A 104,210-nucleotide genomic window follows, 5' to 3' on the forward strand; every position below is an offset into this window, starting at 1 on the left:
TTATGCATTTCACATTGTTGTTCCATTGTTAACCCTCTCGAAGCAATTCTCCAAATACCTTTACAAAGGGCTCGTATCGAAACTAAGCTTCGTCCTTCGTTTCGCCTCCTGAAAGTTTAATTTCTACCTAAAATTTCTTTCCGTGTTGGTAGGTCTTGTCAAAGTAACATGACAGATTGTTCCAGACCTCGCTTTTCCCAGCATAATGTAACCACTGGGATCTGTAGGTCATCTATCCTTGCTAGAACCTAGTTTTTACGTAATCAGGTTTGAAGTTCTCGTCAAAACGAGAACTAGTTCTCGTTTAGGACTGTAGAAAGGCAACTAGTTGAAAATATACTTTAATATTAGTCTAAAGAAGGTTAGACGAAAGAACACACGGATATCTACTAAAATCATCGAGTGATCATCATCTGTAATTATCATACTGAATGAATCTTGAAATGCGACGAGTTGAAAATATAATTTTTTTTTTCACAATTTTGTTTTATTGTTGGATCTTCGGGAAGTTAAACAAATTTACTCAAAACTCCAACCCACCTTCCTCAATACTTTTACATTATAATCAATTTATATTCTATACAAATTTAATTTTAAATTTCCAAAAAATTTAAGGCCCATAGGGTGGTCAATAAAGAGAGAAATTGTAGTCAGGTTTAATGTTCTCGTCAAAACAGGAACTTTAAACCTGACTACAACTTACATTTTCGAGAAAACACCATTTTTCATAGTTGTCTACGGCATTCCATACATTATGATTCCCATAACAATTTCAGCAAAAGCTATCCTAGAATTCCATCAACACTTTGAACATAATATCTGCTAAATGTTATTACATGAAATAATAATGCCTATTAACATCAAGTGAATAAACAGTCAAAAAAACTTATAACTAGTATGAAAAATTTTAATTACTCGAGCCAGCGCTTCAATTACTAAAAGTAGTCGGTAGCTACGTTATCATACCCAATATCGCTAAAGTGTTCTGCACGGCCATGTAGATTGATAGCCATATCTTGCAAAACAATACCATTAAGAAAGTAACGGCTGACCATAATTATCTCCGATATAAGTCAACTGTTTCCACATAATATTTCATTTCACATCGGTGCAACGTCAGAGCCGTTTGGATTTGTCATGAACAAGTACATTTTGCGAGTCAACATGATCACTTTAGTCCTTACGGTGATCAGTTTGGAATTATCGGCTGCAAGTCTTGGTATTACTACTATTATAATTTTATTACTTATTAAAGGGATCATTGAACAATCCTCGCGAGTTATTTCTAATTGTCAACGGTCAAATTACTATAATGATTTTCCAAAAGTGCATATATATTAGGATGGCCCATTTTTTCGGATCCCCTAATGTTTAAGAGCCTATCCCGGAAAATGATTCTTCCATTAATAGACTACCCAAAAAAATTATCCAAAAAAAATTGAAACAAATTGTAGTGGTTGCGCGAAGCGTTTTAAGTTCAAGTAAAATGTCTGACCTACTGACAGTTAAGGGTTATAAAAATTAGGTAGAAGTTAAATACCCTCAATGACGGTCCCATGTCAGGTAGTAGGAATGACCGCGGGTGGTGCTTCGGGTGTCGTCCAGGTAGTACCTAAGGGGCTTTCTTCCGACATTTACGAACTATCAAAAATCAATTTAGAATTAAGCTATTTTTACGATTCAAATTTTGTTGAAATTTCTGTAAATTGATTAAATTAACAATGTCTATTTTGTAATAAAAATATAAGTAATTGAGAGATCTTCATATTCGAAATGAAATTATATGCCATAACCAGCTTAACGTACTAAGGGTTCAGTTCCTTTTCAGGAAAGGTCAGTCCGGCAGGCCAAATTTTTTTGCCTGGTTTCCATTTTACTGTATACGACCGTCATAAAAGCACCGGATGAGTCAGACACCTGTCTCTACACGACAATTTGACAATTTTCTTTCCTGTTTTTCACCACATTGCATTTGCAAAAAAAAAATTTCTCCCCTCTAAATGATAGTCAGATAGTTCAATGATCATCTAACCGAATCGAGAAGAATATCGAAAACTCCCGAAGCGTCGTAGACACCACCGGAAATCCCTAAATTGAACAGAAATTACGATTTTTATTTTAATAACAAATCGTTTTTTTGGTGGGTGAAAAATCTTATCTTACTCTTAGCCTTTCTGCCGGAAAGTGTACGAGAGTTCATAACGAAAGGTCGAGTCATTGTATTTTTAAAAAATTATTATTGCATTTGGTCTGTCCGTCACGTGTAAAAGTCCATAAGAAATTAAACCAGTTGGCGCAACCTCTAAAAATGTTTTTAAAAATCCGAAAAAATTCACATATGATCCTGATATTTTTAGCTAAGTGTACCACGAATAGGCAGGGTGAAATTCGATTTCCTTCACTTATGGGCCATCCTAATATATATACATATTAATCGGGGCCATTAATGCTTATAATAGTAATTACCACAATATTGATATATTGTCCAGTAATTTTTGTGGGAGTAATAAATACTTGTAATCCATAAAAAGTACTATTTAAGCCCTGTTTCTTACTCACATTGTTATAATTATTATTATTATTATTATTCCAATTAGTTTGCCAGTCGGACGCTGATTGCAGCATTGAGCATTGCCAGAGTGAATATCCTGGTGAAGAAATTGATGATACGCATCCACCTTATTGCGAGGGTCCATTCATGGGAGACACAAAGTATTGTGATTGTACTCTGAAACCCAACATCCCCATGAATAACTAGAGCAATTCAACTGAGCGCAATAGTTGGCTGATTACGATTGTTACTGAAGATGAAACTAGCACACGATATTTTGAGTAATATATAATCATTATTCCAACGTTGGAAATATATTGTACCTCGTTATGATCTGGTTGTCATAATCTGTTCACCATAAACACTATTATAATCAACGAGTTATATTGCCTTTTCAGACTTACAGAATACGCACAAGTTTTGTAAACTCACCATGAAATGTAAAGAACATGTGTGAGTTAATATCTGTGGTGTCATTTTTGATGGCTGCGTTTGAAAGTATCATTATCACGGTCTTTTTGAGATTTTACCCGGAATTTGTTGAAATAGAAATTTGAGTAGGAATTGCCACATATTGACAACAGGGTCAAGTCTGATTGACTGTAAACAGTCAAGCATGTCATTTGCTAGTATGGGTCAGGCTTGAACTGATGGTGATGCCAATCTAGGGCCAACGATATTTCGGTAGGTCACCCCGAAGACCGGTGGTGAGCCTGGTTCAGGCTTGCTACCAGGGGGAAAGGTAGAAAGGCCACGCCGAGAAGTGCACCACAAGGTTTGTTGCGTGCTGACCCGCAATGTATATTTTGTCACAAATTTAGCAGATATTTTAAACAGTATAGAATCCTCCTTTTATTATTTTTATACAGCATGGGGAACAACGTCTCTACCTTTCCTCGAATTCATTAACGAAAATTCCCTAGCTATCTTCTTGTTATGTCCTCCCTAGGTAACCAGGAGAGAGGTGGCACCAGGTGAGTAATTTTAGTGCCAATCTTCGAATGCGGGCTCGTTAGCAAATAAACTTCTAATGAGGACTCCATTGAAGATGGTAGATAACAGGTTCAAGGTTATATAAATAATAAATTAATTACACACTAGTGCTTAAGAGAGCACATTAACACTTTTATTTGAATTTGCTTAAGTTCAGCACTTAACTACACTTTAAACTTAATATAACTTAATTTCACTACTCGAAGAGAGAAGCTGCAGCCTGAGGACTTGTGGAAGATGAACTGAACTGACTTAATTTTATTTCGAAGGGTTGGGCCCATCAAGCCCCACTCACTAAAGTTGCGCACGCAAAACTACGCCCTCCGAAAAGGGAAAAGTGTAGCCCACAAGAGAAAAGGGGAACAAAAAGGAGGGGGGGGGGGGAACATGTGACGTGTCATGTCTCCTCTATGTTAGGACTCTAAGTCAGCCTGGCGAATACAATGAACAATGCGTCTCCATACGTGCTGTACACATGCAGTGGAAAACTTTTAAGATAAACAGAAAGTAATATTTTACGACCTGAGACTGTGACTTTAAAATAAACTCGACCCTCCAAATTTTTCTATAATAAATGTGTTTATTTGACGTGAACTTGACATTCAGATTGAATTACTTTCTTCACACTCGAGGAATGTTTTTTGTTCCCTTTCTCTATTGTATGGTGGAATAATCGTTTCCACCAAATCAAATTTAATTATGCAATTTGAATCTCGCGGTGATTCATGCAACACACGCGCTCCCTGACCGCTCGAGATATCAGGACATCACATTCTCAGTCCCAGACAATTTTGCTACACTAACAAAAATTTCTTCTTGACATACCCACGAGTCCTTCATCATTTTACCATCCATTCTCTCCGATTACTTGCAATTTCCTGTCTCTTCATAAAATCGACCTATATAAAATCGCCCTAATCGGCCGACCTTTTAAATCCACTTCAATATTTGGAACGCGCTTCGACAGGCCCAAACCTTCGCTCAGTCCCTCACCTAACCCACCAACGGCTCTGCGTTTCTCCACCCCCACTCTTCAGTTTTAGCATTTTTGATAACAAACCCAATTGAATGAATTCCTTTCCCTCTTTTTCGATGGTACCCTCCTCTTTCTTTCATTTAACCAATGACATTTTTACTTTTATCTTGCATCCTCGAAATGTACTCCCTCTTCCTTTTTCCTCATCATATTGTGCCTTTTCAGATTTTTAGTCTCCAAGTTAGATAATATTCAATCCCCGAAGTGTCGCGTTAATTTTCACCACTATTAAGTGTTTATTTATAAGTGATTTATCGATTAAAAATGGTCTTAACCATTTTTAATCGATAAATCGTCATATCTAATTGTTGAATAAGGGTTTTTTGTCCAACATTTTTTATTCTCCCAGTTCGAGTGTTACGTTTTTTTTTCTTCGTGTCCCCCTTTTAATCAATTCATATATGGCACAAAGATTTATTCGGCGTATCACGTTTCCCACGTTTAATTTTGTATAGGCAACAAATCGAATTTACAACTCGATTAGAATCGAATAGTTTGTGACTCGTGGCGAAACAAGGTTCATCTGCAAAAGATTACGTCATAAGTTCCCAATATTGGGACAGAAGAAAGACAAGTGAAGAAGTCATGATGAATGAGTCGAGATGTTGCTTTCCTTGAAAAATTCCGCCACCATCAAGTCCAAATGAATATCACCATCTGTCGACTAAGAACCCTCAGTTCATCTTTGCCACGGAGTCATTGTTGATGCTAATATGAGCTCTCTGGCACTCGCTACGCCGGTTCGTTTTTCGACGTATAATCTTATTAAATGGTTCCAAAAAATGTATCGATATAATTCGACACAAAGGAAAAGATGGATCGCAAAGAACGTCGTGAAGCTACATTGCAAGCCCATATCGAAATTGAAACTTGAATACCTTTGAAACAAAATTGCCTAGCGCGATCTAAACTGGGTTCTGGCGAGGATAAAATGCCTATAGGTCCTATAGGTGAACTGGTAAGGGGTCAAAAGCGTGCGGTTAGTTCAACAAATGACATATTCGTGGGACCTTATCTTTGGGTACAGAGGGAGCTTACGCACACGCTTTCAGCGTAGACTATTGGTAAGGCTACTCCAAGAATAAAGAAATGAGAGATTTTACTAACCTGAAACTTAACATTTTGATGTTTCAAGGTTATTATGCAATGGAGGACTGCATATGGGAACGAGGTTTTCCGGAAATCTCGCAAAATTACCTGACCTACCTACCTTACCTTACCTTACCTTAATTAAATTACCTTACCTGAACCTACCTTACCTTACCTTAATTAAACTACTTTATTAGAATATACTAAAATGGATATCTCGCGAAACTTGCGCAGTGCGCGAAATAATCCTGCAACTGTCCCTGGATTATTTCTAAAACTCACAACCATTCCGATTGAGTTGGGGACAAGGATTTTTAAATGAAAAAAAAAAAAAAAAAGAAACGAGTTCCCTCTTAAGCATCACTAAGTGATGCCTTAGACTGTGCTGTACCTCGCAATTGCATACCAGCATTTGTTTTGTCTCATTCATCACCTTGCTCTTTTTGCTGTTTTAAGTTTTTCCACATGGATACCGTCAATAGTTTGGCTGTGGTGTTTATTTATCCTCGCATCCTCATATGAGAACACGAGTGGACCTACATTTTTTAAGTGGGTTCCGAACCACTGAGGACTGTCTAAATAATATCACAACGATTTGATTACACAACATTAATTCTTTATTATCGCACGCAGAAGGTATATCTATCTCGTATGAAGTCTCCGGAGCACCTAACCCTTAGTGAACAAAGCTTTCACTCTGGACCCATTGCACAAAAGGACTTTGGTCACTCATTTCTTTCTTTTCCTTCTCTCTTTCTATTTATTAAAACAATTTTAACCCTTCCGCCACTGTTCTGAGAAAAACTATAAATACTGACATGGACTAAACACAGCTATAGATAGACGCTTAATTTTTGTCCACACATACCAAGGACTCTCACCAATTCTGTTTAACCTTTCATTCTTTTCATCATGGCGGCATCCTTACGGAGAAAAATCTCCAAAAATTTCACTGTTAAGAAATGTACCGCAATGCATAAATTTATCCCCTTAATTGCAAAAAGTGCTAATTATGAATTGGTGTAGACTGAAACACACTGCAAATATATATAAAACAATCCTCATCTCCCATATTCCAGTTAAGAATGACGAGAATTTCATGTACAACTTACTGTTTATATTGTCTGTCTTTTATTTATGTTCCGAAATTTTTAAGGAAGGTAACCTCAATGCTCCCAAATCCATGATAACTGTGGAAAAACGACTATGTCTACCGGCAACACCCCCGACAAATCCCAATGGAGAGTGTAAACTTGATCAATTGTATTCAGTGCATTGGAACTTTAATCCGGTACTTTATTCGAATATTCTCGAAATTATTTCTCTACATATTTGTGGGAGCCATTTCGCAAATGGCTAGCCTTCTAGTACTTGCCAGGGTATATTTCAGTCAATTGACCTTTTTATTGTCTGCCAGTATAGATTTTACTTTTATTCATTTTTTACGTTTATTCTCGACAGATTTGGGTTCCTGTTCTATTGGTTGGTTTCATATCCATTGGTATCATTCACTCCCAATTCGCAGTGTTCTGTGAACGACCCAGCAACATTAACCAAACTCTTTACAAAATATTAGAAATTCATTTATTGAACTTGATACATCCGCCGGTGATGACAAATGGATCTGATACATTGAATGATAATTCAATATTTCGTGATGAAGGGAGGAACGAAAGAGCTCTGCTCCGAATCGTGATGGATGGCAGTTTCCCAGATGAAGGTAAATACAATCCAGTGCTGGAAATGATTGAATTGCTAATCGTTAAATGTATGGCACATCGGGTATATAAGGAATTAAATGTTCCCGAATTGGGTCAATAGGTTCTCCGAATGCATTTGCAATACCATCAGGAAATCCCAGTATTGAGAGACTAACTTCATACTCAATGACGAGACACATTACGAACAATGATAACGCTGATGAAATTGAACAAATAGTATCTTTGATTGAGCCTGATGCCTCCTTAGATAGTAATCACCAGCCGGAAGTGATGAATATAAATCGTCAGAATTCTGAAGACATTGAAGCTCTGCTGTCTTCATTTACAAGCTCTCAAAATAGCTACGATTCTCCCTAATTATTTAGTGGATGCAAAGAATATAACCAACAAATTTACAGAATACTTGAAAATGTTTAAAGTAATTCCATGTCACCCTATCTCTATCTGCAATAAAGATTACAAGAAATATGCTGGTATATGATATATGAGAGAAGACGTAATGAGATCGTCTACAAATTTATACATTGCTATTGAAGTGGTTCGTCGCAGGTCTGCCGTCAATCTAGTCGCCAATCAGAGGCGGAACGCTCTGGAAGCGAATTTGATTTTCTCCTCTCCCTCTCCGGGTAGCTCTCGATTATCGAGAGCGTTGTTCCTCGGGCTAGTCTGACGTAGTACGCCGTGGTATAGAGTCAAGCTAAGTTTTTTCGATTTTTGCAATACCCGTTAACCCACCAAATAGACGAGTCGCACTCTATTAATAATAAAGTGACGTTAGAAGCATTAATAACGTGTTCACTGATTATTGACCTTCGTTCACAGCTTTCCTTTGTCTCACTAGTCAAACTGGATCGAAAATCCACGAGATCAATTGAATACATTAACAACTGCATTTTGATTGATTCAGGGGTGATTATTCGCAAATAAATTTGCCGAGTTCTTTCTGAATTGCATGTTAAATGAGCCATTTCCTCAATCGAACTTAAAACATTCTCCACGAGGGGGCCATAACCTTCAGCTGGGATAAACTGACACGCCACTCGGTGGGGGAATGAGGAATATTTCGTATATGAAGAGGAGGTTAAATTACAAGTGTCATAACACCCCACGTGAAATTACTAATAATGTCAATAATTTCAGTATCGGAAAATTTATACGTTTTATTTAGGATATGATCATTTATGAAGGTGAAGGCGTGAGGTCGTTTTGTTATTTTACTAAGAGCAGGAGAAAATATTTTGGACCTCTGCCTGACGCACGCCTGTCGAGTTTTGGGAATTCCCCATAATTAGAAGATGGTCACTAGGGTCGAGGGATGTTTGGGGGCAAGGGTGGGGAGGTTAAGGGAAATTTTTGGGGACTCACGGAGGGATGCACATCACTTAGGAGACAGTTCATTTCGAGCCGCTGTTTTGGGAAGACGTTGCTGCAGGCGAGTATGAGAGGAAGTATTCTTTAAGGAAGTTTAGACGGAACCCTTGAAAGTATTAGATAAAGTCACGACGGAAACACAGTACAATAATAATAGTTTGTGTAATAATTTGTGTCATAGTGTAAAGTGTCTAACCCAATTAAATAAAGTGTATTAACCGTAAGCTGTTTTATCTTTTAAATAATTATCCCCCTGCAATATTACCATGAATATTTTCAATTGTGCTTCATGAAGTCTCACCTTTTGATGAAGTCAACTTTTAACGCATTGCGTTAATATTCCGACAAACTAAACAATATGTCACATCCACTACTAAATTTTGACTAACATTTGCATGAGGTAATTTTGCTCGTGGAACATCATCTTCCGTTAAAGCAAATTTTTCCATTTTTAAAGCGAATACTATTCACAATACAGCAGCTGTATTTGTCATGTAAATGTGGTTACTTGACCTACCACCTGAGTGCTGCTATTTGACCCGACTATCACTAGCGCCCCTATCGAGCTCTCTAACATTTATTCAGAAATTGGCTAATTTGTACTTTTTGTTTTTTTAACCAAGCATTTGAAACTTATTTATAAAATTTATCAACCATAAATTGAAAACATATAGAAATAATGTCTGAGCTGTATTGATTTCTTAGATTTTGAGTTCACAATTTTTGAACAATTGGCATCAATAATTGACGATCTAAGATCATGTTCAATGTCCAACATTCTACAGGCTAGTGTACAATATTTAGCAATTTTTAATATCATTTCTTCCGCTGGTTTTCAAATCGTAGGCATTGCGATAAAACGCGATCGATATCTTCTTCCGCATAACCACATTCACATGAAGAATTATTTAAGATTCGATAAACTTTTTCTAATGAAAATTATTCTATGATTTTATCCTAAAATCAGTTTTGTCCTAAGAGTGAGTCTATGAGGGGGTGTGACTCTTTTACCATAACGTTCTGGACCCTTATCCCTTACCCACGGACGAATCAGGGAATACATGGAGTCAAATTTTTCAAAGTATTTTTTTTAAAGCTACCACAACTGTCAAAGTTCCGACAATGCACTCACGGGGAACTTCAGAGAGGTCGTCCATGGCATACGCCCAGATATGTAGGACCTCACCACAGTGAAACTGCCTTTCAATGGTCCATTGCCCATATCCAAAAAAAACATGTGTTATCATCAAAAGAACACCTGATAGAATTCCGGACGCAGCGACGTACCATTTTAAATGGTTGAATTGTCATAACTATATTCAATAATATTATATTTAACTCGTCATTCTCCATAACGGAATACACCAACTTCGACATATTTTCAAGATTTTTGGTAGAGATTGAGACACTTGAGGTAGAGCACCGTTTTGAATGGTTTGGCCAACATGGCGTTTCGTACATACTGACGAAATAAATGAAGCGTAATCATATGTAGTATCGGGAATCGCTATATAGCTAGCAGTTTTGGGAAAATATATTCCTAGAGCTTATCGGCTTTATTTTAGAGTAGGATTAAGAATCGTGGGATGAAGTTCTCCCAAGTGTAGCCATAAGGATTTATTGAAGACGGAAAAATAGGTGCTATTTGTGGGGAAACCCCGCAAATAGACGTGGATGGTACAGAGATGCGAGCCTGTACAATAAGAGTACCTAGACAGTCATATTTTGTGGGTTTATGAGAGGATCACAGATGTGACAGGGGAAAATCGTTTCCAGCCAGCGAGGTCCGGAGACGCTTGGATCACGTGACACTGCTAGGGCCTACTTCAGAGAGAGTAGTTATTGTTCAGAGTTCAGAATAGAAGGTAGTCAGAGTTAAGATCAGATAGTTAAAGTATAGACGAGGTGTGGAAAGAGTGTCACCCTAAGTGTTTTGTAAGAACAGCATATTGTTTAACGCAGAGTCAAGTCGTGTGTTTACAATAATAACTTAAACCTAGTATTTAGAAGTGGTTAATAGTGTATGGTGGTGTTCACAGTGCGAGTGCATCGCGGACATAATCGGGAATCTCTTATGGCCCCAGGCGGCACAGGCTCTTGCGTCGTCGAGGGAATCCTTCACCGTGTTCGCGGATTTTTGCAGGGAGTGTATGCGGCTGTAATATGTGGATGCGTACGCCGAAATCAGAAACGATGACGACGATGAGTGAATGAATGAATGAGACCAACCAGTTCTCGTTGTCGGAGACGAGAGTCTTGGGGCAGAGATCCGGTCATCTGCTATGGGTAACCTTGACCCGGTTGGAGATATGAATGAGCACTAGAGTTTTCTCTTTTCTTCTCTTTTTTTGTCTTCTCTTTTCTTCTCTTCTCCTCTATTTCTTTTAATCCCAAATACCCTTATCCACCTTTCACATGCTGGGTGTCAGCTGACACCATGGACCACCACCTCGAGGTTCCCCGCGGGAGCGTCGAGCCACGCGTGACTGCCCGTGCCAGTCACTCGTGGCTCGATGCAGTCGTGGTTGCTAAGTGTCCTTCAGCGAACTGAACTAGCCGACAGTATAGATTTTCCCAACCCTCCCATGGCAGTAGGTAATGGCCTAAGTGTTTGATCTCATGTAAGTAGAGTAGACTAATAGTCCATGCGAGGTTTCCGAAAACCATAACCTGGCAATGTTGTTTTCATAATAACACATTGAGTATGGTAGTGTTAATAAATATATATCTGTTAAACGTTTGTGTCTTCGCGACAAACTCCCTCTGGCCCACATATCCCACACATCTGTCAAGAGCATTCGCCATAGCCCGGAGGAGCTGGATTTGAATTTTTCATAATTTACTCCATTTTCTTGCCTCTTGGGTTCCACACCTCAATTAAAAAATAGAAATAAAAATGCGATGTCCGCTAAGTGGTGGGTTTTCGTAGCAATAACAACGTTGGCTAAAAACTGAACTTTCCACATATTTTGTAACTCACCTCCTCGATGCCCGAAGGCATTCAAGAGAAATGGAAGATCTTTTCAGGCAAAATTCTTATTTCAGCTCTTCTTTATTTCCCATTCTGGGATCATCCAAAATGATATTCAACCTCAGAGCTTTCATCAACGTGCAATAAGAAACTGAATACTTCACCCATTCCGGTCCACCCTCCATTACTCACTGTTTACGAGTCGACTAGTTCCGTACACACTGACAGGTTAATGTCCAACCCCTAACATACTGTCTCACGCGTAACGTTCTGCACCAAATTCTTTCTTGATTACTCCTTTCACTTCCCATTTTCCGCTGCCCCACTTAAATGGAAACCTCAACTTGCATCCCCTTGATATATCGTAAGTTGAAAATTCAGATTTTTACCTAAAACTTTACCTGATTTTTTTACAATTTTCTCCAAATTCCTCTTTACAATTACGAAGTTTCCATACTACACACCATTTTTTCGCGTTTCGTAACGTTTTAAATAATTTGCAATTGAAATTCGAAAATGGAAAAATCGGTTAAGGTTGTGTCGTGTAAACGCGTTTTTCGACAGATTTTTTAAAAATTTTTGCTATTGATAGCTCTCAAAGTTCCCTCCAAAATGAGCACAACAAAAATCCAATCGTCAGTTTCTGAGCTGAGATATGATTTTTTGAATTAACATGGCTTCAAATGCATTTCACCGTTTTTATTTAAAAAAAAAGAACCACTCGGGATTTTTTGATGAAATTAATACAGAACGTAGAAATAGTGACCACCAATATACTGAAAAAAAAATCGAAGTTCGAGAGACGTAAAAAAACCGAAGGTCGATGGACGTTGTTCACCACAGAAAAATAATAATCGCCCAAGGTCAGAGCTCCAATGCAACCCATTTTATTTTGTTCACCCCTACAAATGTCAGACAAAACCGGGACAATTGTTTTAATGGGAAATTGACTGTGCAAACCAAAGTTGAAAGAATTGTGAAATAATAACGGAAGTTCGTGATATTAATTTTGATGCAAAACCAACAACCGAGGGCGGGTGTTGAAACGATAACCTCAATGATTGGATTGTAAATGGGGGCAAAAAAAAATAGTAGCTGAGTCCCGCTGATGCTCCGAGGTCAACCGATGTTGACTGGTGACGTCTGACTCGCTCGGATTGCAATCCGAACAATACAAACAATTTAGTTTCACTCCGAAAATGTGAATTTGCTGGATGTCGGGGTTTTCCCGACTACAAAATTCGTTCTTCCACCTTTTATATTGTCAGATATAAAAAATATTTATTGATTTATTTTTGCGAGGCCCTTCTCCATAGTGTGATAGAAGGGAAGTCCCTATGGGGATTAACGGCTGTAGTATTTTCCAAAATACATCTGGTGACCAGAGAGGATCAGGATGGCGGCATGCGGAGGGCGCTATATTGCCCTCTGGGGTTGAGTGTAAACCCTGGGTCTCACTAGCAATAGTTAGTTAGTTCATAGCGAACACTCATACTGTGTAGTACCTCTTGAGTGAGCAGAGTCACAACTCATATTTGAATAATAATTTAAAGTGTTAAAATACGTGAAGTGTTTATTCTTTTATATCGATTATAACAGACATGTGGAGATGTCCGTCCCGACGATCACCGATAGGACACCACGACTCTGCGATGGCTCCTAAAATCAGTAGAATGTGTGGGTAGTGGAGAGAGCGAGAATTTGTGGGTTGTTTCCATCCGGGGGTGGAAAAACCGCGGTTTTATTTTTGATTTTCCACACCGCGATGTGGTGAGATACAATTTTAAACGCTTCGGTGGTGCTTTTGCTTGTTTTTACCGAATTTAATTACGTGGTTTTTGATGGCTCATGGGATTGTCGCACAGAAGGGCCAAAGTTCGAGCCATCCGATAACTCCTATGGGATCTTCATCCTTTGTTAACCTCGCGGGAAATGTAAAAGTTCGGTGGAATTATCAGTGCTCTAAATTCGGGGATTTTTCAGAGTTATTTGGTTCCGTTTTGCTTGGACGGTCGCAGGGAGAGGGAACAGCCTTTGCCTCCGGCGAATCACCAGGCTGTTTTGAGTTTCGGGGATTTTTGAAATTTTTACGGCAATTTGAGTCAATTTTTGTTTATTTAATCCCCAAGAAGCAACTCACGGAAAGCGCCGAAAAGCCCCTCGTAACTAAAAGAATGCTCATCCGTTATATTTAACACTTCTCGATATCATATTTTAGTCATTTTTAGTCCGGAAAAATATCGATTTTCACAGTTATAGAAGAAAAAATTCGAAGAAAATTAGAATTGGAGGGAACAAATTTTTGATTCAAAATTTACTGATTCAAAATTTACCGATTACATAATCCACTTAGAAATTCTACGCGACCGTATCGTGATTTTTTACAGACAATTCAGTGAGAAATTACGAAACTTTCAGAAAAAAGTCGTTATAGTTCGGTATAATTTCCCATAACCGCTGAACATTTCTCTCGGTGCAGCCGGGAAATGAACTCAGGTCTCTCAGCATTGCGCCGGATATTATTACCGCATACCGCTGAAATTCACTCTCAAATTTGACAGAAATACCGCCTAATTTAGGCGTCAAATAATTCCATGAAAATTCCAATTTTGAGAGAAAAAAATTCCGCTTTAACCCAGCCGGGAATCGAACCTGGGCCTCCCAGTATCGTTCCAGGCACTCTTACCGACTGAGTCACCGGATACCACAGAAATTTACTCTCATATTTAATGAAAACATCGCCCGACATCCTCGAGGCATCAAATAATTTGAAGAGAATTAGAATTAGAGAGAAAAAATTCCACTTTAACCCCACCGAAAATCAAACCCAGTTCTCTCAGTATAGGTCTCCCAATACTCCAATAGCATCTTTCACTTATTCCGAATGTGGAAATATTATTGTGGGGTGGATGACATAATGAAGAATGAGTAATTGCGCCAGTATGAGAGCGATATGACGCCAGCGATTGAATGTTAATATTTATTTAGACGCTAGGTTTTCAGTTTACGTTATATGTTTATTTCTAGCATAAAAAATGTAAGTGTGAGAGTAAATGTGTTTGTGAGACATGACAGTTTTATTACGGTTGTGTTTAGGGTTTTTGAGGATTTTCTGTGCCCCATAACGGTGGCCTTTATCCGGCCACATGAGGTCACCCTCCGGGCAGAGGTTGTATTGATGAAGAGTGAGGCTGAGTGAGAAAACTGGTCTGAATTAAAGAAGGAAAATGAGTGCGTTTCGGATTTGGAAAATCAGCGGAGATCAGTTCGGACTTGACTGGTTGCGTGTGAGGATACCTTTTTTTCATTTTCATAAGTCAGTCGGTATTCTATTTGCAATAAATTTAGTTAACCCTTTAAAATAGATAAATCCTATCCCTTCACGATCTTGAACCTACATTATCTTTTCTAGAATCAGAAAATAGGGCATTTGAACCTCATGCAGGACAATGAACTAAATCTACACACGATTTGCTTCTGAACTGAAAAGGAGAAAAAAAGGTAGGGTAAAAATGCAAGAACAGCAAACCTGAATGTAGATTCCATTCTAGTCAGTAAATTGAATTTCCCGCTAGTCATACATCAAAACGCGTCAAGTTATCGTCTGACAATACGAATATTAACGAGGTTCATGGTTGGAAACGACTAAAAGCTAGTCTGCGATTTTGCTCGATTGATCGATTGAGACAGAATAAATCTCGCCTGTTGCATTGTATAATTTATAAGCTCGTCGACTAACAAAGATGATGGATAGTCTCCTGTCTTAGTTTTTCCCTCGACCGATGACATTTTTCTGAATTGTATGTGCTAGCTTTGTATACCGAAACAAATTGTTGATAAAAATTATCTTAATTCTCTTCGTATATGTACGTGAATTATACAACAATAGTAATTTAGATTCACCACACGACGAGATCCAACATCAAAATTCATGTTTTCTCTTTGATATCGAGAAGTAAAAGAAATTGGAATCGATATGAAATCGAATATCTTCGAAATGCAAATGCTAACGACATTGAATGAAGATCGTGATATGATTTCTCGATCAGAGAAAAAAATTAATTATTTCATTTTATTCAATAACTCTTGAATAACGTGTTAGGGGGAACGATATTATGAAAGTTTTCACCTGCAAATGAGTCCACTGAACTACCTTAATAATGATAATAAGATATGTAACGTGTTTAGAAGCGTATAGGCATGGGACAGGAAACCTTCACACATTCGTTGAAATCGTGTATATGCTGCGCACGCCAAATTAGATGGATGCGCCTTGAAATAATAAAGGGAATGTTGCACTTGTGAGATATAAAGTTTATTGTACCAAGTTCGTATTGTGGACAATAGATTAGAAGAGACTACTTCTTCCTTCGAATGTTCGAATGTAACTAACTCAAAACTCATTTTACAAATCCATTCAGGGTCTCGTCTAGTTCTTCTGGCAGGAGGGACCCACATTAAGTTTAAATTTTCTTATTATTTGGTTGTATAAACGAATCCAACCTAAAGTAGTGTAGGATTCAATACAGTAATTTTATTGATTAGATAAAATTCGATTTATTAAAAATAGAAAGTTACAAATATAATTATAAACCCGACACCACGCACTCCGGCTAACAACTAACTAACCTAATCATTTGTTTGTCCTTAAATACTAAAAGTGCCTTCTCCTGTCCTCGTCTTACTCACTCAGGCCTAAACCTCGTTATATAATTTTATAATCTAACCCCCGGTCCCTTAATTCCACTGGGAACTTCCCCAACGGACCTCGGGCCCGCACTATACTTTATGGCTTAATGCTCGGCTTTCAAAAAATATTCCGTCAATAAGGGTTTCCCCCACTAACAGTCCCTTAGTAAAAATTAAAATACACATCCCACAGTAGTTAATGGTCTAACCTGACCCTTGGTTTCAAACGGGACTTTACGGCGTGGCCTAAGTGAAGAACGCATACAGCCAATATTTCCTTTACAACATGTCCTAGGAGATGAGCTTTGGAATTTTATACAATTTAATAACTATTGTTTCAAATGTCACGACACTGAATATATAAAATAATCGCGTTTCATCTGTATACAGGATCCCAATATGACGTTTTATGTAAATAAGTAGAAATTTCGTTGATTTCTGCTGATTAAGGGCAGGTCCTGGTGAGCTTTATGCTAGTTATGCCCGATTCAGAGTGAATCAATGATTATTCAGCGAACAACTCATCAAATGAACTGATTGCAAAAAATTAACAAACTCTATTTCGCTGTCCGATGAGCACAAACTCCATATATCGGCCTTAATTCCCTGATTGTAGTGCTTCAGAGTGTACATATACCTGTCAAACCATCATCATGTTCACCCCGATTGTAAAAAAGATTAATTCTCCACGCGGACAGAAATTGTTAGTACTGTATAAAATGCTATCACAGTAAAAAATGGTGTGGAACATTGTACTACAAGGCCATACGTAATTTATTTGAAAATTTCATATGTAGCATAATAAAATTCAAAAGTGTTGCAGTTTAAATTTCAGAAAATGCGATTGTTTTTCTTACGATTCAACATCGTACTTTTCATTTTAGTTTGCAGGATAAACACAGACAGAAGTTAGTTTAAAATCAATGAAGACAAATACTTGCAACAATACTATGTAACATAGCAAAATCACAATTAAATAAGTACAAATTTATTCTTGAGCAGAGCCATTTTATAAAATTAGCTATACAAAATTAAGGAAATAATATTTTCTACAAGATGGAGAATTAAATTCTGATATGATAACAAGTAGAAAAAGCAATGGTCTTAGTCAAAAATTTATCAATGTTCTAGTAGTTATTTGGGTTATTCATAAATAATCTTAAAAAGATTTTATAGAAGGTACAAAATCACAATAAAATGCAGATGATTATTCAAAAGTAATCATTTTAGTCGATGCTAATGAAATTGATTGAAATACTGATCTATCTCTTCGAAACTAATCATATAAATGCTCAGAATATTGTTTCAGGCAAATCGTTCATGCCCCAATGGTATCGCTCGATCATTTTCGAAATGACAGGTGATACATCTGATATGTTTCCTACTTCAACGTCGAGGATGAAGAAAAACGTTGTAGGAGACGACATCCGTGAAATTTGTTTGTTTATTTCTTGGGCCACAGAGAACTCAGGAATAAAACAATCGGCTCTGGAGGAGTTAATTTATAAATTTAGAGAAAACATTTTAAGGAAAATTAATTACAGCCCAAATATGTCACTCGCTCCCTAACTTTTCAATCCTAATCTCCGTTCAGATTCCCAAAAAAACAGTCTGGCCACACCATACCCTCCGCTTCATTGCAACCCAGCATCCCTTCACCAATCATCTACATCTGGCTGTTAAAAATATTCAATTCTAAAAAATTCCATTCTCTTTACCCCCCCCCCCCTCTCACAGATGACCAGGTCATGGAAAAAGGTTCGACAGCGGAAGGAAATACTGACATTAGTTATGTTGTATACCCCTATATTTCACTTTATATTTTACATTAATATTTCTGTTTCCCATTCACCTTTCCTAGAAGATCCCCAATTATTGCTTGGGGTATACCCCAACTACGTCAATTCCATTTGCCAAAAGCTAGCATCTGCATGCCCAAAATATAGTCATGCGTCCTTCCATCCCCCCACTTCCGTCTTGTGTCCTCAGGTAAGGAACTGTTGTCACAATACTTACACGTTGTGTGAATTTCCAATAAATATCTTGACTTTATTGACTTTATTGCCGTTAGACGGTCCTCATAAGTCTAGAGGTGTAATCGGCCTTCCGGCCATTTTACACCCTGCCTCCAGGCAGCCGTCTAGTCGCTGGTCTCGAGTATCTGTGCCCTAAGCGCTAACTCATAGAGCCCCTCGATACCGTCCCTGTCGACATGTATATCTATGCATCCAGACCCAAAAACGTCCCAATAAATATCAGTTTTTATTAAATATAATTTCTGTGTTTTTAATTTATTGCGGGAATCCAACAGTTATTTTGCAGTGACTGTCCTACCGATACCTTAACCACACCCTAAAACGAAAACTCCTGAGTTCTCCGGTGTAACATCTCTACAAGTACAATAATACAGTCAATCTTGAGTGAAAATAAAATCATAATCGTCAGTAATCAAAGTTTTCATCACAATTTGTGTGTGTGTTTTGTGAATAGATGAAAATAAAATAAAAACAAATAAAAAATAAGTAAAATGAAAACAAATAAAAAATAAATAAAATAAAAACAAATAAAAAATAAGTAAAGAGAAAACAAATAAAAAATAAATAAAATAAAAACAAATAAAAAATAAATAAAATGAAAACAAATAAAAAAATAGATAAAATAAAAACAAATTTCAACGCCTGGTCTTATTCGATTCTTTCAAATGAAAATAATTTATTAACTTGGAAGTGTTAGATGACAAATCTACTCAGTTACTGACATGATATATTGAATTTTTTAGGGGAATATATCTCTGTATACTTCATATATTTTCGCCTGTATTCGACTCTCCAGACGGGGTGAAGTGGGTATTGTGAGAGTATTTCTCTTATGTTCAATTATAAACAGAGAAGAAAACATGGAACGCGTCTGTTAATGTATTTCGTACATAAATGTAAATGGGAATGCAGACATTTGAATATTCTGGTCTCCAAGATAAGAGCAGTAGTTTAAGTTACCAACTACTTCCTCGGGATATTCACATTACTAGAGATTCTCGCTGGCCTAATAGGACTATGAACATGTTCTGAATGCGCCGCGACTGCGGTACCGAGAAATTGAATTAGTTAGAGCTTAGAAATCTCCAATAAGGGGGTTCTTCTCTATTATAGGAATGGAGAGTAAGTTCAATGGGAGGATTTATTATGCAGGAGACTTTAAAAGTGATTCGGCCCTCCGCAGATGTTTATATTCGAAATTAATGAAAAATTGAAGTTGATTATGAAACGATAAAACCTCCGCACATCTGGGAAATGAAAAATTTACAGTGAATGAGAATCCTTTGAGAACAGATAACGCAGATGTGACTGTGATGGAATTTCAGATTGACTAGTTATATCAGTGATGTATCTTTTCTGGAAAAATTATTACTCTGCATTTGAAATAAAAGAAATCACTTCCCGATATGAGTGAATTCGATTAAAAATTATGTTGTATTTTACCGAAATTTTATGAGAATTCCATTGAAGATTCTATTTTATTATTCCGTAGATTGGATTAAGTATTTCGCCTATAAAAAATGAATGGAAAATCGTTCGTCGACAATCCATTATACTGAGCATATACTAAACTGAATAATATGACAATGTGATGACGTATATCCACGTGTAAATTGTGACCTTGGCTTCGAGGAATTTTATAACAATTAATTCCTCCGGCTGAGTTACCAGTAATAAGGAAATAGGGAAGGCCTGGAGAAATGATTATAAAAATGGGGATAAAAATAAGGACTCGGGTGGAATTTGAATTTACTAATATATTTAGTAGAAATCCTCGACTTTCTCTTATAATTTTTCTTTAACAAAATAATTCAGGCCTTGTTTCAATCATTTTGAGGGAAGGGGTAAGGCTAACCAACCTGCGACACACGCAGAAATCTATATAATTTAAATAAGGGGAGATTTTAATATTTTAATATTTTAATTATTAATATTTTGATATTTTAATATTTAATATTTAATAATTTAATGAAAAAGAAAAATTGGGGGGGGGGGGAATACAAATAATCCGGAAAAGTTAATTATAACAGGAAGGCTTACCGTTGGGGGGAGGTTACTTTAAGGGGGCAGGGAAATAGATGATAAATTTCGGGCGGGAAGAAAATATTAGGGGACACTCACAGTTCCAAGGGGGCTTCCAATCTCCCGGTTGACTTCACGGGGCAGCAGGGGGTTGACGATGGTCGATGTCCAAATCTTTCCAACGTCTCAGCAATCCCTCCTTCTCCACCGATTCTCTCCTCTCCACAAGTTGTCTTTCTTCCCTACCTATTCCTCCCAAAACTCTTCTTCTTCCAAAATTCTCTGGGATTCTCTCCAACAAAACTTCTCCTTCTTTATTCTTCTTTTCTCCTTCTATTTCGGGGCACCTCAACGGGGACTATTCTCGGGGCAACTCCAAAACGGGACTGTTTCGGGGGTAACGTCAAAGCGAGACTATTCTCTGGTTATTCCAAAGCCGCAATGGGCATCGGGACACTTCTTGCGGTTCTTTCCGCGATCCTCTTGGTGAGTGGGGGGATTCCTTTGACGAATCGTCACACAGGTGTGATGGACACATGGAAAAAACTATCTACTAAAATCATCAAGTGATCATCATCTGTAATTATCATACTGGATGAATCTTGAAATGCGACGAGTTGACAATATATTTTTTATTTTTCACGTGATGTCACGTGGGTCCATCTGCTCTGGATACCATGGCAGTGAGGCAACTGTGAGTGCTGGGGCGAAGGGGTAGGATCTACTCGGGAGTGGGGTATCCAACGGTAGCTAGAAAACAAAACCTATTGTTGCGTGCCAATACCCGAAATTAGTATTTCTTATTTATTTATGTCTCGGCGCGTCTTGGGGAATAAAAACCAAAAAAAGGTCTTCTAATTTCATAGAGCTATTTAGCCATAAATTCGTCATTAACTAAAATCTTCCCATTCCCGACAATTTTATCTCCTTACAACAAGGGATTATTTTTTCGCCCGACCGTCGGTCTACTCTCTGAATGATTATTGACAGCAATTGGACTAATCCTCAAAATGTCTCTCTTAAAATTGTCCTAATCCTAAATTTCATTGATCCCTTCTGCCTACTTCCTCTTCCCCTTCCACCTTGCAAGATTCCACTAACAAATTTTACACGAAATATTCAGACAGTTGAGGATGAACAGTGAGTGAAACAACATTGTAATTAACACCCCAAGTGTGTCCCGTATTTTATTTAATATAAAGCATTTCTTATCAATCGTCTAACATTCCTTGCTATCCTCGTTAACTCAAGTGATACAAAGAACCAAATCGGCGTATCACGTTTCCCAATGAATTGATTTTGCATCAGCAAACCAACCAAATTTACAACTTGTCTGGAATCAATTTTGATTATTAATTTGTCCCGAAACACCTATAATACTATGAATAGTAATTATTAAGGGGCGGGGAAAAGGCGCAAAATATCTGCCTCGTCACAAAATAAAAAAACTTTTATCGTGATGAATTACAAATACTGTCAGATATGATAATTAACAAAAATGAAGTAAACAGTTTCGTGTATGTGATGGCCGGGTCAACCCGAGCGTCGAAAATATTCAAAAAAAATTATGAATCTTTTTCGTAATTTAAATAATGTTGAAATTTGCTTTTTAATAAGACAACATTCAAGGGGTGATGATCTGAATTAGCAATGGAATATCATAGAAGAGACTTGGGGGTGTGGAGGGCGAGAGCAGAAACGATGTCGTAAATGCGCCGCCAGTTCAAATTACGGTTTATCACCGTGATATGAGATGTGCCGGAAGGAGAATTCTGTACGATCGTGAGAAATGTTGTGGACGAATGACGTCATTTAGAATAGTCTAGAGGAGATGGCAAAATGGTTGGGGAATGTGTTCGATGAATGATATAATTTGCCAGGCGACTTTTTATTTCCTGCAGGCGGGATCTCACCACCAAGGGACGTGACCGTTGTGGAAGACGATGGAATGACGTCATCCAGGACCGACTTGGGTGGCGGTGTAATCCATCCAAGACCTGAATTTTTTTTAAACGTTCTAAACCCAGTTTAAAAGTCTACAAAATGTTTCAAACATGTTCTGAATATCTTCAAGATGTTTAAACGAGTTTCGACTGCTTTAAAAAAGTTCCAAATTGTGAAACAGGTTCCAAATGTCTTCAAAATGTTTTGAATGTATTTCGACTGCTTTCAAAATGTTTCCAATATTTTTAAAATATTTCAAATATATTCCGAATATTTTCAAGATTTTTAAAAATGTTCCGAATGCTCTCAAAATGTTTCAAATATTTCCCAAATATTTCAAGCATTTTTTTGTTAATATTTTTAAACATGTTTTGAATGCTTTCTAAAAGTTTAAAATATTTTTCAAACATTTCAAACATATTCCGAATATCTTCAAGATGCTTTGAATATATTTCGAATGCTTTCAAGATGTTTTGAACATGTTTCGAATGCTCTAAAAATATTTCAAATATTTTCAAAATATTTCAAAGATGTTTTTCAACGCTTCAAGCAGTACTTCGCCCAACTATAATAAGAGATATTGCAAGTTTCTAATATCATATGAAATCCAGAGTTGTAGTGGGGGAAAAAGGCGGGATAGCACTAGCCTTACAAAAAAAAACAATTCTACCGCTGATATGGTGGGCTATTGCAATGAGAGTGGTACTACATCCCCTTTAAAGGGGATAGGACTCTAACGAACCATCAAATGCGTGAATAGTCAGGCTTGATGAAAATATATGGACATCGTATTTATTGTTTATTAGATAGCATGAGCAATTTACAATATTCTCCATGAAAAAATTTACGCTGATGAAAGCTCAATTATTCTATACTTTGCAGATAAAGTCCGCTGAGTGATCCATCATATGTGAGTTTCGTCTGGTAATGTAGTCATCTCATTTGCACGAGACTTCGCCCTTCCATTGCTCGAGTGTATGACGATGGAAAGTTTCCTGGTCGAGACTGTATCGTGATTATCTATCACTTTGCTATTCAGAGTACGTCGTTTGCCACAAAGATTGTCATTTTGGTCGTCTGGTACTTTCATATGTATTAGATCCTTTGAGTTTGTTGACTGATACCTATAACAAAAAGCTTACATCGATATTTTTCTACAAATTAGGTATTAGGTGGCTGGAATAGATACGAGGGAAATACGAATTAGGAACATCAGGAAAATCATTTCTTATGTTTAAATTCAAAATTAAATTCAATTACTTCTGTAGAGTTCTAGATTTTCAAAGAATATTTATATTTTCAAATTTTCTATTTCAAATTATATCACGATACTCTTTCAAGTTTTAAATTTTTGGAAATTATCGTAATTGTTTAATTTAAAAATTAAACTCAATGGCTTCTGTAGATTTCTAGATTTTCAAAGAATATTTCTCTTTTCAAATTTTCCACTTCAAATTATATCACGATATTCTTTCAAGTTTTAAATTTTTGGAAATTATCACAATTGTTGAAATGCAAAATTAAATTCAATGGCGTCTATAGATTCCTGGCTCTTCAAAGAATATTTCTCTTCTCAAATTTTCCATTCCAATTATCACATCATTGTTAACATAACACCTTTCTTCCCATTATCGCATATAATTGGAAAATGGCGAATTAATTTTCACGATTATTTCATTCAAAAACTATGATGACATGGAAAAATAACTAGAAGACTAATAAATAATTAATGACTAAATTTCTGGAATTTAGAGAGTTTGAAGTATCACCACATCGTCGAAATAAAAATTTTGCAGAAGAAAACATATGTTTTCATGCTGCACGTGGTGAAATTTGCCTGTCGAAGATTTTCCAGAGACCTTCAAGAAAATCATCAGAACATCTCCGAAACATCTCCCCGGTAATCCCAGAAGATTCTTTTAAAAATCTTCTGAAGACAATTCTTGTTTGAAGATCTGTTCGGGAGAGAGTGTTTAAAGACTAATTTCCCATGTCAATTTCAGAACTTCTTCAGAAAAAAATATTGTCTTCTGAATATCTTTCAAAAAATCTTTTTGGGTCATCAAGGAGATCTCTCGAAGATCTTTCAATGATTCTTCTGAAGACCCCTAGAATATTGTCAACAGATAATTATCCTACATCTGGCTTTACATGATTTAATCATAAAAAAACAGTTCAAGATGTAAATTTATCTTATACTTTTCAATCAATAGTAATTAACTTCCTAAAAAAGTTCATGTTAATTACTCATCCAATGAACTCATTATAATCCTTTCCTCAAATATTTATCGTTCAGTGTTGAGAATTGTTGGCTTAAAAATTTATCATCCAAATTTTGAAATTCATCTAAAAAACTTGCTCCATAAATATTGAAAAACATTGTTGATCACAATAACATGTGAAATTCCCTGACCCCATAGCGTGATAAACCATACGTTCCATTTCTCATTAACTAAAATTGCCCGATAAATTATTCCCAAATTTGTCACTCTTCGGGAGGTTATTTTTAATATTTCACTCGCGGCTTAAAACTACGTTGACTATCGCTGCATCACAGAAAATCTCCGGCGTAAGCTGACTAGTGCCCAATTAACTGTCCATTCGCGGTAAAATTAAATTCTTTAAGCCCCGAGCGCTCTTGACCCAAACCGCACTGGATGAGATCTTTGTCAAATAAAAATATTCCGGTTAAAATTAAACAGTAAAAAAGACCTAGCCTCGTCATTTAGCAAAGTTAAAAAATTCCAACATTCCTTTTTCCTGAAAACAATCACCGACAGAGAAAGTTAGCCAACATATTCGGATTTTATAGCACTTGTCCAATCAATCCAATGACAAACGTATCATTTTCCAACAATTCAATCCGAACCGTTGAGTCCATGATAGTGGTCATGCAGTTGGTAATAGGATTAGTTTCACAGGACAACGAACTAACTGATAAAGTTTTGCTCGTGTTTGCAGTGGAGTCGCCATTTGGACCAGATCACTGGGCGATCAGCTCAATCAACATCGAAATCATGCGGGACGTTCGGCACCGAGACCGAGGACGAAGTTTGTCTTCCCAGTTCCGCTGATAGAAGATCCAAGATGGGGACGTAACATATCTAATCAACTTCTACAATCAATTCGTGATTAGTGTTTGAGAGTGACCTGATCACGATTTCTACCCGGGCAGGAGAGTGACGACAACACAGTGTAGAGCATTAATCCGCTGATTGTATCCCTTTTACGATCAACATAGAGAGTCAATGCTTCGGGGACAATGGATCCTGCGATATTTCCCACCGCATGAAATCATTGAAATAAGAATGTATCGCATTGCTGCGTAAATTTCTCAACCAATCCCAGATAGAAATTGAAACTTGAATACGCACGATTCGATCTACACGGACAGAAAAGTTTGTGAACAATTACTGTGCCGGATACTAGAATCGAGGTGCAATGTGACCTTGGCCTCGAGGAATTTTGTAACAATTCAATCCTCTCGGCTGAATCACCAATAATGGGGAAATTTTCCCTTTCAATTTATTTATATTGAAAGGGAATTTATTACGACATTCATGTCTTAAAACCATTCAAGGTGGACTGGAAAATTACTCCCCAAAAAGAAAAATCGGTTCTTCGTGAATGAACACGAGACTGCTTGAGCACTTCGCGCGGCGTATTTGAATTTCCCGCCTCGAATACATCGACCAATGATGAAGGCTTGCGCATGAAGTTAGCCAATGGTTTAGGTGACTAACTTATTTTATGTACTGTGACGAGGTAGATATTTTGCGCCCTTCCCCCGCCCCCTAATAATTATAATATTTAGTATTGTAGGTTTGGTTTTCTAGATACCGTTGGACCCCCACTCCCGAGTAGATTCCTACCCCTCCCCCCTTAATTCTTCGACAAAGCACTCACAGTTGCCTCACTGCCATGGTATCCAGAGCAGAGGGACCCCACGTGACATCATCCCTGTGTGACGATTGATCAAAGGAATTCCCCCCACCCAGTAAGAGGATCACGGAGAGGACCGCGAGAAGTGTCTCGATGTCCATTCCGGCTTGGGAGTAGCACGAGAATAATCCCGTGTTGAAGTTACCCCGAAAACAGATTCCGGCTTTGGAATAGCGCAAGTTCAGTTCCAACATAGTCCCCGTTTTGGAGTTGCCCCGAGAAGTCTCCGTAAAATTACCGCGAAGAACGAATTGGACCAGCTCCGGAGTTAATAAGAGATTGAGAAAGTGTCGGAAGGATTGGAGAAATAGAATATAAAGTTGAGGAGTTTTAAGAGAAAAAGTTGAGAAGTCTGAAAAGGAGAAGTTGAGAAGAATTGGGAAGAAGAAGGAGGAGATAATTGGTGGAGAAGGAGGAATTGCTGAGGAATTGAGAAGCTGTGGACATCGGCCAGTAATTATCTTGCTGCCCCGTGAAGTCAACCTGGAGATTGAAGGCCCCCCTGGAACTGTGAAAGCCCCCCTTATATTTTCTTCCCGCCCCAAATTTACTATCTATTTGCCGGCCCCTTAAAATAATCTCCCCCCAATGGTAAGTCTTCCTGTTATAATTGACTTCCCCTGATTATCTCTATTTCCCCCCCCCTTAGTTTTTCTTTTTCATTAACTATAAAATTAATCGTTCCCCTAACTTCTTCCCTCAATTTGAAATCATATTAGAATCCCCCTTATTTAAATTATATAGATACCTGCGTGCGTCGTAGGTTGGTTAGCCTTACCCCTTCCCTCGGAATTTATTTAAAAAGGCCTTAAATATTTTGCTAACAAGAATGACAAAAAGAAGTAGTGATTTCTATTAAATTTATTAATAATCTTACCAGTCCACCCCAGTTATTATTTGTTACCCCATTTTTCTAACTCTTTTTGCAGGCCTTCCCTCTCAATATAAATAAATCAAAAGAAAAAATTTCCCCATTATTAGTGACTCAGTCAAAAGGAATTAATTATTACAAAATTCCTCGCTGCCAAGGTCACAGTACTTATACTTTTATAAATAGGACATCTAAAAACACTGCTCACCTTTCGATACACTCGAGATACTACAGCGATAGCGTTGCAGTGTACTGGAGTTACAATCACTGTAACTCGTTTATCAAAAACTTCGGTATTATCCCTTTCGTCTTCCTATCATTGCCTATCTCCCGTTGTTGTGTCACAAACAGGCGTCTTCCTCCCCTCGCATTACGTCGTGTTGTATCCCAGGAACTGTACCTCACATATAGATTTTTCTTGTGATCAAGGGAGACTACGAAAAATACTGTCTGGCATGGACGTCCGTCGAAAGAATACCCTCAAAGTACTCCTAACATTCAGTCTTCGTAAATTCCCTAGTAGAAGTTTTGTCTGGCTGCGCCACATTACTCGTTCTGGCGACCGTAGACGAGCTTCGCCGGGAAGTGTGAAACTTTACGTTCTAGAACACACGAAGGGAGCTCCGCCATCTGCAAGGAACATCCCACTGAGAGAAGTATATAATTTCTCCATCATATTTGTTTTGAACAAACCAATGCCCCAAATTTCCATTGGAAAATCCGCTTCGAATTCTGGTCAGAAAAATATTTATTTGGAAAAGTTATGTTTCCCTCTCAGTGCACCCCCTTAAAGGCACTCGGGTGCTTATCTGTCAGAGGGTGGCATTTTCGTGGACGCCGAAGTAGGATTACACTATTGGGCAATAACTGACCGAAGACTGGTTGGCCAGATGACAAAATTAGCCGAAGTTCGGTTAATCGAATGGTGGATAATCGGCGGAACATTCGGATGACACCGCCAGGCCAGACATGACAAGAAATCATTGACCAACGACAAAGTTCAGGTGAGGTCCACTATTAACAGTAATTTATCGAGCCGAGTGTTGTTTCAACTCCTTTCCCGATAACCATTTTATTGGATTACTAAGTTAAGTTCATAGAATTAATTAAAAGATGTTAACGTATTCAATTGATCTCGTGGATTTTCGATCCAGTTTGCCAAGTGAGAAGAAGGAAAACTCTGTGAGACGAAGGTCAATAATCAGTGAACACGTTGTTGATGCTTCTAATGTCACCTTATTATTAATAGCATAGTGGGGCTTATCACTGGACACTGGTCCCTGGCTCAGTATTTATCGAGGATAGGCAAAGGGAGTGACCCCCTATGCAAAAGATCTCTTCACCTATGCACAAGATGCAGCGGGCTCGATGAAGTCAGATGGGACGTTTTTGGGTCTGTATGCATAGATATACATGTCGACAGGGACGGTATCGAGGGGCTCTATGAGTTAGCGCGTAGGGCACAGATACTCGAGACCAGCGACTAGACGGCTGGGTAGGGGCAGGGTGTAAAATGGCCGGAAGGCTGATTACAGCTCTAGACTTATGAGGACCGTCTAACGGCAATAAAAGTCATAAAGTCATTATTAATAGAGTGCGACTCGTATATTTGGTGGGTTAACAGGTATTGCAAAAATCGAAAAAACTTAGCTTGACTCTATACCACGGCGTTCTACGCCAGACGAGCTCGAGGAACAACGCGCTCGAGAATCGAGAGGTAGCCGGAGAGGGAGAGGAGAAAATCAAATTCGCTTCTAGGGCGTTCCATGAGTGCCTTACCTCCGATTGGCGACTAAATTGACGGCAGACCCGCGACGATCTACTTCAATAAAAGAGAAATGACGGTTACAAAAACGAATCAACGCGGACGGCACCGAAGTACCGCCCGAGTGTTTATATAGACATAATCAATGATTTCATAGGGAGAAAGAACAGAGAGTTCTTTCATTTAGGTGACGAGTATTCTTTTAGGATTTGTGATCAGTTTTTAGTCTCGTCTATAGATCCGCAGAGAACAGACGCTTCTTCCTAGTACCATTTCGAATAAGAAGAATGTAAAAGTTAAATCCACTGCATTTTATATTCACTTATATATCCCATACCCAATACATTTAATTAATCATGAATCATTTTATTAATGAATCCCATAAACACGAAGAAGACAGAAAATTTGAAAAAATCATCATCGATAGCTGTTAACTTCTTAATTATTGAATTCCCAATCGCGGATTATTGATGAAAATAAGTTTTAGCTGATCGATTAATCGCCTGTCCAATCTCACACCCAGGAGTTCAACATCAAAGTCTTGAGTGCTAGTCATTTAACCACTTAAAGCCGGTCAGGTCAAGGATCGGTCTAATCCTGGCCCACTAATGGCAGCTCATTGTACAATAGCATTCGTGCAGCATTCAAGCATCAATGATTGGCAGTTCAACACTTGACCGACGATTGTCCTAGCACTCAAGTAGCAGTCACTGGTCATTCTGCACTTGGCTGGGTATTAGCAAAGTGATAAAGCATTATCATCGGCGATTCTAGATTTGTCCGAATATTGGCTTAGTACTGAAGCGTCAATACTTGGCGATTCCATATTTGCCCTACCATGAGCTATGAGCATAGCATTGAAGATAAGAGAGGGGAGAAAATAGGTGTGTACAGTCCAACCGGCAGTAAGCTATCAGAACGGGCCCAAAAAGGAGTGCGACATATACGCAGCTCCACTTTATCTTGAGCCAGAGAGACAAAACATTATTACAAACCGATAATAGATTATGGCATGAGGACGATAGGTGAAGGATTGTGAGGAGTGTGAAGTTTGCAGCACGATTTACAATCTGTCCCTATCGTCCTGATGCCATAATCTGTTTTTCGTTACGAAGACTGGTGGGAAGTGGGCGAAGGGGCGCACGAAGAAAGGGGGGGGGGGGAATCTTAATCAAAATGCTAAAAAATGAATAATGCTAAAAAATGAATAATGCTTTAAATAATGAATAATGCTCAACTGTCATGTCACTCCGAAGTTCCGACAGTCTCCGTTAGAGGAATCACAGATCGCGTTGAGCGGAAGGTAAGTAAGCACCTATACTCGTAGGAGCTGTAATGTATCTCGGTGGAGTCCCGTCTTATAATATCGAGATACGCGGAAGCGTATCGGCCAAGTACATATTTCGAAACCTCCAACAAAACCGGCCGAGTGCTCCCAAGTATCTATACACGACGCAACTACCCCTTCCACTATCTCCAAGACTAATTTCCGTAATTGAGTGGAAACGCGGCAATTTAAAGCAATTTAACCTATTGTCCTCAAACCAGTCGGGTAGGTAGCGCTTTCCGCGCCTCAGTAACGAAAATGTTATTTTATTCCCTTTTATTTTATACGCTCGGAAGACACCACCGCTCTGGCTTCGTTTCTTTAGAGTAACTAAAGGGCTACAACACCCTGGATCTGATATCTCACATTAACAATCGTCCCACTCATGCACCTCCTTTAGACCATCATACCCCGAACTTCTCGAAATTTTCACCCATAAAAATGTTTTCCAATCTCACGTGGAAACACGAAAACTAAAGAAATACAAATCGTACAAAAACCTATTCAATCCAACAATAAATTAATTTTTGATAAACAGCTTGAATTGTAAACTCCAATACTCCGCATGTCAAATCGCAATCTTCGGACAGTACTAATGGGGTGACCTACCACGTTAGGTACGGCACGTGCTGTCACTCCACTTACAGATCGTGCTCCCTCAGAAGGTCCTTATGGTGCGTCGCCCAAACACGTATATCGGCGCAGTAACATATGACGGGACAATAAATCGACTTTAGCGTTCTACTCGGGTTTACAAGTTTAAACCCTCAGTCAAGAATTCCGGAAAGATTAAAAATAGCGCTCCCTGCCGATACCGCCATTCCCCCCCCCCCCCCAGGACTCAACCGCTTCGGGCCCGATTGCCAGTTCGACGAACAACTTCGATGTGAATCACTCCCATTTTGATTTTGGTCAAACCAAATTTTTTGATCTCATTGGAGGCGATCGTTCCGTTTGATTCCAACGGATTTTTCTGTTTGATTCATACCGATGTCGGCTTGGGCCGTTTGACCTTGAAATACTTTACTTTTGAGCTTCTATGACACTTGACAGTTTTGTACCGCCGCAAGACAACAGTTCTCAGCGCCATAAACAAATGATAATAATAGTAATAATAATAAGAAACCTGTTTTTTAAAAATTGATGTAGTATGAGTCAATCGATTTGCATCACACGAAAAATCGTTGAGAATCAAACTGCTGTCGAGTGGAGTCTGTACTATTTTGGATTTACTTGAAATATATCACTTTTCAATTTTTGAGATCTGAAATCCGAATTAGTTTGTTAAAGTTACTGAATTTGAATAAAAATAACAGCTGTCATCAAGTTGACGTCGACTTAAATCAGTATTTTTTGGGGTGTACTTTTCTGTTTTCAGCAGCTAGATGAGCGGAGCAATAATTGAGTTCCATAGAATTGTCATTTTGAAGTTACTTGAATGATTATTACCAGGAAATATGGTACCTACTTGACGCTCCGACTTCGTTCACGTGATATCTGAGAGTTGCGACATGAACCGTATCGATAAATAGTGGTCTCCTTCATACTGCTTTGGTCCTCTCTGTTGAAGTGGTTGACCGCCGGTATACAGCACAAGGTTTCAACGAATGCACTGCGGTATTTAACACTCATCACATTGTAAAGAATGGGATTGATCGCAGTACTGATGTAGTACAAACAACCTCCCAGGAAATATAGCCACTCGTTTACTTCACTGAATGATCTGGTCCGGTCGTAGACGTAGAGTAGACGCTGGGCATGAAAGGGAGCCCAACATATAAAAAATGTCACAACCACTGCACCTGTGAACAAAAAGATTTGCATTAAATTTCACCGAGAAATGAAATATGTAGTTCCGTTTGTCATACCAATATTCATATAATTGTTAATTCAACCATATTGCAATATCTTTTTGCTTTCATATTTTGAGTTATCGGCTTTACTTGTAGACAAAAAGTGGAAATTTGTAAACGGAAGGACTTTTCGTTTGCTTGTAGACGACAAATGGCACAGTTCATCACTTGCCAAACTTGACATTACCAACAAAAATTTGTGTATAATAAATTCAATGTTTGAGATAAATCGTGAGTGTGATTCATCCCCTCATCACAAATCAGCTCCACAAAGAACACTTTGACGTGTAGCAGGATTGAAAGTACTGCTCAGTGCAGGTCAGAACTCTGGATCTTACAACTCCAGAGTGTTCAAATCGAACACAGTCTTAAATCAATTCAATACAACTACATCCAAAATTCCAGCCTTACAAATTATCCTAATCCTACCTTAATAAAATACCGTGTCCATCTGCCTACCATATTTGACAGACTACCATTTTTACCCGGGGCATTACCCGATAATTTTTCCCCGATTCTACATTTAACAACTGACTTAGTCGATGCAGTATACATATTCCCACGATTTAAAGACAATAAAATGTAGAATTTTAGAAAGTGAGTTGAAACTTGGAAATAGGAAACGAGCGATAAACCTTCAAATCTCTCAATATAGTTCTGGTTATCTTAAACAAAGGTCCATTGTAAAATTTGTCTTCTTACGTTGTTAAGCGCAATTTGCGCTTTGCATTAAACCGATTGAGTCGTAAAACCTTTTCCAGAGACAGTTTGATTTTCTTCGAGAAAGTCAAGTCCTTTCTATCTCTCTCTAAAAGCCACATGTGAGGCCCCTTTGTTCAAGTCACGTAGCATGGAGAGTAGGGGTTGGTCAGCCTGGGCTATTACGTGATAATAAGACCAACTCTGTTACAAAGTTGAAGGCCACGATTGCTCCCTTCCTGTTCCCCGTATGATGAACCCCACATCTTAGAAACCTGGACTAATTTTTAGAATAAGACTAGAGACAGGCCCACCCCATACGGGAACACGACTACTTCGAAAACAATTCTCAACGACTCCTAAAATTCGAAGCTCTAATTTTAAAAACTATTCCAAGTTCAAAGTGAATTATAAACCCAAAAATTGGATCAACGTAAAAACTGGTGTTAATGTTTATTTACTTTATTTGAAAATTCCCGCACTTGTGGACCAGACCGGGAATACCCGAGCACCAGATTGGACGTGACACTAGTCAGTGCGACAGATGAATACAACAGGACCCTGCACGATCGACCGACTGTGGGGTTGGGGTCTTCTATGGTTTCCTTCAGCCCCCGTACAAAATGATGGCAAAAAAAGGTCAAGGCCCAAGAACAGACACATAGTTAGAAGGTAATTAACGAATTTTGAGATGAAACTAATCTCAATCATTTGGGAATAGTTTCTATATATACCACTATATAATAGTATCTAGTAGTATAATAGTATATAATAGTATAATAGTATCTTTCCCCCTCTCTCTCGCGCCCCATTGGCCGTGCTTTTCACCCCAATATCTCGATAGGGGTGCGTCCGAGAGAAAAGTGGAAAAGGACTTTTCGGTTCAAAATTACCCCCAAAACATGCCGGTGCACCACCAGCAGGAGGCTAAAGGGGACCCTGTATACCCTCGGCCACAAGGGCGTATGCGCATGCGCAGCCTGCCCCCCAGTCACAATTAGAAAACCATCAATTAAATAATAACAGTTAATTCCTAAACTCTGAATTAATGTTTTTTAGACTTCCCAAATTATGTTACATCGATCTATGTAAGTCCGATTAAGATTCGAACTTATCATCTGCTCCACCTGCTAACTATACGCCAATAAAAGAGTCATTAATTATAAATAAACTATTAGTTCCTAAACTATGCGAATGTATTCCTAAACTATCCTAAACTATTCCCAAATGATTGAGATTAGTTTCATCTAAAAATTCGTTAATTACATTCTAACTATGTGTCCGTGGCCCAAGACGGGGTACACGTGGATATAAAAAGTAATAATAGTTACTAAGACGATCTGAATAGATTCGATAAATGAGACATCCATCTGCCTGGTATCCTTTGATGTTGTCCTTTCTTGCAGTCACTACTTTGGATCACGGAATTCCTTGGGGAGCCAATACTGCACCTCCGTTCATGACGCATTCTGTAGTGCCGCCGCTTTTAGTAGCTAAATCGAATTAACATGTAGGATATTGCATTGACTTCAACGGATCTCATTAGGGAAACCGGTGTATTTTCCCATGTTACGGCTGTCCTCTTCGAAATGAATGCGACAGTTGATCAATCAGCTCCCTGATGATAAATTAACCAATTCCCCCCAGACTCATGTGTGCAATCGAAATCCAGTCAGTCCTAGTTCGTCGTAACGTATGCGACTGCGATCGATTCCTAAATAGGAAATCTGGCGTTGCAGTATCAGTGGAATGTACAAACATTACTGAAGTCCTACATTCGACTTCCAATTGCTGGTGGTTTAGCGCAGTCGGAAAGTTCGTTGTCTCAAGTGCGAAAGGTTTCGAGGTCAAGACGGGTCGGATGGGAGTTGATGTACTTTACCCCACGAAATCGGCGCATCCATCAAAAATAATCGATTATACTCGACGAATAGATGCGGTATTATGGAATTATCAAATTATAAAATTGGAGAATCGATTATCTTTCAATTGATCTATGACGGTAATTGATGTTTATGAATATTTTTGTATTTTTTTAGCTCGAAAGTGTCTATAATCAATTCATGATTACGGACACTTTCAAGCTAAAAAAAGTAATTTCACTCGAAAGAATATAAGACTAAATTCACCTTCCCCTTTTTACGCTACATAATTAATGCAATTGTCGATAAATTCTCACTGATGGGTTTAATCACTGTACACACAATATATATAACTCACTGTCAATTTTTTATTATTTTTCAAAGGGTGACTGTCTTGTTTACAAAAAATTGGGTTTTGTTTTTCACAAGTATAAGTGACTCAAGAACTTAAAAATTGTCACTAATGTTGTCGGGGGAAAGCTAAAGTTCTAACTGACTCTCTTTTGTCGATCTGCACGTCTTCATAGTAGAATAAAGGCAGCATCTAGAGATTATGTCGTAAAATGACTAGAGGGAAATTGAAGAGAAATATTTTATTACTAACTGAATAGGTCGCGATAGCTTTTATGATTGGTTTGGGATGAGAAGGTTATTTGGTCCTCGTAAATCTCAACTAGAAATTATACAAGATGACACCTCCTAAAAATTTGGGAAAAATCTACACATCTGGTCTTGGGGAATGCCCTATGGCACGAAGTTGGGAAATGTTGGGGACATCTTTTTTATTTGCTACTGAAATTTTATAAGAGGAGTGGGAGTTAGCTAGACTCTTTCTAAGTTCTTGAATATGGAAGGACGACAACATAAAACTAATTGTTTTTTTTTTAATTATTCCGTTCCGTCCATCGCGAGAAGGCTATGATACAAACGTTATATCCGTCGAGTCACAAATCGAAGATGGTAGGTTTCATGGAGATAATCGATTTCGTAATAGTCATAATCGATCATTTAACAATCAATAATCGATTACTGAAAAAGAAAATGTAAAACCAGCGTCAACATCCTGGCTGCGGTGGCGCTAGTGTCCTATCGTGAAAAGAACAAATATCGATACTATCGATATCTCGAGAGTCTATCCCACTGATTTCTCGTTGGTTCACAGCTGTCTGAGGCGGTTAATTTGAATTCAGACCTCTTCAATTAAAAAATTTTCAGTCATTCTTATAATTACAGCGCTCGGTACCACGCGTTCCGTCTCATAAAAATAAAAATCTATATCTGCGCGGAGAGTAGTTTAGATTCATACCGATCCATGCGTGGTTTTTTTTCTGTTTTTATGTGCAAGCGAGGCAATATTGATATGGGACGTCCCGGGGTGAAAATAAAGGAGGTTGCATGCTGACTAGACGTAAATGAGAGTGACTGCAAGCCACTTCCAATCGATAGCGGTAAGATTATGTCTCTCCCTCCACCCGTCAGTTTCAGTGACAGCAAAGGGATGTTGACTCGCGTAATGAATATGGTCTAGGGCAGCAAGGATACTCTGCCATCCTTTACAGAAGGGATGACTGTATACATATTGATATGTCATATCACACAGTGAAATACGTCGACGGAATGAACATATCACGTATTTTATATCACTTTCTACTCTATTCATCATCGGGAGCATTCGCGGAGAATGAAAATTATTGCGTACCACTTGGTTCCGTATCCCCGGAGGAAAAAATCCCGTGAGAAATGAAATCACTCCATCGCCTCATAGATTATTTAAATCAGTATCTGCTAATCATGATTTATTGGTTACATGCAGTAATTGTCTCTCTCGGGAACAGTTTTTAACGATTACCTATCACAATAAAACAACTAATTGAATAAAGTAATTTGTCATTGCTCAATAGACCCATATTTTGCAATATCGTTTTTTTAAATTCTTCATTTCCACAGGTACGCTCTCTCGGGCCTTTCCATTTTGTTTCCATCCCCTGCGGTGCCATGAGATCGACTTTTTTCCAACTGTACCATATTTGCACGGGGCCTGAAGAAAACCATGGAAGATCCCAAGTGTACAATCGGTCGATCGTGCAGGGCCCTAGTGTACCAGTCTGTCTCATTGACTATACTGAAGTCAACATTAGCGTTTCTTTTGAGAAAAAGAAGGGAGAGTATGGGGTTATATGTGTGGAATGTGTGAGATTAATGAACAATGAATGAGTGAACTCTTTGTTATTTTGGATATTTGTGCACGTGTGAAAGAATATGACTCTAGTGGACGTTAAGATTTGTTTAGACGTAAGGATTTTAATGTAATTTATGTATTTGTTCAAAATAAGGAATGCAAGGAAAAGGAGATGTGTGTGTCGGGTATGACAGATTTATGTTAGCTGTGTTTCGAGTTCTAAGGATTTTTTCTAAAAATAATGGTGAGTGTTGTCCGGCCATGTGGGATCACTCATGGGACAGACCCTGTATTGTTTAAGGACTCAGGGAAGAAAACGCGTAATAAAAGAAAAGGACAGAAGACAGGGCATTTTCGGGTGTGAGCTGCGGAATGAGTTTAGTTTTTTAGTTGTGACTTGACCGCGGACGTGTGAGGATATTCTTATCATCCTCCTAATATATTTTTGACTTTATAATATTCTGTAACCTTTATAAAATAAATTAATCATTAATCCTTTAATTTGATATTGATTCTACATATGTAAAATTGATGGGTGGGAGAGGTAGGCTGTCAAGGCAAAACGTATATTGACGTCAGTATTGTTGTATTCCACCATTGAAATAATTCACTTTCTAAAATTTCCTCAATTCATTTGCTTGGAACTCTTTAATTGCATTTGTGCAAAATAAAATTGAAAGCTAAATGAAAATAGTGAGTGATCATCACAAGTCTCCTCGCCCCAACATATATTTCCTTATGTACCGAATTCCCCTCACTACAATAATCAGCTACACAAGGATAAATTCGGCGTGGAGCAAGAATTGTGAATAGTGTTCTGTCTAGGTCAGATCTGTGGATTTAACAACCCCAGAATGTTCAACATCAAACACAGTATCGAAAAAATTCAATCACCAACTTTTTCATAGTTTATTACGTACACTGCTACACAAAAGGTGAATCCCATTGTATCCGAGGAAAGTTTGATTGAAAAATCACAATGGTGTCTTGTTTAAAAGAGAGAAAATTCACCCGGTTACCAAGAGAAGAATTCGAGAACATTCGAACCAAGGACGTCTTCTCCAATATTCCCAAACCTTGGGTTGCTAATCAAAACAAAACAGCCCTTGGGCCTATAAGGAGACTCCAAATTAGGCGAAAGCTCACTTCTCTTCAATCAAGTTCAGCCGCTCTAAGTGAATTCGCAGTTTAGTCACCGAGTTATCCTCAAACGAATATATTTATTCGCTATTCAGAACCGGACTCAATTCTATTCTCAATAACTAATTATCGTTTGGAGTTATTTAATTCAAATAGTTTATTCTCAACGTGCTATAGAAGGATGAAAACCATCATGCGCTAAGATGCGTCCAGCCAACTGACGTTTTAGCCAGTATAACGTACGCTAGTAACGGGAGCACAAGTGCTCCTTATAAGTCTTCAAAGTTTAAGTGAATTCTCAATTCTCAATCGCATAACATAAAATATCTATTTATTTAAGTACGAGACATAGCCGCGCGCCACCGCGCGCGATTTGGTTAATCTTAATTGTTGTGATATTTTTTATTGAAGTCACATTTGCGGTGAGCGCACCTTATTTTAACTACTGTATGAGTAGAGCAGTTGAATTATATGGATATAAAAAGTCAATGTAATATTTAAATTCAAAATAATTATACCAAAATGATCCTGAAGTAATCGCGTATGACGTTGAACACGTCATCATTTCGTAAACATGGATCTTTAAAAATGCTGATATATTCACAGCTGATCTATTTCCCACTTGTAGGCAACATGCAAAATTTTAAATGTCTTGAAGCTGTAAGACGACTTGGAAAATACAGGAGTTTCGATAAGATATAGATATTTACATTTGATGAGTAACTTGTTTCATTTCCATTTTCTAACTAAGTTTTTATTTTCTACTAATTAACTCATCCTTTGACTTGATTTACTTGATACTTGTGTACTTGTGAAATTCAAATTTTGCCGCTGTGAATGTATCTACCAATCACGAATAAGTGTTATGGAATTTCGATATGTTCGATTCGATTCGAGATTTGAGGTGTTACGCTAATTTAGTTGAAGATAATCACCATTGTAAAATTGTCTCAGAGACGTGAGGTCACGCCTCAATCATTTTTAATAGAATCAGTGCATCCCCAACAAGACTCTCGTGTCCCGTGTTCTTTTAATTTCCCCACTTATCCCAAATCGGCACCGTAAACTCGTCTCAATCTCAAACATGTCCCCTGAGAATCATAAAATACAAAGAAAATGATGAATGCTTACATACTTAGCATCCTTATTATGATTTTTCTGGAGTGTGCTTGTCTTGTTTCACCGTGCACCGTCCCTTCAATACTACGTCCCAAGGTTTTGCTCTGTATTCGTAGCCCCATGCGAATGTAGAGCACCATTATCAGGATCAGAGGGATAAGGAAGAATATGACGCAACTAAGCTCGTAGAGTGGAAACGCTGGCATATTGTGTAACAGCATAGCGCAAAAAGCTGATTCCTCGGAGTTATGATCGCTTCCTGGAACATAGAAAGACCGATGATACTCCAGTCTCGGTGACTCTAAATTACGCTGGAATGAGTTTAAATACTACTGCTGCTTACCCGGTGGGTATTCGACGTAATTGACCGTTGTATAGACAGCAAAAGGAACTGCTGCAATCATCGCTACCAGCCAAGCAGCAAATATGAAACGTAATGGACGTTTTAAACCACTCATGGCGTATAGATGTAGAGGATGACAGATTGCCAGATACCTCTCCATTGAAAATGCCACTATTGTTAATACCGAGACGTATGACGACCTTTAAAATATAATTATTATATTAAACGACATCTAAGAGAGAAATAGGAGAGAATAATTTAGTAGAAATTGTTGTATCGTTTAGTAATCGTGTGGTGTCGTGGTCGTTTGGAGAAAATTACCATACGATCGAGGAAAATTTGTTAATCACTTCGTAATGGGGATGTAGTCATTGCACGAAATTAATTTATTGTTTGGTCATTTTGTGGAATGGTCTAGTAGCTTTTAGTAAAGAGTCAGCAAATTTTACTTAATAGTATGATAATTTTCCTCGAACGACCGAAACACAATACGATTACTGAATTTTTCTCTTCGTGGATATTTTAAATATAATTACGTTGGATACAAGTCACGGTGAAGAATACGATTACAGTAGATAATTTTTTATATTGCAGGAGGAGGACCTGTTTTATTATGAAAGAGGGTTTCTTCTATCGGTCTGACTTAATTTTTACCGAATATTTTTATATAATAATGTAGTATCGGAAAATTTTATAAGTTTTATTTAGGATAGGATAATTTAAAAAGGTCGAGGCGTGAGGTTGTTTTGTTATTTTATTGAAGGCCGGAGGCAATATATTGGATCGCTGCCTGACGCACGCCCGCCGAGTTTTGGGAATTCCCTATAATTGGAAGATGGCCATTAGGGTCGCGGGATGTTTGAGGGCAAGAGAGGGGAAGTTAAGGGAAATTTTTTGGGACTCACGGCGGGATGCGATTCACTTAGGAGATCGTCCATTTCGAGCCGCTGTTTTGGGAAGACGTTCCTCCAGGCGAGTATGAGAGGAAGTAGTCTTTAAGGAAGTTTAGACAGAACCCTTGAAAGAGGTATTAGATAAAGTCACGACGGATCTACGGTACAATAATAATAGTTTTTCTAATAATTTGTGTCACAGTGTAGAGTGTCTAACCCAATTAAATAAAATGTATTAACCGTAAGTTGTTTTATCTTTTAAAAAATTATCCCCCCCGAATATTAACATGAATATTCTCAATTGTTCCTCATAAATTTTCACCTTTTGATGAAGTCAACTTTTAAACCATTAGCGTTAATATTCCGACGAATTAAATAATGAGTCAAATCCAGTACGAAACTTTGACTAACATTTGCATGAGGTACTTTCGCTCTGTTTTATCTTTTAAAAAATTATCTCCACAATAATGACGCGAAATAAACCGATTGAATGCAGTAAAAAAATTAAAGCGACTTAACACTTTGTTTCCGAGGTATAATTACTGAAAGTTCATTAATTTACATAGTTACAAATAGTCAAAATAGAAAATATATAGTTATATTTTAGCTTTCCGCACGATGCCATCAATCAAGTGAGATTATATACTGTCAAAAAATTGTGCTTTAATCTGAGACGGTTTACAGCACCAAAACTTTTTCAGAGACTCTCGCGCGACAACAACTGTAAACTGAGCATCACCGGGAAGACTAATCTCGCACAACGACCGCGCGGGGAAAAGAATGCAAGATTGGATTTCCAGTGGGCCATCTCAGTACCCGTTGACGCCGTAATACAACATGTACTTAAAAATTGCTTTACTACGAACTCGTGGAAACTCGTCAGCAGGTGACAGCGGAACCCGCCATCCGAGGATGAAAAGCTTTGAGCGAAGAACTTGATTTCAGCACACCATTTATCATTGCTCGGTCGCATACGTAAAATAGGATTAATTATAATTTCAGGCGACCGTTTATATTCTCGTTTCTTACCTAAATAACTATTTTATTTTAGACATTTCACATCTTAGTGAAATGTCTACAAAAATTAAGTCATACACATTATAAAATTGCCATTGACTTACGTTTCAGATACATAAGCTCGTATTTTGCACAAACCCCAGCCAAGTTCCCAGGGATACTGCTGCCAAAAGACCCGCAACTCAAATGGTAACCCTGTAATGTCATAAGAATGTTCAATTATTTTTTTTTATTTTTAGTGTTGCATGGTTACGTGCTCGTAAACGATTATTGGTCAAAATTTATTTGGATTTGCGTAACGAAAATGTTCATTTCCAGTTTTTCTTACAGTACTTTGTGAGTTATTCCCACCGCTATTTTTCTCTTTTCCTCATTTTCATAATCTTTCGCCCTCATAATGTTTTCTGAACAAAGAGATTTGATACATTTTCTCGGAATTTCGTTCAAAAATGCCCATTGGGCAAAAAATAATATTAAAAAAGTCATCATATACTCAAGTAAAAATTTTGTCAGGGCATAATCGATCGATCTGTCAGATTTGATTATCTGATAGAACCGATGTCCACGCCGCTAATATCCCAGATTCGTCTACAGAGAACTTATTAAAACGGAATGCAGTCACTGAACACCATTTTAGTCGATAGTAACTAGGTCATAGTAGATTACACTAGCAGTTCCTTTCAAACAGGTTAAAGCAATATTGTTTCGTCTCCATCAATTGCTCATCGTTTTTTGTCTCAGAACCATAAAATCGCGCGAAGACCCAGAAACTCCGAACTCTGTGTTATGGTGGGGAACTCCCCGGTTTTATGGTGGGGAACTCCCCAATTGTAATAGCATCCAGATGCTGGACACCCTTCGAGAAGAGTTTGGCTAGAGATTTATAAAATGGCATATTTCTGCCGTTCTTTACCTGACACCCTCTCCACTCCCACCATCAATAGACTCCACCACTCAGAGCCAACCAAAAGTAATTAGGGTAGGCCTTTTGCCCTACGCTGGCAAAATCTCGGACACGAGGAATAACGGAGGAGTTCAGTTCGTTTCTAAGACTTGAAGCGGTGTGAAGTGATAAGTCTCGTTATTAACATTGTACACAAAATTAAATAAATAAAAAACAGCAAATAGTGTTCCATACACCTAGTGTCCGAGTGTAACAATTATTAATCTCCTTTAACAATTAAATTTCGTCTTCCCAATTCTAATACCTGGAGAGATTTTTAAAATAAACCTAATATCTCTAGTGATATTAATTTGGTAGCTCGAGTGTATCAACCCTGGATTGATACAAATATATTATACTCTTGTGTGGGCTACAGTCGACGCCTGATATGGAAACAACCTCAACAGGTTATAGTTTCCGGATAGTGCGAATCCGCGGCAGGGTCTCCTCGGTCTTAGAAAAATCCAGATCTGCCCGCAAGCTGGAGAACTTTCGCTACAACGCCACCACTTTTTGCAAAGTACCGACATTACACCGACGGGGAACCTCAGGGAGGTAGTCCCTGGCATATGCCCAGATATGTAGGAGCTCGACCATTACTGTCCCTCAATGGTCCATCTTCTACATTCACAAAAGATGCCGTTACAATCAAAAGAACATCTGATGGAATTTAGAACTCATCGAGGTACCGATTTCCATGGTTTAGTTTCCATTTTTATTTTTGGTGATATTATCGACTCCCAATGCTCTATATGATGTAACACACACAAAGGATATTTACGGAGTTTGAGCTTTTGGGAACAGTGCCATTTTGAATGGTTTGCCCACCATGCGCTACCAGGAACACAGGCCGCGCACTTGGCATTATCATATTTCAAGTACTTCTGTACAACCTCAGATGGGGTCCAGCTAGTAGAGGTTGAACCATCTGGAGGTTTTGGTCCCGGGTGAGGTGCACACAAAGTACAATCGTATTTCAAATGCGTTCGAGCATATCAAGAGGTTCCCGGTTAGACTCGGAGTCCGCGGGGTCGTCACTACCCGTATGCAAGGGTGGTTTTACCCGCCATTACACCCCCTGCGAGACTTCTGCAGGCTACAATGCCTATACGTCCAATGGACTGATTGCGTCAATACACTCTGCATTCCCAATTTTGTTACCCCCGTTCTGCTCTCTTTTTTTCCGCCAATTGACCATGCGAATCCCAATGCATACAGCTGTGGTTTCTACACTGCAGCGCATTCACACTCCTATAGCACAGAGTACTCCGCATGAGAGCCCGCAGGAAAAACCCATATCGCCACAAATAACTGCACTACCGTCACTCAATGTGTCATTTTGGAAATAACTGCGAGGTTATGGTTTTCGGAAAAATCGCATCGCCTATTAATTGACTCTACTTGCATATTTTCAAACTATTAGGCCGTTACCTACTGCCACGGTTAGGGGGGGGGAGAGGTCCGTACTGTCGGCTAGTTCAGATCATCGAAAGACACTTTGCAATCATGCCTGGGTTGAGCCACGAGTGACTGACATAAACATGGCTCCTGTGGCGAATTTCGGGACGCTAGTCCTTGGTGCAGCCCCCTGACACTCGCCCTAATCACGTGTAATAATATGTCCCTCTTATTGAAGCTGCCACCTGCAGCGCTGCACGTCGTAACGGTAGCGCGCCATCGAATTTTGAAAAAACATAACCTCAATTAATGCGTGGTATATGTGGTGTCCCTAATACTAATAGTTGTAATACCTTCAATCGCATGAATCTCTTTACTCATTTATTTGATTGGTCTGTTGTTGAGCAGAATTATTGAACTCCCGAAAAAATTGACAGGACGTCAGATTGTTTTCAGTCAATCGAGGTGGATTGAATATTTGTGTTTGATGTAGTGAAAAAGTGATGATGTTGAGTTGTTGAGGGCAATTTTGATTGACTTTCACGATGCCTAATGTCTGTGCTGTCAGTGGGTGCACTTCGGGCTCTAAATTATCAAATAATTCATTTATTCATCTCTGAACGCATGCGGGAATTCTGCGTACGATCAAACGCGGAGCAGAAAAAAATCAATCAACAAAAGAAAAAAATGGCGAAACTATCAAAAACATGACAATTCAACGATGTATTTATCAATAGATTATCATACACAAAATAATATCTTGCCATTATTGCCTTGCCCATAATTATCGTGAATGACTCCGAGAAACAACATCGCTGTTTGAACGATGCTGTAATGGCGCGGCCTACCGTTAAGTCGTGTAGCGCCACCTCGATGGGTTCATTAGCGGGGACAGTAGTTTGGCTGAGCGTCAGGGGGCTGTCCTTGGTGTCAGCTGATACCCAGCATGTGAAAGGTCGATGAAGGTACTGGGAATGGAAGAAATAGAAGAGAAGATGAATCCGTGTCGCTTAAATCGAATTGCCATTCGTATCTGCAACCGGCGCAGGCTCCCCGGAGTAGATTACCGGTTCCCTATCCGAGACTTTCGTGTACGACAACGAGAGTTGGTTGGTCTCATTCATTCATTCACTCATCGGTATCATTTCCGGTTGCAGCAGGCACACTTAACTGCACTACCGACGGTATCCGGCTCGTCGGAATCTCAAGTTATGAAAAATTCGCGTCCGCTGGGATTTGAACTCGTAACCTTCCACACACTAGGCTAGCGCCTTGCCGCTTCGGCCACCGACGTATGTTGATTCTATATTCAGTAAAGGAAAGTTACACAGAGGGTGATAATAAGGTTTAACAATCTCACAGTTCGAATTTCTTCGCAACTTCCAGAAGAAATAAAGAGACTTCAAGCACTTGTTGCGACATGATAGTGCACAGCAATGGGAACTAATAAATCACTCCACGTTGAATCGGATGTTGTGTTTCAAGAAAAATTAAAGAATCATTATGGCGGTGTGATAGCAGTGGTACAGGCATCACGATGGAGTGAAGTTTGAACAGAATACTCTTCGTATGAACGATATTGGAAATTGCTTCAGCTGTTCATCACTGAGTAAGGTATAGCTGGTTTATGAATTTACGTCTGCTGCAGATGCAGCTGCAGGGCAATCACCGCTTTCCGACCGATCATCCCCTGACGATTCAAAAGTTGCAGCGTCAAAGCACACGTCGTGTGTGGCGTTATGTCGGGGTAAAATCGGTGTGAGGTTGTTATCATGCAAATCTAGAAATCAATAGAGAAATCAAGAAATATATTTATGACGAGAGCCGCGTTTTCGAGTAATATCTCTCAATCTACGAAAGATAGCGGAATAGTTGTAACGACATTTGTGGGAAAACTCCACAAATAGACATGGATTGGTACATGGATGCAAGCCTATACTATAGAAGCACTTAGAGGGTCATATTTTGTGGGTTTATGAGGCCCACAGATGTGACAGGCGGAGATCGTTGCAGCCAGCGCGGTCCAGGGATGCTAGGACCACGTGACGTCATTAGGGCCCACTCCAGGGAGGAGAAGAGGGACAGGGTCAGAGTCGATAGTGAGCAACGATAGACGTTAGACGCGTATTTCTGCGATAGAGGTGTACTTAGATGTTTGTGTTTTGTGTAGTTAAGAGTGTGCTTTAGTTTCCTGAGTGTATTAAGTGTGTTAAAAATAGTGAAGACTGTTAACATCAATTGTACCTTTTTCATAAAAAATTCACTGTTTTTATGTTTTCAAAAAGTAACCCTACACCATAATAACCCTTTATATTAGGAGTGTGAATAAGTCTTTCCCGTTTTTTTTCAAATTTTGAGCCTTTATTGTGAAAAAATGGTTACAAATGAATTATTGAAAGTATTGGCCATCGTCTTCTTGCGTTTGACACGAATCTTCATCAAGCAAAGTCGCCAATTCTTGATCTTCAAAGATTTGCGGCCGCCCGGAACGCTCCTTGTCTTCCACGTCGAAATCACCACTTTTGAAGCGTCGAAACCATCCGCGAACACTTGAATCATCGACACAACCTTCTCCATAAGCTTCCTGAAGCAATCGATGCGCCTCAGCAGCAGATTTCTTCAAATTGACTCGGCTCAAATTTCGACAGTTTCACGATATCAAAAATTTATGATGCGAAAAAATTTCAACTGATGTGTTAGTGTGGAATTGTTGACAGATGAATAAGCTTTGATTATGACATATGTAACCATTGAATACTCGCACAGTATTGGTGGCGGCATCTCTTACAAAAAACGGGAAAGACTTATTCACACACCTAATAATAACTTTTATAACTACAATCCCTAATATTCGTCCTCTTCGCAAATGTTCTAGAGAATTCTGAGCCACCTCCCCAATTGCACTATTCAAAAAATATAATTTCCACATTCATTTGGAAGGAAAAATTTAAAAAATAATTATAGAAATAATAATTATTTGTAGTACGTAGGAAATGCTTGAGCGAAACTCAGATTTTTTGTAGCGACAATAACCTCGACAAATTTGGATGCCTGTGAATAGAGTAGAGAGTTTTTACTTGAGTTATTTATATCGGATATTCTCAAAGGAACGGGGAAGGCTGTACTGTGAAAATCCTTTGGGATTTGCATCTCTCCGGTAGTTTGTGGACGCATGATTTTCGCTTTGATGTTGTATATAGTCGATACTGAAAAAGCACAGGAGTGAAGAGGTTGAGGATATCATACTCATACGTTGCGGTTAGACAGTATCTACACTGGGCCAACCGACTGGGCTGAAAACAAAGGCTATGAAATGGTTCATATGCATGGTCAACCATTCATTCCATTCATTCTGATTCACGAGTGCATTTGAGTCACGAATGGTAACTATTGAATGTTGGAGTTTCATTACTCTTGTTGAGAGGGATACAAATAATATCATACGAGGCACTGGACGCAGAATGAGTCAACCGTGGACCCTCACCCTCTTGACAATTGATTACAATTTTTGCTTCCATTATGGGATTTGAAAAACTGCCTCTCATTTATTATTTTTTTAGCAGTACAGTCATAACATATATTTTCTTTAAATTTTCCTCTTTTGTGAGTAACTCAAATTCTATCCATTCGATTTTTATTGAAAACGGGTCAGGTTTTTTCATTTCTGCTTTCCAATGGGGCAAAACTATGTCGTCGATCATCTCTGCGATCTTGTAACTTTGCTTGGAAATTGTTTATAATATTTTGAACCGGAAAAATCTGGTGGTTTTGAGGATCTCAGAGCCGGCTTTGGAGCCATTAGAGACGTTAACGGATCACGACTGGTTCCTCGATAACTGAAAGTTACGGGTGCTATACGTTCACTGTAAGGATAGGACGAATTAGTTGTAAACTTGTTTGGCACTCGATTTCGGTACATTTGGGGGTAAAGTTGTTGTTTCGTCTTCCACGAATAAGAAGCATCAGAATCTAAGTTTTAAGAAGAACATTAATTGTTTAAATTTACTTAACATTGAAGATAAGAATGATAAGGAGGGATGGAGAGACACTAAAGGTGGGAGGAGCAGAGATCTTGTCCTAAACCCTCGTCGAGGATTGTAAAGCGATAAATTATGGCAAATACCCCAGTCAAGCAATTGAGCAAAGGTGACAAATGTCACCATGTATTTATTGGGGAAAATCCTCCGAAATGTTAGTTTTTGTCTATTTCCAAAAAAAATGTAGGGTCCAGCACATAGCTAAGGACTCTTTCAAAGATGAGTTTATTGGGTAATTTTTCCACTTAGCTCGTAAGGCCCATGTGGAAGGGACGCTGTGTCGCGCAGCTTTACGACTTGATCTGTTGCCAACCGTGAGCCAAGAAAAGGGGTTTTCCCTCCAACAGTATAAATGATAACTCAAATGTGGAAGGTTCACGTCCACATTTTCCATCTTCAGACGGTGGAACAATAGAACGAGAGGCACGAGCCTCATTTTCACTAATGGAAATTATTCATTTTTATAGTGAACAGAGGAAGACTCCCTCTATCCAAAAAATTCTCTCCACCAATGGTTCAAAAGCGTTAGTCTCCCAACAAACCTCTTGGAAGACAGAGTTACCTTTCACATTGTTTCCTTGCTTTTTCTCAACTAATGTGGAACTAGTGTCGTCTTATGTATATCTTCGAGTTCGCTCTGAAGTTACCGGGATAAATATACTTTTAATTTGTGACAATCAAGCGCAGTGTCGTCAAGTTTATTAAGCAAACCATACACCCTATCTCCTATTAATCATTAAAAATCCTCATAAACTTTCAACAGTGGTTATTTATATCTCAAGTGATATTAAATTGATAGCTTGAGTGTACCTACGCTATCGAAGTACAGTTGTCATAGTGTCCACTATTCAACTCAATCAAATAATCCACAAAGATTCCATCTCTATCCGGAATCCAACCTGAGTTGTCTGATTTCGTAGATGGGCATCATAAAAAGATAATCTGCTCTACGGCCTTGGCAGGAGAATACTTAATTTGCAAAATTATATTTTTCTTTCGGAGTATCAACTGGCTCATACACTCGGGGAGATTTGCATTTGTTTGAATTTTATGAAATTGTTATACTTTTTTGTTACCAACAACGTCACCTCTCCTACACACACGGAAAGAAATTTAATGAAAGAACTGTTGTTAGTATTGCAGGGGCGAGCCATAGTTGGATTCAAAAGATATTCGAGTTTACTTTTCAAGCTATTTATCAAACATTAATTTACAGTTCGACTGAATAGGTTTTTGTATGATTTGTCTTTGTTTTATTCTCATGTTTCCACTTGAGATTGGTAAACATTTTCATGGGCGAAAATTCTGAGAAATTTGGGGTATGATGTGTATGTTCTGTTTTCTTGGGTCCACTGTTGATGTGAGTCATCAGGCCCAGGGTGTCGTAGCCCTTTAGTTCCTCTAAAGAAACGAACCAGAACGGTTGTGCTTTTCGAGGGTATGCAATAAAAGATAATAAAATAACAAGTCGTAAAGCTTTAAGACAAAAAATGCCTAACTGTTGCGCCATTTTTACCGCATATTGCCGGACAGATTATGGAACACGTACGTAAATTTTAAATAATTTTTCTCTCTGTGTAGGATATTGAATCATTAAGAAAACAATCGCATTTTAAAATCGAATGAATCGTTCAAAAACCATCGTAAATAACGTATGGTCTTATAGTGCGATGTTCCATAGTAATTTTTGCTGTGATAGCATTTTATAAACTACTAAAAATTTCGTTTGTACATCTCCTTATATATCCTACAATATACACCTTCCGACGTAATACGAGTCCTTCATCTCATTCAGATCGGACGACTTTGTACGATTGTTCGAGCCCGGCCATCCATTTTCTTAAAAATAGTAAAATATTACGTAACTCTCTAAAAAAATGGAAGACGAATTCATGTGATTCCAAACACAGTGCAACTGACATTATAAAAAATTAAGGTACATTAACGTTCTCGTCGTCTCAAATCACCAATATTTGTCATCTGTCGACGACCTTGTGACTTTATGCTTCTATTTTTCATTAGTACCAGATGCTAGTTCCCCTTTGCTTTGTTTTCGTAATGTGACCTTTCCCATTCCTCAAGTAAATTCAGTCCCATGGCGTGAGTCACCGTGATGGAGAGGTCAAAATGGCGGAACACAGAAAACTAATGAGAAATGGCAGTCATTGATAATCAGAACTTTGAGAATTAATTTCAGAACCACCTGGTGGCTGTGCAATTACCTTTCGGTGGATGGATAGAACGAAGTCTCATGTCAATTGACTGAAAAAGGAAACTATTTACTATGTTGCAATAGTTATCTCTTGATCACTCAAAAAATGAAAAGTCCAACTCAACGAAATTTAAAAACTATTACTCTGACTCTTCGAAGGATATTCCTTACCATCTGTTATTATTTATTTTTCTCTCCAAAAATTAAACAAAGAATAGAATCACATTAATAGTTGCATAGTTCAATAATATTTTGGCCTGAAACAACGAACATCTCCAGGTTCCCGACGGCTAATTTTCTTAAGACTCCTATCCAAAAACTATGAAATCGTCGATGAACACGAAAAGTAAAATATTTATTAATTTTATATTATTTATGTTATGAATTTTATACTTAATTTCGGTCAACTTCAGGTTGTACTTCATTATAATCCATTCGATTTTTAATGCCTAAGAAATAATTTCCTTTAATGAGGATACATCTGTCAATTAAGCAACAAATTCATAACAAAGCACTTTGATGGATTAATATCTATAATATTTAAAATTGAATTGTGATAATAGAAATACGATTTCCAATGTCTTACGCCCATTTAATCCATATTTCTTGCGAATACCGCATGGTCAGGCATTTATACTTTTCTTTCTTTCCCTGACAGTCAATCTTTCTCTCTTGCTCTTCTCCTTCCGAGTGGCGTTAAGCGTTCAACGCTATTCCCCCTTCACTGAAACGTTAAACGCCCAACGCAACCTTTTGCGGTCACCTACGAAGTTTCACTTATAAGACACCAAGTCTGTAAACTGTATAACGAAAATGCAGGAGCAATTTACATGACACGATGGAGGGCGAAGGCGATAAATCGTCGAGAGTCGCTAAGATCGATGTATTTGGTTGATGGGAGGGATTTATAATACAACGGAGAACTGAGCCAAGGATATTGATGTTGGATTTTCCTTTTACTCCTTTCAGACTATGTTTCATACTTCAATATTAGGGATAGAGAGAAACTTTGCAGGACAAAACATCCCTAGAAATCTTTGTTTATCTCTTGAACTACGGAGAACGGAGGAATAAAATAATCGACTATGGAGTAGTAAATTTATAAATTTAAAGCAAATATGTTAAGCAATATTTATTACAATCCGTATTGGAGTTTACATTTCAAACTGTTTATCAAAAATTAATTTACAGTCGAATTGAATAGGTCTTTGTACTGTGGTGACTGTGTCTTCAGCACACCCTGTCAACTCGATGGGAAATTCCCCAAACGCGTCTACCCCTAATCCAGACCCACGTAAGCTAATCACCTACCTGAACGGCGCCATCCCCATCATTAAAATCTGGGGAACACCCCAAGTCCTTGCCATTAAAATCTGGGGATTAACCCAGAAATCTATCATTAAAAACTGGAAAATACCCCGGAACTGTCCTATTCACAAACTCAGCTTTCCCGAGTACGGTGCCGAGGCAATCCCAGACCAGGAATTCCTATGCATCCCCTCTACCAAATCCTCATCGACCACACTCCTACACCTTCCTTTAAAAGCTCGCACTTTCCCGAAAAGCGACACACTCGCTGTACAGCCTACATGGGACTCACATCATTCCGGATCATCCAACGAGAGGACAAGCCATTCTTAAGATCAAGTCTCCACTCTGTAACATAGAGGAACAAATAAACATTCAACCCGTACGCTGGCATTATATTCCTTCCATCACCTGCTCGCCCCTACAGTACCACTTGTATTTCCTTTATTCTCGTGCTTCCACTTGAGATTCAAAAATATTTTTATAAGTGAAAATTCTGAGAAGTTTGGGGTATGATGTGTCTGCTGTGTTGTCTTGGATCTAAACAGATACATGAGTGGGACCAGTGCTAATGTGAGTCATCAGATCCAGGGTGCTGTAGCTCTTTAGTCTTTTTCGTTAGTTCCTCTAGGGAAACGAATCAGACCGGTTGTGCCTTTCGAGCGGATGAAATAGAAGAGAATAAAATAACATTCACACGTTTGAATCATTACAACTGTCGCATTTCTAATAGCCCGGATATGCCATTCTCTGATGAACCTTTTGATCTCAGTCCCCAGGGGGATTTCCCGAAAAAAAGTGGACGCACCATACCCTGCTTTACATTACAACCCAGTATGCTTTTATCAATTATCCACGTGTGACCATCAGAAAAGTTTAATTAACACAAATTTAGTTCTCTACATCCCCCGCTCTCACAGACGACGAGGTCTTCAAAAAAGGTTCGACAGCAGAAGGAACTACTGCCACTAGTTACTTTTGCACTAATTATCCTACGAACAATTTAATTATTCCGTAAAAACGAAATTTCGGAATTCTCCACCATCACATTTCTACGAGTTCAATACTGTAATTAATATCGAATGAAATTAAAATTATGTAGTATTGGGGATTTTATGTAGCTATTAGTTTTGGAGAAATACATTCTTAGAACTTAATGGTTTTATTTTAGAGTAGGATTAAGACTCGTGGAATAAAATTCTCCTCAGTGTAGCGATAACATTATGTTGTAGGCGAAGCAATAGTTGCTATTTGTGGGGAAACTCCGCAAATAGACATGGATGGTACAGGGATGCAACCCTGTAGAATAGAAGTGCCTAGATGGTCATATTTTGGTGGTTTATGAGATGCCCACAGATGTGAGAGGGGAAAATCGTTTCCAACCGGCGAGGCCCAGAGACGCTAGGATCACGTGACGCTGCTAGGGCCTATTCTAGGGGCAGAAGAGAGTCAGAGGTCAGACAACAGGGTCAGAGTTTAGACGAGAGCGTTAGAGATTAGACGGAAGAGTCAGAGTGTAGACGAGGTGTGCAAAGAGTACCACCTTAAGCATAACTTAAATTAGGGTCAAGTAGTGTAATTATAATAATAATTTATAATAAGGTTTGGTATTGTATATTGGCATTTATTGAAGTGGTTCGTTGCTGGCCTGCCTTTAGTCTGTTCACTAATCGGAGGAGGGATGACCATAGAACATTCTCGAAGGGACTAATTTATTTTCTTTCTGTCTCTCCTGGTGGCTCTCGGGTTTCGAGAGCTTTGTTCCCCGAAAAATCGTGCTAAGTTTTTTCTACTTTTTGTAACGTACCCGTTGACCCACCAGGTCTATGAGTACCACTCACAAAATAATAAAGGGGACATTAATTAATAGTGATAACGCGTCCAATATTTATTGACCTTCGTCTAACCGTTGTTCTCTTCTCCTCATTGGTCATAGGAGATAAATCGATAACATTACCAGTATTAATTGATATAGGTGGGTAATGTTTATGTCTACGAAAATCTTCCTTTAACCCATATGTCTCATAATTATTATCGTCAGTGATCAAAGTTTTATATTATAATTTTTGTGTTTTATGAATCAAAAACAAATTTTAATTAATTTAGAAATGCTTAAATAAAAAAAAAACAAAGTTTAATGCTTAGTCTTTTATTCTTTTAAGTGAAATTAATTCTTAGTTACTGCCACAGACTTTTCGTTTTTTCCCTTTATTTCTATAGTTTTCCCTGATCTTTGTGGAACTGCAAAAATCAAACGCGACTTCGTCGAAATTTCAGTCATATTTAAAATCACAGGGAAATGCTGATAACTTTCCAGATTCACGAGGAGTTAAAATGTGAAGAATGTGCGGAATTTATTACTGTGTAGATGTCTGTCGTTGTCATCAATATTGGTTCCGATTTACTCGCACGAACGATAAGCCCCGCCTAGAGGGAATTTATCTAATTCCGGATCGGGTATCAAACAATCACGAGGAGTTCACCCTATCGGACGTTCGTTGTTGAAGCCGTTAACTCACGTTTAATTCGATATCAGAATTCGAACTCCTGATTTGGGGTAGTGTTGGAATGTTGAATGGAGGCCAACGCATTCCAGGGATGAGGCCATGTTGAGAATCGCGAATGCGATACGTTTTATTCGATCGATTTCAATTGGAGTTTACATTTCAAACTGTTTATTAAAAATTAATTTGCAGTTGGATAGAATAGGTCTGTATACGATGTACATTTATTTTATTCGCGTGTTTCCACTTGAGATTGGAAAACATTTTTATGGGTGAAAATTCAACAGAGGTGCATGAGTGGGACCAGTGTTGATGTGAGTCGTCAGGTCCAGGGTGTTGTGGTCCTTTAGTTCCTTTAAGGGGTTATTCTCATGTGAGCACTTCAAAAAATCGATTTTTTTTTTTTATATATATATTTTGACAGTAAAACCTATTGAAAACATGCTGTGAAAAATTCAGACCGAAATTCATAGTATTTGATAAGTTACAGCTCATAGTCGCCGACGTGGCGTAAGCGATTGTCTACCAGGCTTTAAACTTTAAACGCGTTTTTCTCGAATCATCATTTTCTGAAACGGTCAAGGTCCTACAAGAAAAAGTATTCAACCGATTGCTTTAAAATTTACATATGTTCTTCTACTCATTTATAGTTATCGTCCCTACCACAATTGTGTATTTTCGACAATATCTTCACATTTTTTTTAAACGATTTGTAACGAAAAAGAAGGAGATTTTCGTGATTTTTTTTTGAAGTTCGATATTTTTTTTTGTTTTTAATGAAATTGATTATATTTGGTAGGGACGATAGCCACAGATCTACTGAATCATAATCCATTCGATTTTTTTATGTCAGACAACATGAACAGCCGCTATCACCTTGACCAGTGAACTACCTTTTTTTGTTGGGGACGACTTTGACTTAAAAAAAATATATGTTAAAAATGTAAAAAACGAAAAAAAAATTTTTTTTCGTATATTTCAAAATACAAATAAAAATATATTGAAAAATCAACATGATTGAATATCATTGACGTTTGTTGTCGCATAAAAAAAAAATTCCGAAAAAGTGGTAAAATATAGGCGTTCACATGAGAATAACCCCTTAAGGAAACGTACCAGAGCAGTTGTGCCTTTCGAGCGTATAAAATAAAAGACAATAAAACACCATCCACACGTTTGAATTATTATAACTGTCCCATTTCTAATAAAAGACGTCCTACCTATAGAATGTTTTTCAATATTTTCTATGAATAATCAAAATAAGAACCAAAACATAAATAAACTAAATATAGACAAATAGATAAAAGACAATAAAATAACATTCACACGTTTGAATCATTACACACTTTCCCAATTCTACCCATTTCCAATCAGAAATTAAATCACCTTTATTTATATTAATTTGGAATGAGATTCAAATTATCAAATTTCACGTCTCGAACTATCGGAGACACATTGATTATATCGTACCTTTGTAGTCACTAAAATCCATTCAGTGTAAATCGTTTTATTATGAACATCTTTAATGAAGTGATTGACATGTTAACCAACTTTCTCTTATGTAGGGCACACTCAGACTCTCATTATCGAACCATTATCAGCGTCGATTATTACCGTCTATGGAACTTTGAAACAATTTCAAACGTGGGAATTTATCACGTAGAACTTCGAGTACCTACTTGTAAGTTCAATTTCGTGTCTAGTGTACATTCCTGGTGCTAAATTTATGCCGTTCTACAAATTTTAATGGATTTAACCACTTCCTTCATTTATCAAATATTATAGATGACATCGGAGACCCACAAACGTCTCGTGGTGGAATTTATACCCCCGTTTTTATGAGGAATTGGCTTTCCAGTGATTTGCAGAGCATTTTTAAACAAACTAAATCATTAGTTTACGTGATTGCATATAAATTCATCATATCACAAACAAATAAATAAATTTATAAACAATGTGTTCGTAATGAAATTTGTAACTTCGCGACAAGCAAATTTTAAACAAATGATTTGTCTTAAACAAAGAATTATCTCTTAAACCAGCTGTTGAAAGCAATAAATTCTTCGACCTTCATGAAACGTTGGAATTGGATTTTCAAATTCTAATATTAATTTTTTTTGCGCGTAGAGTCATAAAGACAAAAACAGACATATGTCTGTGAATATGTCAGAGGAGTCTTTATGTGAGAAAAAGAAAAATTGGTCCTAGTCGTTCATAAATCAAAATTTAGAAACAACTAGGTCACGTTCACGTTTGCTTTCTTCCTTTATTTTTTTATATCATGACGAAGATCTCAGAATTTGCAATCTGCTACACATATTTCATACTCTCCCTCAATAGTTTCTTTTTTCACGGACACATGGTCATCCCCACTCTTTAGAGTGGAAAAGGTAAGAACCAAGAACACAAGTCTCAAGGTCAGTTCTGAATTAGACGTTGAGGAGAACATCTCGAGACAACTCCAAGTCCTGACCTCGACTGTTTAATAAATATATTAGGTGTGTGAATAAGTCTTTCCCGTTTTTTGTAAGAGATGCCGCCACCAATACTGTGCGAGTATTCAATGGTTACATATGTCATAATTAAAGCTTATTCATATGTCAACAATTCCACACTAACACATTAGTTGAAATTTTTTCGCATCATAAATTTTTGATATCGTGAAAATGTCGAAATTTGAGCCGAGTCGACGTCATTTGCGGGAAGTTTCACTTTATTGGTTCAATTTTAAGAAATCTGCTGCCGAGTCGCATCGATTGCTTCAGGAAGCTTATGGAGAAGGTTGTGTCGATGATTCAAGTGTTCGCGGATGGTTTCGACGCTTCAAAAGTGGTGATTTCGACGTGGAAGACAAGGAGCGTTCCGGGCGGCCGCAAATCTTTGAAGATCAAGAATTGGCGACTTTGCTTGATGAAGATTCGTGTCAAACGCAAGAAGACGATGGCCAATACTTTCAATAATTCATTTGTAACCATTTTTTCACAATAAAGGCTCAAAATTTGAAAAAACGGGAAAGACTTATTCACACTCCTAATACATTTTTTGGTATTACCCCGTGTGAAAGCCATTTTGTTTCCTCAAGTTTCAAAATAATTAAACCTCTTTGTTATTGTGTGTAACCTTGAATTAGTGGGAATTGTGTTCATTTAATCCGTTTACCTAACTCCGCCCCATCGCACCTTTCGGCGCCCTCATCGCTGGTACCATTGGAGATGGTGTTGACGCACCAAGGCGAATGCTTGCGACTTACAACCACAGGGAAGGATCAATTTGAGAATTTCAATTTTAAGTTGACTACCACTTCAACGACCCGGTACAACAAACACTTCTAACACAAACACCACCACAACCAAATTTAACACAAACAGTTTTAACACAAATACCTCCATTACAACCAAATTCAACACATTTGTTGTATACCAACTATATTCCTAGGATTGTTTTCCCAAAACCTTATATTTTTCCAAGCATCTGCTAAATAATTCTATTCCCAAAACCTTTCCAAAAACTTTATTACTTTTATTATTTAAGCCTCCAAACTCCAGAAACCCAACGAATCATTTTATTATCCTTTTACTCCACAACTCTCTAAAACGTTTGATTACTCCTCGGTACTTTCTCGTACCTCGTGTCACTAATCCGGTACTTTCCCAAATCCTCAATACCTTGAATTCTTCAAGACGTCATACCTCTCCCTTACTTCCGTAAGTCCAACCCTCAAGGCTCATCCCTCACCTGAATTAGCCAATCACCCACCTTGGGCCTTACTCCCTCCAGTACTCCTACCCCCTCTATCTACCCTCAGAGGACTCTAACCCCGAGCCCTCTGCTCTCTAGTTTAATCAGAACAATTCGAACACTCTAAGAAGTAAGATCTGTAACCAAGAAGATATCCAAAGAGTATTTTTAAAGTATTATATTTAGCTCTCATAATAAAGATTTCGTGTCAAGTTGAAGTTTGGCTTTTATCTTCAATCCGGAATCCTACATGTTCAACATAATTTTCATCCTAATTTTCAAAAAGAAACATGAAAATTCATTTTTACAGTCGATGAGGGTGCAATAGACAAAGCCAAAGACCAATCGTCACCACCAACAACAACGAAAAAATTGTCAGTCAGAAAAACAATTCAATTTCACTAACACAAGTAATCTTTAATTAAGATTGTGATTAACGTAAGGGGTTGCCCACATGTAAGGTAGGAAATGTATATAGCGCTCCACATCTTGTGACGTCACAGAAAATTCTCGGATAGGATTTTGGATTACGAAACTAAGCAATCTGCCTCAGAGTGTTACTATAATCCTTCAAATGTCATTAAAGATAAGGACTAACTAGTATACTAAATTCAGAGTGAATTTGTTGTGTGTCAAATACACGTGAAATTAAATTTTCTGCTGGAAATGAATTTTTTTTATTTTATGTATAATCATTTTCCATCATAACAATTCTATTGGATTATGGATAGGGATTGTCTCAGTAATATAAAAATGATTTAACTATCAACTTTAATAATTCATTATCGCACGCAGAAGGTATATCTTTCTCGTATGATGTCTCCAGATCAACTGACTCTTAGTGACCAAAGATTTCACACTCTAGACTCATTTAACAAAAGACCCTTGTTCATTCATTCCTTTCTGCTTCTTCTCTGGCTCTATTTATTAAAAACATTCTAAACATTTCGGTACTGTTCGGAGAAAACCTATAAAAACTATAACATACTGCGATGGACTGAAAACAGCTATAGACAGACGATTAATTTTCGTCCACACATATTCAAGTAGTTTTGCTCCCTAATAACCGGATTTAGGAAAAATTTAATTATGATCCATTCCACTGTCTCGATAAACAGTAAAATTCAAATTCTTTCTACCCTCCTCTTTCGATTCTGGACCTGTTAAATATTTTTATTGGAATAATCCTCAATCTTCCGAATATGTAAATTATTTAATAATTCTATTCTCCGATTTATCTCTTTGTTCAGTGCGATTATTGCCCCTCATTCCTGCATTTTATAACACTCGACCCTCAATCATCCCTTAAATTCTACCACATAAAAGTTGCGGGGAATGATCCCCAGAAGCTCTCCCTCTCTCCCTATTTGCACTTCAGAACTTTCCATCGGACCTATTCAATCACGATATAGTCCTTCCCATCACAGATAATTTTTAACCAATCGTATTCCATTTCCAGAAACTTTTCCTCCTCCACTTTTCCACCCCTCCCACCTCAACATTTTCCAAGTTATCTTCGAAATTATTCCTACCCCCCAGTATCGATCCAACTGCGTAATAAAAACCACCTCATTGGAGGTCTTCGATGTTTCTTTCTTTTCTACAATAAATATTCAATTTAAGTGAAAACAGTGAGTGATCATTCCAGGTTCCCTCACCTCCATTATTTTCCATTCCCATCGAATTCCCCTATTCACATAAACACCTACACAAATATTAATTCGACGTGTAGCATAAATTGTAAATACTGTTCTGTGTGAGTCAGAACTCTCGAACTAAAAACTCCAAAGAGTTGAAAATCAAACGCAATATTGACACAATTCAATTCAGAATTTTAAACCACAAAACTGGTTTAATATAAAATCGGTGTTTGTGTTCATTGATTTTATTTCAAAATTCCCGCACGTGAAGGAGAGGGGTTTAGCACTCCATGGGCAATGGATCCACCACCGGGAATACCCGAGCATCAGATTGGAACGTAATACCTTAGCGCCGTCAATGGCAAAAGTATTGGTGATGGGATTGACGGGTCGTAGCTAAGCCGACCGGGTGGGGGTGTAGCCATTGCCAAGTTACGTCAACTCGCAACTAACCTCGAACGATAAACTGGTCGTCGTGATGAAGTTGGTTAAATCAAACTTTTGGTAACTGTAATCATTCTTCACGGCGAGGGTTCAAAACCCAATCGTTCCGATTCCTTTCATGAAAAAGATTGGAGGACGACCGCCGCTTGCGGCCCTCAATCATGGGCCCAGGGTAAATTAATAGTGAGTTTGCTACGGCATTGCTACACTACTACACAAGTGAACTACTACGGCGGGGAGGGGGAGGCGATGAGAAGTTTTAAAGACGCAGATTTTTCAACCGGAGCACGTTTAGGACAGGATGAATTATGCTTGAGGCTGTTTAAAAATACTGTTACGTATCCCCCTTCGAAGACTCATTCATTTGTCTATGATCTGAACTTCGTCAGAATCACGACTGTCTTTTGGATATAACATTAGTCTTGTGTGTCTCTCTTCGGAGCTCTGACGTGTCTCATCGTAATACTCTTTGTAACTAATAAACCGCCCCAAATATTTGTCAACCTGTGTTATCTTTATTCTTCGCTGGATATAACAATACGTTTAGAACTGAGAAAAATGGTTGTAGGACGTAGACCATGTAATGTGGTACTGTCCCAAATATAACCAGGAGGGGGCAGCATTGAAGAGAAATTTTGAGAAAATGAAAATTTCAGATTTCATAGCGCGATTCGGTTCATTTTAAAGGCTGCAAATTGTTGTATATCTACTATTTTCCTAGAATTGTTTCGCCAAAAGCTTATATTTTTCCTAGCATCTGCCAAATAATTCTATTCCCAAAACCTTTTCAAAAACTTTAATACTTTTATTATTTAATCCTCGAAACTCCAGAAGCCCAACGAATCATTTTATTATCCTTTTACTCCACAACTCTCTAAATCGTTTGATTACTCCTCGGTACTTTCTCGTACCTCGTGTCATTAATCCGGTACTTTCCCAAATCCTCAATACCTTGAAGTCTTCAAGACGTCATACCTCTCCCTTACTTCCGTAAGTCCAACCCTCAAGGCTCATCCCTCACCTGAATTAGCCAATCACCCACCTTGGGCCTTACTCCCTCCAGTACTCCGATCCCTTCTATCTACCCTCAGAGGACTCTAACCCCGAGCCCTCTGCTCTCTAGTTTAATCAGAACAATTCGAACACTCTAAGAATAAGATCTGTAATCAAGAAGATATCCAAAGAGTATTTTTAAAGTATTATATTTAGCTCACATAATAAAAATTTCGTGCAAGTTGAAGTTTGTCTTTTATCTTCAATCCGGAATTGAACAAAATTTCAGAACTCGTGAAATACTCTATCAGTTCTTGCAAAAATGTAAAATTAATATATAAAAAAGAAAAAAATCTAATCATGTAAATAATGTTAATAAGACGAATTAAGAAAAAAAGGGACAGTTTAAGTAAATCATGTAGATTTCCGCACTTTAAATAGGAAAAACAGTAAACAAATGTGTCGCATGCCATCTCGCAGAAGCTTCAATTTTCGGTATTTCTCATCCTTTTCCTTTCATTCCTCTTTTTCCCAATCTAGCTGTCCCAGAAATTATTTTATTCAAAGAGAATGTATTTCCCTGCGTTCTTTAATTCATAAATTAAAATGGAATTCACTATTTTTAATCCTCAGTGCAGCTGCCCTCTCAATCCTTTTATTACGGTATTTATATTTTCTCCAAATCTCGAAATAATTAAATTCCTCGTGAAACAGCTATCAAAGACCCTTCGTCCTCATTTTCAATTTTCTTCCCAGATTTGAATACTCGTTTATTCAAATATTTCTGCATTTTTGGGTCGTTTATGACTATCCAATACCTTCATGACGAACGGCAATAATGTTTATTTGCACCAATCGGTTCGTCTCGATAATCCCTCATCACGGGCTGCACCTACCCTAGGGAACCCAAGGCTGCCGCTCCCTTCCACCTCTCCCGTAACCGAAAAAACCTCCCAATTTCTCAAAGATAGTTATTTCCCACCTCCTTTGCATTTTTCCACCAATGGGAAAACTTCTAACTTTAGTCTCATTCGTTCGGCATTGCCACCACCATTTAGCATATAAGACTAATATTGTGAAATTGTTAGTTAGTTGAATTTTAGAACCTCTTACTAGTTACATCTACTAACAACTGTGCCTTTTTTCGCATAAACGGAAAGGTAGTGAAAACAAGTGAAGTGTTTAGATCCGACAAATCCAATTCTTCCAATATTCACCCAGCACATCCTCACTCACTCCAACCCATTCAAAAACCTCCTGAACTAGTTACACAAGGAACATATTCGGCGTGTCACAGTTAGGTTGATAGTGCATCAATTCAGATCTCTGGAGTTTACAACTCCAGAGGAATAAGATTGATTTCATTATTCACCCCTTAACAAAATGGACTGAGAAAAAAACGAATTGTTACTGGAAAAGTAAAGGGAGTGGATTCTTATTTTCTTAAATCAAATTGGCTCAATTTTACTGGATTCCTGACTATAATTTACTATATTACTATATTACTACTATACTATGCTACTACTACTATACTATATTACGCGTTATATAGTTTACTATATTACTATATTACAATTTACTATTATTGCAATAATTTATTTCTATAACAAAAAAATAGTAAAAAGATTCATTGCACACATATCCATCGTTTCTATTAAGACTGTTCATTTACTATAATTCATTATTTAGGTCAAAATTAATCATAATTTTTTTCACTTTTGTTAATTTTGAAAAATTGACACACATTATGAACATCATCAACTTACTAAAGGTACCTCAGTCTAGGATACCTCAGTCTTAATAAGTGGTGAATCCTGAACAGTGAAGAGACAATGATAAACCTCACTGACCTGCCACGTCATTAGATATTTTACACAATAAACTTGATGGCAATCAGTTATTCCTTGCTTGCCGGGAACGTCCGGAACGTCAGCGAATATAGCGGGAGAAATTTCTATCTGGTATCAAAGGAGTCCCATGCATTTCAGTCCTCCACACAAGATTTTCCCTTCCCTTGAATGAGAATTAAAATCGATCGTCTTTGATCTGGATGTTTTCTCATAAAAGAGAAAGGAACATCATATCATTGTGGGGCTTTTATGAAATTCCTTGATTTGAATAACGATCTGCCTCTGAGAGATAACATGGAATCGCTTTTCATTATAAGAAAAAGAGTCCAATAGGGAATATCTTCCACGGTGAAGCTAACACTTTTATTTAATATTTAAAGTGCTTCTTAACTGCACGAAAAAAAAATTTTTAATAATTTATAGAATACTAGTACAGTAAAAATTGTTATGGAACACCGCACTACAAGACGATACATAATTTATTTAAACACTTCATAGGTAAAATCGTAAAATTAAAAAATGCTACAGTTTAAATTTTGAAAAATGCAATTATTTCTATTGACGATTCAAGATCGTAATTTTTATTTTAATTCGCAGTGTAAACACGAACACAGGCACAGAGAGTTTAACATCCATGAAGGCAAATACTTTCATAGAATACTATTATGTAACATAACAAAATCACCATGGAATATTTGCATGAATTTATTTTTGAAGAGAGCGATTTTTTAAAATTAACTATGCAAAATTAAAGTAATAGTATTTTGTAGAAGGTGAAGAATTAAATTGGGCTATAGCTATGAGCTGTTCACAAAGATCAAAAGAATATTTGTTATCTAATAAAAAAACCCTCTGTTCCTTTTTCCTATAGAATCATCAGGGCCTTAAACAGAGTTCCATGGCGAAGCCTATGAGGCTGTTGTGAGATCAGGGCATCAGAGAAATACATTAGTTTTCGAGCTGCAAATAGACCTGGAAGAAGTAGTTATTTCCCTTTTATCATTCAAGAGAGAATCGATTGACACTCAGTGAACCCTCGTCGGTCTCAAACGTCATTATTCGAATAGTCCTCAATTTAGCGTGACAAATCGTGACTATTGCGGGGAAGAGTGTGTCGAAATTGATCGGTGGAACAATATAAAACAATGAAAAGTGACTACGTGACATAGTTCCACCAGAAAAAAAATGAGCCGTCATGGGACGCCTGGCAGATGTGAAACATCGTGTGTGTACAAGTAATATGCATAAAAGATAATATTATTACAGGAATTAAATATAGCCTAATGAAAAAATGAAGTATTACGAGATTCTTACAGTAAATGGTAACTTTATTTAATAAACATTTATTTACATGATATAAAAATTCGATATTAGTATCAAGTTGCCACAATTTAAATATTTTCATCTGTGGCTTCAATAATAGTTATATTCGATTTTTCCTCTGCCGGTATCACTGTGACGATTGGTCGATGATAACTAAAGTACGTTACAAAAGTATTGGATGAAACACCATCAAGATATCTCACAAATACAGCATCTATTGTTGTTCCATATTTGGTAGTAGATTCTTTTGGATCGTTATTGATTTGCCATTGAAATTCTTTTTGAAGAAATGTCATTAATGGCATTGATTCAGCTCTTGCAAAATTTACACTGAAATATGCAGCTAAAAATAATGGTAGTTTATGTTTATTCGTTTTAAGAATTATTGAACCTGTTTGACTATAAGGAAATAACTTTTCATGTAAAAATGAAATGAGATGATCCATTTTGTTATTAGGTGAAATGTATATTACAATCATAATTAATTCACTTCCGTCTTGTAGTTTAACATGTGAAGAACACATATTTCCAATAGATGCAATAGTTTAAAATAGTCTGGTACTATTCGACTAATAAAGTCTTACACAACATTGATAGTATGCCTTGTGTTTAACTGATCAGGGTGACGTCCAGTTTCAATAATAATATTTTGTGATCCTTCTGATGATTGTTGGGAACTGAAATATTTAAAACAATATGATATTGAAATACACAAAAAAAAAAATTTTTAAGTGTGGTTTCAATATACTCATTGAACTCAAATCTTAGTCAATTATTGCAATATATGACTAAAGATTTGCAAATATAAATTTTATTAATAAATTTTTCTATATTAATTCCTTCATGAATAATAAAAGAATACTTAATTGAAGATAATATTAATATAATTTATATAAATTATTAATATGATTAATATGAATATAATTAATTAAATATAAAAATATAATAATTACATTTATGGAGACTTGAAAAATACAATCTACTTACTGATGACTTGGTAGTATACCATAGTGTAGTTTCACTTTCTTTGCACAAGGTTGATCACTTTGATCTTCTGAGTTATCACTGTCACACATTTTTTATTGTCAAAAATTAAAATGAAAAATTAAATAAAACGCAGGTTATGTGTACCGTAGTAAACAACAACGTCGAACTGAGTGAGAAGCCACACCGTACACTCTACTACACAGAATATAGATAGGCATACCTTAGTATAGCCTGGCGAATGCTCGCCACGACAAGTATCGCCACGCCAACGATTCAGTTTAGGGGTGCGCCTATAGATGTTTCACATCAAAAAACATTTTTCGACTCCTTTAAATGAACTTCTATTGAATTATTGTGGTATCGGAAAAATTTATAATTTTTATTTAGGATAGGATAATTTATGAAGGTTGAGGCGTGAGGTTGTTTTGTTATTTTATTGAGAGCCGAAGAAAATGTTTTGGATCCCAGTCTGACGCGTGCCCGTCGCGTTTTGGGAATTCCCCAAAATTGGAAGATGACATTAGGGCCGAGGGATGTTTGTCGGCAAGGGAGGGGAAGTTAAGGGAAATTTGTTGGGACTCACGAAGGGACGCGGATCACTTAGAAGACAGTCCATTTCGAGCGGCATGTTTTGGGAAAACGTTCCTCTACGCGAGCATCAGAGGAATTACTCTTTAAGGAATGTTGCGTATCAAATCAGGCGAAGTCATAATTTTCTTTTTGAAATTAAATTATGTAACTTATATATAAAAATTTTCCTTAATATACATTCAAATAGTTTTTCTCCCCAAGCAGATTTAGTAAAACCTTATGATAGCCAATTTAACTATTTTAGACAAACAATAAAATCCAAAATTCTTTCTCTTATCCTCCTTCAACTCTGGACCTTTTAAATGCTTTTATAGAGAGAATCCTCACTACTTTCTCAATTGCTAAATTATTTTATAATTCCGTTCGCTCATGGGACTGTTTATACTCGGTGCCGTTATTGCGCCTTATTTCTACATTTATTACATTTAACCCTCCTTGATTCTTCCAAACAGATGTTTCTTCAGGAAATCATCTCCAAAGAACACCAACCTCTCCCTCTCCCTCTCTCTCTCTCCCTGCTTGCACCTCTCCAATCATAATACGGTCCTTCTCCTACCTATCTCCCAATTACTCTTAAACCCTACAGGATACCGTTGCACAGAGAGATATTCAGGAAAAACCGACTGTTATGATGGGGCAAAGGGATGTTGCTCCGGCCTGATATCGAGGCTAAGCAGCGATTTGCTGAGTTAGTACTTGGATGGGTGACCGCTTAGGAACACCACGCGCTCGCTCAAAGAGTACTGCGCGCAAGGCACGAGTGTGCGACGCAGTGTGCCCTTCTAGTCGGTGTGACAGAAGGGTACACTGGGGCCCTGCTGCTCTGCCTGCCGACTGTACGGTAGGGGTTTTCCATGGTTTCCTTCAACCCTTCTTGAAAGCAGTACTTGCACCTGGGGAAAAAGTGGGTCCCACGATACCACCGGGGAAGGGAATACAAGAAAGCAAGGCAAGAGGAGAGCAAGAACGTAAAAAGTATTTGACTGAGCGAGAAACAGGCAAAAATCAATGTAAAACAAAGAAAACATTTGTAACATCAAAGGAAATAGCGAATCAAGAAAAAAAATATTCAGTAGAAATTCCGTAGAAGTTCCGTAGTTTCCGAGGGAGAACAAAAGGCCGATAAAAAGTACGAAGGATGAAATAAGAAGGACCCAACGCTCCGTAGAAATTACGTAACTCGCTGCGTACTATTTACGAAACGTTCTGTATTTTTTATCGCACCCTTGGTAATTTCTATCGAACCTGTGTTGTCACTTGGGAACTACGGAACTGTCGCGTAATTTTCGTTGAACCATTTCTCTCTGTGTACTAGCTGCGGTGACCTCAGGTGACGACATTTATTATGTCAAACACCCAAAGATAGCACCAGGTCAGCACCGATGTAAATTGTACTGATAAATACTGCAGTGGGCCATTATTCGAAGGTTCGTGTGGGCTCAAGTAGCCCACGCCTTGCCGAACCCACATATTTCAGTCATCCAGCTTTCAGCAGACACTGATGAATGACTCAAAATGCCATCGACAATTCTTAGACTTCCTGTGTAGGCGAACATCGAAAAGGTTCTTGATTACGAACAAAATCTTGAAGAAATAAAATATTTGAAAGGTTAATGAGAATCTAATGTGGAATTTATTTTAATTAGCAAACAACACTACACTCGAAGCCAGGTTAATAAATAATGACAGTATCATATAAGAATAATTGCATATTAGATTTTAATTGGAAGGCAGGTTAATGAAAAATAGACAATTTAAGTAAGAGCAGTTTTATTTTATGATTATATGTTCACACATCGAGAGCAGTCGTCGAACTGACAAACGATCTTGAAATTTCAAAAGCCAGAGCATCGTCATCATGCTTTCTTTCTTTCCATGAACAAATATTTCTTCATATCCTATTCAAGAAAGCAGAAGCACATAAATAAAGTTCGTCCGAGTCGAAATCGCGTAAGGTCTTTCCCATTGGCCGATTAAATGAACGAAGTTTCGCGTTAGTCGAAAAGGCGAAAACGTTCGTGTTCCTAAAAGCATCCATTGTGAATCAAGTTACCTCTCTCATCATATTTATACCAACGACTTTCACATTCGTTCTTTTACGGTGTGATCGCCCTTCATCAGTCTATGAAAGCACAAGCCTATAAATTAAATTAAATTAACCACAGAAGTCATCGACTAACTTCATGTTTAAGACTTTCTCCTAATTGGTCAATGTGTTTCAGGCGGGAAATCAAAATAGGGCGCGCGAAGCGCGCATTCGATCTCGTTATTTAATAAACATAAACTGGAGTTTTTGTCGTAAGACCGCACTGACGGCCTCTCCAGAAAACAATGACCTCATCGTATTAATATAAACTTATATAGGTCTGTAATGTGATCGTATTGTTTTTGCTCTTTTCAATATTGAACTATATTTTAGTAAGATGTGGTTTCACTTCCAGAGCACTCCCCAAACTGAACAAGAAACGTCAGAATCACGAAGACTATAGCGTCAGCACGATGGTTTCTGTCTTTCCAGGGGAGTCATTTGTTTATATTATTTTGTTAATCTTTATCGGAAGTTTTCGTCGTAGGACCACAGAGACTGTCTCTTCAAGAAAAGTGATCTCATACTACAATAAAGTTAATTTATATGGGCCTGTAACATGATCGAATTGTTTTTGCCATTTTTAAGAACAAATTTATCAACACTAACATTTTACAAAATATTTTCGTCACTTGAATTTCAATTAATCAGAGCGCAGTAGTTGAGGCTGTCAAACAGCTTTATTTCGAATTTCCAAAATCCAATTTCAACTATTCAGTGTGTAATAGTCTCGGTCACGGAGGTGGGCTCAATTTGATGGTTTCCCCACCCGTCTAAAGGGCGAAGTACCTTCATTTCTATGCTGTAATAAAGTTGCAGAGCTCAGCAGTCAACAGAATGTCCTGGCTTTTGTGAATGCATTTGAAAATACAACTACACTTCGTGTACTCCGCAGTGAACCTGGACCTTATGGTGGCCGAACCCTTTAAAATCACGCCTCACGCTCAAAGAGTCACAACCTCTGCAAAAGATCTTGATAATATAAGTGGGGATAATTTTTGTAAAACATAAAACAGCTTACGGTTACAACATTTTATTTAATTGGGTTAGTCACTTTATACTATTTATACAAATTATTACAAAAACTATTATTATTGTACCGTGGTTCCGTTGCGACTTTATCTAATACCTCTTTCAAGGGTTCCGTCTAAACTTCCTCAAAGAGTACTTACTCTCATACTCGCCTGAGGGAACGTCGTCCCAAAACAGCGGTTCGAAATGGACTGTCTCCTAAGTGATCCACATTCCTCTCCGAGTCCCTAAAAATTTCCTTTAACCTCCCCTCCCTTGCCGCCAACCATCCCACGACCCTGATAGCCATCTTCCAATTTTGGGGACTTCCCAAACCTCGACTGGCGTGCGTCAGACAGGGGTCCAAAATATATTAATATTAATATTAATATATTGATATTTATATATTATATATTTGTTGCGTGCCGACACGTTGTATATATATTGTTGCGAATTCAGTAGACATTGTAGATAGTACAGACATCCTTCTTTATTGTTATTATTATTCATATTCTCTAGTTTATAGCACCATCCCAATCTCGCTCTCTCATTTTATTATTTTCTGAACAGCATGAGGAAAAAACTTCTCTACTTTATCTCAAATCCATCACCAAATTTTCCCCATGCTATATTACTAATCTCCACATTTTGGGCATACTCATAGGAATTTCCTCCTCTTGACGTCTCACTATCTGTTCTTCCCGTTTTATTGCTTGCTATTTGCCGTCTCTTCCTAAATTTACCGATCTATAATCACTTTACTCTACCGACCTTACAAATTTACTTCCTTTTACCACCCGCTGAAACAGGCCCAAACCTTCCCTCAGTCCCTGACCTGACCCATCATTGACCCTGCGTTTTTCCACCCCCCACTCTGTAGTTTTTCCTCTTTTGGATAGAACCCTCCTCCTTCTTTCTTTTACCCAATGACATTCTTTTTTTCATCTCCCATCCTCGAAATGTCCTCCCTCTCCCCTTTCTCTTAGATATATTTTTTCTCAGAATTTTAGTCTCTAGTTTTTAGTTTAGTCTCAACCCCCAACTATCGTGTTACTCTTGTCACCCTTAAGTATACTTTTGAACAAAATAAATAGTCAGATTAATTCTTCCTTTCGTTGAATATTACGTTTATTATTCTTCGTGTCCCCCTTTCTATTAATTCAATTGTGATACAAAGATTGGTTCGGCGTATCACGTTCCCCACGAATAATTTTGTGTGGACAAATAATCGAATTTACAACTCGATTAAATCATTTTGATTATTACTCGTGGCGAAACACTATTAATATATAAATATTAATATTATTTATATATTTTCTCCGGCCCTCAATAAAATAACAAAACGACCTCACGCGTCAACCTTCATAAATTATCCGAACTTAAATAAAACTTATAAAATTTTCCGATAATACATATGTTGAATTGTGTATATTCCGTTATTGCGGATTCGAAGTCTTTATCTATAAAAAAAAACCACCGAAATTCCAAATAACCCATCAAATTAGCCTTCGAACCACTCGAATAAGAATCGATTATCGAAAAGTCGAATGAGAGCAAGCTTCGGTCGATTCAACAACAGATGGTATCGCTATGGGAATAACCGTCAATGTACACTGCGCATGCTCCGGACACGAAAAAAAAAGAGTTGCCTCCTAAGCATCACTAACTGATGCCTTAGACTATGTTGTACCTCGCAAGTCCATACCAACATTTGTGTTGTCTCATTCATCGGCTTACTCTTTTTTGCTTCATTAAGTTTCTCCACATAGATACTCTTAGTTTGGCTGTGATGTTTATTTATCCCCGCATCCTCAGATAAGAACACGAGTGGATGCTACAAATATAGTGAACAAGTGTCATGACGTCTAAGAGACTTTTTAGCAACGTCACATAAGAAATTTCATGTAGAATCACCTTGACATTCAAAGTCACCACATCAAAGCTGCCGTTGCCGCTAGTATATATAAAATATGCATGTGTTATTCTGGGTATATGTAAAGAATTACAAATGGCAAATGGAACCCATCCTTCACTCCACTGAAATAGAATCGATGTTAGAAAAAAAGGGGAAAAGACAACAAAGGGGCATCAACGGCGGCGGTACTAGTATTATTACAATCATGAAAACCAAACCATTCAAAATGGTGCCCGGCTGAGTCTTCAATCCCATTAGATGTTTTTGATAACAATAACATATCTTTTGTGGATTTGGGAAATGGGCCATGGAAACGCAGTTTTCATTGCTGTGAGTTCCTACATATCTAGACGTATGCCATGGACTACCTCCCCGAGGTTCCCCGAGGGTGCGCTGTCGGCACTTGGGAAAAAATGGTGTCATCGTAACGAAAAGTCCTCCAGCTTCCTAGCAAATCTGGATGTCTCCAAGATCGACGAGACTCCGCCGGGGTTTTGTGGGTTCGTCTGAAAACTATTAACCGCAAGGTCATATACGAAGGTTTTTATATACGAAACGCCCTGATGAGTTCGCCGTTGTCGAGGAGACTCCGACCGGTTATTTCTTTCTACCTGTCAATTTGTTTTCAGAAATGTAACCGATATGTTAACAGGCTAGCGGTAAACCTGGTGGACGATTTGTCGAACGAATGTTCCATTTCCCACAGAGATTAAAAATGGAAAGCATTGTAAATCAGAGACTAACGAATCATAATAAAAAAAGGTGGTAGTTACCTTTAATGATAGTATTGTTATATCCAGCGAAGAATAAAGATAACACAGGTTGACAAATGTTTGGGGCGGTTTATTAGTTACAAGGAGTATTACGATGTGACACGTCAGAGCTCCGAAGAGAGACACAAAAGACTAATGTTATATCCAAAAGACAGTCGTGATTCTGACGAAGTTCAGATCATAGAAAAATGAATGAGTCTTCGAAGGGGGACACGTATAAACAATCTCCACACCCTTGGTACAAGCAATGTAAATTACATAGTGTAACATATTATTGTTTAAAAATTCTGACTGGTACCACTGTATCATTTTCGTGAATTTATCGATCGGCTATATTGCGGACAATGTCAAGGATATGAGCAATATATTGAGACAGTGGTCGAGCATTTGAAGGAGCTAGATCGTTCCATCCGTTTATAAATTAAACGAAGGGTTACTTTTTAAAAAGATGAGGACAGTTTTTTTCCTATGAAAAAGGGTACCATCGATGGTAACACTTTCACTAAAAATGTAGGTCCACTCGTGTTCTCACATGAGGATACGAGGATAAATGAACACCACAGCCAAATTATTGATAGTATTTATGTGGAGAAATCTAAGACAGCAAAAAGAGCAAGCTGACGAATGAGACAAAACAAATGCTGGTATGCAATTGCGAGGTACAGGATAGTCTGAAACTTCACTTAGTGATGCTTAGGAGGCAACTCTTTTTTTGTGTGTACAGTGTCCTCTTAACTAGTAGAGCCCGAATAATATATTAAAGTTCAGTGTTGTAATTATTAATAGTGTGTTCTCACTTATTTTGTTCCTCATATATCAACATAAACAAATGGGACCCTCACTTTTTAGAGATGTTGACAGGTAAAAGGGTGACTTTGAACTGAGGGTAACGGAGAGTTCCTCTATGGAACATGAGTTGAAAAATTGAGGAGTGGGAGTTTTGAGAACACCAAATATCTTAAGTGTTGGAAATTACTTATTTGGTCTGGATGGGAATACGTTTGAGGATTTTCAGGGTGGGGAATACGTTTGAAGATTTAGAGGATCTCTGGAAATGGAATTTTATAAACTACTCTCATCAAATAAGCTCTGCGCAGCGGCTGAATTCCCCTGTACTTGTGCGAAACCAAAACCTCATATAATCTCCAACTTCCGACGCCCGACCACCAAAAATTAGTCTCTCAACAAACAAGAGACGCTTTCCGCAGTTCTGTGCACAGAAGAAATATGAACTGGAGAAGATGAGAACAGAGGATGAACTCGTGAACATGTGGAAAGATTAGTGCCCTAATAAATGTGAAGTCTCGAACCCTTCCAGCCTTGAAATATCTACCAACTACTTCGAGTACTGCACTTGGAGTGGCCCAAATGGAAATAAAAACGAATAATCAGTACTAATACCACTAGTGCTTCGAATTAAAGCCCAGTATTTGAGCCATTAGAACTAAATTTCATCGAAGTCGTTGCGAATACATGAGATTCTACTAATGAATTTCCGTCGGAAAATCATGAGTATTAAATTTCCAGCCAAACATCATTAGTATTAAATTACCGTCGGAAATCCATTGGTAAAATGTCAGGTGATTTTCGTCTTTCAATTCATTACGCGTTGAACATTGAGTGACTGATAACTAAGTAAAGTCGATTAACTGAAATTCATGTGGTATCGGAAACATTTATAGTTATTAGGTGAGTGAATAAGTCTTTCCCGTTTTTTGTAAGAGATGCCGCCACCAATACTGTGCGAGTATTCAATGGTTACATATGTCATAATCAAAGCTTATTCATCTGTCAACAATTCCACACTAACACATTAGTTGAAATTTTTTCGCATCATAAATTTTTGATATCGTGAAAATGTCGAAATTTGAGCCGAGTCGACGTCATTTGCGGGAAGTTTCACTTTATTGGTTCAATTTGAAGAAATCTGCTGCTGAGGCGCATCGATTGCTTCAGGAAGCTTATGGAGAAGGTTGTGTCGATGATTCAAGTGTTCGCGGATGGTTTCGACGCTTCAAAAGTGGTGATTTCGACGTGGAAGACAAGGAGCGTTCCGGGCGGCCGCAAATCTTTGAAGATCAAGAATTGGCGCCTTTGCTTGATGAAGATTCGTGTCAAACGCAAGAAGACGATGGCCAATACTTTCAATAATTCATTTGTAACCATTTTTTCACAATAAAGGCTCAAAATTTGAAAAAAACGGGAAAGACTTATTCACACTCCTAATAGTAATAGTTAATAGTTTTGTTATAGGGTAGGATTAGGACGGGCGAGGTCGAATAATTATTAGTAATCATAATTAAATCGTATTACAGATGTTTAGCTGTTACTTCTGGGGATTCCCCAGAAATAAGTAATATACATAGACGACGACAGAGGGAGACTTAGAAAAACAGAGAGAGGGTAGTGGGCCCTGAGTGGGCCCATGTTGCTGATGTCAGGGTGGAACTCTTTTCCCCCCAATTAGAGAACACAAGGGCGTTACCTTTTCGGTGATGTCGCCAGGGTCTGCCCAGGAGTGGGGAGCGACCTGAGACATTGTGAAAAACTCTGGAGTAAATAGAAGAGGTCAGAATTCGCGTAGATGTCGTGGAGGCTAGACGTTTAGCGAGAACCAATAGCAGACGAAGTTTTGAGTTGAGACGTGAGTTAATTTTTAAGAGTTAACTATATGAAAAATTGTAAACGTATTTTTAACGTGAATAATTAAAATGAAATAATTGTACAAATGTTTGCGAAATTTTTCCCTAAAAATCCTTTCCCAATTATCGCACTTACACTTAAAAAATGAGTTGATTTGGCCAAAGCTGTCTTGAAGATCTTAACAAATTCATCAGTCATAACGTACCATAGAATACTGAAATATTAAAATTAAAAACTATAAAATACTAAAATAAAATACCAAAATAAAATAACTCCAATAATACTAGTAATACGAAATAATTCTTTCGGAATTTTTTCTTCTCTACGAATCTGTAGATTTATTTTGTTACTAGTCACGGCACTCTACTTGGCCGAAATCCGAACGGAAAAATAATTCTCCAAAGACCCCCGACCTTCAAAATTCATCAGGAATTCCCTCGCGGTTTCCCACACAGGAACGATCCGTAGAAGTTTCGTAGATTAAAATTCTGATCGCGTAGGGCGAGAGATTTTATTGCAAAACTTCTGTCTTCCGTTGCTACGCAAAAAAGGATTAGGAAATATCCGATAATTTTTAAGGTCGAGGAGAATTGCAGCTCAGAATTCCTAAACAACTTCCTACGAAAATTCTAATGCTAATAAGGACTTTCTCAATGGCGCATCATACGACGCATTTCTCATTGAATATTCCCTCTGACAGATCGTCAGCAAACCGACGTCAGTGGCTCAAGTGGTTAAGGCGTGAGCCTAGTGTGCGAAAGGTTGCGAGTTCAAATCCCGGAGTGGGTGGGAGTTTTTCACCTGGTCCCGACGAGCGGGAAATTGCTAATGGAGTAACCACCTGTACTGACATGGTTTTTCTGTGGTTTCCCATGTCAACTCCTGTGTTCTATAGGGGTCCAAATGTGGTACAGTGCAGGATCCATAGTCACAGGGATATAGGGTGAGGACACGGCCGAAAGAGCCCGAATCGAGGGCAAATAGAGGGCTGTAATATATGAAGAATAAAAAAATATTGAGAGAAAAGGATTATTCGAAATGTAATTGTAAAATCAGTTAGAGGTAGCGTGTTAAGCGTAAACGGAATTATTTTATATTCGTTGGAATATTACATTCAATATTGAATTTCCTAGAGTTGTAAATTCTACGAATCTGTCCTTCACTGAATGATATTGCGAATATGCACTCCACGCCGAGGTTCTCCTTGTAGAGTCGGTTGAATGTTCTTTTCAGGAGAATGGATATTCACTTAAATGATACCCAACACCTTTAATAAAAATCTCAAATATATGTGGGAATTGTATTTTGTGAATTGCATAATTGGGGAGGTAGGTAAGAATTCTCTAGAACATTTGTGAAGAGGACGAAAATAAGGGATTATCCTATTCTAAAAAGGAGAGTCACATATCGTATCGAAAATCTCGAATCGAATCGAAATCTCGCAAAGATGTAGCCAGTATCCTATTGGTCGTTTAAATTTTAGGCGCTAATTTTAAAACATAATGTAAAGATCGTTATGATTCGCCGATATTTATATATATGAATTTAATTTGCATTTCGCATTCCATTATTTGATGGTCGCAGTTCGCAGCAATATGAAATGGCAGTGAGCTTCAATACAGATTTTTATGTTATTTTCGAAAATGTGTTGACAAATGCTAGAAATTTTTTAAATATACTCAAACATTTAATACTGGTCCACATCAACATCGCGCATAATTTTATTCATAAGAAATTTCCTACGCGTTGATGTCAAATGCTTTCCGACGAATCAAAGGTGAATCAAATTGATTTATATGACAGAAACAAAACTCATCCTTCATTTTCCGCGCGCTGAAGCGCGTGTTCGGTTCTGTAATTATAAAAGTAATAAAACACCAACATAGAGATAAACGGCTATAGTGACAAACCCTTGAGGAAATACGTGAAGTAGTTGAACAATAAACGTGGGCCAGTTTGGGCCTAAGGTAGAGACAATTGAGTATTCAGAAATGAGCGAAAGAAAAAATAAGTTAGTTGGTTACAGGAGTTTAAGATATCGAGTCGTGATGTTTTGAGTGAATTAATTTTCAAATATTTCGTGTATCGAAATATTTTTCCTTATTAAATAAATCTAATCATATATTAAAACTACAACTGCTGTCATGGGTCCTACATATATTTTATAAACAAAGGTGAACTACAATGCACAGATATCGTAAGGAAGGGAAGGATCTCCGTTGAGGTGTTTCTGCTATGATGGTCGCGGCAATACTGGTTGGATGAACAATTAGGGAAGGGGAAAATTAATTTTGAAATGTCTCAGGGTCGAGAAAAGCAATAATCCTGCTAATAAAGAATTTGTACTAAGACGAAAAATGATTATTGCAGTCGACAATATGACAATTGGGGAAAAGAAGCTATTCAGTAATTCCACACCCAGAGTTTACCGTCAATAAAGGGATTAGAAAGGTTCCTTTTAGGTGCAGGGAATTGAGAATTATTTTAATGAAACGATGTAAATTCTTAAAGAGAAAATGTGTTGAAAGATGAAATGAGCAATATTCCGAAAATAATCGCTGAAATTCGGGGTAAGCAATACAAAATATCAATAAATGGTGCAATTCTATTGGCTGAGATTTGGATAGGAAAAATAATCAACAGAATTCTATAATTTTATTATACTCTAAAGGGTGCGACTGAAATTTTTACGTTTTTTATGAATTTATTGGCAAATTTGCTCGAGGTAGAAATTTATATTGTACTAAAAAAAATGGAACGGAAAATACTAAATAATAAATCTATTTTGCTTGTTTGCCACGCAACAGGAGTCCGTAGGACAATTACGGAATTCGTCCAACGATAATTGTCGAATTTTTGGAAATACAGATTATTGATTTATAGAAGAAACTAAAAAAAACGATACTATTGATATTGCCGGCGCAGATGTCCCGTACGTGACAAGTTGACGTTTTTCTGACTTTTGACTTTATTAGGTGATAGTACAAAAGGCAAAATGTTAAACCAAAAAAGTTCTTTTTTTTAGAAATCTCTGCTTGCAATTAGTATCAGAAGGGGTGAAAAGTATTCAAAAAAGCGGAAAAAATCGGAAATTATGCAATCGGAAGTCATTGCGATAGTTCCCCAAAGGAGCACCAGTTTAAACTTCTTTTTGTATAACAAAGGCGGTGGATGAAACAATGGGACAGAGAATGGTTACACTTGTGGATATTTAAAGCCGGCTACAAGTCATAAATGTAAGAAATGTCACAAAGGAGAACTGTCCAAGGAGTCTGTGTATGGTTTTTAAATAGGTAAAATGTGATTTGGAAAATGTAAATTACGACTCAAAAAAATGTAAATTACGAGTTTGAAAACGTGAATTAGAATTTTTTAAATGTGAACTAGGAGGTCCGAACTCGTAAATGAGGCTTTTTCAGAAGGTAAATTACGAGGTCCAACGTCTTTACGTGATATCCGCGTCTTTTCTTGTCTTTAACGAGATGTCAATCACGTCAAATCGTTGATTGGTGAAATCGTCAATGCAATAAAAAAAACTTTTTTTATCAATATGAATTCTTAACATTTCAGATGAGTCTGAATCACCCAAACCCAACTTCCAAAGACATTGTTTCAAAAAATTTTTAAGGCAATTTCAAAAATATTCCGAAGGACGTTTATTAAACCAATAAAAAATCTGCAAGTGTCAAATTACTGTTAATATTTGCAGTTGTAGGACGTCAATGTCAAATTTGAGCTATTCAGCGTAAATTTGATAGTGGTTTAATAAACATCTTGCGAAACATTTTCGAAATTGTCTTGGAATATTTTTGAAAAAATGTTTCTGGAAGTGGAATCCAGATGATTCAGAATCACCTGAAACGCAAAGATTTCATATTCGCAAAAACCATTTTTTTTCGTTATATTTACAATTGCATCAATCAAGGATTTCATGTGATTAAAATTACGTTTTTACGCGAATTACCTAATCTACGTTTTTCAAAATCGGATTTTACGTATTTACAAATCGCGTAAATTACGTTTTAAATCTTGTATTTCACGATCAGTTTTTTCTGTGTGTACGTTACATATATTACATATACGGGAGATACAGTATTTTTTGCCGCTTTATATAGATTTCAAAAAATAAATCAAATATGTACCTCAAATATATCATTTTATGATTGAAAAATGTAAATGTAATGAAACTAGTTCTGTCTGACTTATATCTTCTCACACATATTTCACACACCGCATTTTTGACCGTTTTATATACATATCATGTAATCCAAATATCCGAAAGATATATTTCCACATATATTTTTCCACAAGTAAATCAAAGACATATTTGAATCTCCAGGAGATTGTCATAATTAAAAAATTGAAAATCCTTAATATTTTTCCCTAACATATTCCCACCCTGGGATTCCAGCACTTTCAACAGAAAACCAACAAACGTTCAAATATTGCAATCACGTACAACATTCCAGTTATTCCATCCCCCAATTTGAGTTTCGCGAGCAAAGAAATTTACCCCTTCCCTCCCTAGAATTCTTTGCATTCCACATTCAAACTGGAACACGTAGTAATTGACAATAACCCGAAATACGTAGTTATTTGGCAGAACGCATTCTACCGTGAATTCTTTGTTTTTCATGCACTCAATGTCACCCTTCAAAATTTAGAGTTGGAATGTTTGGTGCATTTTCCGGAAATTTTTAAAACGTTTAACACCACTTGGCAATTCAACTTTCTTCATTCCTAACTTATTAGTGCCTGGAAAATGAGGAAACAACTCGTGTCGTTGTTGGATTCCCGAATAATAAATTTATACACACAATTTTATATTTAAATAAAACTGATATTTATTATTAAAAATCGTATTGAATTTCTAAATACCACGACACTTAGAGATTTTTTAAAGAAAGTGAATGTTCTACTGACTACTATCTACTTTCAACTGAATAAATTTTCCACGTCCTCCATTTTATGTACCAGAGGGTGCAAGGAAAAGTGCAGGGTTTGAAGGAAACATGAAGGTTGTCTTTTGATAACATGGGGACATTCCTGGGGATTTCCCGAGAGTTCATGACGCTTTTGGCAAACCTCGGAAATTCTCCTAATGACGGGAAATAGCCCTAAAAAACCAAATTTGATGGACGTGATGAAAGAGGAAAAAAGGATGTGGATATTTGAACGACCGAAGGAACCAATCGTTCCTTTATGATCGAGTAGATTGTCCCAAGTGTCGAACAGATGTTGGAAAATAATAATTAAATGATTTGAGTGAAGCCCATGGGATTATTTGGAGAGACCCCTAGCAGATTATATAGAAAAGAATAATTAAATATTGTATCAACCCGGGGTTGATCCACTCGAGCTACCAAATCAATATCACTCGAGATGTGATGTTTATTCTGAAGTCTCTCTAGGTGTTAGAACCGGGGAGAAGAAAATTAATTGTGTGGTATCGGAGATTTTTTAAAGATCCATATTGCAATGGGAAAATCCCTTCTACCGTCGCGACATGCAGTCCAGGTGTTGGGAATATGCCCTTGGCAATATAACGATTCAAGTTTAGTATAAGCATAAGTACGAACGAGACGAAATAGTTTTAAGAGTAGTTAGGTTCCTTCAATGGGAAATCTAGTTTATAGCTTAATGGCGGTCGGGCCTGTCCTGTAGTGAGGGCCAGACGGTGTGAGTGAGAGCGAGAGAGAAAGAGAGAGAGAGAGAGAGAGGACGAGAGTGAAATGGGCCCTGGTCAGCCCATGCCGCTGACGTCAGGGGGAAAAACCTTTCCCGTGCTGACCGTGTCGACCTCAGAGTGGGGGGCGACGTAGGGCACCCTGATAGACCCTTATGAGGAGGGAGAATATCAGAGTGTGTCGAGAGACCTTGAGGAGAAGGTCAGCGCGTAGAGTCGAGCGTTCAGAGTTAGAGTTTAGAGTTAGAGTTGGAAAGATAAAAGTAACTAGCTAGAGTTAGAGTTAGAGCTGAAGTTGAGTTAAGACTATACCATATTAGACGCTAATTTGTAGAGAATTGTAGTATACTTTTTAACAAACTGTAGTGTACCGTTTTCTTTTGAATAAATGTATTAGCGTAGAAGTGTCGTGTTTAACTGTAAATCCTTTACCCGATATATCCCACAATTGTTAAAGGAAATTAATAATCACTGGACACTGACACTGGGTGTATGATAACACTATTTGCTATGTTTTATTTTATCCGATTTTGCGTACCATGTATACAAAAACTTATGACTTCACACTGATTTAAGTCTCAGAAACGAACTGACTCTATGTTGCGTGTCAAACACGCGAGATATATTTTTAATTTTGCTATTTCTCATTCCCATTTTCTTTTCCACAATTTTAATTTTTTCCTTGAGAAAATTCCCCAATAAATCAATAAAACTCAAAATATTCAGGCGCATTCCTTAGAGTCCAATAAAATCATAGAATTCTTTCGGATGTTTTTGGAATATTGCTCATTATGTTTTTCAGTACCTTTTTGGAATCGCTCTAATCGTTTTATTGACGGTAAACTCTGCGCGTAGGATTACTTATAGATTCTCTTCCCCAAATATTATATTGTACACTGTACTTATCATTTTCCAGCCTACTACAATTGTTTTATTAGTAGGATTATTGCCTTCTTTTCCTCGACTTTCAAATATTTCAGATTCATTTCCCCACTCCTATAATTTTTCATAGTCAGTATTGTCGCGATCATCATAGCAGGAACATCTCGACGGAGATCCCTTCCCTTCTTTTAGTGTTATAGTTCACTTTTCCTTTTTGTAAAATAAACGTCAAATTTTGAATAAAGTGTGTTCTATGTCAATTGTGTCAATTCCTATTCTCCTAAAAAATTAATAATAAAATAACTACACAAAGAAAACCTCAGCGTGTAATATATATTCGAAAATATCACTCTGTAGAGGACAGATTCCTCGAATTTACAACTCTAGGAAATTCAAAAATTGAATGTGATATTTGAACGAATATAAAACAACCTCCTTAGGCTTTCCTCGTGCAAGAGACCCAAACAAGCGTAAGGAAAATGCAATACCACAATTATTGTTCGTTTTCTCTGATTGGTGGGAGTAGAGAGGGTGTGACTTGAAGAACGGCAGAAATTTGATATTTTTGAAGTCATAAATCTCTGGTCAGATTCTTCTCGAAGTGTGTTCAGCATATGGGTGCTAGTAAAAATTGGAGAGTTCCCCACCATAAATGACGAGTTCGGAGGTTCTTGGTCTTCCCGCGATTTTACGGTTCAGAGACAAAAAAGGTGAATGACTGATGGAGACGAAACAAATATAGTTAAAATAGTGGAGTATACAACATCGTCATCAATGTGACTCCATTCTAGAAAAACATTTAAGTGGTAGTAATTACCTCTAGCCCTATTTACCCACGTGATAAGAGCTTTCGGTAAAATCAGTGAGTTGATTAACTTTGTGTAACGCTTGCGATGAGTATCGAATTGCTATTTATTCCGGTCACCCAATCATTTGCAAGCTCCTTCAAGGATCAGCACGCAGATGTCCGATCAAGCTAGGGGGTAATATAGGAGCTTGAGGATTAATTACGACAGTCGAATGATACTTCATTTCCAGGGGTCGTTCTGGTAATAATGACCTGGCGATCAACATTTATTTTGGTTACAGGGTTGTTGTGCGTCGAAGGGCTACGTAGTAGATGAACCGTTTCTACATTCCCTACCCTAATCTTTCTTCGTAACCAGTTGTGCTGTTGTCACCTCGTTCTCAGTTTCCCCCTCCGTCACAGTGAAATAGACTTCCCATTACTCATGAGGAAAGATATAATATTTAAAAGATCTATTGTTACGTCGTTGGCCGTTCGTAACTAGGTGGCGGTGCGCACCTGGCGGTCAATTTAAATTCCAATATGTTCCGTTTAATTCCATTAAGAATGTAATTATTGATTCTTATTGATACTGCGTAGCTGAACACGTGTGCTCTGGTGGACAATGACGTCTCTTCTAAAATTCAATAACAGAGTGCTTATTCATGAGAGAAATAGGATAAACAGTTGGAAATAAAGAGTTGAAAGTAATGAACGTACAAAGGGAGTTAATACAAATATTGGACGCCTGTTGATTTACTGGCGTCGCCATAAACCCATAAATTCAGACGTAAATTTCTTGAGGAAGATCCCTGAAAAATCCCAACAGATCTCCCTTTGTATTTTTTGTATAAAACCCAAGAACGTCATTTTTTACGGTTCACACGTTCCTCCCAAATTATGGAACGTGGATAGGGGTGGCTGACAACAGTTGACTGCGTCACGACGTTGTCCAGCCCCTCCCCACCACTTTTTATTTTTGATATCTCAAAAACATAAGGAAGAAAGAGAATGCGTGCGCAATCTGAAAAGAGTGGGAGTTATAGGACCCACGAAAGGGAAATTTTGAATAGTCGATCAGATCAGTTTCTGTTTTCGACGAGTCCCTTTTTAAAGATCAGATCTAGTTAAAATCATGGAGTTTCAGAGTTACAGAGTTTGTAATATTATTAAGTGAATAAATAATTTACGTGCTCTCTCGAAGCACTCAGTGTTTTCTTCATCAAAGATTGAATAAACCCTCATCTCAATTAACATTGGCATTGAGGATTTGTCAATTGTCATTTGGATTGGACTTTGATGTTAGATCTCATCCTCATCCTACCTTAATAAAGTACCGCTATAAGTCTCAAATACCATAGACATCTGTCTATCATATTTGGCAGACTACCATTTTTACACGAGGAATTTCTCGATAATTTTTTCTCGATAACAAGAAAGAATTTTTGAAAAAAGTGCGGGAAGACAAAATTTTGTGTAATGATTTATCCTGAAAATTTTGGAAACATAAATAGAAATAAAAGAGTGCCAAACAAAAGTTTTATATGATGAGAAAAATATTTGAAGGAAGACCAAGGGTCACTTGCAGATTTTGTGACACCACGGTCTCTGTTAAACTCTATAAGATCAATTTAATTCTCCATTTTCCCGCCAAGAATTTTGATTTTCCTTCAACTATTCGTGTTCATCGTACAGAATTTTTGTTGGACTCTCATTTTTATTTCTTTTTATTGTTAAAAAAATTTCAGGACAAACCACAACACAAAACTTTTACTGGACGCATTTTTTACAAAAATGCATGTTGGTTTTTTTTCAGCAGAATTCATAGATTGTTTCAAAATAAACAAAAAAGTTATGATATTTGATGGACTTCATTTTTTTTACTGAATTTAAACTTCAATTCAATGGAGTTGGCCTTCCATTTCACCTCTTTAAATGTTCACAGGATATTTAAATTCATTGTTGGTAACTTCAAAGTCAATATCACAAAAAATTGCACGACGCTAGGTGCCTCCGGCCCTCATACCAGGGCCCACGACTAATTAGTCAGTTCGGTACCGCACTGCTACACTACAACACAACCAGCGAACTCCTACCTCGTAAGATGTTCAATTCAACTTTCACTTTTCTTCGTGGCCTCCATTTTCACTAACTTTATCGAAGAAAATGGGAAATATGGTCACCTCAGTATTAACAACTTCATTCCCATCTTTATATTCAATAATAATAAATCAATGCTCATGATGAATGAAAAATTTTAATAATTTCTGAGTGAAGACTATTTTCAAATTTTTCCTCAAACATTTTCGGAGATAATAAATCAAAATGAAGGAAACCATAAATCGACTTAACTTTAAACTTACTTTAACTTCAACTTTAATTAACTAGCCAAATTAGCTTCAAACCAACTAGACTTTAAATTTATTGGATTATGAAGTAGGAAAGAATAAACACCGTTTCAGTTTTAATTACATCAGATTATTATTTAAAATATCACTTCTGACACTATCCACTCAAGAAGCAGTACACACAATGAATGTTCACTGTGAACTGAACTAACTAACTAAATGTCGTGAGGCCCAGAGTTCACACTCAACCTCAGAGGGCAATAGAGCTCCCTCCCCTTGCACCCATCCTGGTCCTCTCTGGTCGCCAAACGTAATTGGGAAAAACTACAGCGGATAATCTTCATGAGAACTCCCCTTTAATTATTCTCTGGAGGAGGGCCTCATAAAAATAAACTAATAAATATTTTCTATATATTGAATGATTTTATGGCAGGGTGAATTTTGTAGTGGAAACAATTCCAAAACCCAACAGAATTTGTTATAATATTTCGGTAAATTCAATTACATCCAATGTCATCACTTATTTTAAAATCCAAAAAAAGGTATCAAAAATTTTGAAACCAGCAGCACAAAGGGCAGATATTCTGAAGCTGTTACCATACAATTTGGACAGTGCAAATAAATTACGTCACCAGGCATTGTTTATATTGATCATTGTCTACCACCAAATGTACGTTCCGTCATCTGTCAGTGTCAAGGAAAAACTATTACATGAACATATGTGTTATTAAAGCGGGTTATGTCATAGCCGTCTCCTTCCACACCGACGAATCATTAATTTTTCATCATAATTTCCCCTTCTGATAGCCGCTATGTGTCTTCCCCTTCTTCACTATTGCAGTGAGGCTAGCAGAAGTCTCGCGAAGTTGAAATTGAGATAGCATTTTACTCCCAGTCACGTTTCTCACAAAGTAGAATTAATTAATTAAGCTTCAATACTGCAATGAGGCTGCAATTATGCCCATTGTTATCCGTAGGGCAAAGGAAAAAGAATCCATGGAGAATTTCACTTTATTCCTCTTGAAGTAGAAAAATTATTGGCGTAGTCACCACTCATTACATGAAATACATCTCAATTTTTGTATGTGATTCACAAATGTGCCTCGTCCGTGATTTGGCCAATTACATTATTTTTGAACAGGTGGATGGACAGCATTGTGAACGTGATACTTTCTGATGGGTATGGTGAACAAATATTAAAAAAAACAGGAATATGTGTTTTTCGTTAAATAAATGTTTTATAGGTGTCCATGCAGAAGATAAAGCTTACTCTGATGCAATTCCGATAATATCGAACAACAAGCTCTCTCTTTATCCCACTCCCACTCTTACTCTTGCTGTATCAATCCAGGGTTGATACACTCGAGCTACCAAATTAATATCACTCGAGATATTAATTTTATTTTAAAAATCTCTCCAGGTATTAGAATTGGGAAGATGAAATTTAATTATTAAGGGAGATTAATAATTATTACACGCGGACACTAGGTGTATGAAACACTATTTGCTGTTTTTTATATATTTAATTTTGTGTACAATGTTAATAACGAGACTTATCACTTCACACCGCTTTAAGTCTTAGAAAACGAACTGAACTCCTCCGTTTTTCCTCGTGCTTGAGATTTTGCCAGCGTAGGGCAAAAGGCCTCACACAATTACTTTTGGTTGGCTCTAATTGGTGGAATCTATTGATGGTGGGAGTGGAGAGGGTGTCAGGTAAAGAACGGCAGAAATATGCCATTTTATGAATCTCTGGCGAAACTCTTCTCGAAGGGTATCCAGCATCTGGATGTTATTAAAATTGGGGAGTTCCCCACCATAACACAGAGTTCGGAGTTTCTGGGTCTTCGCGCGATTTTATAGTTCTGAGACAAAAAACGATGACCAATTGATGGAGACGAAACACTTGCTGCCACTCTCACTCTTACTCCCACTCTAACTCTCACTCTTACTCCCACTCTTACTCTTACTCCTACTCTCACTCTCACGCTTACTCTCAGTCACACTCTCACTCTTACTCTCACTCTTATGCTTATTCTCAGTCGCACTCTCTGTTCTGTCGCAGAATTTGTCCCTCTCTTATTAAATTTATTTTTCTGAAAATATATTTTATTCATAATTTCCAAATATTAATAATCGAAACTTTTCCCACAATGTTACTTCCACGACCAAATCGTTTTATTGCGGATTTGGCTTAATTGTAGAAATTTCTTGTTCCTTCCATTAACGAAGGAATGTTCCCCCTTAAAATATTTCTGACCTGAATTTATTACCTTTCAAATATTTCTCTTCAAATATTTTATTGCTGTCGGACTTTTCCGAAATTTTAACCCCGATACTCTAAATGGTTGTCCCATTTTGAGTTTTCATACAGACAACTACACCAACTTATAAGGTTGTAAAAATTTTTCTATCGGTGCGTTTTTCTCAACGAATCAGTCTTGCAGTGCATCTATGCCTCAGCGCATCAATCCCTGTGTCTCCGTGCTTCGCGCAAATTTTGCTTTATTTTGTGTTTTATTCAAAATTACCCGCCTGTCAAATATAATTTCTCATCGTTTAATATCCATCCTAAATTTCAATATTTCAACCGTAACAATAAAAGTGGAATCTACCTAATAAAGTGTTTATAATATATTAAACAAATTAAAAACTATTTTGACATTTATTCATCCACCTCCACATTAACTCGACAGTGTCCGAGGGAACACTCTCACTCCCACTCTTACTCTCACTCTTACTCCCACTCTTACTCCCACTCTTGCTCTCACTCTTACTCTCACTCCCACTCTTACTCTCACTCTTACTCTCACTCTTGCTCACACTCTCATTCTTACTCTCACTCTCGTTTTTACTGTCACCCTCAGTCGCACTCTCACTCTCCCTCTCAAAGAAAGTGAATTTAGAATTGTGGATATCCAACACTTGATAATCAGTTTCACATAATTATTATTCACATGTTGTCTATTCGGTGGGTACATTTAGACCGAGAGCATATTCTTAATCGGATCAAATGTTACAAACATAATGCGTGACTTGTTGTGCAATTATATATCTAACGTTTCTGTATCCTCGCATCGATATTGGTCAGTGCGACTGAGGCCGTGTGTTCAGATGTAGCACAATGCTATAATAGAGCCTTTATGCAGCCATCACTTATCTGAGAATCCCGAATTTCCAAGGAGCGGAGTGTTGTGGGCAGATATGAAGGTATTGTGTACACACCCTCTGCTAAGACGATGAAATCATTCTCTCGTATATCATGAGGTCAACACTGAAGACAAGAGCCCACGAGGATATCCCTTTCCAAAAAGCTGCGTAGAACGTTATTCGGCAGAAATCATGTGTCCTCTATTTATTTATTTTTAACGAAATTCGGTGCAAGTTCCTGCAAAAATTTGCAGTTGGCCATCGCCCGAGGGCCTTCAGCCAAGTAGTTACATATTATATACATGGTAGCTGCTGCGAGTAAATACGAAAAAATTGGTACATAGTTTTACTGAGTGCAAATGAGGAAACTAATGATCGTTTTTACCAAATCTGGTGAAGGGATGAAATTATGTGAGAGGAGTTACAGAATTATATAATTTATTGTTGCAGGTGAACAAGACCTCCCCAGGAGTCAGAGAGCATGTTTTCAATCCTGAAGGCTTTGAGATTTCCTAGTAAGTTATGCCGAGGGTATTTGTAGGGAGTCCGCATTCTAGGAGTTGCGTTTGCGGCGGAGGTCTCGAATATGACACATGTTGGATTTCAGAAAAGTAAAAGTATTTACTCTTTTCAAAATCTTTATTTAGAGTTTAACTCTAGCTGACCAACTCATTCCGAGGGTTACCGCCATTCTGCCTGCTTAGTCTTGGAACTTGGTTCTTCAAAATACTCAGTGAGTAGGTTGGAAGGTTGGAGGAACTGGAAGGGGAAAGGCCCAGGCCAGGTTCTGAGGTATTTGGAAAAGTCTTTTTGGGAACTTTATGTAGGATTTGGATGGAAGAGTGCAATTAAGTAGAAACGTGAGGGATTGAAAATTCTGCGGATTATAGCAATAACCTAATTAGGAAGGCGATGTTGAATGGAGCATCTGGTTAACAGAAATAAGGTTTTTGGGAAACTACTCATGATTATAGTGGGTATACAATAGCCAGTTTGGTGAGAGCAAAATTAGTTGTCAGTTTGTGGAGCCTATCAATGACGGGTTCTATTCGGGTGCGTTCGTAGAAGGGTGTGTTGGAGGGATTGTGAAGAGGGTTTTCAGGATGACGGATTTTTGTCATTTTAGGGCGGCTGGTTCTTTCGGCTGCGCCTATTATTTCTTTGGTACCGGGTTTGGAGTACAGGAGAAAAGGACGGGCCTAGTTTAGTGTATGTTCTAGATTTTCCGTCTCACTAGCATTTTCATTATTAGAATTGCAGAGAAAAAATTTCTGCTTTTACCCGACATGTTCTGGCGCAAAAGAATTTCTTTTATTGTGCATTTTCTTTCTCCGGAAACCAAAGATGTGATAAATCATAAAAGCCTCTGCTTAATAATTCTAAAATTATAAATCCATCGAGCAGATCGTTTTATTATGCCCGCTGAGTAATATACTCAGGTTCGTTAATGACGTTTTTCCCCGTGATTACTAAATTTCCGACAATTTAGTTTTATATGGGGGTTTCGGGAATATGACGATAATCACTCGTCCCTCATCAACGATGATCGAATCTTTCCCGGACATTTCCCATCGTCTTAAGGGGTTATTCTCATGTGAGCACTTCAAAAAATCGATTTTTTTTTTTTATATTTTGACAGTATAACCTATTGAAAGCATGCTGTGAAAAATTCAGACCGAAATTCATAGTATTTGATAAGTTACAGCTCATAGTCGCCGACGTGTCGTAAGCGATTGTCTACCAGGCTTTCAACTTTAAACGCGTTTTTCTCGAATCATCATTTTCTGAAACGGTCAAGGTCCTACAAGAAAAAGTATTCAACCGATTGCTTTAAAATTTACATATGTTCTTCTACTTATTTATAGTTATCGTCCCTACCACAATTGTTTATTTTCGACAATATCTTCATATTTTTTTTAAACGATTTGTAACGAAAAAGAACGAGATTTTCGTGATTTTTTTTTTGAAGTTCGATATTTTTTTTTGTTTTTAATGAAATTGATTATATTTGGTAGGGACGATAGCCACAGATCTACTGAATAATAATCCATTCGATTTTTTTATTTCAAACAACATGAACAGCCGCTATCACCTTGACCAGTGAACTACCTTTTTTTGTTGGGGACTACTTTGACTTAAAAAAAATATATGTTAAAAATGTAAAAAACGAAAAAAAAAATTTTTTTCGTGTATTTCAAAATACAAATAAAAATATATTGAAAAATCAACATGATTGAAGTTTGTTGTCGCATAAAAAAAAATTCCGAAAAAGTGATAAAATATAGGCGTTCACATGAGAATAACCCCTTAAAAGCATTTTATTACAGTCAATATCTCCTCACGCGCCTCTCCTCGAGGTCCGTGCTTTTAGACAAAATTCCGGCACTTCGCTACAGCATTAGCACTTTTTCTAAGTTATGAATTACACCGTATCGGTTACATTCAATTGTCAAAATATCAGACAGACTCTCTCGATGTTTTACATAAACATTATTTGATATCCGCTTTTAAATTAGTTTTATACTAAACACAGATAATAAATTAATAATTGAAATATTTACAAACAAAATATGACTTCACAAACACCTCTTGTTAAATTTGTTGGGGTTCCGGATTGATGACAAGGGTGGATGGGATTGGGAAGTGAGGAAGTTCGATAAGGAACGATAATTATTTCACACACACGTGGTTTAGATGAGGGTCCTGGTTGTATTTAAATACAAACTTATGGTCACTTCGCATGTAAAATATTATACGAATCGATTAGTGGACTGTATTTGTTGTTGATTTTTCACTGAAGAGGTCCCCGATGATTGTAATAAATTACGATGGTTTTCGTTGAATTTCCGGATGCGACAGTTAAAAACGCGCCCGACCCTGATGATTTCCGATGATGTACTGACCACCGTAACGATCCCGAAGACGATCGTGACCTCTCGTCACGGTGGTCGAAGATGATTGGTTGAGGTCGGAGGGCAGATTTTAAACAGCTCTTCAATATCGATTCAGTGAACGAGTGTACACGACCGGTAATCGAAACCGGGTCTCCTAGTACGTTGACTGACATTTTGGATGAAAATTAACGCTGCAAAGGCCGAAAGGGGAGACGAAAGTTGATTTTATCGGAAACATTAGCCTCCGAACTCGAATTTTTCCAACAAAACAACCTGAACATTGGTTGAGTGTCATTTCGTCCCACCTTTGACTCCCTGGAGAACTAATTTTAATTCCAAATTTGTTTTCGGGTCCAAAATTCTATCCAACAATTTACAGTGACGTCACACAATGTGGCACGCTGGATAAATTTCCAGTCTTACAGGTGATGTCTTGTTGTGCTTTAGGATAATTTGGTGGGTAATGAGCTTTGAATCGGATGCAAACCAGATTTGCAATTAATCGATCGACTTCCATTATCGACGTCTCAACCTATTCGCGTCCCAAGCGCGCGATTCCATCAACTGTTATATAATATCAATTATCGAAAATTCGTGAATAATGGGAATATATATCAACATGTGGAAGAAATAAATTCTAATTAGTTAGCGGAAATTAATTATTACAAAGTTGGCATAAGGACTGAGTACCGGTCAATTTTATGTGAGTTTTGCTCGGTTGATGGTACGCCAGTGATTAATCAGCGAGAAACTCGTCAAATGAACTGGTCCCAATATATTTTAAAGTTTTACTTTGGCGGTTCAATGATCACAATCCCGAAAAACATACTTGAATCAAGTATATTTTATACTTGATTTCGTTATAAAGGTGATGCTTAAAATAATTAAAATGATATACCTAAAATGCTATATTTAAAATAAGTATAATTATATATATTGGGATATGGATAAAAGGGTATAAATAAATGTAGTGATTTAATTAATTTTATAATCATAAACTCTTTATTTAACTTGCACGAGGAAGGCACGACTGATCTAGAGGACTGGTGTCCAGAGACTAACTTACTTCTTATAATATGAAAAATCTATACTAGGAGAAAAACAATAGAACCTTTATGTTTCCAGAGGACAGAGTCTCCTTTGAATACCACTTGTAGTAAGGATCACAATGCTCTCAAGTCCAGAGCACAACAGATCATAAATCAGTCCCTTTTTTGGAAACTATTTTAAACATATGATAAACCTTGTCGAGTGATTTTTGAAGCAGAACAGAAGAGCTGTGTTCTAATTTTCCAACAATATACTTATTTTATTTAGCATATATTGAGTTGCTTCAATAATGTGTTTGATTTTGAATACTCTGGAGTTGCAACGTCCAGACTTCTGACCTATATAGAACAGTATTTACAATCCTTGCTCCACGCCAAATTTTTCTCTGTGTATGTAGTTAATGTGATGAGGGGAGTTTGTTGGATAAAGGATAAGAACGTTGGGATGAGGTTTGAATTATCACTCACGATTTAATCTTGAATTTGAATTTATTATAGACGACTAAATATAAAAAGACTGAAGACCTCCAATGAGGTGACTATTTCGGGGTTGGGATGACAGGAGTTGGAATAATTTTGGAGACAACTTGGAAAATGTAAAGTGGGAGTGATGCAAAAATGGAAGCAAAGTTATTGTAAAGATGTTAAATATAAAGTGAGTCGACAAAGAGTGAAGAAACCCAAAAAAACAAGTCTACTGAATTGTTGAAATTCTGGTACATGAAGGCATAACTGAAAATCCTCCATGATATGCGCTGTTTATGACATGTTATTCGGAATTTTTCCATTATTTATATCACTAACAAATAGTATAAGTCGGATGCGGGTGGGAATGCACGTGGAGTTGGCAGCCCGGAGCAAAGCCGAGGACCGTCCACCGCACGAGATATATAACACTCCGGTGTACCTCTATCGAAATGTACTATTTTGACCAAATATTAATTCATTTGGAAAGAGAATATGTTATTTAAAAATGGAATATTTTGAATCGAGTCACACACAGGAATAACGAGTGAAAATGGCAGAAATATTTCTTCCAATAGTACCAAATAATATTCTTCTGAATCAATACAAATTCGCTTGCTTCGATTTATTGTTAACCAGTTTCAAACATTTATTCCCTGAAAATGCTATCGATACCATCAAAATGAAGAAGAATTTATTTCTTTTTAAAAAATATTTCTTTGTCACTATCGGAAAAAATATTTTTGTGGGATGGATGAAATAATACAGAATGAGTGTCTTGTTCCTTTGTATATTTGTGCGCGGATGAGAGAGCGATGTGATGCCAGCAATTGAATGTTTAAATTTGTTACGACGTTAGGTTTTCAGTTTACGTTATACGTTTAGTTCTAGTAAAAGAAATGTAAGTGTGAGGAAATAATCTCGTAATCTCCTCTACGCATTAAAAAATTTGAAGAGTATTGAAAAGAGCAAAAACAATATGATTATATTGGAGCCCTATATAAGTCTATATCAATACTATGAGGTCATTGTTTCCTGGAGAGACCGCCTGCGTGGTCTTACGCCGAAAATTCCAGTTTATGTTTATAAAATAATATGAGGAAATCTTTGTTCATTGAACGAAAGAAATCATGATGACGATGCTTTGGTTTTGGAGATTTTTAAGACCGTTTGTCAGTTCGTCGACTGCTCTCGAAGTGTGAACATATAATCATCCGAAATAAAACTGCTCTTACTTATATCGTTTTTTTTTTTTCTTTCTTCATTAACCTGGCTTCCAATTATTAAAATCTAATAAAGAGAATTACAATTTGGAGAGAAAAAATTCCAGCTCCAGCCCAGCCGGGAATCGAACCCAGTTTTCTCAGTATAGGTATCCCAATACTCCAATAGCATCTTTCACTTATTCCGAATGTGGAAATATTATTGTGGGGTGGATGACATAATGAAGAATGAGTAATTGCGCCAGTATGAGAGCGATATGACGCCAGCGATTGAATGTTAATATTTATTTAGACGCTAGGTTTTCAGTTTACGTTATATGTTTATTTCTAGCATAAAAAATGTAAGTGTGAGAGTAAATGTGTTTGCGAGACATGACAGTTTTATTACGGTTGTGTTTAGGGTTTTTGAGGATTTGCTGTGCCCCATAACGGTGGCCTTTATCCGGCCACATGAGGTCACCCTCGGGGCAGAGGTTGTATTGAGGAAGAGTGAGGCTGAGTGAAAAAACTGGTGTGAATTAAAGAAGGAAAATGAGTGCGTTTCGGATTTGGAAAATCAGCGGAGATCAGTTCGGACTTGACTGGTTGCGTGTGAGGATACCTTTTTTCATTTTCATAAGTCAGTCGGTATTCTATTCGCAATAAATTTAGTTAACCCTTTAAAATAAATAAATCCTATCCCTTCATGATCTTAATCCTACATTTTGGGGATTCACTTTTTTTCTCAATGTAGGTTTGAAAACTTTTAATGAAATCATTTTTTTAAACGTGAAAATAACCGTCGTGATTACTCAACTCTGAAAATTTCAGGAATTTCGAATTTTCATCAGTTAATTTTCATGAAGTATTTCAGTGAAATTAATTCAAATGCGATGTACTCGGCTTAAGTAATCAATGGTAGAAGTGATTGTGTTGGGTTCGGTGGAGAGTTTTTAATCTACTAAACGTATTCAATTATAATTCAATGTATGTTATAATATCATTTATTTCATCTATGGTAATTCACTTACACAAGGGCGGAGGCTCGATATCTCATATACATAAAATTGCTAAAGATCACATCGGCTTCGATTAAAACATTTCAGTTTGAAACAAACAAAAAAGCAATAAAAATCCTATCAAAAATGTTTTAAATGAAGGATTTTTAAAACACAATTTAATATATTTGTTATTCAATTTGTTTTTATAACTAAATATCCCACGTATCCCACAAGAAAAAGTGTCATCTGTGAAATATCCGATCAATACCATTAGATTGACTTTTATCACATAATTAATAATTAATCATGTTACACTAATGAAATAAAAAATGATAATTGAATGAATGACAATGAAATGAATGAATTCAATATTAATTACTGGTTTGAAGAATTCACTAATATCTATATTTAAGGAAAATATTGGGACCCCGTATTATTTTATATATTCAGTATCGTGGCATTTGAAGCAATAGTTATTAAATTGTATAAACTTCTAAAGCTCATCTCCTAGGACATGTTGTAAAAGAAATGTTGGCTGCATGCGTTCTTCACTTAAGCCACGCCATAAAGTCCCGATTGAAACCAAGGACCAGGTAATACCATAACCTGACCATTAACTACTTTAATTTTGATTGGTTTATGCAACCAAATAATAAGAAAATTTAAACTTAATGTGGGTCCCTCTTGCCAGAAAAAGAAGGCGAGACCCTGAATGGGTTTGTAAAATTATTTTTGAGTTAGTTACATTCGAACATTCGAAGGAAGAAGTAGTCTCTTCTAATCTACTGTCCACAATACGAACTTGGTACAATAAACTTTATATCTCACAAGTGCAACATTCCCTTTATTATTTGAAGGCGCATATCCGTCTAATTTCACGTGCGCAGCATATACACGATTTCAACGAATGTGTGAAGTTTTCGTGTCATATACCCAGACACTTCTAACCTGAAAATAAATTGGTCAATCCCATCGATTCCCTAGCGCATAATCAAGAGAAATAAAAAAACTTGCACTGTCACTTAATTTGCGCGATTATAATGCTGCAATGGGACGAAATATACGACCTATTGATAAAGATCATAAATCAATTGTATCATGTAAATATATGCATTAAAATTATGAATAAACCCAGAATGATTTTTACTAATTATGTTTCCCACAAACAATTGACAAACTTTTTTTTGTTGTATTTTCTACTGTTTATTATCATACATTTAGAGGAAAATTAATGGCCACAGAAGATAATTTTCTATGAACAATATACGTACGAAATCGTGTCTGATTAGAGTGAAAAGGTCGCCTAAATCACATGAATGCAAAGAAAATCGTTTTTTTTCTGCGAAATCTCTCAGACAAAATTCTTAATTACAGGTAATTTAATATATTTTCATCTGACACAGAACTTCACTAAAACTAGAGAATAACGTAAGAAACTTCGCAAGCACAAAATGTATATTACAAACAATCGCATGTAACTCACTCACTGGCTGAAGGCCTTCGGGCAGTAGCCAATTACATCATCTAAAGAATTACGTTAAAAATGTTTTAAGAATACCAAACTTCTAAGCGCCATGTTGCTAACATTCACGCATCATCGCTCATAATACTTGTCTGGAACGAATGATACAGGATGTTAATTCAAACATTTCGATGGTATCTTGAAACCATTCCATAATATATTGGTCGAGTCTAAAATTTCAATAACTGACAGACTATTATGTTAAGTGTGACATGACGTGGAAATCGAAATAACCCACTATAATTCAACGGAAATTCAATGAAATTAAATTTAGCAACCATTATTTTCGACAGCGATTAAAGTACTTGAAAATGGTAGCAACAACCAATAATAATAATACTACAGTGCTCGAGAATAATTGTGCAAATAATAATTATTTGTAATACAGCGAAATATTATTTAACTCCAATTTTTTTTTGAAGAGCGATTAACGCATTTGAAAATGGTAAAAAATCCCAATAATAATCAACATAATAATATATTGTTTGATAATATTTATGAGAATAATAATTATTTATAATAGAGAAGAAATACAATTTAACCCCAATTTTTTTCTCTGTGAATTAGTTCTCATTGTTGGATTATAGTGTTAAATAAGCGAACCTTTTTAATAATTGTTAGAAACTATTTTAAGGGGTTATTCTCATGTGAACGCCTATATTTGACCACTTTTTCGGAATTTTTTTTTTATGCGACAACAAACTTCAATCATGTTGATTTTTCAATATATTTTTATTTGTATTTTGAAATATACGAAAAAAATTTTTTTTTTCGTTTTTTACATTTTTAACATATATTTTTTTAAAGTCAAAGTAGTCCCCAACAAAAAAAGGTAGTTCACTGGTCAAGGTGATAGCGGCTGTTCATGTTGTCTGACATAAAAAAATCGAATGGATTATTATTCAGTAGATCTGTGGCTATCGTCCCTACCAAATATAATCAATTTCATTAAAAACAAAAAAAAATATCGAACATCAAAAAAAAATCACGAAAATCTCGTTCTTTTTCGTTACAAATCGTTTAAAAAAAATATGAAGATATTGTCGAAAATAAACAATTGTGGTAGGGACGATAACTATAAATGAGTAGAAGAACATATGTAAATTTTAAAGCAATCGGTTGAATACTTTTTCTTGTAGGACCTTGACCGTTTCAAAAAATGATGATTCGAGAAAAACGCGTTTAAAGTTGAAAGCCCGGTAGACAATCGCTTACGACACGTTGGTGACTATGAGCTGTAACTTATCAAATACTATGAATTTCGGTCTGAATTTTTCACAGCATGTTTTCAATAGGTTTTACTGTCAAAATATAAAAAAAAAAATATCGATTTTTTGAAGTGCTCACATGAGAATAACCCCTTAATAACGCAAGGACTCTAAGACACGCTCAGACAGAAGGCACGTTACACAACGAATATCTACAAGAGACTGACGAGACCTTACTAGTTAGACTCAGTTGCCTTAAAGAGGGTAATATAATTTCCACCCCCTGGAATATTTCCTTTTTATTACTCCTTCTGGTCAACAGATGTATTTGGAAATATCCAGATGTGATAAAAACTAAGGAAGAAACTGGGGACATTTCCCTAGATTTTACAACCAAGGGAAGTCCCGAATAATATGACTATAAACCATCATCACTTAAACGAAAATAATAAAACTAGGGAAGAGTGAATTTTGTACCTGGAGAAATCCCCAAAAGCCAACACTCATGAAAATGTTTTCCACTCTCAAGTGGAAACACCAGAATAAAAGAAATACTTATCATACAAAGATCTATTCATTCCACTCACAAATTAATTTTTGATAAACATTCGAAATGTAAACTCCAATATGTACAGATATCAGCACTTTAAAGAATAAAATTAAAAAAATAAATAAATAAAAAAAAATTTTTTTAATTAATAAATCGTTCAAGTTAGATGTCATTCTGAACCTTTTGTTCAATAGCCCCCCCCCCTTCCCATTAACACATTGCACATACAATTTTGTAGCATAGAAAGATGAATTTGAGCCTGAAAATCGAAGGAAACGCCTCGGTTACAGCCGCGAATCGTTATAGAGGGGATTTCTAAAGTTACAATTCAATTTGCTGTGATTTCGAGTTATTGTCCATAATTTCTGTTCATCGTATACTCTTGGCAGTCCAAAGTACATTGTGTCCTATAATCCCATCGTTGAGAGTGCTGAACACGATGGTATTTATGGCGCAAAAGAAAAAACCACTGTCAGCTGAATTTAACTCGTATGTTATCCAGCAGTAGTAATGGGCCAGATATAGTCAGCCACCTAGCTTATTGGCTGGACCGTAATGGTATATCACTCTACTGAGAGAACTTGATACCACAAACGAGTGCGTTGTTGATAAGTTACACTTGAAATTCAGTGAGAATTTTCATTTACGAATCTGGGGATTAATGTAATTAATTTCATGCCTTAAATATTCAAGTGATTTTAATTTTCCCAGTCCATAGCCTTCTGGAGAACCTTGGAAGTGGGAACAAGTGAGGAAATTGCTCTTCGAAAGTTAAATTGATTGAAAATTGAATTGAATGTGACGTTGGACTTTAACGATAAATTTAAAAATTCAAAGTTTTATTTAAGATATTATTCTCGTTCAATGTGAACGACACAATTTTGTTTTAATTTTCACTGTGAATGAGAGAGTGAGTGAGCGTTTTCAATTAATATTTCATTCAAAATTTTAACGTTCATAATTGACGATCAACCGATGAAATATTCGGTAAAGAAAAACTAATTTGAAATGACGACATTATAAAAAAACTCAAAATTAAATATATCCGCCACTATTAACAGCTAGTCTCAAATTAATATAATTAAATAATTGATGTTATTCCTCAAATATTCATGTAATTATAATCTTTAAGTTGTAAAGGTTCTGAAAAGCGTTGAAAGTGTTAAAAATTCAGGTAATTACTCGCAGGAACTTAAATCAATTGAATCAATTGAATTGACTTTGACGTTGGACTTTAACGATAAATTTGAAAATTCAAAGTTTTACTTAAAATACTATTCTCGTTCAATCTGAACGACACAATTTTGTTTTAATTTTCACTGTAAATGAGAGAGTGAGTGAACGTTTTCAATTTAATTAATAGTTTTCAATTAATATTTAATTCAAAATTTTAACGTTCATAATTGATGATCAACAGACCAAATATTCTGTAGAGAAAAACTAATTCTAAGCGACTCAATCATGAAAAAGCTCAAAGTTGAATATATCCGCTAATATTAACAGCCAGTCTCAATTTAATATAATTAAACCACAAATTTAATTAATGTCATCAATGTAGTTCCTTAAATATTCAAGTAATTATCATGTTCGAGGCCCATGTGCCTCTGAAAAACCTCGAAAGTGTTAAAAATTCCGGAAATTAGTCCTCGAAACTTCAATTTACCAAAAAGTGAATTGAGGATGATGTTCAACTTTAACAATGACTCCAAAATTCAAAAGTTAATATGACAAACAATTTTCATTCAACGTGGGCGACCCAATTTTTTTGAATTTTCATTACGAATGGACGAATCAGTGAACGTTTTCAATTAACATTAAATTCAAACTCATAAATTTGAAAATTAATGGGAAACGGCCAGAATATTCGATAGACAAAAACCAATTCTAAACGAGTCAATTGTGAAAAAATTCCTAGTTGAATATGTCCGCTACCATTAAAAGTCAATTTGAAAATGATCCAATTCAATTACTTTCACGTTTGTAATTTCCGAAATATGAATTGAAATCCACCGCGTTCATTCGAATGTTTTCCCAATTTATTTTGCAACATCATCAGAGGCGCTGATTTATTGCCTGTCGTTGGGTAAATTTGAACATAACAGAAAATATAGTATTGTTTATCGATGTTATCCCCTGGGCTATTAATTTTTCCGGTCAACCTCACAGGTTTTTTCCTTTTAAATAACAAAAAATTTCGTACATTTTTGAGGCGTAAATTACATGGAAAATGAGGTACAATATGTTATAGGTCACTTTTACGAACCTTCAAATTAGGAAATCAATCAAATAATTACAAATGCACAACTTAAAAATTCGGAGGCACACGAGCTCGGCCGCGAATGGGATATGGTCCTACATTCCCTGTTTGCCAAACAAACACTCTATTTTTTAAAATCCAGCTGAATTTACAAAACCAGAAAATATTTACAAAGATTTACAAACGTTAAAAACTAGTATTAAAAAACATGTGCTTAATTATACCAAAAAATGTTATTAATCAAAAATATGAAACGATACAACATTATGAAATAAAAATATCACATGAAAAAATATTATTAAATAAAAATATCAGACGACAAAATATTATTAAATAAAAATATCACACGATAACATATTATTAAGAAAACTATCACATATAGAAAAACAATATTGTTTTAGTCATAAATAATATTTTGTCAGAGAATATTTTTAACGGGTAATATTTCGACAAATAATATTTTGAAGAGTAATAATTTTTCAAATAATATTTTTGACATGTAATATTTTCCAGTAATATTTGCTCAAATAACATTACGTCTCTGTAATATCTTCTCGTGCTACCCAGGTGCTCTGTCAATTAAGCCGGTGTGGCCTCTTGCTTATATCTTTGAATTTAGAACTTGTGCGTATCCGCTACACTGAGAGAAATAACGAGTGAAAATTAAAAAATATTTCTTCCAACAGTACCCGAACAATATTTTCCTAAATCAATATAAATCCGTTTGTTTCGATTCATCGTTAGCCATTTTGAAAAATTTATTGCCTCAAAACACCACAAATACCATCAAAATAGAAAACAATTCATTTGTTTCTAAAAAATATTTCGTTGTCACTTTTCAAAAAATATTTTTGTAATTCACTCTTTTTTTCCTCAAAGTGCGTATTCCCATTTTCTCTACTCACCCCATTCACAAATCAATAATTTTTATTTTGCAACAAATATAATATTGTTTATTTATGGATATTGTCAGTTATTAATTTGACTTCCCTCTCTTTCTCGTTTTTGGTCTCCACTTTCCGGAAACATTTTTCCTGAATATAATTTAATTTAATTGCAATCGTATATTTTTGTTTTGAAAGTTTTGAATTTTGCAATTCTAGATTTCATATTTTTTAATATTTTTTTTTGTTCTATTTCCTCTCACAATCGAATTAACATGTCAGTAGACATTTCCGATAATTGTGAACAGCATCCATATCCTATAGTAACTCAATTACCAAAATGTAATGAATAAAAAAGATTCTCACCCAGGACAAGCAGCATTACATCTGAAACTGCCAAACTGAATAGGTAGTAATTGGTCGCTGTTTGCATTATTGGATTTCGAAGGATTACCCAACACGTAACCACATTACCAAATATTCCCATAACGAAAATGAACACATAAATAACTGTTATGGGAATCACCAGCTGTAGAGGCAAATGTTTGGGCCCCAACTGCAGTTGCAAATACTCTTCTTCACTCAAATTAAGGAAATGAGATAAATTCATCACGAAAGTTGTTCGTGATTCCACAGTCACATTATTCACACTAAATTCATCCATTTCGTGCATTTTCCTGCACGAAACACTTGACTAGATCATTTTAACAAATCTGCGACGTTTGAAAATTCGACAGAATCAGTGAACCTTCCTGTTCTCCTCAGGAATTCCACAATTTTCATAACTTATTAACTGAAAATATCTGTCCACATTCACCTCGATTTTTTTATATACATTATTCACACGTTTTATGGGGGAAAAATTAAAATTAAATAGTTTTTAATAAAATTTGAATTTAACTGTTGCATTATGTGATCGTTTCACCTGACAGTTCATTCCTAAAGTTTAGCACTACACACAGAGAAATTTTCTACAAAAATTATTATTAGTACGAGTACTGATAACTATTACAGCCCCTCAGGTATAAACAATTCAAATTTTGTTAAGATAAAATTTCAGGGGATTTCACGTTTAAATCAATAAAGTTTCTTGTGGCATCACTAGATTTTTTTCCTGACCATCACTTCGCGTCTCATTTCCTGGGGTAGCACCACAATTTTCTTAGAAATTTCTTTCCGTATATGTTGATGAAGAAATTTAGGGAGAAAGGATTGAGCTGTGCGCGGCTCGACGGACCGCAGACGAGTGAGATACTGGCGCTGAGTCGTCGATTCACCCTTCGACGGCGCGTTTCACCCTCCACGCATAACAACCCCATATGATCCAAGTCTTATAGCTTCTCATACCAGCGATAACTCCGCGAGGCGATTGAGTTTTGAGCAATCAAAATCAGTCGCCTGTAATGATTCTTCTGACGCTGTCCAATAATGAAGTATTTATGCAACATTAATGTTTAGAAGCGTATAGGCATATGACATGAAACCTTCACACATTCGTTGAAATCGTGTATATGCTGCGCACGCGAAATTAGACGGATGCGCCCTGAAATAATAAAGGGAATGTTGCACTTGTGAGATATAAAGTTTATTATACCAAATTCGTATTGTGGACAATTGATTAGAAGAGACTACTACTTCCTTCGAATGTTCGAATGTAACTAACTCAAAACTAATTTTACAAACCCATTCAGGGTCTCGCCTACTTCTTCTGGCAAGAGGGACCCACATTAAGTTTCAATTTTCTTATTATTTGGTTGTATAAAACAATCCAAAGTAAAGTAGTTAATGGTCAGGTTATGGTATTACGTGACCCTTGGGTTCAAACGGGACTTTATGGCGTGGCCTAAGTGAGGAACGCATGCAGCCAACATTTCTTTTATAATGTGTCCTAGGAGATGAGCTTTGGAATTTTATACAATTCAATAACTATTGCTTCAAATGCCATGATACTGAATATATAAAATAATCGTGGGCACACATACAGGTTCCCAACAATTAAACTATTCAATTCACAGGAACAGTAAATATGGTAATTATTAGAAGTGGGATAGTTGTAATGATTCAAACGTGTGAATGTTATTTTATTCTCTTTCATTTTATACGCTCGAAAGGCACAACCACTCTGATTCGTTTCTTTAGAGGAACTAAAGGGCTACGACACCCTGGACCTGATGACTCACATTAACACTGGTCCCACTCATGAACCTCGGTTTAGACCCAAGAAAACCTAACATACAAATCATACCCCAAACATTCTCAGAATTTTCACCTATAAAAAAGTTTTCCAATCTCAAGTGGAAATACGAAAATAAAAGAAATACAAATCGTGGAAAGACCTGTTCAATCCAACTGCAAATTAATTTTTGATAAACATTTTGAATTGTAAACTCCAATACTGATAATATTATGTGACATATGAGATATTGCATTTCTGACCGCACATATATTTCATGTATATGTCAGATATATGCCAAGAATGTCAATGAATAAAAATAATTCTGGTGAGAGGAATATTTATTTAGGAAAATTATATTCTTCTCTCAGTGAATCCAGGGAGAAATTGAAATTTGAATACAGGCTATGAACTAGACTCACTACCGGGTTTCAAAGTGACCTATCAAAATAACGTTGGCCCTAGATTGGCATCATCATCGATGAAGCTAGACTCATGCTAGGAAATGCCAGTCTTGGCAGTTTGCAGTCAGCCAAGATTAGCCCTGTTGTCAATGCTTGGCAATCCTTATCAGGGAAGGATAGACTACCTTTAGGTGACCTGGTAACGCTTGAAAACCTTGCAACTAGTTTAACTAACAACATATCCCTGCGAGGTTATCTGCAAGTACAGACTTCGCTTTTCAACCGAAGGTTTTCCACACTGACACATGCCCACACATAGGAATGTAAGCCCCCTTCAAAAATTAAACTTGTCAAGCTCTCTCGAGCTCACCTGTCTCACGCATCTTGACCGAGCCATCCGTATGATTTGTAGGCTTTCACCCTTGACACTGGAGGCGCCACGTACCACATGATATTCATCGTTCTGCTCTAATTTCCCTGATTTGGGGCATGTGACCCCCTATTAAAGGCATCTGCCACGTTCCGGCGCGATTATTGCTCTCATTTGCATGCGGAAATTTGAACGCAGAGGGTTATCTTCGTCTCTTTACATTTTTGTTCTACTCTTTAGCGCAATTGAACTGCTCATTAAGTGTTGTCCAGTTTCTAGTCAAGTTTCGTAATTTTTACTTGATCATCTCAGTGACTCACGACAGTTTGTCGTTAAATGTTGGATTTTGGGGATTTCCCCAGATACAAAATTCACTCTTCTCAAGTTTTATTATTTTAAGTGATGATGGTTTATGGCCATATTATTTGGGATTTCCCTTGGTTGTAAAATCAAGGGAAATGTCCCCAGTTTTGTTCCTTAGTTTTTAATCACCTCTGGATATTTCTAAGTGCATCTGTTGATCAGAAGGAATAGTAAATAGTAAGGGGAAATATTCCGGGGTGGGGGTGAAAACTATATTACCCTCTTTAGGGCAAGTGAGTCTACCTTGTCTTGTCTAGTTAGTCTCTTGTAGATATTCGTCGTATCAAGTGCCTTCTGTCTGAGCAGTCTTAGAGTCTTTTAATTATTAAAATCATTTCTAAAATTAATCAAAGTGTTCGTTTATTTAATACCATATCCCAACATTAAATAAGTGAATTCTATGTGATATCGTATCGTATTAGTGTTGGAGTTTACATTTCGAATGTTTGACAAAAATTAATTTTCGAATGGAATGAATGGATCTTTGTATGATGGGTATTTCCTTTGTTCTAGTGTTTCCACTTGAGAGTAGAAAACATGTGCTCTGTCTTCTGAATGTACACAGAGGTGCATGAGTGGGACCATTATTGATGAGAGAATCATCAGGTCCAAGGTGTTGTATCCCTTTATTCTATTAGTTAGTTCGTTTTAGGAAGCGAAGCAGAACGGTCGTGCCTTTACAGCGTATAAAATAAAAGATATAAAATAGAATTCACACTTTTCATTATTGAACCTTTGTTCCATTTCCAATACGAAGAAACAACATTTTTATATGATATAAGGAGAACTGGAGACGCGAGGTACTGTTCACTAATTATTTTATTCTTACACTGAGACTCTTGAATTTGGAAGGTGTTGACCGTTTAGAAGGTAATTTGGAACTGATTTAAGGGAGAGTTCCCCTGCAGGACATGAGTCTTGGAAAAATGGCGGAAAAGAGGAAAATTGAGGAGTGGGAGTTTTTGGAGGCGCCAAACATCTATGGCAAATATTAAGATCTCTCTGGAGATTGGGGGCAGTTGAAACCTAATTGTTTTATTGGTTTAAGTGCGGACCCATTTGGTTAGGATGGGGATTAGGTTTGAAGCTTTAGAGGATTTGGAATGTATTTAGGAAATTGAGGGTATTTCAGAAATGGAAGAAGGAAATAATGTGGGTATACAACAGTGACCATATCCATGCGAGT

The 104,210-nt window shown here is 37.0% G+C and overlaps 2 protein-coding genes and 1 long non-coding RNA gene across 3 annotated transcripts; 2 read left to right on the forward strand and 1 right to left on the reverse strand.

Annotated features, from left to right (window-relative positions):
* Positions 1–1,036: 1,036 nt before the first annotated feature.
* LOC135169879 (uncharacterized) lies at positions 1,037–2,884 on the forward strand. The gene is made up of 2 exons (XR_010300261.1): positions 1,037–1,219; positions 2,598–2,884. It is a non-coding gene; the product is annotated as an uncharacterized LOC135169879 (long non-coding RNA).
* A 3,956-nt stretch (positions 2,885–6,840) lies between these two features.
* LOC135170043 (uncharacterized) lies at positions 6,841–7,956 on the forward strand. The gene is made up of 3 exons (XM_064135540.1): positions 6,841–7,048; positions 7,131–7,389; positions 7,491–7,956. The coding sequence occupies exons 1-3, from the start codon at positions 6,908–6,910 to the stop codon at positions 7,745–7,747; spliced, it is 657 nt and encodes a 218-aa protein (XP_063991610.1). The 5' UTR covers positions 6,841–6,907; the 3' UTR covers positions 7,748–7,956.
* A 15,245-nt stretch (positions 7,957–23,201) lies between these two features.
* On the reverse strand, positions 23,202–100,965 carry LOC135169880 (neuropeptides capa receptor-like). Its single transcript, XM_064135266.1, has 6 exons — positions 100,081–100,965; positions 41,538–41,628; positions 39,524–39,723; positions 39,197–39,439; positions 31,797–32,130; positions 23,202–23,547 (listed from the first exon to the last, which is right to left on the reverse strand). Exons 1-6 carry the CDS (start codon positions 100,385–100,387, stop codon positions 23,328–23,330), a joined length of 1,395 nt encoding a protein of 464 aa, XP_063991336.1. The 5' UTR covers positions 100,388–100,965; the 3' UTR covers positions 23,202–23,327.
* Between the last annotated feature and the right edge of the window lie 3,245 nt (positions 100,966–104,210).

Source organism: Diachasmimorpha longicaudata, chromosome 16, assembly GCF_034640455.1.
Source record: "Diachasmimorpha longicaudata isolate KC_UGA_2023 chromosome 16, iyDiaLong2, whole genome shotgun sequence".
NCBI lineage: Eukaryota > Metazoa > Arthropoda > Insecta > Hymenoptera > Braconidae > Diachasmimorpha > Diachasmimorpha longicaudata.

Excerpts from the sequence above, each read along its gene's own strand:
- LOC135170043 (XM_064135540.1), top strand. The coding sequence starts at position 6,908 with ATGGAGAGTGTAAACTTGATCAATTGTATTCAGTGCATTGGAACTTTA. Across the intron at positions 7,049-7,130 it reads GCCTTCTAGTACTTGCCAGG|ATTTGGGTTCCTGTTCTATT; the intron begins GTATATTTCAGT and ends TATTCTCGACAG. Across the intron at positions 7,390-7,490 it reads TGGCAGTTTCCCAGATGAAG|GTTCTCCGAATGCATTTGCA; the intron begins GTAAATACAATC and ends TTGGGTCAATAG.
- LOC135169880 (XM_064135266.1), bottom strand. The coding sequence starts at position 100,387 with ATGCACGAAATGGATGAATTTAGTGTGAATAATGTGACTGTGGAATCA. Across the intron at positions 39,440-39,523 it reads TTACGTCGAATACCCACCGG|GAAGCGATCATAACTCCGAG; the intron begins GTAAGCAGCAGT and ends TCTATGTTCCAG. Across the intron at positions 32,131-39,196 it reads AATCATAATAAGGATGCTAA|GTGCAGTGGTTGTGACATTT; the intron begins GTATGTAAGCAT and ends TTTTGTTCACAG.